Here is a 111110-nt window from a genome sequence, read left to right as displayed (position 1 = left end):
TTATAAACATGACATAGCATGTTTTTGCTTAAGCATTTATACAACATGTCTCATTTCTTCCATTCACACACACATTCACTCTCTTCTACATCTATGTGCTTTCACATTCCAATGAATGCATCAGAGGCAAGTCAAGGTTAGGTATCTTGCCCAAGGACACTTTGGCATGCAGATTGGAGCACCCAGGGACTGAACCTCCAACCTTCTAACTACAGGTTACCACCTCAATCTCCTGAGCCACAGCGACAAATGTTTTATGTATGTATGTAAGCTAAATGTTGTAAAATAATGGTCCCCTGGAGATGTGCCACTGATGTTACATTCTAAGAAAAGTCTATTATTTAGAAAGGACACATCACAGTGATGAAACCCTATAAAGCTTTCCTGAAACTCGAAAAGCATTGTTTATGGTAAGTCCAGTGTCTCTTTTCTTTTGTTTCTCTTTTTTTTTTTTGGAACATAACTCAGGAAATTTACTCAAATGCTTTAAGGGGATGTGCTTTATTTAAGTAATTCTATGTAATGTTTCACTATATTTTAGATGCAAATGTTGTACTTTGTACTGAAAGAAAAACATTGATGTATGGATAAATCCTGAGTAAAACCCAAAGATGATTACCAGACAGAAAAGCAACAGAAATAAAACTTTGATTGTATTTTATGTTGGATGGTGAAGATCAGCACAGCAGGACTTAATATATCATAACATTTCTGCCCTAATATTATTCAACCTCCACAAATCTGGACTCTGCACTTCAGTGCCCCAAAGATTGTGAATGGGTGTTTGTTTAAGTTGTGCACAGGGTGTCACCTGGTCTCCAGGCTGTAAATTCAGTGTGCATCATCTCTGAAGTTGAGAAATGCTCCTAGCTGAACAAGTCATGTTGATGTTATGGGTCTATGTTGCAACAGGACTGCGGTGAAACGTAATAATACAGGTGTGAACCTGTCTGAGCTGTAAGGGTTTGACGTTTATGTCATTTGTTAAGATGTGATAATGTATGCTAGGATACAGTGGGGCAAAAAAGTATTTAGTCAGCCACCGATTGTGCAAGTTCCCCCACCTAAAATGATGACAGAGGTCAGTAATTTGCACCAGAGGTACACTTCAACTGTGAGAGACAGAATGTGAAAAAAAAAAAAAAAAATCCATGAATCCACATGGTAGGATTTGTAAAGAATTTATTCGTAAATCAGGGTGGAAAATAAGTATTTGGTCAATAACAAAAATACAACTCAATACTTTGTAACATAACCTTTGTTGGCAATAACAGAGGTCAAACGTTTACTATAGGTCTTTACCAGGTTTGCACACACAGTAGCTGGTATTTTGGCCCATTCCTCCATGCAGATCTTCTCGAGAGCAGTGATGTTTTGGGGCTGTCGCCGAGCAACACGGACTTTCAACTCCCGCCACAGATTTTCTATGGGGCTGAGGTCTGGAGACTGGCTAGGCCACTCCAGGACTTTCAAATGCTTCTTACGGAGCCACTCCTTTGTTGCCCGGGCGGTGTGTTTTGGATCATTGTCATGTTGGAAGACCCAGCCTCGTTTCATCTTCAAAGTTCTCACTGATGGAAGGAGGTTTTGGCTCAAAATCTCACGATACATGGCCCCATTCATTCTGTCCTTAACACGGATCAGTCGTCCTGTCCCCTTGGCAGAAAAACAGCCCCATAGCATGATGTTTCCACCCCCATGCTTCACAGTAGGTATGGTGTTCTTGGGATGCAACTCAGTATTCTTCTTCCTCCAAACACGACGAGTTGAGTTTATACCAAAAAGTTCTACTTTGGTTTCATCTGACCACATGACATTCTCCCAATCCTCTGCTGTATCATCCATGTGCTCTCTGGCAAACTTCAGACGGGCCTGGACATGCACTGGCTTCAGCAGCGGAACACGTCTGGCACTGCGGGATTTGATTCCCTGCCGTTGTAGTGTGTTACTGATGGTGACCTTTGTTACTTTGGTCCCAGCTCTCTGCAGGTCATTCACCAGGTCCCCCCGTGTGGTTCTGGGATCTTTGCTCACCGTTCTCATGATCATTTTGACCCCACGGGATGAGATCTTGCGTGGAGCCCCAGATCGAGGGAGATTATCAGTGGTCTTGTATGTCTTCCATTTTCTGATGATTGCTCCCACAGTTGATTTTTTCACACCAAGCTGCTTGCCTATTGTAGATTCACTCTTCCCAGTCTGGTGCAGGTCTACAATACTTTTCCTGGTGTCCTTCGAAAGCTCTTTGGTCTTGGCCATGGCGGAGTTTGAAGTCTGACTGTTTGAGGCTGTGGACAGGTGTCTTTTATACAGATGATGAGTTCAAACAGGTGCCATTCATACAGGTAACGAGTGGGGGACAGAAAAGCTTCTTACAGAAGACGTTACAGGTCTGTGAGAGCCAGAGATCTTCCTTGTTTGAGGTGACCAAATACTTATTTTCCACCCTGATTTACGAATAAATTCTTTACAAATCCTACCATGTGAATTCATGGATTTTTTTTTCACATTCTGTCTCTCACAGTTGAAGTGTACCTCTGGTGCAAATTACTGACCTCTGTCATCATTTTAAGTGGGGGAACTTGCACAATCGGTGGCTGACTAAATACTTTTTTGCCCCACTGTAGCTCACTGTGTCATATAGTAGCCATTCTTTCAAAGTTTTTTTTTTCCTTATTTTAGGGTTTTTGTGCTTGTAAACTATACATTTTTACTAAATTGTTGGTATTTTTTTTTTTATAATAAACTAATATAAAGTGTGTTCTGATCTGCTTCTCAGATGAAAATGAGCAGCATTTTTTTTAATGAAGCGGTCTAATTTGGGAATTTCTGATCAGAGAAGAAAAAAAAAAAACAGAAAACAAAGTGAGACAAAGACTGACACACGTTGTTACTCATAGTTTAGTCTGGTTAGACGAATGACAACCCCGGTATACGGTCCGCTATAATTTCAGGTTAGAGGCAGTTAGAGAACCAAAAATCTTAGTAAATGGTAAGACAGGGACATCTAGTGGAGAAGCTGTTTACTGCTATGCCACTTCCTAAAACGTAGCGCCTGGTGTTGTGTGAATAAAGAACTGTAATTTGTGATTCGCAGACTGAACCTGTCCGTCCTGCCCCTCGTGACAGTTGGCTTGTCTTGGTTCTTTTGTCTTTTTCTCTTGTCTCTTTATTGCAGTTTGTTGTTTTTAAAAAAAGCTTAGTCCGAGTCGCACTGAAATGAATGACACAATTTTATACTCATATTTAACAAATATGTTTTTTTTTTTTTTAAGTCCGTAACAAAAGGTTTAAACTGCTACTGCTTTAGATAAAAAACAAAAACAAAGAATGTTTGCCTTCAAGATAGATAGCCTACTCGTTCTGCGGTTCAGCTATAATAACGACCAGCTCTTGTGGAGGGAGTTTAATTTGTTATGTTTTTCATACATCATATTTCACCATTGAGCCCCATAACTAGGGTTGCCAACCTTCCCTTAAAAAACGGAATCGTCCCGTATTTAGAAACAAAAGTACACGTCCCGTATTGAGCTAATAAGGGACGCACTTTGTCCCGTAATACAGTGAGAATCAAAAGTAGTCTATAAATGTTTATGGAATTAACGCTTTGTTTGAAAACATAATTCCCAGCCCCTCTCCTGCTTTGTGACCAATGAGCTGACAGCACACTTATGACAATTCGAGTATGACAATTCAGATTACCGCTCATCTCATTGGTCGAGGAAAGGTCGCTTGCGGAGAAAATACCGGAAGACAACAGATGACCACAACAAGAAGCATGGCCAACAGGGAAACAAACGCCGACACTGCGGTGCAAGTCTCGGACGACAGTACACCTAAAGCTGGGCAGACACTGTGCGATTTTTTCAGTCACGTTATTCAGCTCCTGCTCAAACTGCACAATTGACTCGCAGGGGTTAGAAGTTCGTATGTCACGATGTACTCTCACACTATACGGCCCGATGCTCTGATGCGACCTGAGAGCTCACACTGTGCCTCCATAACATGAAGCTTGTAACAGAAAATCTGTCGCTCGCTCTGTCTTTCACTCACACAGACACACCAACACCATCAACTTTGCTAAATTGCTAATGAAAAACATGATCAGGCAGCTGTGATTGAGCAGCAGTGTAAATCCAACTATTTTCACGGTTGTTGTGGTCATGATAATTTTGTGATGCCACATGGAAAAGGCTCGGATGAGCTTTCCAAAGTTCTACAAGTTGTGCCTCCATCGCTTGTGTCCAGATCACACGCTGCACAGCCGTGCTGCTCCGTCTTTTTCATCGACGTTTACGTGTTTGCGCGTGAGCAGTGTGAGCGGGTGTGGTGACACAGCCGCTTCTCGTTACCCCACGTATACTAAACGATGCACGATGAAGGCCAAAAACGGGCCGATCACCAAATCGGTCGCACGACTCAAAAATCGGCTCAAAATGGACCAAAAATCGCACAGTGTAAGCCCAGCATTAGAGCAGCAATGTTTGTTCCCCTCAGAGAAAGAAAAAAAGGCTGCAAAAGTACAGGGAGGAATGGGAAAAGGAAAACACCTGGCTGGGAAAATGCACGATAACACCTATAACGTGCACTGCACTGTGTGCCGGCGCACTTTTTCCATAGGCATGCTTCTAGTGGTGGGCACATGAAGAACATGAGGGGCGTGACAGCTCGGGGAACCCTTAACCAATTTTTTATCCACCAGGCCACGGCAGAAGCAGATATGGTATGTAAACACTGGTTTGTTTTTTTTAAACCCTCTGGTTAAGGTTAATATGGGCATGTGCAGTGAATATCAGCGCTATGTGGCCAGAAGTGTGATAATATAATTTATTTTGTGTAATAAACAACTGCAAGGATAGATGATTACAACAAATAGATGACTAATACATAAAAGTAATACATAGATGAATATGATGAGTTAAGATGCATAATCATGGGAACAAGTGGGTTTACAAACAGGAGCAGCTGATTAGCATTAGAAAAGCTGAAATAATACCTCAGCTGAAGCCAATTGTACTAAATGCACTATATGTGCACTGTTACAAGAATATTTTTCGTTCTATTGCTTTCTATTAATTTATATAATAAGTTAAGCAGGACAGAGTTCTTTTAAAGAAAGATTTACTTATATTCTCAAAAGTTAAGCATGACAGGCTTCTGTTTAAGAAAGAGACCTGTTTTACTGTGTTAATGTTGTCATTTTGAGCTAAAAATAAATGGCTAAATGATCATTTGTTTCCCATATGGTCATATCAAAAAGAATATTCATCTGCTTAAATCAAATTCAAGTCAAATGGTTAAAAAATAATTTCACACACAAAAAAAAGAGCTACCACACTGGGAAGGGTGAAGACAACTGGGTTGCCCGGCCCTGGCCACGAGGTGTCCCTTATTTATTTTTCAGGGAGTTGGCAACCCTACCCATAACAAAGGTTAAACAGATTATTTAAAATCACTGCAGCTTCTTTTTTACGGCTGAATGCTCACTGACCCTATCGACTGTCTATGAAACCGGATGTGGTAGGAGCGAAGTGTCTTATTCCGGAAGTGAGTCTTTGCTCTACCGAGCAAGTTCCTGGCTTCTCAAAACAAAAACAGCAAACAGTGGGTAGCTGCTGTCAGTGAAAGCTGAGAGACGTGTTTAGCCTTCTACTGCCTCGTCATGGTGCTAAAGTCATGTTGCGTTTACAGCGTCGGAGTTGTTTCTGTACTGATGCTGATTCTCGGCATTTCGTTGGTTTTGACCAGCGTGTTTCCACATTTAGTACAGTCGATGGTTAAAAAGGTAAGCATCTAATTTAGGCTAGCCTTTGCAGTAGGCGTTAACCTCAGATAAGCTAATATGAGACATTGTCATAGTAGCTAAAGTTAGCTCATTTAGCGTCTAAGAAATACAGCGTGGAATTATTTATGGAAGTGTTTTTAACAGTTTTAAGCGTTTCAGGTTTGAATGTTTTACAAATGGCTCGCCTTAGGATACAATTTCAGATCTGTTCTGTCACCCATTTACTTAAGTAGCAGTGTTTATTTCTAGGGTTGAAAAGATGAGATCACACAATGTGTACATTTTGTATCCTAAACATGCGGAAATCTTTTGGTAGCACAGCTAAAATTAACACGGCTTGAAATAGTTTAAATAAATAGAATAATATATCAATAAACGCTCAGTAAAAGCAAACATAATTTGACAAAACCCAAATCTCAGTATGGTTCAGACCTATTAAGTAATTGTAAAAAAAAAAAAAAAAGCGAAATGGCGCAAATTCAACAAAGTATTACAGAATGTAACACGTCTTACTAAATGTAATAAAAAACCAGGATAGTAAATCAGATGATTTTAAATGGGCACAGACAGTGCTGTGCAGTAAGAGCTTTGAGTTTGTCTTAACTGTTTTGATTGTAGAGGGTCTAAAAATATTTACATGAGAGAACAGGTGATTATCCGCTAGACAGATCTGTTGTATTGTAGACCGTTGAATTAAATTAAATTTTGTGTGGATCAGTTGAAAAAAAAGTTCTCCACTGCTTATTCGACAATTGGCACAGAGAGTATTGTATGCTTTTATAACATTCATTGCTAAATATAGTTTAACATGTGACATAGATGCCATCTCAGTATTTCGCATTTGATCATTTTGCCTTTTATTTGTGCTTTGTGATTGTCACCAAATATTGTGTATCATATGTGGCATAAACACTCACTGGACACTTTATTAGGTACACATTACTAGTATCAGATTGGATATCCTTTTGCTTTCAGAATTGCCTTAATTCACATGGTCAAAAAAGGTGCTGGAAACATTCCTCTGAAATTTTGGTCCATATTTACATGATAGCATCACACAGCTGCTGCAGATTTATCGGCTGCACATTTATAATGTGAATCTCATGTTTAACCACATCTCAAAGGTGCTCTACTAGATTGAGGTCTGGTGACTGTGGAGGCCCTTTGAGTACAGCGAAATCATTGTTATGTTCAAGGAACCAGTTTGAGATGATTTGTGACATACTGCGTTATCTTGCTGAAGCAATAGCCATGGTCACCAACAATAATCAGATAGGCTGTAGTATTTACATGATGCTCAACTGGTACTAAGCATTGACTGTAGAAAACTGTTTTCTACAGTCAATGGTACTAAGAGGTCAAAGAACATATCTAAACACCATTACACCATCAGCTCCAGCCTAATCCTGCCCCTGCCACCTGTATGTTGTAGCAGAAATCAAGACTCCTCAGACTGGGCAATAGTTTTTCAATCTTCTATTGTCCAATTATGGTGAGTCTGTGTGAATTGTAGCCTAAGTTTCCAATTTTATAGGTTGTGTTGATGTGTTATGGGTTTAGAGATGCTCTTTATCATACCTTGGTTGTAACACGTAATTACTGTTACTGTTGCCTTTCTATCAGCTTGAAGTGGTCTAGTTATTCTCCTCTAACCTTCACAATCACCAAGAGAACTGCCTTTCACTACATATTCTTTCTATTTTCACACAGTTTTCTGTAAAATCTAGTTGTTTGGGGAAAATCCCAGTAAAACAGCATTTCCTGAAATACTCAAACCAGCCCATCTGGCACCAGCAGTCATGTTCAGAGTCACTTAAATCACGTCTCTTTCCCATTACGATACTCAGTTTGAACTTCAGCAGGTCCTCTTGAGAATGGCTACGTTGCTAAATTCAATGAGTTGATTATGTATTTGTGCCGAAAAGCAGTGGCCTGTGAGTGTGTGTGTGTGTGTGTGTGTCATGACACCAAATGATGATTTCATCTGTTTCAGCAGGTTCATACCGTGTAACGTGAAGTGAAACTGCATATCATCAGCACAGTAGTCATCTAAAATAACATTTTTAACCCCACCGCCCTTTGTCCCCCATTAGCAAGTCATTCTGAAAAACGATACAGATGCGTTTGAGGCCTGGAAGGATCCACCGGCACATATCTACATGCAGTTTTACTTCTTCAATCTCACAAATCCCCAAGAGGTGTTGGATGGGGAGAGGCCAGCTGTGGTGGAGATTGGACCGTATACATACAGGTGAGGGAGGGAAAGGAGAAACGCTTAACATTTGTTTCTCCATTCATCTCTTGATTTAAAGAAAACAAAACAACAAAAAAAACTAAGTGTCAAGTTACTGGAACATTTTAAGAGGTGGAGGCAAAGCAATGATGTATCAGCACCCATAATGGGAGCTTTTAAGATTCAGTGGTGCCAGTCTTACGATGTATATTAAGAATAAATGTGATACAAATTTATTGACTAGTAATAAATTTGACTAGTGAAGGTGTTGAGTTAGATGAAAAAGGTTTATAAAAGCACAATACATCTGATTTGGAAAATCAACAACCTGATAAAAGTAACAAAGCCAACGCTGCTGCACGCAAACTGTGGAGCAGTTAAAAAGATCAGAAAAAGACACTGCAATAGTAATTAAGCAGGTAAATAGCAGCCAGGTCCGGCTAATCAGATGGCATTAGTTAGCATCTAAATATTACACTTCATGACAGTTGGAAAAAGACTGAACAAGCGTGGCTTGTTCAGCAGGATTCCCTGGCAGAAGTCTCTTCACTCTAAAAAAAAGAACAAGACAGCACAGCTTATGTTTGCAAAGTTGCATCTGAGCAAACCACAAGATTTCTTGAACACTGTGCTTTTTTTCAGATGGACCAAAGAGATGATTGGCCACAATGCACAGCCCTACTTTTAGGAGAAAGCCCAACACAGTGTATCAGCACAAACGCCTCATACAAATTTTCAGCCAGTTTTGGAGGAGTGATGATTTGTTCTTGTTTTGCAGTCATTGATTAGATCATGAACTGCTCTGTATACCAAAGTATTTTAGAGCCAAATGTGAGGCCATCTGTCTGACAGTTAGCTTCAGCTGAAACTGGGTCGTGCAGCAGGACAATGATCTCAACCACAGCAGCAAATCTACAACAGAATGGTTGAAAACAGAAAATGATCAAAGTGTTGCAATGACCCAGTCAAAGTCCAGACATCGACCTGACTGAAATGCTGTTTCAGGGCCTTAAGAGAGCTGAGCCTGTAAATCTCAATGAATGGAAACAATGCTGTGAAAAGAGCAGGCCAAAATTCCTCGACAACAATGTGACGAAGTGATAAAGTCAATACAGAAAATTGTTACATCAAGTCATTTCTGCTCAAGCTTTTGAATCCCAGGGTGTGCTTAGCTCTCACAGGACACTGTCGTCGCACAGTGTCCTTGATCCAACACAGCTGATTTAAATGGCTAAATTACCTCCCAACATGTCTTGAAGTCTCTGGACACATGTCTCCAGAGGCCTGGTAAGGAACTAATTATTTGATTCAGGTGTGCTGATCCAGGGTGATATCTAAAACCTGCAGGACACTGGCCCTTGAGGCCTGGAGTTCCCCACCCCTGGTCTATAGTGTGTTTAAGAAAAAAACATGTGAATGTTGTTAGAGATAAATTTAAAGAGATGCAGAGCAATCCTGTGCTTGGATACCTGTAAGCACCTGAGAGACAGCATTTTTGTACTAGTTTTGGTGCTGAGACTTACGAACTGTGACACGGAGATGTTTATTTTTCCGAAAGCACATTTTATTGTTTTTTTTATTGTGTACATTCAGTGTTATTGTGCCATGAAAGGTCAATGTGCAGTTTATTTTCTACCCAGTCCACACCCACAGGATCTCGACATTCATAAAACTGGCTTTTGATTAAACGTGCTTTACATATATTACTTACTTTGTTTTACATTTTTAACTTACTGTTTGACTTGATGTTATTTCATTGTTTTCCCTTTTCAGATCTTTTTATTTTTATTCGCTGATAGGTTAATTTATTGGTTTAATCATTTGACAGTTTGGTTTTCCTGTTTTATGTAGCATTACGTTTTTAAAATGAATTTTTATTGGCCTTATTTTGTTCACTTGGTGTATACATGTTCTAAAGTTTATTCTGTTTAATTTTCTTTTAATATATGCCAATTTTAATTTGCCTTTTTTTTTTTTTTACCTGTAAAGCACTTTGAACTAGATATACGTGTAAGGTGAAAAGAAAGTTTATTTGATTCATATTATCCATATACCCAGTGATAGTATAATATATCGCTGCACACAGCTGATAACCATCTTATCTCTTTTGGCACTGACTTGTTTTCAGTAGCACTGAAAGCTAACGTAAATACTTACATACGTTATCTGGGTCACCAAATCAGTTAAAATAAAGCAGTTTTAGGAAATTGTTATTGAGTTATTAAGAAACAACTCACCATTGACACGTTTTATGGTTTAAAAAAAAAAAGCTTCTTCTTTTTTTTCCAATAATTGCATCACAGTCACATGTCACAAACACAGTCACAAACTGCACAGATGTGTGTCAAGGGAAATTGAGCCACAATAGACGAACAATCTTCAACCCACTTTTCATGTAGAGTAAATGTGACATTATCAGTCATGTGAAGAACTGCATGTCTTAATATCCCCACACTTTTTTCATGTATTGTGCTTTATATAACATGGCGTGTTAAAGAGTGCAGATGCAAAGTAGGGAGTTACGCTATAGCTTTTTTTTTTAAATCACAAACAAAGCTAGTTGTTATATTTGGCTGCAGCTCTGTAACAAAGAATCTTTTCTCTTGTCTAAAAATGTTTTGCTTTTCCTCCACAGAGAGTACCGGCCTATGGAGCAAATTGACTTTCAGGATAATGGCACTAAAGTAACAGCTGTCAACACTAAAACCTACATTTTTCAGCGTAACATGTCCCGAGGTCCAGAGAGTGACCTCATCAGGACAGTTAATATCCCTGCCATGGTGAGCAATAGTCTACAGCACCGATCTGATCTGCCACTCACAGTATTATAGTTTTCTCACATTAGGACGAATATTAAGGTTTCTTACATGTGGGCATTGCTCATGTATATTCCTCAACTGGTTGTTGAGTGGTTCACAGAGGTTGCTGGTTGTCGGTTGCATGTTGGTTGCAAAGAAAGTGCTGCAGAAAAGACCTCTTAGGGGTCTTGCTCTGGTTGCTAGTAGGTTGCCCAGTGCCTATAGCATTTCATGTGGAGCATTTCCTATATGGAGAAGGTTTGTCTTCAAAGTAATGTTTTGCCTCAGCGCTACAGTCAACATGTTTCAAAGGGGGTAGATTTCTGGTTTGTGCTGCACTTTCTACGGTTTCACTACAGTTTGGAGAGTAGTTGGGTAGTATTTGTTGACAAGTCTATCACTTCCATTCAGACTCTAAATGGAGGTTAAATGGTGATTCCAAATGGCCCACGGGTGTGAATATGAGTGCGAATGGTTCTGTCTTTCTGTGTTAGCCCTGCAACATATTGGCGACCTGTCCAGGGTGTACCCCACCTCTCGCCCTATGGCAGCGGGATAGGCTCCATCCACCTGTTGACCCTTAATTGGGTAGGCAGAAGAGGATTGATGGATAGCAGTCAAATGGAGGTTTTTGCTTGGAGATGAGATGTTTTTCCCTAGCAAGTGGTGGTTGCCAGAGGGTCAATATCTAGGTCTGTGTGACTGGGGGCTTAGTCACTTGATCCTACATTGTCACCATGATTGTCACTTGTCCAAAATTGTGGAGAAGTTCACGTAACATGGTTAATGGGCACATGGGCATGTGGTTTGTGTTCACATGTCTGCAAAACCTCAGTCAATCAGCAAGATTAAATAAGGAAGTTGTTCTCTTAATATGTTTTTATATATATATGTGTGTGTGTGTGTGTGTGTGTGTGTGTGCGTGTACATACATACATACATACATACATACACGTATGTACTTACTTACTTACTTACATGGCCTGCTTTATGTTTATTCAAACTAATAATCCTGTAACGGCGTTCTTCTCCCTTTTTTGTTTCTTTTTGTCCTGGTAGACAGTGATGGAAAGACTCAAGGATAAATTCATTGAAGCCAACTTGATCTCTGCCTACATGAAGGGCACCGGGCAAGGCCTTTTTACCACTCGTTCAGTGGGAGAGCTGCTGTGGGGATATGAAGATGGACTTCTTAAAGCCTTGAAAACCATTACACATGATCTGGATCTGGATGATGTTTTTGGACTTTTCTATAAGGTCTCTTTAATGCACATAAATGTGTAATTGTGTTCTTTGTGTAAACCATATATATATATTTTTTTTAATATTTAAAAAAAAACAAAAACTTTTTCCCCCCATCTTACAGAACAATGCTTCCAATGATGGAGAATATGTGTTTTTCACTGGTCAGCAGAACTATAGGGACTTTTCCAGAGTGGACACGTGGAAAGGTGAAAGGTAATTGTCTCCTCTCACCTGTAGCACATGTTGGATTTACAGTTTAATTGTAAAATTGTTCATCAGTGAGTTTTGTTGGTGACATGAAGTTAATGGATGCACACCAAGTGATTTGTGTCATATGATCAAGGTGGGTTTAACTGTGTTCCTGTTGAGTTTTCGTTCTCTTTCTTATATCACCGCCGATAGGACACTGAAACTGAGTCTGTTTACAGACATGTGACCAAAATAACCACTGGCTGCTAGTTTGGCTTATATACCTTTTATAATTATCATTTCATTTCATAGCCATTAAATGAGGAAAGTCAAATCATGTTAGCCAAATCCCCCCAACAGCAAAACAGAATCACTCACTGCAGGGATCAAACGCTGATGTTTCTCCCTTTAACATCATTTTAAAAAATGTAATCAATAATGAAATAACTACTTAGGTAAAGCACCAAACTCTCTTATCTTTGTCACAGAGAAGAACAGCCAACCATCGGCTCTGCATCTGTACTCACTAAACCCCCAAAATATGATCATCTTTCTTGCACTGCCTTTTATCTCTGCCTGTCTTACAAACCTAATTGTTTTAAGACTAGGCTGTTGTACCTTGAGCAGCAGTTTTGGGAAACACCCTTATTTTATAGTGTGCTTCCTAACCTACAAATATATCCAGTCCTCTTTGCCCAGCAAATGGCTTTCCATGGCTTTTAGCTGGGCGTGCTAAATGTCTGAAACATTTTTAAACCTTCGAACTTTGTAACATTTTGAATATCTGTGCAGCTCCTTGAATTGGTGGACGTCTGATGAGTGCAACATGATTAATGGAACCATTGGAACAGGCTTCCATCCTGTAATCACCAAGAATGATATGCTCTACATTTTCTCGTCTGACCTGTGCAGGTGAGTAGAGCAGAAAAGCTGTACCAGTGAAAGATGCAATCTTTTGATTGCATATACAGTACTGTGCAAAAGTGTTGAGCCACCCCTCATCTCTTACTGGTGTGCTAGTAAATTGGGAAATAATTGCAGTAATTTAATGAAACACATGGTGGTATGACCACCTTTATTCTTGAACACAGCCTTGTAATTTCTTGAAGTAGTCTTCAGGAAAAGTTCTCCAAGCTTTTTGAAAGACATGCAAAGCTCTTCTTTGGATGCCGGTTGCCTTTTGTTCCATTCTCTGTCAAGACGATCCCACACTGCTTCAGTAATGTTGAGGCCAACCTCCAAAACCTTCAAATTTGGATTGAAGCCGTGCGACTCAAAATGTAATCTTTATTGAAGAAAGACACATTTAATACGTCACTTGAATTTAAAAGGTTGTGTATTTAAAAAAAAAAACCCCCAAAAAACTTAAATGTAAATTTAAACTATTTGAATTTAGAAATGTATAAAACATTCATTGTAAATGTTTGTTTCTATTTTAGTCATTGTAGCTGAATGTGTTTTTCAGCTGAGCATCTGGACTTTTGTAGTTTCATATGAAGGTTATTTCAGTTCAGTTTCAAGCCATATTCTGCTGACTCATGCAGCATTTGCTGTATTTTCCCTCTTGGCTTGAGCTAGTGAAATGGCTCCCCCCACAGCCTTCCTGAGCCTTTCCCTGGTCTGAATATTGGATTAAGGATCCTAATTTAGTTTGGCTGGTTTCAAGGCTGGTCAGTGTTAGCCTCCTAAATGAGGCCACAGCCTATTTAATGCTGCTTAAAACAACAAATGTCAGTCCTCTGTGATTGTTAATATATTAGAAACAGAAGTCACATTTACAGGTCATCTAACAGCTTGGTTAATAAGAGGTGTCAACACAACTGTTGAAAAACTGGTATAACCAGTTTGTTCAATGCAGGTTTTCTGTAAATCAGTTTATCGCTGAGCTCATGAATTCAAACCATGTGTCATTGTCCAGTAACGCAGTGCATCCAGAGATTAACAAGCATGTAACTCTCTTTCTAAGGTCTCTGTACACAGTGTATGAGGAGGATGTGACAGTGAAGGGGATCACTGGGTATCGATTTGTTCCTCCCAGCTCAGTGTTCGCCAATCTGACTGTGAACCCAGACAACGCAGGCTTTTGTGTGCCTGCTGGTAATTGCCTGGGGTCTGGCCTGCTGAATGTGTCTGTATGTAAAGAAGGTAAGACAATGTTTTACTGTGTTAAACATAGCCAAATGATCTTTGATATGCTGCTTTTTAAGTTACATTAGTTCAGACTCATTTCTTTCCCCCATGGTGTGATTTGTGTGGACAGGTGAGAACAAAGAAATTGTGTTTCAATTGTGTTTAAAACAAAATAACTCAACCAATGAACTCTGGAAATGTTTATTTGCGGCAAAAACATGATCTGACCGAGTTGTATCAGTTTGTACCAAGTTTCAGCTAACCGCGCCTTTTGTCAGGCGTGTGTCGTCCCCCCCCCCCCCCACACACACACACACAAAAGGAGTAATGCTTGCTAGCCAGAGACCGTCTCCATTACAAACGCATCCACTAGTCGAAAGCACGAGAACTTGTTCCCATATTTACTTTCTGGCTCCTCAGACACGGTAGAATAAGTGAAGTGAAAGTTCTCTTGTGGTTTGTTGTGATGTGCTCTGGTGCATCTGATTTAAAGCAAACAAACTATGGTTGTTAGTGCTGAGTAATAACTTGTATCAATTCCTCATTGCACTGTAAAGAATATGGAGTCAACACTTAGCAAAAGACTCCCTGAAATTAATTCACTGACTGTCATTTCTGGGGCCTACTTTAGCAGTGTCCCTGACAATTGTACGCTGTGTTTATTACAAGCCATAGCATTATTAGAATATTGATGTTTTACATTTACAGGTATATTTTACACATGGCATATTTTCCTCAGGTCGAGTAAGATGTTGTCCCTGCTTTGTTAATATCTTCTGTAATGTTTTTTCTGCTGTTTAGGGGCTCCTATCATAATGTCTTCACCACACTTCTACCAGGCAGATGAGAAATTTGCTCAGGATGTATTCGGAATGACGCCAAACAAGGAAGAGCACCAGACTGCCATTGATATCAATCCGGTAGGAATCACAACTTTAAAGCTTAAATGTTTAATTCGTTCTCGTGTTGTTGTGAATCTCTCTTCAATTTATAATACATATTTTGTCTAATACAATTATGATTTATATAGTATTAAATCTTCAACACTAGATGGAGTAGTGTCTCAGCTTTTTTTTTTGTCATGACTAGCCAATAGTTGAGCTTCTGTTTAAAATAGTGGTTAAAAATTAAATCAGAGGTACGTGGTATGGGGCTGTCACGAAAGATAAGCTCTAACTGCTCTTATCATGATAATAATACTCTAATTACCTGGTTGAACTTGTAGTAAAGTCTTGATAGCGAGAGACAGACTGAAAAAAACACCTCCAGCAGCACAACGTGTAGCTGAACATACTGTGTAGTGCTTAACAAATGTATTAGACCACCATCCAATGAAAGATTTATGCCACAGCAGCCAAAAATTAACAATTGCTATATGATCTAATTTTCTGATTTTATTTATTTATTTATTTTTACAAATTTTACATGATACACTTTCAGAGAAAACAGAAAAAAACGATGAATGATTCTGTAATAGTTAAAAGTTTAAAAAAAAGTGCAATTCCCAAAAATAAATAAACTGTATTACATTCACAGTAAAAGACAGAAAGCATTCTTCTTCTTCATGATGCTCCAGATGTTTTCAGTGGGTTTACAGCTGTTGTGATAGATGCAGTATGGAGTTTAGCATTGTCTTGAAGAAATATGGCAGTTCTTCCCAGACAAGATTAGAGCATATGTTAATGTAAAGCCTGTGTATAGCTTTATATATGGCTTCCATGGGCACTGATGCACTCCCATACCATCAGAGATGCAGGCTTCTGAACTGAACACTAATTTACAAGCCAGATGATCCCTCTCCACTTGAATCTGGAGGATGCAGCGACCATGTTTTCAAAATTTAAGAGAAAATACTTTTTTTTTTCTTCTTTTTTTGTTACACCAAAGAGATTTCTCCAGATTTTCTGAGTCTTTTGATCATGTTATTAGATGCTGAGATACTTGAAGTCTTAGCATTTTTACATTGTGCAGTATTTTTCGGATTTTTGTTCACAATTTGCAGATGCGATATTTTGCAGATTGGTGTACCTCTGCTTGTCTTTACTGCTACGCCACTCTTAAGATGCTCTTTGTACACCAGTCTGACCAGTCTAACACAGAACTCCTTCTTACAGTCGCTCTCACGCTTTCGTACAAAAGTACACTTAATTATTTCACACATCCACATATAAAGTGGTGGTTTTACAGTTACAAAAGTATTGAATCCAATAAACAAGCTACCATTTTTTTGTGTTTATCCTCCTTGATCACTCTGCCACGGCATGATATCATTAAGATTGATCAAAGTCCTGTGAATTTTATCATAACTGCTGAGTTGTGATGCCCTCAGCCGTCTTCCCTGCTTGCCCAGAGCTGTGAAGTTATTTTTGTCTACAGTAAAGATATTAAAACTACAGGCAGTACTATGCAAACAGTTTGGGGTAACTTTAGATAAATACATGATACATCCTGAGATTTTTTTCTCTCTTTTAAGTTTTTCAAAATGCAGAAAACTGAAGAAAGAAACGACTAAACTCCCAATTAGGTTTATTTGACAGCTGCCATGTCTCACCGTCTTCCGTTTTTTCACATAATCTCAGATTAACTCAGTTTATTTCTTTTCTTTTCACTGAAGTTACCTTTTTATCACTCCAGCTGTATGTTTGAGGTCATTCTCAAGCTGCATGAGGAATCTGGGCCAGAGCACATGCCTCCCTGATGGTATTATGTAATGGATGGAAAATCTGCTGTACCTAACTAAAAACCTTTGCATAGTTCTGTGTTTTTCTATCCAGTGGTTTGTTGGTTTACAAATAATGTCAACATGTTACTATAAAGATTATGGCCATAATACAGTGTGGGCAGAAAACAATTATTTAGGTGTTTAGGTATACGTGTTCATACATCAGGAGTGACAGGAGTTTTTCCCACATTCTCTGTGTCCCTAACAAAATGAATTTGTGTTTTACAGCTGACAGGAGTGGTTCTCCAAACAGCCAAGCGACTCCAGATTAACGTCTATGTAGAGCAAATTCCCACCTTCAGGTAATCAGCAGCTCTTTCCATCAGTTCAAGCAGCTGAATAACCTGATTTTTCATGAATTTCACTTTCACTATATTAGTATGAAGAGTGAAGCCGCAATAGCTGCATGAGTACCCATGTCTGTGAAGGGCTGCCAGTAAGCTAATTGTAAAGCAATAATGCCACCATCATCATTATGGGTGGACTTTTGCACAGACCTGGCTCACTTGTTACGTGTTTATCTGAATTCAGAAGGAACTAGCAGCAAGATAATGAGACTGTATGTGTTTAGATAGTTACATATTACTGTTATTTTTATTTGAAATAAGATAAAATAACAAAAGCTATATTAAAGTGGCAAGTCAGCTTTAATGTGAGTAGGTTTACATCAATATTTTGAAATGTATAAGGTTGGAGCCCTCAAGACAACATTAGTGGCCAGAATTTATTATACTGAATAATGTTAACAATGTCTCTTAAACGTACTGACATCAGTAGATAATTGGCTCTGGTTATGAGGTTTGGCTTTTTTTTTATGTACAAGGAAACACATTGGCCTACATCCTGGAGAATATTTGTAATTTGCCATAGAGTCATGAAGGGGCCTTTCTTTCCCATGCAAATCATTTTGCTTTCATCTACAAGATTTGTGCTCTTCTGTCCACCAGGCTATTTTGGATCTGTCCTGTGCATGCCTTCTGCTTTTAGAATATACCTCTTTATTTTTGGCAAACTAACTTTTGCGAATCCATCCATTTTGTTCCGCTTATCTGGCGCCAGGTCATGGGGGCAGGAGCCTAAGCAGAGAAGGCTAGACCTCCCTCTCCCTGGCTACCTCCTCCAGCTTATTTGGGGTAAAACCAAGGCGTTTCCAGGCCAACTGAGAGATCTAATCTCTCCAGCGTGTACTGGGTCCGGACATGCCATGAACACCTCACCCAGGGGGGGGTCTTTGTCAGATACCCGAAACACCTCAACTGCCTCCTTCCAGTGTGGGGGAGTAGCAGCTCTACTCTGAGCCCCTCTTGGATGGCCGAACTCCTCACACTATGTCTAAGGGAGAGGGCAGCCACCCTTTGGAGAAAGCAAATTTCTGCTGCTTGTATTTACGGCCTCGTTCTTTCAGTCACTACCTAAAACTTGTGACCATAGGAGAAGGTGGGGACGTAGATGGACCAGGAAGGAGGAGTTTCCCTTTTATGCTCAGCTCTCTCTTCACCACGATGGATCGGTACAGCGTCCGCATCACTGCAGCCGCAACATGAACTTTTGTATCATTCTAATAGATTTTTATTCTCATTTTCATTTGCACAGTCACTTTATTTATGACTCGGAATGACAGAAAACTCTTAACTTCAAGTAAGCTAACTGTAGGTACTGTAGTCTCGAATGGGTGCTACACAGTCCACACTTACTTTTGTGAATGCAACAACCACAGTGTTGTGCATTACAAAGAAAATGATGCCAGTCAGTGAAGAAAACCTCTTTATACTCTCTTTCTTCACTGTAGTTAAACTCAGATAATAAAAGTATTTATGCTGTTGGTAAAAAACTGTTCAAATCTACTTTTTTCCCATGGAACAAATGCTCATAACCCCCCAGTAACTGAGGCTTAGAAACCAGTCTCTGGTCATTAGGGAAAAATGTGTTTTTCCTGCTTGGATGACGAGCAGTTCCCGGAGGTTGCTCGTGGTTGCTGTGAACTAGATTGCAAAATCTTTAGACAAGTAAAGGTTGTGCCTTACTGCAACACACCAGCATGTTTCAAAAGGTGAAGCTTTTACTTTAAAGTAGTGCTGCCAGCGTTAATCTTGTTAAAATGACGTTAACACCATAACTGCAATAACGTGGCAAATCTCAGTTTGCGAGTTAGCGCGGATCGCCCCGTGCACGGGGCTATACAGTACTAACGCGTAGATGAGCTAACCGCGCTAACTCACACTGTTTCTAATTTCACTACCACTTAGCAAGTATTTGGTGAGTGTTTTGCACACGAGTGCAAACTACAGGCAACTGCTGCTATCTGCTAGCAGCAAAAGCACTCACAATGGTGAATACTTTGGTCAGAGAGAGGCTGCCCCCTGTCTCTGGGGCCTAAGGGAGTAAATATAGAATCCAACTTATAAACAGAACTGATGTTGGGGCTGATATCAGTAAAATCTTATCAAATTGAATCCCTAGCCAAGCGTCGGCTCTTTTGTGCAATATTGAACTTTGAAAGGAAAGTTTGTGCAGTTCTTTTGATGCCAACAAGCCCAGATATGGCACTTTTATGTTATATCTGTTATTCCGTTTCAAATTAAAGGTGCTAGAGACAGAGCTTGAAGTCCAAAAATAAATTATGTAACTCTCCACATAATTTATGGTGTGAGATTAATACGTAATCAAGCTTTATTTATGGGGCTCAGGGGGTTGGGAAGCGTATCTGTAACCAGAAGGTCGCCGGTTCGATCCCCGGGCTCTCTGTCCTGGTCGTTGTGTCCTTGGGCAAGACACTTTACCCTACCGCCTACTGGTGTTGGCCAGAGGGGCCGATGGCACGATATGGCAGCCTCACTTCTGTCAATCTACCCCAGGGCAGCTGTGGCTACAACTGTAGCTGCCTCCACCAGTGTGTGAATGTGAGAGTGAATGAATAGTGGCATTGTAAAGCGCTTTGGGTGCCTTGAAAAGCGCTATATAAATCCAATCCATTATTATTATTATTATTATTATACAGATAGTATGAATTTACAGAACATGCCCGGGAAGACATTGTATAAGTATATTTATATTACACAAGTATATTATATTGTGTTTTCCAAGTTGCTATTTTTCATTACATCATAGTTAAAGATTATCATGTCATTCTCTTTCAGTCAAACGGGAAATGTAAGGACAGTAGTCTTCCCTGTGGCTTATCTGAATGAGGTACAAACTCTCTCTTTCTCTCTCTCACTCACTCTCTCTCACACACACACACACACACACGTACGTGTGGTTTCCCTAGCAACTTACCCTAATCCTAACCATCAAAAATGAATGCCTAACTCTGACCCTTAGCCTAAACCTAACCATAACCTAATTGTAACCCTGACACTAAACCCACATTTTGAGTCTCAAAAATGCCTTCAAACTCGTGGGGACCGGGATTTTGGTCCCCACAAGGGCTGTCGGTCCCCACAAGTAAAGTAAACTTCCAATTTTTGGTCCCCACAATGATGTTAATACCCGTACACACACACACCACAGCTCTGGTTTATATACATTTTCTGTTATAACTCTCAGTTAAATACAAATGATTCAAAGGGAAAAGACTCCCTTGAGTACCCTGTAGTTAAAGGAGGCATTTTTGTTTTCAGTATGTACCTCGTGTTTTTCTCTTTTATGTATTAAAGCATTGTGTAATCCTGCTCAGACAGACTATAAATTAGTAAATCTAACTTGTGTGGAGGCAAAAAAAGAAAAATACAGAGGTAGATACTATGATTCCACAGAATCAAAGCTACAGAAGACTAATCTAATATAAATCACTAATTAGTAAATTTAATATTACTTGTTTATAGAATTCTTATGGTCTCAGTTTCTTCATAAACTTGAACACCAAGATGAACAGACGGTAAATGAAAGGGCCGTAAATGTACCATTTACTTTTGTAGGGGCTGTGTTTGTGTTCTTATGTGCTATAACACAATATTTTCTCTTACCGTCTTAACAGAGCGCCACCATTGATGACACAGCAGCCAAGAAGCTAAAGGCGATTGGTGTTCAGCAGAACGTTGTGGAGAACATTCCCTTCATGCTGATTGGCCTAGCCATCATTGTGGGAGGAATCTTCATGTTCTTGGTGTGTCAACAGAAAGTCCCCGAGGTGAGCTTGTGCAATAAGCAACTGTGTGATGTCATTATGTTGGGACAGATGGCCTGAGCCTGGTTCTGCCAAGTGCTTGCACATACAGGATGGCTCAATTTTTTTCATTCAGATTTATGATGGTGTATGTGGTCAATTTAAAATAATCTAAAAAATAGTTCAAATAAATTGATTTATTTTTCATTATGAAGCACCTTAGATTAGTCCATAGCATGCCCCAAAAGCCCTATAAATGCTCAAGAAAAATAACTTAGAAAATACAAATCGAACCTGTTTAATTAATGCCATGCTGCGCTCCACTCTAAAGAACTACAAACTACAACTAAAAAAAACGAATTAACTGAAATAAGTTAATGGGTGAGTCTATTCAAATTAGGGCTGCCACGATTAGTCAACTAGTCACGATTACGTCGACTATCAGAATCGTCGACGACTAATTTAATAGTCGACGCGTCGTTTGAAGCTTTGTAAGATCACAAAAGACGCAGGAATGAGTAGTAGGATTTAAGAGTGTAATAACGGACTGAAACAGAAGATGGCAGCACTGCATGTACAAGGATGCCAGCTGCCGTTAAACCCCGAAGAAGAAGAAGTAGCTCTGTCCCAGAATTCGTAGCGCGGCCCTGCTCAGTTGTCAACAATGGCAGCAGCTAGTTGGTTTTAATATTACTCTTATTATTCTTTCTGGGTCACAAAATAAACGTTTAACATATTTTCAGGCGAGAATGTAGCTGTGTAAACCTCAAATATCTGCTCAGTTTATCAAGACACCACATATTTTCAAAAGCGCTCCGACGTTTTCAAAGATGTCTGTTACCCACCAGCTCCAGTGTTAGCTAGGCGGGGGCAAGGCTCACTAGAGCCCGTGGGAACAGCGGACTCCCGGCAAATCGTTTTCAAATCCACCACCGTCTTTCGCTACTCAGGTTAAACATGATATATAAGTCACTTAGATAACTTAAAAATGTTATTCTTTGGCTTTTTTTTTTAGTATTTTATTTGTTCCTGAGTAAATCGGTTTGGCTGAGATTAAAGTTATAGTTTTTAGACAGCTGAATAAACGTCAAGCAGACAACTGATTATCAGAAGTGTGAAATGGTAGAGAGTTTACTCCGGTGTCCTGTTATATTTTAGATAGCAAGGAGCAGACGGCTGAGTTTATTAAAATTTCACCAAAACAATCTGCAAATTTCATTAAAATTTAATAAACTATCATCTTGTCTTTCTTGTTAGTTAGCACAGACCTTAAACATGCATGCTGGTGCAATAAGCTTTACGTCCAATGGATGCATGATCTGATTGTCGACTAATAGCAAAAATAATCGGTGACTAGTCGACTATCAAAATAATCGTTTGGGGCAGCCCTAATTCAAATATTGTAGTAGATTTTAAGACTATTCAGAGCAGATACTGTTGCCTTCCTATGAGCTAGCAGCAGTCTGGCCATTTTTTTGGCAATCCTCTGGCATCAACAAGCCACGTGCACCCAGAGAACTGCTGCTTACTGGATATTTTTCTGAAATGCCCAGCCCAGCCCCACTGGCACCAACAATCATGCAATGTTCAAAGTCACTCGAATCAACTTTTGCCCCCCTTTTGATGTTCAGTTTGAACATGAGCAGCATCAGCAGCTAATCAATTGCTGCCGTGTGATTGTGTGAATGTGTAAAGCGCTTTGGGGTCCTTAGGGACAAGTAAAGCGCTATACAAATACAGGCCATTGTCTGATCAGATATTTAGGTATTTGGATCATCTGCCTCCATCTGACCTTATCCTTAGCATTCTCTCCTGTCACACCAATCCTCTGCATGTCCCTCCTCCATTATATCCTTGTGTGAGGTTTCCCTCTTTTCCTCCTGCCTGGCAGCTCCATCTTCAGAATCCTTTGTCCAATATCTCCACTACCCTTCCCCTTTAAATGTCCAAATCATCTCAGCCTCGCCTCTCTAACTTACCTTAAACCCATTCCCCCTAATTAGCTCTACTTCTTGCATCTTTATCGATCTATATGCATCTGTCTCATTCATACACATGCATTTTGTCCTCTGTGAATTTAAATCCCTCTTCTCTCCGTTGCATATTTCCACCACTCCAGGATCTCTTCCATCTACTCCTTACATGCATGTCCTGAACAACCCTCACATACTTCACTGCCTTTCCTGACTTACTCATGCAGCATCACAGTTCCTCTCTCAGTACTTTAAATTGTAATATATTTGCATTTTATATATATATTTTTTTATATTTTTCTTTTTCAGAGCACTGCTGCCGAACGACAGCCCCTGCTCTCATCGTAACAGCAAACAGAACGTGGAAAGAGGAAGATTGCCTTGGTTGCAATACAATTCAAGGGGTTCACCCATTAATTCTCAAGTAACACTAATACAGTGGTTTTCATATTTTAATCTACTTTCGCATTCATGGTTGTAAGAAAGTGGTAAAAACTGTCTTTTTGTTGTGTTTGTTGCTGGGTTTGGAGGATAATGTCTTCATTTCAAGTTGTAATGATGCTGGAATCCAGATTTTCCAGTCAATCTTAAATTGAGCTTGTTTTTATTTTAACTCCTAACTATGGGATTTTTGAATTGGATTAACACGGGGTTAGTTAACCCCCTTAAACAACCCAGCTTTGAATTAATCAAACATCCTGGAAGTGGGAAAAACACTGTACTGCAAAGTGGCCATATATGTGTGAGCTGTTGCTGCGTTTCTGAATATAAAAGACGTTGTGTCTATCTACAAGGCAACTGGCTAGAGCTTGAACAGTTACTAGATTCCCAGACTAGTTTGGGAGTCAGAGTTAGTTTTAAAAAGCAAGAAAAAACAGTATTAAGAAGCCAGGTTGGTTGTATGTTATAATGAAGTGGATGTAAAAAGTCAGGCTAGTAGTGCAGCCTGTTCGAAGTGCAGATTACTTTGGGCTTGTCTTTCAGCCTTTTGGCTTCAGATGCTATGGCGATGTGGTCTTGTTCATTTTAAAATGATGTTCTGTGTTGTAGCCAAGCTCAGTAATCTACAGTGTATATTAGGGCTGCCACGATTAGTCGACTAGTCACGACTAATTTAATAGTCGATGCGTCGTTTGAAGCTTTGTAAGATCCCAAAAGACGCAGGAATGAGTACCGTAATTGTCGGGCTATAAGCCGCTACTTTTTGCACAAGCTTTGAACCCTGCGGCTTTTAGTCAGGTGCGGCTTTTCTATGGATTGTCCATGATTTTTGTGATATCGTAAGAGGATTTGTTTTGTTTGTTCTGCTGTTGTACGGCACTACGTTGCCTGGCGGAAGGATCGGGGTTCAAGAGTGGTATGTTGGTCACATGTCCGTCCGCCAGGCAACGTAGTGCCGTACGAAGTAGCGCGAAAAACAAACTTCAAAGTAGCGCTATGTGTTCAGTTGGAGGCGTGGATGATGAGCGGCGGTAAACTTGCGAAAAGCAAGTTATGCTCAACTCCACCAGTGGAATCTGACAGCGTGGAAAAGTGCGAAAACATCCACGATCACCAATGGATTTCGAAGGGCTGGACTGCTGCATGATGGAGAGGAGGACACCGCCACGGCCCTTCTGAGGGTGTTCGACTCTGACACTGACAACGAGGATTTGTTTGGTTTTGAAAGTGACAACAAAGGAGAGAAGCGGAGAGTGGATGACGAAGCCATCATGAGCCTGTTCGTATCCGACACTGGAGGAGAGGACTTTGGTGGTTTTAGTGCACAAGAAGAAGAGAAAGATGGTGTGCTGTAGGTTATTATGTACTACATTTGTTACTCATTTATGAAGCACAGTACATGTTTCGTACTTGTAATTACCGCTACTTGTACATATACCTAAAAAGTTATGCAAATATGTACCCATAACTTGTTTTTCAAAATATCGTTTCAAAACCCTGAAGAAGAAGAAGCAGCTCTGTCCCAGAATTCATAGCGTGGCCCAGCTCAGTTTCCAACAATGGCGGCAGCTAGTTAGTTTTAATAGTACTCTTATTATTCTTTTTGGGCCACAAAATAAACGTTTAACATATTTTCAGGCAAGAATGTAGCTGTGTAAACCTCAAATATCTGCTCAGTTTATCAAGACATCTCATATTTTCAAAAGCGCTCCGACGTTTTCGGAGACGTCTGTTACCCACCAGCTCCAGTGTTAGCCGGGGTTCAAGGCTCACTAGAGCCGGTGAGAACACCGGACTCCCCGCAAATCGTTTTCAAACCCACCGCCGTCTTTCGCCACTCAGGTTAAACATATATAAGTCACTTAGATAACTTAAAAATGTTATTGTTTGGCTTTTTTTTTTTTTAGTATTTTATTTGTTCCTGAGTAAATCAGTTTGTCTGAGATTAAAGTTATAGTTTTTACACATCTGAATAAACGTCAAGCAGACAGCTGATTATCAGAAGCGTGAGATGCTCGAGAATATACTCCGGTGTCCTGTTATATTTTAGATAGCAAGGAGCAGACGGCTGAGTTTATTAAACTGCACTGAAACGATCTGCAAATTTCATTAAAATTTAATAAACTACCATCTTGTCTTTATTTTTAGTTACCACATACCTTAAACACTTAAAGCTGTAAGCTAATGATAGTTATATAAGAGCAGATTCATGCTGGTGCAATAAGCTGTACGTTTTATGTCCAGTGGATGATGATCTGATTAGTCGACTGATCGCAAAAATAATCGGTGACTAGTCGACTATCAAAATAATCGTTTGTGGCAGCCCTAGTGTATATATACATGTGTGTCCTCCTTGTGATCCAATCAGTATTAACCCAACAATGACAGGATGGCTTTCTTCCTGTTGTGAATGTCTAATACAATATTATTTCATTTAATTCCAGTACTGTCATAAATATGTTAATATAAATTATACTGATTTACATTGCTGAAACCGGAATATGAAGCTTTGTGGTAGTGACACTGACAAACACACAAAAACTTTTGAAGCACTTAGACTGATTTTGTTTTTTCCCCAGTTTAACTTCTGTGGCATTTTATAACTTTATTGAAGCATTTTTAATAATAAAAAACAACAACCCCACATTGTTTTCCTATTGGCCTATGAATTTTTAGAGCACATATGACTAAATGTTATTTTTCTACCCAACGTTGCACACAGTTTCACTATAATATAGATGTTTTTGCTATTTCAGTCACTATTTTTTGCTGACAAAATCTTTTGTGTTCAATTTCTTTTTTTGAGTGTGTGTTTGTTTTGTGCCTAAAAGAGAACATTGTTTACACTACTACTACTCCCTGGCAAAATCAGTACTTAACTATAATCACGATTTATACGCAAATCTCTCATTAGGGTCACATGTATGACAGTTTGCACGTTGTCGTTTGCTATGCTATTCCCTGAAGGTGTGTTTGTAGTTCCTGTCTGACATTGCAAAAGTATTGAATCATTGCTCTGCAGATGACCAATAAAGCAAGACGGGCTTTATGACAAACTAAGGTCTGACTAACTACGGTGCACTGCTTTTTCCCTTCTTTAATATAGCGCTGTATGTAGGTTGATAACCAAAACATCTTTTTTGGTTGTAACAACAATATAAAGATATATTCAGTCATTGTCTTTGCAAGCTTTTGAGAAAAGCTGATTAGTTTTTAAGGAGAAAAAAACTTAACCTGTAAACCTTGGGTTTTAATGTTTACGTGGAAAACCGTAATACCATAATGTTGGTGTGACCGGTAGTAATCATTAAAACACACACACACACACACACACACACACACACACACACACACACACACACACACACACACACACACACACACACACACACACACACACACACACACACACAAAAACAACCCAATTGTATTGTAGCCTTCTGGATTCACATCATGGCTGCTGATCAAAGTTTGCCCACAGGCTGATCATTTAGTTTAAAATGCTGCCTTCACTGTCTTTCATCTATATTTTAAATCGGTATATGCTACATGCAGAACAGACATGTGTAATATAGGAATGAATAACAACAATTAAAGGTTTACATAAAACTTAGCAGTACTTGCCGTAGCATTCACGCAAGTCCTGATGGTCATCGTAAACATATTCAGTATCGACAGAATTTGAATTTTTGTCTGTTATGTATCTGTGATATTTAAAGACTTTATTTCTAATTCTTCAAACAAAATTCGTCATGAATACAAATATTAGTGACCATTGTTACATATGGGCAACACGTGAAACAATAAATCTTTTTTTTTTTTTAAACACATAGATGTTAATAATCAATGTGTGGTGATGGTCATGAAGACTTTTGTTCAGAATGGCCCAACCATTAAGGAGGATGTAGTAGTAATAATAATAATAACTTGTAATATTTATGATGCATAAAGACATGCATACGCTTTAAATACGCTTGCTATATCATAGCAAGAAGATATTTATGAAATCATTTTTATATATTGCCCCAAGTGGTCTGTCAGTGAACTGCAGTTTAACCCCTGATATTTACGGGTGCATATGGTGTAATTAATTTTTTTTCCATTAGAAATGGTTGTTTATATCTGCATTAACTGTTAGTTTCTTTTTGCCAGCTTCATGTAAACTTCAGTGCACAAAATCCTAAATTCTTGAATATTTTGATAATTTGTGGGAATTGCATATTCATATCTGAATGATTTTTAAGTTATGTTATTAGTTAGCTTAGCTTAAAGTCTGGAAGCGGTCTCTCTGTTCGAAGTTTTGTTTGGGCAGAAACTAAACTGATTGTAGGGAAAGGGGGGAATTCAGGGAATCTTCGGGAAGTCACTTCATCAGATCTTGGACATCTGATGAAGCAACTTCATTTAATTTTTTAAGTTCCTTCCGGCAAGACTCCATGGGTGGAGCAAATGGCTAAATGCATAGTGGTCTAAAGTCACATTAGGGTTTCACTTAGAAACCTCCGACGTGGAGTTGGCCTCATTTAGTAGGTTGAGGTCCAAAGTGTACTTTGGAGTCACATAGATAAACTTTGTCTTCAGCTGTGTGATAACTACCACTGTGCAACAGATTCCCATCAGTGACTTTGACTTGACTTGCTCAGTCTGCCAAACCTTACGCCTTAGTCAATAAAGTAACAAATTAATGAATTATTCAGAAGGTAACTCCTCCCCAACCCAATTAAAGCCTTTAATACAGGCGTAGCTCACAAACCAAGCCTGCAGCAAAACAGCCCCTGTCTTGAACGTCATCTGTAAGCAGCATGAGGACTCTCCAGGAAAAAATTATCATCCTTTCTGTTTTTCTGTCTTTGTTATGTGTCGTTCAGGTAAGTTATTTATTGTTTGTTGAACTTTCATGGAAATATTTTTTTTCTAATCAGTGTTTTATATGACAAAGCTAAAGGATCAAGTATTTGCCTTTACAGGTTCATTCAATGCCTGTACCTGACGAGTGGCATGGCTTAATTCAGCGAACCAAACGTTCACTGTTGTGGCGCTGGAACAGTCTGAAGCCAGTCGGTGCCAGCTGCAGGGATCACCTAGAGTGTGGCACAAAATACTGCAGGTACAGCTGAAGCTTAAATATTTCATGACAGTCCATCGGTTTACCTGTCTTCCTGATACTCCTGATCATTTTTTGACTATTTTACATTAACTCTGTGTAGCTCTTAAATGTCAAACTCAGCATCATATTCTTTAAAAAAAAAAACAGTTTTCACAGTGTGTTCATTACTATGCTGTACATAGGCAGTGTGAAGGTGTGTACACGTGTATTTTGCATGCATGGTCTGGATAAAGTCAAAGGGTAATAATGGTGCAATCATTCTTATCTTTACAGGAAAAATATCTGTTCTTTCTGGATCACCACCTGAAAAAGAGATGCACAAACACCATCAGAATCTACAACAGACATCTGCTTTATGGACCACAACTGCCTGTTTTGTTTTGTTTTCAAAAACCTGCCCGCTCCTTTATTCTGGCTCCAACATTCATTCTGAGCAATCAGATCTTTTTCCACCACGCTGTATCAAAAACAAAGCTGTAAAATCCAGGCATGCATAACCAATCAAATGGCACCACCTTAAGTGATTTGTCTAAAACGCTGCTGCAACATCACACAAGCTGTGTAATCTGAATGTGTTTTATAAGAAAATATAAATATCCATGCAAAGTTTGAGCCGCTCTGGGTTTATTGGTTCAAGGTTGTTGCTGTTGTTTTTTTGTTTTTTTTAAAAGAGATTTTTTTAATGTATTTATTTGTAAATATTGTAAATAATGTAAAAATTCAAATATACTATACTTTTTTTTTGAAGAGGTTGTACTGCCCACATCTTCATTTTCTTTTTTAGTAGTAAAATAAATTCAAAACACATTTATATATTTCTCACACTTCCTGCTACTCTTTCAGTTGAGGAGCTTGAAAAACAGCTTTCCACCCAGCTAATGCGTAAGCTGCATTACGCATCCAAACCACGGCGCTGGGGATGTTGTTTTAACTTTTCCTGCATTCATAAACCTTATTTTAAGGAAGAATAAGAAAGATTATAAACGCATATTCATAACTACTTCCTGTGTTAAAAGTGCCAGCAAAAAGCTTACAGTAACCCAGACAAAGGCCACTTTTATCCTAAGAGAAGTAGTAGTACTGAATTACAAACCCTGAATGTAGTCGATAACAACAGCAGGGGTGAAAATGGCGGATCTTAGGGCTCAGTAGATGAGAGAAACTCATTTTGCATCTACCTAATCTAAGCTTTGCAGGAAGGATAAACAGTCATAAAACAAGGAGTTGCTGACACTGAGGTCGTCGAACCTTTTCTAAAAAAGAATTTGGGCTGGAACTTTGTGCCAAAATCTACTGTCATTACTCATACCTGCAGTAGTACTTAGTACTTATGCCTCTGTAGTTATTCTGACATGTTTGGCAGCTTTTTAAAAATGCCACAAATACTGCCTGAGCCCATGACCTCACACCAATGAGATTTGAAGATACCTGCCCTAAATGGTTTATATCTCGCATTAATGAGGAGAACTGATTTGCCCTCTGAGGTGGCCTTAAAACTGTAGATTCAGAGCTGCGTCCTCACTCTTATTATGCTTTGATAGATGCCCAATTCTCTCCTTCAAAATCTGGCTTACATATGAAAGCAGAGGTGGCCATATTTCCCACCAGTTGGGTTTACATGGGGTCAGCCAGCAGAGCGTCAGCCAGTATTACAGAAGGTCTTGAACATATCACGTCTCTTACTTGGACTGAAGCTGTTATTGATACCCTCACCTAAAAGGGGTTTTAGAGCTGTCAATCACGTGAGAATGGGAAGTGAAACACATCAACAACTGAACCCTAAATCCTCAGTTTCACCGCTAGAGGGCGAGCTGGGGCTGTTTAAGAAGTGAATATGCTATGGCAAAAGCACGTTTGAGACGTACAGGCCTGCTATCCGCCAAATAATACTCTATTATTAGAGCAGCAAGGGCGTATAGTTTTGAGAACCAATGGATCATGCCTTCACTGTTTACTACACCCACCACTTATATTGTTTATTATGAGTGTGGATAACAATAATAATAATAATATTTATTCTTGAGTAAGAAAAATAGATGTCAGCAATCAGACGAGGCACTGAACAGCATGTTTATTTTTATCGTTTCCACCCCCGCCAAAAACAAAACAAGACAAAACAAAAAACAACAATAACAAAATAAGAAAAATCGAAGTATATTAGGTTTTACTTGCTTCCTACCGGGTGTCTTGGATACTTGAGTAACAGGAACTTCTCCCTCCTCATTGGCTAACCTGGTCGTGACGCAACAACCCATCCATCCTGAGCGGTGGAGAAGCGGCGGCGTGGGGACCGCTGTGTCTGTGGGGGACTTCAATGCCGGAGCGGTTTCATATTACCCTAGTGTTTATTAATAGTTATGAATAAGAGGTTTTAACCGGAGATATCTGACAACATAGATGAAAACATTAGCTTTCATAATACGCCTTTGACGGCTCTAGTGCGTCGAATAGTCTCGTCCGTAATAATAAAAAAAAAGTGCATGTTTTTGGACCAAACCACATCCACATGAAGCACCTGCTCGGATGGAGATCACCTTTAACTGACGGCTGTTTTCAAGTAGGTGCTGCTTTGAATGCGTTTTGCGCTCCTGCTATGTTGCCTTTCATTAAGTGCTTCAGCTCATATCTTGTTCTCGTATTTGGTCACTTCACATTTTCTTGTGTGTGGGTTTGCTATTTCTAGAAGCTGTGTGCCCTGCCTCTTGTTGTCTAACGTGTCCCACTTAAGCCACTTTGAATATTTCTTTGCCATTGTGTAGATGCACACAAACACCTGGCCGCAAGGTAAGATGCAGGTCAGACATCATCTCTGATTCTCGAGATCCTCGTGAAACTTTCCCTTCACATTAACTGGAGACCACGATGAGCAGTCACTGATGTTGTCTAGTTACAGGGCATCGTCGCTCTTAACAAGCACTGTCTGGGCCTCTTTGCTTTCATGTAACCACAACATCCATCCTTCAGGTTGATGCTAACTAGACCTGACAGATATTTCTAGAGAAGCAGCTCAGTTAATCAGAACCATGTCCATGCGCTCCAGTACGCAGAGGGCCGGTTTGATTGGCTTAGATATTTGAGATGCAAGGTAGGAGGACTACCGGCAAAGATGAGGAGTTGTATCCACTTTGCAGTGATGTTGTTGCAGACAAGTAGTCTGAGGTTCTGGCCTACATTCCTGTTATATTATAATACTGAAAATAGGGTGACTCAAGGGAAACTAAACTAAAGGACTGATATTCGTGTAAGGTTCCTAAATGTTGACCAAATAACTTAAACTGATTTGTTTATTACGAGTATGGATAATACTTTAAATAATAAACATAACTATAGTTACATTTTATGAGCAAATTCCTTCATAATATAAGGTAGACAAGGGTTAGAAGTCAGAAGCAGCATGTGCTGAGGTTTGGGATACTGACACTTGATGTATAGATGTGACTCGTGATAATTCAGGGGTTCAGTGGGATTCTGAGACCTTCCACCATACATACCTGGACTGAAATTCATAAATGCCTTTATTTTCAGTATAGCTGTTGATACTAATGTCAAATGTAGCTATAATATCTTACATGTTCCAAGACCATCAGGGAATGATGCCCATGAACAAGGCTGTTATGCAGTTGGGAAGTGGAAAAGCTTTCATTTCTAAATTAATCATGTCCTCGTATTTAAGGAGCCAAAAATGATCTGCAACAAATGAAATGAAGAAATAAAGACAAACACAGAAAAACATATTCAGGTTCATAACTTGTTGGACAAACATTGTTGAAATTTGCCTCTGTACACCACCACAGTTGGTTTCAAATCAGACAGTCAATGTGTGACTGAAGCGCAGACTTTAAGCTTTAATTCAAGGGGTTTACTTTTTTAATACACAGTCCTCATCTCCAGAGGCTCAAAATTAATTGGACAAACTAACATCATTTTAAAAAAATAAGCATTATTTTTAAAAGTTTGAAAATCCTCTGCAGTCAGCGACTGCCTGAAGTCCCCACAAAAACAGTTTCCTCCCACGAGATGCTCTGCCAGGCTTTTACAGCAGCCACCTTCAGCTGCTGCTTGTCTGTGGATCTCTCTCTTTTAAAAATGCCACAAATACTGCCTGAGCCCATGACCTCACACCAATGAGATTTGAAGATACCTGCCCTAAATGGTTTATATCTCGCATTAATGAGGAGAACTGATTTGCCCTCTGAGGTGGCCTTAAAACTGTAGATTCAGAGCTGCGTCCTCACTCTTATTATGCTTTGATAGATGCCCAATTCTCTCCTTCAAAATCTGGCTTACATATGAAAGCAGAGGTGGCCATATTTCCCACCAGTTGGGTTTACATGGGGTCAGCCAGCAGAGCGTCAGCCAGTATTACAGTATTACATTATAACTGAAAAGCTGAGATCAGGTTAAAGACTTGGCCATTGAAGAATATCTCGTTTCTTTGCCTTGACAAATTCTTGGGTTGCTTTTGGAGCATGTATTGGGTTTTTGTCCATGTGCACAATCAAGCTCTGTCTTATCAGTTTTGCAGCATTTAGTTGAATCTGAGCAGAGAGTGTAGCCCTACGCACTTCACAATTCATGCTCCTGCTTCTATCAGCAGTCACATCATCAATAAACACCAGTGACCCAGTTCCACTGGGAGCCATATATGTCCATGCAATAACATTGACTCCACAAAAATTAGACAGGTGATGTGGTACGTTTCAGATAATGAGCTGTTTCACTTCTTCTCCAGACTTTTCTCTTACTATTATCATTCTGCTGAAAAATTCATCTTGGTCTGTCTAAAATGCTTTTTCCAAACCTGGCACTTTCAGATGTTTTCTGGCCGTCTAATCTGGCCTGCTAGTTCTTGAGTGTAGCCAGTGGTTTGTGCCTTGTTGTGAACTCTGTATTTACATTCATGCAGGCATTTCTTGATTGCACACTTGGACCAATTCCTTAAGTTGTTGCTGTCTCTCAAAGCTTCAATTGCATGATTTTTACACCCCCCCCCCCCCCCCCCCTTACTGCCCCTGACACCTCTTTTTGTCAACATGAGGTGAAATATATAAAATATGAGTACAGAATTTCAATCAACTTTATTTGTCATGATATAACAAGGGAGCAGGCCTCACCTGGCCATTAAACTGTCAGTCAATTGAAACGGTCAATCTTGAAAACCAGGTTTATTACAAAGAGTTGAAGTGTGACATGCACTAAACAATGTTATATAATCATTCAAAAATATTTACCAGAAACAGGATTTTGTGTCATATGATGTGATTATATGTTATGTGCAATAACCCACAGAAATACACAGAATGTGCTTTAATCAAAGATAACTCGTCTATATGATGGTGATAACTGTATGCCTTTTACTTTATGGCCAGGCGTGACATGCATATTTTAATAATATATATTTTATATTACCTGAATTATGATAATTGTAAACTGTGTAATGTTGTTTTATGAGCACTGCTGTCCTGCAACTGTTATTTCAGTCCCCTAAGTGAATTTTTGCCATAATATAAAAAATTTGCTGTCAAAAAATTAGCAAAACTCCTACAAGAAACAAAAAAGCGTACAATTGTTATTTTAGTATGTATGTGTTGAATTACATTACAGTTACATTACAGTGTTTTTAAAAAAGCGTCTGCGAAATCCAAATCTGCGTAATCTGTCCCAATGGATGGTTTTGGAAAATGTAAAAATTGTAACGAACTCATTAATCGCTTACATTTTTCAGTAATATGAACTCCTGTTCCTCTTGTGGATTATACAGGAGTGAAAATGGTTGAAAAATTGAAAGTATTTCTGGATGTAGACAAGATGCTTGACTATAAAACATTAATGTGCAGTTACTAAATATCCACATTATCCCTTCTTACTGGGATTCCACTGTGTGTTTGTGTGTGTGTGTGTTCACCTATCTCTGGTTGTTAATCAGGTTTTGTTAATAGATCACACACTAAATGACACAAATATATTAAGAAGATTTCGCTGAGGGACATCTTTCACCGTTCTTATCGTTCTTATGGTGTCAGCTATTTCAAAATTTTGACTGTGGTAAATTGAGTTTGACACCTCTGATATATAAAGCCTGTATCTGAGCCAGAATCATAAAAATGGTATTTTAAATATATTTTTCTGTGAACCTGTGCAATCAAATTTCAAATAAAGAAAATAAGAGATCTAAAAAAAACCTTAATAGTTAATCAGTAACACATTACACATTTAAATTTGAAACAATCATATCTGTAAGTTCTTGACTCTTGAAAGTTTTCACTGCGCGTGTTATACGAGTCAGGGTAGGAATATAAACTGCAGGCTTTATGGGTCAGTGAAGGCCTATAACTGCAAGACGGTAATCATAGCCACTCATCCATCAACATAATCTCCATTACTGACTGAGCTAATGTGGGTGAGGAAAATCAGACACTTGTTTTGTTTTCAGGAAGCTACTTCACTTGTTCCTAAACCTCTATTCTACTTTGTTCTTTATTTTTCCAATTTCAGTCTGGTTTAAAGTCATAAAACAACACTACAACAACACACTTTTCTTCTGTGACTGAACATCATTAGCGCTCACCACTGGATGAATATTTTATATGTAGTTTGCACTTGCTTTGTATTTATCTTTTTTTCTTGTCCTCATTATTTTATTGCATGAAGGGGAGATGTTTTTATTTTAAACGAGTGTGTGCAAAGTCAGCAGCACTACACGTGAACATGATGGAACACTTTCAATTAACTAAAGTGATGTGAAAGTGTATTTACTCTTAGGAGTGCCAGCGGAGCAACTCTGCAGTGCAGCTGCCCTAGTTACAGAGCAGCCAGATGACTGTGAGTGACTGTGGTTGGCCCAGGCTGAGAGAGGAGGAGTTTGTTATGGTTGACTGAATTATGGAGTGTAGGCTGCTAGAAGCAGACTTGGATGGCAGGACCGGCGGGGTAAATTGAGGGAGAAGACTGTGACAGCAGTAGCTTGCAGATGTGTTTTAGGTTTTTATCTTCTTCTTTTTTTCTTCTTTTTTTACTCCAGATTTGAAAATGCATTTTTTTAAATCTAACACTAAAATGTTTAAGTAGGCCCCTGAGCTGCATATACAGTTGGAAAATCCACTTGATAAACTGTACACTCTCGCTTTTCTCTTTAATCTGTTCACGTCATAAAACATTGAGCTGCAGTAATCACTGAGGTAAGAAAACAGAAAAATGAGAAGCACGTATGCAGTAATAGACAAATCCTCATGCAAATGGCAACAGCAAATATATTTTTTTAAAAGATGTAATTGTGCTTTGCACAAAACTCTAAACGTTTTCAGTTATGATTAATGCTTGTCAGTGTTAGCTGATGGCTGTACATAGAGACTGAGCATTCCATCAATGTAGTGTACTTAATACCAGTGTTGGGTAAGTTACTTTAAAATAGTAACTTAGTTACATTACTAGTTACTTCTCTCAAAAGTAACTCAGTTACTTCAAGTTACTCGTTACTTTCAAAGTAACTAGTTACTAGGGAAAGTAACTTTGGTTTTACTCAGAATTCTCTTGTTAATGTGTTTCTTCCATAACGTTGCCAGTCTTCTAGCTTGCTTACTTGCCACAAGTGCACTGTGCCGCCTACCAATAGAAAGGATATGATAACGTGCATATTTCCACGAGAGAAATCCCACGCCTGGACCGTCATTGACTGCTGCCATGATTCTAGCCTACGTCACAGAGTCATGTGCGCCTTTTACATCCAACACAAAAACTGCAGTCGTGGTGCTTTCGATTGTACTCAGAACTCGGAAATTCTGCCTTCTGAATAGGAAGATGTAGGCAACACCAGACTGCAGATGAGCTGCATACAGGGCTGGACTGGGAAAGAAAATTGGCCCGGGCATTTTGACTAGAAACTGGCCCACCATTATAGGAAAAATCATAAAGCCTTTGAATGAAAACAAACACTGTTGTGACAGTGATGTACACTGTTTTGATGGTATATATGCATCAATCTATCAATCGTTTGTTGTAAGATTCAGATAATTATTTTTTAAAAGCTAGACATTTTAAATGAGAATAAGAAAGAAAAGTATTTCCTTGTGCCCACCTCTCCCTGTTAATGCCCTACATGCCCCCTGGCAATACTTTGCTAGACCCGCACCTGCACAGTTACCAGCTGTCAGCTACCTAAAAAAGGATCCTGGTGTTATTTGTCTCTCAGAAACAGTTCATAACTTCCCTTCAACTCATTCATGTCACCTAAAAGGTAAACCTGTTTCTCCATCACCTGTTCAGCTCTGATGATTCAGTAAGGACATCTCCTGGTTTCATCTTCATGTTTCCCTCTCACCAGATAACCAAACCATATCATGGCCAGCAGGTTTACAGCTGTGGCTCCAGCAAACATCAGCTGATACTAGAAATTAATATTAAATAAATTCTAACAACAGCTGATCAAGCTTAAACGTGCTGCTGTTGTTTAGCGCGACATCCGCTGGTTTCCTCTTTCTGGCGCAAAGTGGGCGATAAATAAACAAGAGAGCCGATCAGCTGATCATTGATCAGTTTTCATGATTGAAGTAGAAACGGGAGAGGGAGGGGGGAGAATGAGAGGAGAAGAGGCAGCTGTGCAGCAAAGACAGAATAACTCCAGCTTTGTGCCTTTTTCATTGTAGCTGAATTACGGGACAAACTGTTCCTTTTCACCTCAATAAGAAGCGTTTAATATTTTCTCTGAATACCAGACGGGACGGTTGGCAACTCTAATAACTTATGAACAAAATAAGGTTCAACATCATTAACTTCATAGCACCACCCAGCTGTATAGAAACTCCGTCATGCTAGCTAGCACGCAGTACGGAAAAAGTCAGAATAACGAAAATAAACTCCACCTAAACTTGGTTCATATCTGACCCAGAGAGACTGCAGGTCATAACTTCTTACCTGAAGTTCAGTTCACACTTGGACCGGCGGCCGCCTCGGGTCTCTTTTCCTTCTGCGTCCCTTTTCCTTCATCCACCTGCTGGCCTCCACCACTTGCTAATGTTACTGAATCTGTGGAAGCTCCGCGATGCCACCACACGAAGTAACGAGTAACGAGCCTATCTAAATCCCAGTAACGAGTAACGCGTTCCTGATTTTGGCATAATAACTAGTTACCGTGCTCGTTACCACAATAATAACGTAGTTACTGTAACGCGTTACTTAATAACGCGTTAGTCCCAACACTGCTTAATACTGATTTTATCTTCGCTTGTACAAGCTTCCTGTTGTATAATTCTGAATGAATTTCTGCAGAATCCCCAAAATTTAATCTATTCTGTGTTACTCTTCCAGGATTAAATTATAGGAACATGGAGACAGCTTTCGTTGTCCAGCCCTATCCAGAAGTATGATTGGAGCATCCAGTCTCTCTGGGGACACCTTGATAGCCTGCCACTTCCCCGTGGTGCAGCTTTCCACTTGGCAGCTTCCTGTCCAGGCCCTGTGCAGCTCTGCCAAGAGGCCCGGCCGGCTGTGCTCAGCAGGCCTGACTCGGGCCGTGTCCCTCCCAGAGCAAGAGTCGATAAACTGTGAGCATGCCTTCACCGGTGACCGGAGACATTTTTCCAGCAGCTACAGCAGCCTCAACGAGGACCGGACAGAAGAGGAGGGAGGCAGCGACGGAAGCTGGAAGTACGAATCCACCTCGTCGCCCGAAGAGACGAGTTCCCACCAGAAGAAGGAAAGCTCCGTGCCTAGAAGCAATGTCCGGTCACGCAACTCCTTCCTTCCCTGTACAGAGCTAAATGAGGACGAAGAGGATGAAGACAGCGACGGAGATAATCTGCACAGATATCACGAGGACTCTTCGTTCGTGCTGCATGGAAATTCCAATTGGCCGCTAAGTAATGTCGCCACAAACTACCCAATATACCCAAAGCCCCACGGGAACCTGGACAGTGAATGGGGCAATGAGGGAACTATGCTGGTTAGTGAGAGCGATCAGGAGTGGCTCTCTAACCAGTCCAACCAGATGGACTCACTGCCACCTGAATGCCAGTGCTGTCACATGAGCAGATCTAGCATCACGATGTTGGCTTGTTTGGAGAAGGACTCAGACAGACTGGAGGATAACATGTCCTGCTGCCTCCACGGCCAACACAAATGTTCCCCAGAGCTTCTTTCCAACAACCACACGGAGTATGTCAGTGACTCTTCCTGTAACAGTTCTGACGGCGTCTTGGTTAACTTCTGCACTATGTACAACAGGAGCAACAATCCTGCCACACCTCATGATCTCAGCAGTCCTGCAGCTCACCCCTCTGGGTCATCAGAGGGATGTGTATTCCTCAACCTCCAACCTGTCCCCCAAAGTCAGAATGAAGAAGTCAAACTTGATAGCATGACGGTTTACTCTCCTCCGAAAGAGGAGGTTGACATGCTGCTTTCTGCTTCCCGCCTGTCCCCTCGGGGCCTTGACTCTAACTGCAATCTGTACTCACTAGAGGAGCTACCCGCGGGTCTCTCCTCTCTAGAGGTATCAGACCTGACTGCCTGTCTTCAAAGCCAGGCCACACTGGCCATGGGGACCAACCAGAAGTACTACAAGCTTGTGACTTGTGACCTCTCTTCCCAGTCACCCAGCCCGGCCTGGTCCAGTGTCACCGGCTGCCCTGAAGGTCAGAGCAGAGGCAGCCCCTTCCTTCTCAGTTTTGATCAGAAGAAAGAAGGACAGCAGAATGAAATTGAGAAGGTAAAAAAAAAACCTTTATAGTGTTTGGATGATTAAAAAAAAGATTTAGAAGTACTGTTTTTAGATCTATAATTTTAATGTGATTTGCAAATAGAAGAAATGGCAAATGACTCAATTAAATTATGTACTAATGTTTTATATATCAGTTACACAGCTTTGATAAGAGTAATGAACTTTGCTGCTGCACACATTGTTCCCTTTTGACAATCTGACCACCTTTTGGGAACAGCATTTATAAACTTGATAGAGGACCAGCAAAAGGAGACGGGTGTTCAGTTTTGCTGTTCTCATTTTCAGATCCAAGATTACCAGGTTGCAACCACCTCCACTGACAAAGCCCTCTGCAGAAAGAAACAGGCAGATAGCATCCAGAACCTCTCCCACACGCCTTGCTCGCTGTGCCCCAGCCAGTGTGGCCCACATAGCAGTAAATGCCAAGACGCAAGAGTGGCAACCACACAGCCATCTGTGATGCAGGACCAGGAGCACAACTATCCTTGTGATACTGAGAAGGGTAAAGCAGTGGCTAATAGAAAAATCCAGTTCTTTTGCTTTGTGTCTGTGATTTTGAGTGAAAAATCTTTATCTTACATGTCCTTCTCAGGACCAAGTCCAGATGTGGTGCGCTACAGTAAAGCCCAGAGGCCAACCTCGCTGCCCATCCAGCCCTTTGTTCTGGTTCCTGCAGGAAAGCCGCAGCCGCCGTCCCAGCCCCTTGGCTGCCTGCTAGAGCAGTATCTAAATAAAAAGAGCAGTAAGACTGCTAACATGCAGCCGGCCTTCAGTTTCAAAGGCAAAAGCAGCCAAAGTTTTTCAGATTTTCACCCATCACCGACAGACAACCACTGCTCCATCTTCCTAGAGGCTCCTTCTAGCTCTGATACCTGCTCCACCTGCACACCAAGCCCAGAGTGCTTCATCCGCACGCGTTCATGGAATCAGTTGGGTGAAAGCCAAGACTGCACCGGTCCATGCACGTCAAACAGCAGCCTGGATTCACATCATACTAGTTGTCCCACAGAGGCCCAAGAGCAAGACAAAGCAGGCCCACATTCAGGCCAAACTCAGACTAACACTTTGCTTAGTCTTGTCTCGGCTCCGAGTCGATCCAGTCTCGTTAGGATTCCCACCTACCAGGACTTGATCAGTCTCACCTTTGAGCAAAGCCAAGTGCGCGCCGAGCCTAAAAGTGCTAATCATTCCCTTAACTGCACCACCTATCATTCAATATTGTCTCAAAACCCACCCACTTTAACCATCACCACTGACACCCACCACCCAAACTCGCAGGTGTCTGTTTCTCCTCCCAAAACCTCACTGCCACAGGAAAAGCTCCCACAGTGTGGAGCGGCACCTGCAGCTGACTCAGGCTTTTTTCACTCTAGTTTCACAGCTGCCCTCTCCTCAGTGGCTCCTCTCTCCTCTCTGAGTTCTCTCCTCTCCTTGGCCGCTTCAGGGCTGCAAATCCAGGACTCTGCTGGACACAGTTTGAAGCCAAATCAGAGTCATCACAGTGAGTCTCTGATCCTGAGCGACAGGCCGCCCACAGAGTTCAACCTCTCACCCGATACGTCTTATGAGTCCATGTCTATCAGCCATCTTCAGAGGAGAAGTGAGCCTCAGTTGACTGCTGATAAATGATGTGAAATACTGTCAATATATTATAATTGAAATGTAGTAAAAAGTGACTGGATTGTCTAGCCGGTGATGAGTTGTTAAGAGCAGCAATAAAAACTCACAGTGCTGCAGCAGTGCTTTGAATACCCTGAAGGGGCTTCCTCTCAAACATGACCTATTTTTAACTCTCCCAGCACAGGATTGGCTGAGCCGTCCTCTCTGTAGCCTATGTGTGCGCGACTGCGGGACAAAAGAGAGAAGGATGCAGTAGAAACAGTGTTAATGATTTATATCGCAATCACTTTGTTTTAGTGCTACCATATAAGTCGCTTGGTGTAAATATAGTTATATAAATGTAAACCATTTCCAATAAGGTAAAGATTAGTAATAGAGGAGGCATTTGCACAACTGCAAAAAGTCTATGTGGTGCAGCACTGCAGGCAGCATCAACATGCATAAAGAATTTACTGTGACATTTGCAGAGGCTAGCCAGTATGAGAGATGAAGAAGAGAGACAGGGTGAAGCGAGTCATTGAAGACCGCTGCTGAAATGGAAAAAACGACTCTTTCATCTTTGGTTCCCTTCGACATTTGCATTCCTGAAATATGATAATGAACCCCGAAACCCTGCTCTCCTATGACTGTGTATTGACCCAGTTAGTGAACACTTTCTTGAAACACACGCTGATAGTCTAGTGCAGTGGTTCTTAACCTTGTTGGAGGTACTGAACCCCACCAGTTTCATATGCGCATTCACTGAACCCCTCTTTAGTGAAAAATAAAATATGATTTTATTTTTCAAATTCAAGACATAGATATGTTTTTTATTGGTGCACAAAATGAGCCGTGCATGTCACGGTGGAGACTCTGCCGAACCCCTAGGGTTCGATTGAACCCAGGTTAAGAACCACTGGTCTAGTGTCATGATTTTAAACTGATAGTACAAGGAAAGTCCCAAAACAAGCTGACTTATACCAAAACCTACCTAGAACTATCCATCTCCAGAGTTTTAATTCATCATTAAAAGAAGATATGGCTTTTTGGAAAATAATCTACATAGAGAGACAGCAATGCAGCAAATCAGTCGCACTAGGGGGAAACAGTTGGCCAGTATAAAATCTGAAATTGAGGACTGAAATAAAAAAAAACTCCAGCCATCCATTTTTCTTTTCCTTATCCAATTCAGGATTGTGGAGGGGTTGGAGCCTGTTCCAGCTAAGAGGCAGAGGTCACCCTGGACAGGTTGCCAGTCTCTCCGGGCCAGTCCCAGTCTTACAGGGCTAAAGTGGAGCTGTGTCTAGCAGTTAGAAAGCTTAAGCTTCCTGAATTAGTTTTTGAATTTCATTTAATACATTTTGAACACTGTCAGAATCCTTAACTTACACAAATACGCTCACTGGCCACCTTATTAGTTACAGCTTGTCAGTACAAGGTTTGATCGCTTTTGCCATCAGACTGCCTTTAATTCTTCGTCTCATAGATTCGACAAGGTGCTGGAAAAATTCCTCTGAGATTTTGATCAACATTGCTATGATAGCACATGCATTTACTGCAGAATTGTTGGCTGCACATCCATGATGTGAATCTCCAGTTCTACCACATGCCAAACATCTATTGGACTGAGGTCAGGTGACTGTGGAGGCCATTTGAGTACAGTGAACTTACTGTCATGTTAAAGAAACCAGTTTGAGATGATTTAGGCTTTGTGACATGATGGCGTCATGGTCAGCAACAGCGTGTGCCAAGAAAATACCTCCCATACATTGCACAACCAGCATCAGCCTGAATTGTTGATACAAGGCAGGCCAAAGTTTTGGCCAAATACCTTCTGAATGTCGCAGCAGATCAGGCAACATTTTTCCAATTTTCTGTTGTCCAATTTTGGTGAGTTTGTGTGAATTGTAGGCTCCCTTTCCTGTTAGAAACGGCTATTAAAGTTGCTATTTAAGTTACTGACATTATCCATTTCCACATGTCTGAATGCATTGTTGCTGCCATGGAACTGGCTGATTGGATGGCAGTCAAAAAGTTGCACCAAAGTGTCCAGTGAGTGTATATCAGCCTAAAACTGACAGTTTCTGGGTGTTACTCATTGGTTGGTCATGCATCACACCACACATAAGCTTTAACTAGCAATGAAATCAACAGAGACACCTTAACACCACACCAGTTCATGCTCTTGAACAAGTATAAAGTATAAAGTTGTCAGATATTGTATCTGAATAAAATTCATCCTGTCCAACTTGCTTGTTTGGTGTCTCCAGGGTTGCTGAGGTCTGTGAGCAGGGCGGTGGATCTGATTATGGCTCATTTTGGCAGCAGCAGAGATCCTGAAGAAAAGGTATTTTGCTGACCTTAGCATTGTTATTGACATATCACAATATAAATGTGCCAGCAGGTATATTGTGTAAGCAAAAAATATAATGTATAACATTTCCTCTGGCTCAGATGCGCCTGGGGAACAGTTCTTACAGTCCTACAATCGCTGGTCTGGTCCTGGAACACTTGTGTCCAACGATCCAGGATATTCTAGAGGACGGTCTTAGGGATCACAAACTGGATTTTATAATCGGACAACGCCGCAATCATGCCTGGAGTGTGGTCGAAACCTCTACTAGGATTGGTAGGCTAAAGGGTCTCATCAGTTTGCCCAAGCAGGATTCTGTGGTCTTTGATATAGTTTTATAATCTCTGTTTAACACAGGTCCATCCACCAGAGTTCTTCACAGTCTTGTTTCCAAAATCAGACGCTGTCCCCAGCTCACCAGCCACTGCATGAAACTGAGAGCCTTCATCATGGGCCTGCTTAAGTAAATACCTTTGATGTTACTAATGAGGCAAATAAAGATGTGCGAAGAACATAACCTTTGATGTTCTCTTGGTTGTTTCTTTTCTTACAGCTTGAGAGCTTTGGAGTTCTGGCTCAGTCATCTTCAGAGTCAAAAAGGTGAGGCGACAGGCAATTTATAGTTCTTTATTTCTGCCTCCAGGGAGCCATAACTCAGCTTGTGCACCACTTTCGCTGACACTCAGTGAGCTTAACAACTAAATGGATTGCAACGACTCTTGAAATAACATAATCTCCCACCTGTATCCTGCTTTTTTTTACTCCTCAATACTTTCAGTCTGTTGGCTGTCTTCTTTGGATTTAGCACCAATTAGGGAATGCTATCAGTCTAACAACCTAAAGTCAGGTTAACCAGCTAAACAGCTGTAAGCTTATCAAAAACTTGTCAGTAGTTATCTATAGTACAGGAGCTGGAAATCTTAGCTCCTGTCGCTTTAAGGCTGTCTCCCTAGAAGTTCAATTTTTCTGACTGGTTGTCCCTCGCCAGGAATGTCGGGTCAGTAGAAAAAATGTTGGAGAATTTGTGTTTGGAGTCTTTCTGAAGCATACCAGGACTAGATTTATCTTATTAATTGAACATTTATCCATGAAAAATACGAGCATCCAACTTTAAATAAGATAAGACATAATACAGCTTTTTAAATGCTCTAGTCCAAAGTACCCATGATAAAAACTGAACCGAAGCTATCAAAATATTATTGCTTATGTGTGGATCTGTGTGTGATCACTTCCTTTACTTTCTTCCTAGATGTTGTGAAAACCTACTACCATTCTTGGGGGTTCCTGTCTATGTCCCTGGGTCGCTGTCATCCTTTGTTTCAGGAGCTGCTTCTTCTCCTGCAACCACTCTCTGTGTTGCCCTTTGACCTCAACTTGCTTCTGGAGCCCCGACTGTTACGCCACAGACAGCTGTGGTCAGAGGAGCAGGCTCTCTCCCCACCTCAACCGTGCTCAGCGCTTTTAGCAACCAGCTGGCCAAGACTGCAAGGCGACAAAAAGGAAGGCATCAGCTACTACAGTCAGATTTCACACCAGATTGATTTGCACCGCCAAGAGTCTCTCAGCTCTCACAGTTCAAGCTGCAACAAGCAACAGTGTGGTTGTATGCAGACCAGCAGGAGTCCAGTGTTAGCTCCTATTCCAGAGTGGTGTCCTAAGGAGCCTGACGTTGTGGATGGAATGGAGGACTGTAGCCAAAATCATACAGATACTTGGTTTCAAATAAGTATGGACAACAAGAAAGAAGAAACAAAGGTGGAAAAAGACTGTGGCATCTCAAATCCACCTACTACCGAACAGGCACAAAGTCCTTGTTGGGGTGGGCTTCGCTGGGCTAAACTGTTTGGAGCAACTGGTACTTCATCCACACTGGGAGCAATTTCTCAGAGTCACACAGGAGCACACACCACAAAGTAAGAACCAGTGAGTGAATGAGCGAGTAATCCTGAGTAGTAGTTGTTGTAGTTGTTGTCTTTGTGAGGATGCTATCCAGACAGTGTGTTACTCTACTCATGAGCATTATCTCTTTATCATTTGTTTTGAAGCCACAGGCGACCATCACAGTGGCTACGTTTGGACCGATCACAGCTTGGACTCTTGGCTCAATCCATCAGGTCCATGAAGCTAGGAGGAGCTCAAACAGACAAGGACTGCTGAAAACTAAACCCTCCATGGGGGAGAGCCAGACTGCAGATTATTTACTGTAAGAACAAAAGTCTTAACTGGATGAAAGTGCAGCGCTTAGCCATGCTGCTGCAGAACTGAGAAGAAAGCACAAAAACGCAAGATTAACAGCTTTGGCTCTTACTCAGCAAGCTTTGCATTACACCAAATGTTGTGAATCAAAGCAATGTTTTTGTGTTCTTGCTGAGTACCTGTTAAATATCAGCTTATCACCATGTTGTGCTTTTAAAACAAATTAGCGCTATGGACAGGGGAGGGTGTAGCATCACAAAGTGTAGCATAACAGCAAAAAAAGACTAGTTTAAGTGGCAGATCTTCACATCAGACTAATAATGTGTCAATGTATAAATTAATTGTCTATGTATGCAGAAACATGTGTTACATATAGTATTCATGAAATTATAAATGTCAGGAAAAGACCTAGTGATACTGATATAATAGCTCTCTAACTAGTCACTCAAATTGGATTAGATATGCACTCACTTCATAAGCTAGACCTGTTCAACTGCTTGTTGATGCACATCTAATCAGTTAGTCACATGGTAGCAATCCAATGCATTTAGGCAAGTATACAAGGTCAAGATGACCTGCTGAAGTTCAAACTGAGCATGAAAATAGTTGCTTAATGGGCTAAGCTGGGTAATTTAGGAACCAGTTTACAGTTTCTAAAATACAGAGAATGGTCAAAAAAAGGCCAGGTGAGCATGGCCATACTACTTTGAGCTGATAGGAAAGTAACAGTGACTCAAATAAGCATTCGTCACAATCAAGGTTTGCAGAAGAGCATGAACGCACAGCACATCAAACCTGGGACCTTGACACTCCTGTCCGCAAAATTGGAAAACGAGATCTGAAAAACACTGCCTTGTCTAATGAGTGTCGATTTCTGTAGGGTCAGAACTTGGCGTAAATAACATGAAGCATGGATTCATGCTGCCTTGAATCAACAGTTCAGGTTGTTGTTGTTGTGATGGTGTGGGGGATATTTTCTTAGCACACTTTGGGCTCAGGAGTAACCGAGCATCATTTAAACACCACAGCCCACCTGAGTGTTGTTGCTGATGACGCCCATCCCTTTATGACCTCGTTATGATTCAAATCATGGATGTGCAGCTGAAAAATCTGCATCCGTAGTCATGTTGATATGACCTAAAATTTCCAAGCAATGTTTACAGCAACTTGTTGAATCTATGCCATAAAGAATAAAGGCTGTTCTGAAGTCCAGGTTCAACCCAGTGTAGCAAGGTGTGTGCATGTGCAGTGACAAACCTTCTAAGAGCCAGTTAGTGTGTTTATAACCTGCAGATGGTTGCTCAGTAGGTTGCTTAGTCTGAGGTTTCAAAAAGGGAGTACAGCAATTGGTTCTTTTTTTTCTGTGGAGTTTTGTAATTTGTGCCATAAGTTGTCAGATATGACTTGATAAATATGATCAGGCTAACAAAAATACAAATCTATTTAAAAAAAGATGGGAAGCCATATAAAATCTTTAAAAAAAACCCCAATAACAAACAAACAAACAAAAAACAGGAATAAAATTACCTGCAAACAATTTAGCCCATCATTTACCAAAAAGTAGAAAAAGACAGCATCAAATATTGAAAATGGTAAGTAATTGGTTTTAAGCAAATTTTTTAATTTGATGCCAGTAACACTTTTCAGAAAATAGGGGACAAAACAAAACAAAAATAAGCACTTTGTGAACCATCTTTGCAGTCTAACGTGATTAAATGATAAAAAAGAGCATCATAGAGGCGCTGTCTGTCCGAAGTAAAGATGGTACTGGTGATCTTTGGGCCCTTGAGGGGCAGCATTCGCTTTCAAGAACATCTCGACCATCATTTTCTCGGAAGATTAAACTGATATCAGGACGTCAGCACCTGATATGCACATGTTCCAGCATCATGGCTGTAGTAGAGACTGGGAGGTTTCTGTGTAAATACAACATATGACACAGGGTGCCACACACAGGGTTCTCCTGCAAGGCGATGTCATTCATACAATGTGAATCTGTTGTAGACAGATGTTCAAAACTTCCCGTTTCTCACATTACTTTCCGTCATTGTCATTTTATTGATGAAAAAAAGAAAAAAGAAAGAAATAGGTGCTTATCAGTGCCAGATACGCCACACACACACTCACACACACCAGCCTCCTGTAGTAGATTGTCAGTGATGGTTTTATTCCCAGTAACTTGCCTTTCTTCTCCATATTCACAGCATGGATTTATTGTAAATGCATGTCGAGTCAGCAAAAGTACAGAAGGTCGTCCTGTCTTCATTGGATCTCTCAACTTCCTTTCGCTGCTTTTCTCCCCTTTGACATTTTTACAGGTGCAGATTTTGTTCTGGACATTTTCTGGCATGGAACTTTTAAATGTGTAGAGCTGTTTGGTTAATACTGTAGCATGCCTTCAGGTCTTCCAGTGATGTTAACCACATAAGCCACCTTGTGGCCGTTTCAGGTATTTAACTGTGTGTCAGGTATACTTTGATTGACTGGTATTGATATAAGATGGAAGAAAATGGAGGTAAATGTGACTTTCATTGAATAGTATGAGGTCTGTTAAGTTTTTCCTTCTTCCTATAGTTTCTCTTTTCCCCCGAATGCTTCCTCTAATGCCCAGTGACAATCAACCTGTTAATAAAGACTTGACATCTTCACATGTATTCACCTTTTTCTTTTTTGTGTCTTTACATTTAACTGCTTGTGATTTGAAAGGATTTGACAAATTTTACAACTTCATCATGCTGGTTACGATCATTTTATTGGGATGTGTGGTATTTTTTTGACTTGCTGCTCTTTTCCAGTGCAGTCTGGGAAGGTTTACCAAAGGTATGTCCACACAGGAAAAGGTACCCTGTAGGATGGTGTAGGAATAGACATATCCCACTTGTGGGAGCTGCCATGTTGCACTTTTGGAGACAGAAGGGGGGGTGTCCAAATTCATAGGCTGCATCCTCCTGAGGTCACATTTGTAGGCCGATTATGTCACAGGGCGGTCCAAATTCATAGACTCAGCCAACAAATGCACCCTCCTTTTCCCTAGATTTGAAGGATGGGTCAGGTGTATCCTTCGTGGCCCACAATATAACAGAATTCATAGCGCGGCCCAGTCAATTCCAGTTTCCAACAATGGCAGCAGCTACTTATACATATATATATATATATATATATATATATATATATATATATATATATATATATATATATATATATATATATATATATGTATATATATATATATATATATATATATATATATATATATATTGTGTTCTGCTTACTGCCTCGTCTGTTTTTAACAGTAGACAGTGATTCAGTTTGCGTCTCCTTTTATTGTCTTCATTCTGTGTTTATGGTTTGGTCCTTTTGTCTTTACTCGTCATGTTTGACTTTATGCCTTTCTGTATAGTGCCTGGGATGCCCAGAACTCAAATTGCACTGTTGGAAGTTTAAATTGGTGTATTGCAAAAATAAAACTATGAAGACACTCAAAATAAACACACCGCTGTCACTGAAGCTAGTTGCTTGCAGGTGCCCACCTCAGAGTTATGGGAAAACAGTCAGAATTCTGTCTGTTTTCTCAGAATTCTGGAAAAGAAAAAAAAAAGATCTGTCCACTTCTTTTATTTTTGGCGGGGGGGTATTTCTCCATGTGGAAGCACACACAGGAAGCAGCGCTCGGCCTCCTGGTTGCACTGTGGTGTTTACCAGTTGCTACAGAGAATTAAATTGAAACAAACTGATGGAGCTCAAAGTCCTAATGGAACCAACAAGAGCACCGAAACCTCTCCCGATAGAAGACTTTAAAATGTCTGCTAGGAAGTGCACAGTCTGTGGTCTGGTGATTTTATTGTGCTCGCTAACAGAGCTGAGACGTTTCTGTTCAGTCCCGTTAACAGATTATCGGCTCCATTTATTCCCCCACCAAAAAATATTTGTAGTCGAGTAAGCAGCATTTCATCTCAGAGAGAATTTCAAGTGATAGGTTTCTTCATATAAGTAATATTTTATACAAATACACACACCAAAAACAATAATAAAATAAAATTCTGGGAAAACGCTCAAGGGCGACCCCTAGCGACTGTCAGCAGGAAGGACACGTGATATGACGAAGATGGGTGTGAGAACGTTTCACAAATTGTTTTCAATGGAAAGAAGATGAACTGTGGATATCTTATTCTGGGAAGAAACGAAATACCATTAACTAAAACTCTTTAGAGGAATTTTTCGAAAGACTTACTGAAAAGGGATCATAAATTATAGATTAACACTTTATAATATGACCAAGGCTGTAAATCCCCCTGTAATTAAATAGAATGTCAAAGTATTTTATTTCAGATTAGAATTTAATTATATTTGCCTACAAATGCTTAAAAACAAGCTAGAATAAGGGAGCAACAAGTCTATGGGAAAAAAGAATTATACTGTAAGTACATTTTAAGTAATGTCTAAGTAATTTTACTTAGTGCACGAGTAATTCTAAATATTATAAGTATTGCACAACTTTACAGGAAAGGAAGCACACAGTATTGTGTAAGTAACTGTAAGTACTGCATAATTTTTATGGTTCTTTTGCAGAAAAACAAACATTCTTTCCTCATGTCTTAAATTGTTAATGTGTACTTCTCAGGGTGCGGTTCATGTTATGGAGTGCATTAATCTTGCCTTTTTTTACATCTGTATTTAATAATCATTATGTTAATGTGCACGATGGATGTTCTATTATTGAGTTTCCCCCACTTTATATTAGGCATTTAGCAGGAATTTGGAACAGTTTATTGTTAATTCTGATAAGTTATGTTTTGGGTTCGATTATAAGTAAAAGTAAATATAAGTATTACTTAGAATGACTTACGCTGTACTTAATTTACTTTAATCTAGTCTACCTACCTTTAAATAATTGTAGGTAAATATTATTTACTTTTGAATTTCAAATAAAACAAAATTCAACCCTATTACAGCAGAATTACATGCTTAGTCACAGGCTGTATTATAAAGTGTTACATTCAGTGTCTTACCAGAGGATACTTAATCTTTGGAAAATGGGAAATAGTTGCAGTGATTTATTGAAACATGCACACATACATGGAAATACAATATGCAAGGTAAAATGAGAGTTTGTACAATTAAAATAAGCCTAAAAGTCAACATGTGTATATGGCAAACTTTATTCTTCAACACAACCTGTTAGGGTACCTGGGTCGTTGAGCCAGTGGTTTCAGTTTTGTACCTTTATTTGTGTTCTCATCTTAGTTATTATTGTGAAGGTTTTGGTTTCTGTTTTGCATTTCTATTTTCCCCAGTTCTTCTTGTTGTGTGATTATGTAGTTCTTAAGTTTTAGTTTCCATACTCCCTCTATTCTATCTGTGTCACTGTCTGTGTCTCAACACGTTCTCACTCCCAAAGCGTAACATTTTACGCTAGGTGACAAATCGTCACCATATTACGTTTTCGGCTACCCACCACGTTCCTAAATGACGACCTCGGAAAAAAGAGGAAATATGAGAACCGTCTGGACTGAATCTACACGTTTGCTCTTTTTCTTCAAATCGCTTAGAAACACGCTATTTAACATCATTAAAGTCCTGGTTAAGGTCAGGAATAAGGTTATGGTCAGGGCTACGGATAAGGTTAGGTTTAGGGCTGGAATACAGGGCTGGAATGTCTATTACGCGGGAGCATCATTGCACTGGATTCCAGCCATAACCCGCCGCGTACCATAAGAACGCCGAAGGTCTCCTTTCGCGTTCCTCAGGAACGCCGCGGGACGTGACAAAACGTCGACATGTTACGCCTCGGGAGTGAGAATGGGCTGCCTGGTCCCACGTCTCTGTTCCCTCTGTTGCAGTGCCTGCTTGTGAGTCTGTGACTGTAAGTTCAGTCTGTGGTTCCTCTTTTACTTTGAAAGTCCGTGTCTCATGTTAATGCCTCTGGTTTTGCTTCCTTTGTCTCGTCAGCCCTGATTTGCCCCAGCTGTGTTTCCCTCCTGTCTCCTGTGTCGCAATCTACCTTCATCTTGCTGTGTTCTGTCTGTCTGTATAAGTTTATTTTGGATTCTTAGTTTTGTTACTTTTGAGTTCAGCATTAAAGCAGTTTTGAGTTCACGTTTTGCCCCCGAGTGTCTGCACTTTGGGTCCTCTATATCACCACTCCTGCCTGCACACAGCCTTCACATGACACAACCTGAAGACACACACACTTTTACTGGATTGGCAGTGTGTTCAGCATCATGGGCCCAAAAAATGAAACTGCTGCTAATCTGACACTTTCAGGTGATACATAGAGGATCAAAATCTGATACATTTTTGTGCAACCCAAACCATGACAGAGCCTCCACCATGTTTTACAGATAGCTATACATACTCACTCCTGTACTTCTTTGAACTGAAAATTTAAAGTTTAGATTAACCCTCTGGGGTCGCCGGACTATGGAACGCCAGGACTGCCATAATGAATTAATTAAATACACCATTAAATAATTAATTAAATGTGGCAATAATTAATTAAAATTGGAATTAATTAATTAAATAAATAGTTATGACACATGTAATTAATTAATTATTGACACATTTAATTAATTATTTAATGATATATTTATTTATTTCATTTTGGCAGTCCTGGCGCCTGGCTCTCATCATGAAATAATTTTATCTGTCAGCCTCACCCATCAAACTCAGGGGGCGGGGTTAACGCTGATCGAGTCAAAACCATTGCTTTGGCCTGGTGGCCATTGTTTCTAGCACACAACAACCGGCATGTGGAAGCTAACAGAACTGAGCTTTGAAAAACCCTGTTTGTGTGTCACCAAATACCGTTTTAATATTTTTTTAGCCGAGAATGTAGTGGTTTAATCTTCATGTGTCTGGTCGGTTTGTCAAGATACAGCCTCTTTGCAAAAGTGCTTCGATGATTTCGGAGATGTCTGCCCAGTCTCACGGCAAAGCGTGGGATAGACCCGCTTGCCTCGCAAGCAATCCCACCGACAAAGCGCAGGCCCCGGTACACAACTGTAGTAACCCCCGCTGACTTCTTTTACTGAGGTTATATTTATCGGTGTTTTATTTCCTGATGTTCTTATGTGTCCTACGTGTTTCAGTCGCCAATTCTGAATTATAACTAACATTAAAAACATGTTTAAGGAGGAGAGAGAGCAAATAAATCTGTTTAACATCTGATCTTTGGGTTTTTGTTCAGCAATCAGCGTGACCTGTGTATAAACACATAAAAGAGATAACGTTGGTGTTTCCGTCATGTAGTAACTGCTGGCTTTAACTGTACAAAGGTTGTTCGACACTATGAAACACATACAGACTTCATGATGTTCGGCTAATATTTTTATTGTGAATATTAATCATGAGGGTAAACGGCCCTGTACACCACGGAGCGAGATCAGCATATCCACGATATCCACGATATCCTCAGCTCCATGAGTTAACACAAAGTTTCCCAGCTGACTATCTAACTTCCAACTATTCCAGAGACGTGAAAATATACAGCATAAAGAAAAGTGCAAGAGACTCAGCAGCAGATTAGAATAACAGTTATAGATTTGATAAATGAATCCAAGAAACGAGCAAACCTGTTCCGACAATTTGAGTTTGTATTCCCTCAGCTGCAGACTCGCTGCTGTTTAAATGTTTGAAAAGGAAGATTAGATATAAAAAACGTCAAACATAGACTCAGTCTGCCTTCACATTTGATATGAGGCCAGCACGTATAGTGGCCTCAGCAGGCTATTACTGAAATACACGTGCTATATCATAAACTATGATATAAACAGGGAGGTCCTATTAACATGTTTAGTTTTAAAGGACACCTTCCTGCCTTTAGTCTCATTCATGAGCAGTATTAGTTTTCTTCTAACATCCAGAAGTTTGCACGATGCGTTTCATAGTTTGTAACAAGCCTTTGACAGGTAAACATAACATGACCGAAAAAGCAAAAAAAAAAAAAGAGAGAGAGAGAGAGAGAGAGAGAGTGTTGACATAAGAAGAGAAAATGCTCTCAATTATGGAGACAGGCAAATGGTTCATTTATGTTTGATGTGTGTTTATTCCTCCCTAAATATCGTCGGTGAAGTTTGCCATGCACGTCAGATTTTCCTGCGCATTTTTATACCTCTGCCAACAGAGAGAGAAAAAAAAATCACATTCTAACAGACAGCTGGTGCTTAGAATACAGTTGAATAACTATTAAAAAACAGATGATATTTAGATGATAGTTCAGTCTAACACATGTGCCAGTGAACCATTAAACGTCTGTGAAACTATGCAGTTATGAAACGTAACTTTAACCTCAGCCAAACCGATTTGCTCAGTTGTAAATAAAACAGCGAAGTAAACGTGACCCGACAGACAGAACCTGAGTGAATGAAGTCCAGCGTTTAACCACTGAGAGCTAAAATTCAGCTGAGGTTTCAAAGCTGTGTGCCGGTGATTGGACATCAGCCGCTGATGAAGCTGTTGGCCTATAAAGTGCTCTGTAAGGAAACAAGCTCCAGCAGCTCTGCGCTCGGGGAAAACACTATATTTACTTATCTTGTGCAGAAAAATGCGCTGACATTGCGTTATATCGGGCACCGGCTGCCCAGTTAAACTGTGACTATCACCAGGTAACTAGGCGTGTTTCTTGAATTAGCAGCAGGTGTTAAACAGCTGACAGATGAGGAGGAGGATGCATGCAGGTAAACTGAGGGTCTGTTGAGCTGATCGCTGGTTTCATGAGAAAAATGTCAGCTCGTTCTTTATGTTACAGAAGCACAGAGACACAAGACCAGGCGGAAAGAGACGATCGTTCGGTGAAAATGAGAATCTGCGAATGCAACATGTGGAACACGGAGAGTGGAATATGTAAACAAACCGGTTAACGTAACCCCCTGGGTGCACTCTGCATGCTAACTGTTAGCATAGCTAGTGAAATCTCTGAAAACATCTGAGCACTTTTGCAAACATGTTCTATGTTGACAACCTGACCAGACATACGGCGCGACATTCACGGCTAAAACACTGTTAAAAGTGTAGCTGGTGACAGAAAAACGGGGTATTTTAAAACTACACCACCACCATTGCTGCCTGTGATTTGATCTGCATTCTGGGATACCTGGCTGCCCCAAGTCTACACAAGCAATCGATTATCTAGGATCGACCTGTTTTGACTTACTTTGCACGGCAACCAATCAAATGTTAGAGAAGCTGCATGGGCAGCGTTAACCCCGCCCCCTGAGTTTGATGGGTGAGGCTGACAGATAAAATTATTTCATGATGAGAGCCAGGCGCCAGGACTGCCAAAATGAAATAAATAAATATATCATTAAATAATTAATTAAATGTGTCAATGATTAATTAAATGTGTCAATAATTAATTAAATGTGTCAATAATTAATTAAAATGTGAAATACATAAATAATTAATTAAATGTGTCAATAATTAATTAATTACATGTGTCAATAATTAATTAAAATGTGAAATACATAAATAATTAATTAAATGTGTCAATAATTAATTAATTACATGTGTCATAACTATTTATTTAATTAATTAATTCCAATTTTAATTAATTATTGCCACATTTAATTAATTATTTAATGGTGTATTTAATTAATTCATTATGGCAGTCCTGGCGTTCCATACCGGACGCGCTGGCGCATCAAAATCACATGACCAATTTAAGACGACACAGCTACAAGATGCAGCACGTCAGAGTCTCCATTTCAACTTGGGTCGAAAGTGCGGACTTCAAACTATATACCAGTTTTTGAATTGTGTCGATGGGCCACGTAAAACCAGAGTTATGATAAAAAATACACGCGATGTTTTTTTTCTGAACAAAACAGTGGTGTTTACAGCGGGAAGAACGGTAAAACTGCATTTTCTACAGACAGCGCTAGCAAACACTCTCCGCTTGCGAGTGAAAAAAGAAAAAGAAAAAACACCCCTTCCCTATTGGTGTTAGAGTTTACCATGTCAGCCAATCAAAAAAATGATATGGCAAACATGTGAGATTTGGTTGTTTAGGGAGAAGGGGAAGTTTTTAGGGGTGACACCTGCAACGGAAAGCGGGCGAGCGAAAGACAGAGAGAGAGAGAGCGCAAGTTTTCATATGTGAGACATTAGTGACGTTTAGCGTGTTTGGAGGCTATAGTTAGTTTGTTGTGTAGTTATTGTCTTGTATTGTGTGTCAGTTAGACTGCTGAATTTCATATTTGCTCTAAAAAAGCCGTCAAAGTTCCCATATGGAAAACTGGACTGATGCACCTCCTGCTGTCAGACCTGCAGGGTTTGGGCCTGTGGTGTTCTCCTCTGTCTTATACTGAACACAAACTATTTTTTTTGACTGGCACAAATAATTTGTGTGCCTTCTTATTTGATGCAGCACACCTGATTGTTCTGTAAATAGATTTAAATGGTTATATAAAAAAACGCCTGAGGCCTTGGCTGCATTTTTAGGTAAATAAATAGTACCTTATAACTTTGTTGTTTGCAAAACTTGTGCATAATTTTTAGAAATATACAATTTCTATTTGCATTTCAAGTTATGAAAATGATTCGTTAAACATGTTTGTGGGTTTTACAGTAAAAAATATAACTTTTTTCTACTCGGATTTTGAATTTTTTGTTTGAATTTAGATCAACTGTGCTAATATAGTATACCCAAATGAAAAAAGAACTCAAATTTCAGATATTTGAGGTTGTGCTGAAAATAATGATACCAAACAAGGCAAGAAAAACATATTTTAAAGGTGAAATATAGAGGTAAAATCAAAAGTGGTCAAAAACGGCCAATTATACCCTGGACCCCAGAGGGTTAATCACTTCGTAAAACCTGTTGACACTGATTTTCAGTCCAGTTCTGGCATGGGCAGTCAGGAAAAGCTGAAGATAGCTCGGGCCCCGCCAGGTGGGGGAAGAAGCAGAGTTGTCCAGTCCAATGGAAGGCGGGTGGCCACGGCGGGGGGCCTGGGCCGGCACCACCTGATCATCCAGAAGAACATGTGCCGGTTTAAGTTTGTCATTGGAAACAACCTCCTGCTGACCCCCAAAGTCCAAAAGGAAATGCTTCCAGCCCGGTTGAATAACCCTAAACGGGCCTTCATACAGTGGACGCAGCGGAGGCCTATGAGCGTCATGCCTGACGAAAACAAACTGCAACAACCTCGGAACAAAAGTGACGGGCACACAATGGTGCACTGGGCCAGGAACAGAAAACGAGTCTCTTGGGGGACAGAGAAACAGCACAGAGGGATCGAAGCACGGGGCAGGCTCTCGGGCAAGAATTCCCCGGGGACCCGGAAGGGCTGGCCGAGTTCAGCCGGGGAAACTCCGAGGTCTTCTTTAACCGCACAGCGCAACCCCAGTAAAACCCACGGAAGGCGGTCAACCCAGTTGCCATCTGTAAGAGAAGCACGGAGCACGGCCTTAAGCGACTGGTGGAAATGCTTGCACATCCCGTTGGCCTGCGGATGGTACGCAGTGGTTTGGTGGACCTTAACCCCCCAGGCCATCAGCCATGGCAGACCAAAGCTCCGAAAAGAACTGGGGGCCCCTGTCTGAGGTGATGTCGGTGGGGGGACCGAAACGAAACGTCCTTCAGTACAAGGCCCGTTTGCGCAGACCACAGAGCAAGGACGTCCGGGTCGGCACGCTGGTCAGCGGCCATAGCGTCAAAGTCTATGCCGACATAAACAGGAGAAACCAGTGCACGGGACGGACAGTCAGCCACGCATGGATGGACGAGAACTCCTGGTTTCAGCTAGGGGCCAGACACAAGGCTCTGGTCAGCTCCACTCCACTCCAACCAGCGCCATGGACCGTGGCTGAGACGCGTGGTGGCTGCAGAGGGGGCAGGAGGATCCGTCTCTCGCACCCTCACCCCTCCGGCGCGGTAGTACTGGAGAATAAATTCAATGTCCTGGATCCTGTGGACTTTCCTCCTCTGACCGCTAGCCCTCGCCATCCCGCTGTGTTGCTGAGGTCTGCGCCATCTCCACCACTACGCCCCCGGAGTCAGGGCAGCAGAAAGGAGGTGGAGGAAAAATAAAAATACTATCAACCATCAAATATTTTGCGAGCAACTTAAAATGTACAATAATACATTAAGGAACTCAAGAAATTCATACTTCGCCAAAATAATCAGTAATAACAAAAATAATCCCAAGGTCCTCTTTTCCACCATAGATCATTTATTTAACCCTGATTTTAACAGCTCCCAAAGAACCCCACAGACTCACTCTGTGAGCAGTTTGCAGACCACTTCAGGGGAAAAATCAGCGCCATCAGATCTGATATTTTATCTAATCGCGATATGTTTGTAAACACATCTGATGGCTCGATTGTACCTGAGGAGACACTGGACAGCTTTGTCCTGGTTAATGCTGAGAACCTTCAGGAAGTTTTCTCCACAGTGAGACCCACCACATGTCTTTTAGATCCAATCCCTTCTTCACTCTTTAAAACACTTTATGGATTTTTTGAGGCTGAGCTTTTATACATGATGAATTGCTCTCTTCAGTTGGGTGTCTTCCCTGCTGCCTTTAAAACGGCGGTGGTGAGGCCCCTTCTGAAGAAGAGCAATTTGGATTGTAATGATTTTAATAACTACAGACCTGTATCCAACTTACCATTTTTAAGTAAAGTCTTAGAAAAACTTGTTTTTACTCAGATTACTGATTTTCTCAATGATAGACAGATCCTGGAGATATTCCAGTCTGGATTTAGGGTGAACCACAGCACAGAGACGGCTCTCCTAAAGGTTTTAAATGATCTTAGATGTAACTGGGACTCCCAAAAGCTCTCAGTCCTGGTGCTAATGGATCTAAGCGCAGCCTTTGATACAGTAGACCACGCTATTCTTTTAAACAGACTAAAACACATGGTGGGCCTCTCTGGTGCTGTACATAACTGGTTCACTTCCTATCTCTCTGACAGAACTTTTATGGTGAGTATGGATACATGCTCCTCTAAGATCCATAGAATGACATGTGGTGTGCCTCAAGGGTCGGTTTTAGGCCCTGTACTTTTTAATTTGTATATGCTCCCTCTCGGCAGTGTCATCAGGAGGCATGGAGTGAACTTCCACAGTTACGCTGATGACACGCAGCTGTACATCTCCGTGTCTCCTGATGACACCAGACCAATGGATGCCCTTTTTAACTGTATCTTAGATATACGATCTTGGATGGCAGAAAACTTTTTACAGCTTAACCAGGACAAAACTGAAGTTTTAATTGTCGGTCCTGAGGCTCAGAGAGAGAAACTCTTGTCTAAATTAGAGGCATTTTCACTATGTCCTTCGCTACAAGTGAAAAACCTGGGTGTTATTTTTGACTCTGAGCTTGGTTTTATCCCACATGTTAAACATGTAACCAAAATTGGATTTTATCATCTAAAAAATATAGCCAGAGTCCGCCCTATTCTCTCTCGGGCCAACACGGAGATGCTGATGCATGCTTTTATTACCAGTCGCATTGATTACTGTAATCCCCTGCTCTCTGGTCTTCCTAAGAAGAATATTTCAACTTTACAACTTTTGCAAAACTCGGCAGCTCGTGTGCTGACGAAGACCAGAGGGCGGGCCCACATTACACCGGTTTTAGAATCGCTGCATTGGCTCCCCGTGTGTTTCAGGGATATGTGTGTATTCACATCATTTATGTTAATGAGAGTGCGGGGAGTGAGTTGGAGGGTGGGGTGCGCTGCTTTTAACTATGTAAAGCACTTTGTGCTACATTTTTTTTTGTATGAAAAGTGCTTTATAAATAAAGATTGATTGATTGATTGATTGATTGATTGATTGCTCAATTGCTAAAAAAAAGGATAAGAAAGTCTGGCTTCATGGAAGCAAAATAAAAAGAAATGAGAGGTGGCTCAATACTTTTGCACAGTACTGCATTTAGATTAAAAAATGTACTAATACAGAATACAATGTGAGAAACACTGATTTTTGAAAACACACACACACACACACACACACACACACACACACACACACACACACACACACACACACACACACACGTGTGTGTGTGTGTGTGTGTGTGTGTGTGTGTGTGTGTAAAATCCTTTGAAAAGACTGAATAAGTATCCTTAAAAGTCATTTACAGAGTGTGATGAAGTTTTGGAGTAAGGAAAATATTTATCAAGATGACAACAAACACCACTGTGAGAACATTATGTCTGTTCAGTGTTTCCAGGATTGCGAAGGAGCCTTTGCATTTGCTCAGATGACCCGTGCTGTCACCGCTCACCTGGGGAATGCAGCAGACATGACCGTCCGTGCTGCACATGCCTACAGGATCAGATAAACCTGAGTTTTGTGAAGTGACGAAGCAGCGTTTATCAGTCAAGCTCTTTTGCTTTTCCCTCTTGGACTCTTTGTATCCACTGAGGAACGTCAGTATGTTTCCACTTTTATCTCGTGGGGGTAACATAAATGGCAGCACTTATACGATTTACCTTAAATATCAGCATTCCTTTGTTTCTACCTCACTTTCTTAGAAGCTCAGTGCATGTTATTATTATTATTATTTCACCTGTAATTACACACGATTCCCAGGTTGAAGATGTGTGGCCATGCTGAGGCTTGCTCATGTCATTTTCTGGACGTTGTTACAGGTGTGAGGACAAATGCAATATTTCAGCTGCATTGCATCTGAGTCACCTTCTTTTCCAAGTAATTAGCGAGGAAGGAGCAGGTATCAACATGCAGCTGCAAGCTGTGACCGGGATGGGCGTGGTGATGGCGCACAGGCGAATCAGAAGGCATGTTGTGAATTCTAGTTCATCTCTGCAAATGACTGCGTGGGTTGTCTGAGCTGGTGCCTCGCTTATTTTCCTCTTTCAGCCTGGCAGCACAGGTGCAAGGGACGAAACAAGCATGAATCTGTACAAGAGCTTTGGAAACCTCATGGAGACTTGGGTAACTGATGACACAAGTCCTGACTCAGAGTGGTTTCAGCGCAATGCTAAAGACCCTCCAACACCTTCCTCAGAGATGGAAACAAACGGGCGCTCAGAATCAGTGGACTCTGGAGTGGAGACGGCCAGCTGTGACACATGTTTTCGTGCTACATCGTCCTTTGCCTCAACAGAAATAGAAGAAGATCTCACTCCAGCATTAACATCGCAGTCTCCTGTGTTCTCCTCTCCCAAGCCCACCTGCTGCCCTTCTTCATCCCCGCTTCTATGTTCCAGCAGCACTCAGAAAGACTCTACTGCCTCGCACCTTAAATTAGAGCAAGTGTTACAAAGGACTGATTCTATGTATTCAAAGGGCAACTCAAAGCCCCTGACACCAGAAGAAATGCTCAGTCGGCGACCTCAAGCGTCTTTTCCGATCAAACGGCACACATCGGAGTTAGTAAGAGGTCAAAGATCAGACAGACTTGACGAAAGAAGGACAGTCAGTCCACCTGTTTCCATTCAGCCAGTGTCAGAAATGTGCAGACGGACTCAGTCTATGATTAGTAACAGGCGGACATCAGAGGTGAGAAGCTCTTCTATCATGAACCAAGCTTTAAATCTCTTAAGATTTTGTGTTTTTTCCATAGTAATGCTCTATCACTTAAATATTGTTTTTGGTTTCTGTTTGTGCTTTTCTGGGGCCAGTTTCGGGATGACATAATTTAGTCACGGTTACATGTACCATCTTGCACGGCACAAGCCAGACATTAGAGGAACGGTTGATAGACTGTACAAGAGGTTTAACAGGCCCTCCACTTTTTCCTGGAGGGTTGCAACACAGAAAGCTGCTTTCATATTCAAAGTAAGGCTTGCATGTCATTAATCAGACAAGATCTCTTTCAACAAACTTTCACAAGACCGTCGTCTGCGCATGGGCTCATAAACCAGTCTGCCCAGTTAGCAGGCATGTGAAGAATGGATATAGGACATGTGGGGAGAAGTCTGTGGGTCTTTTTTTTTTCAGAATGTGAGACATATTTCGTTAATCAGAGGGCAGAAAAAATGTCTTGTTTTGGAAAATTATTTTGGGTGTACAAGATTGAGATGAATGGATTCAATTCTCAAAAAATGTGAAAACCAGTTCACGCTGACAGTGCACAAAGGTGAAGAAACAACTGGATTACCTGAACCATTTGAAAGCATTTAGTTCACAATGCTTTGTTTTTAGCCACTGGGTGTGTGTCATAAGTTTGTTCTTGTATTCGTTTGGCCAAGGTTAAATAGCTTTGGGTAATGCAATACAAGGAAGCTACTTAATGCCAAGTAGTCACATCTACATAACTATATACTTTTTAAATTACATGCAATCAGATGCGTATGAATGTGTCAGTCAGATGAATGTGGATATTCTAACTAAACAGGTTGTGATTTCCATTGTTAGGTTTTCATCTCAACTCATCTGAACTTAATAACTTGAAAAAGTAATATGATATATTGCTTCATTTAACATGCTAACACACTCAATTAGCTCCAAACACCACAGGCATGGTGAAATTAGGCCCCTAAGAAGGCGCTATGTAAAAACTTTGCAGAGAATCGCATACATTTTGCACAAAAAGTGGGATTTTCGTTAATCGGCAGAACTGCAGGTTAATCAGTTTAACTGTGACAGGAACTGTCAGAGCCAGTTCTGCTGGCAGTTAGCCACTCTGCCTCGTGGCCAAGAGGAAGCATTATAATGTAAAATGAAAAGGTTGATAGTATGACTGCCGCAGCTGTTTCATCTTTTGACACCTGTTTTAATAAAAGGTACTGACTCAAATTTCTGGCATGTACAAATGTTGGCTTCACAGCTTGTAATCAAGTTTGCAGGGGTTGCGGGACAGAAAATCCAGTTGTTGTTGGAGTTTTTTAAATAAAGTGTTGAGATGTTTTAAACAGGTATGTTTCATAGTGGTGCTAAATTTAAAAAAAGGGGAATCATGGAAGAGTTTCCCACTCCCAGAAGTAATATCTGCACAAAATTTCCTTGCATGTGCGAAGTGTATTTGTAACAAAACAGCAGGATTTTTAAGTTAACATTTGATTTGCTCTTTGACATTTGCAGGGCTTTGGTTGCAATGAGATAAAAGAACTGAGTCCTGGGTTCATCTACCTGGAGCAGGTGTGTCAGAAGCTAGAAGATATTGCAAGACAGCAGATGGAAAACCGAGCGCTACAGATGGAGGCAGACGTCCTCGTGCAACACAAAGTCTTCCAAGTGAGCCAGGTAACGTCATTCATTTCTTAATGTATGAATTCAATTCAGTCCAGTCCAATTCAATTTTATGTATATAGCGCCAAATCACAACAACAGTCCCTTCAAGGCTCTATGATGTCTCACAGTTAAGAACTCGTAACAGTTTCAACAGGTAATAAAACTGACACGAGTTTGTCAGATTAGTGATGACAAATTATCCTGCAATCTGGAGACCTATATGAATTAAAAAGCTCACTTTTTTTTCTTTTAGACTCCTGACATCTGTCAGACTGACTCTGTAACTGCAGAGAAGGACTTAACCACTTGTCAAAGCCTTGAAGATACAGTAAATGTAGAGCATGTTAGCAGCGAACCCAAGCAGAGGAAATACGGACATTTTCGGCAGAGATCAGCTTCAGATACAACTCTTGCCATGATGCATTTAAGTGAGTTATCATCCTACTGTTGTTTTAAAAAAAAAGCCTGATTACTTCTTGTGGTTGTATTTCTGTCCATTTGTTGAATAGAATGTGTACTTTCTGTGATCATGAAGCCTTATTTGTGTTCCTGCTGCAGAAAAAGTGAATGCAGGCTGGAGAGGGCAGCATATGAGTACACATGACCTGCTGGAGGAGCTTGAGGAAGTCCAAGAAAATCAGGTAGAACATCAGAAGTAAATAAGAAAAAATACATGTGTATATCATGAATTATAAGTGATAAGAAATATGTTATTTTATTAATGTACTCTTAATCTTCTTTTCCTCTTCAGGAATCCACAGAGAAGGAGACAAAAAAACCTATAATGAACTGGAGGAAAAAACTCCTGTCCTTGAGAAGAGATGCTTCATATAAAAGGAGGTGAGTTGTGTTATTTATACACTGATGCAGTGGTCCACAGGTAATGGATCATCGATAAGGAGGCTTTGGTGAGATTTTTGGTGTTGATTTTCAGACGATGCATCTGCTCCTCTTGAACATTTTGTTCTTTTTTTCATGAAACGCAGCACAAACGCAACCTCCACTTTCTGACGTTGACTCGTTTCATCTCTTTCTAATGAATTTTTTAAAGCCAACAGATGCAGCCATCTGAGAAAAACTCGACCCGTCGAAGGCTGAGCCAACTGTTCAAGAGGAAAGACAAAACTGTATAAATGGACCACAGTGTCTGGCTTGATGTTTTGATGTTAGAGATTCTGAGGAGAAAAGGCTTTTCTGCAAAACTACAAGCACTTTAACTGCTTTCAAAACTACTTCCTATTCATCCCTTTATGCACCAGTGTGCTGCATTATATAAATGTAAAAAGTTTACTTGCTTTTTAAAAATTTATATTGACAAATAAAGGCAATTTCAATACTGTTTATTTGACTGGGAAGTAAATGGTTAAGTGGTTCTCTCATTATTTACAATTAGCACAACAAAAATGTCCTATGTTACTGTTTTTAACAATTAAAGCAGGCTATACTGCAAATGTCAAATAAAGGAATGATGAAAATACTTCACAGAAGTTCCAGAGTTTTGTCTTCTTGTAATTTGACAACACAAAGTTCATGTTGTTCATGTCTAAGAAGAACCATGATTACATAACACAGAGTTTCTGCTTAATGTGAAAACCTACCTTAGACCGTGCAGTTTAAACAATGTTGCTTTTTTCCTTCTTATTATTTAGAATTTTTAATCATCAGGAGTTCAAGGGTTACACTCAGTGACCTTTTCATAGACTCAACTTATTCATTTCTTATCAGTTAATCACATGGCAGCAACGGACTGTATTCAGGCACGTAGACATGGTCAAGACAACCTGATGAAGCTCAAACCAAGCAGCAGAAGAATGGGAACGAAAGGTGATTTAAGTGACTTACGTGCATGGTGTTGTTGTTAGTGCCAGATAGGCTGGTCTGAGTATTTCAGAAAGTGCTGATCTACTAGGATTTTTCAGCACAAACATCTCCAGAGTTTACAAAGAGTAAAGAGAAAATATCCAGTGGTCAGCAGTTCTCTGACCACAGGATATGTCAAACAAGAATGGCCTCATAGGAAGACAACATAAACAACAACATATTAATACCAAGGTGTGCCAAAGAGCATCTCTGAACATACAACATATGGAACCTTGAAGCAAATTTACTACAGACCACTGGAAAAATATTTCCTGGTCTGATGACTCTTGATTTCTTCCGCAACCCTCAGATGATAGGGTCAGAATTTGGTATAATCAACATGAAAACATGGATCCATCTTCACTTGTATGACTGGTTCAGGCTTTTGGTGTCGGTGTAATAGTGTTTTTTCTGTATTGTTACAGAAATACAATACAACCCATCTGAGTATTATTGCTGTCCATCCCCTTATGACCACGGTGTACCTATCTTTTGATGGCTGCTTCCAGCCGGATAATTAACCATGTCCCAAATCTCACACCACCTCAAGGGATTGGCCTCCAGACTCCTGATCTCATTCCAGTAGAACACTTTTAGAAATAAGAAGCTCGTGGATGTGCAGCTGACAAATTTTTAGCAGCTATGTGATGGTATCATGCTAAATGGAACAAAATCTCAGAGAAATGTTTACACCACTTTGTTGAATCTGTACCACAAAGAATAAAGGGTGGTCCAAACCAGTACTAACATGGTATACCTAATAAACCGTCCAGTAAGTTTTTAGGAAACTCAGAACAGACTTGAACCAACTCATTACAGTATGTGGAAGATTTTAACCAACTGCCAAATGTATTGTTCATCAGTTGCTGTTGGACTGTTGAACTTAATGAATCAGCTATTTCAGATTTGGAGTAAATTGATTTTCACTACTTAGAAACTTTAACTATTCAATTCAAGGGTTTCATGGGCTAAAACTGCCTTTAAAATTTCCTTGCTTATCAAAAAGTTTACACTTTTTAATCCAATTTTGGGGTTTTCATCTGAATGCTGTAAGAAACTGGTTTAGCATTCTTTTTTTGTACTTAAAAGTCAGTATTGTGAGTACCCTATGATTCCCACCCAACAAGTGCAGGCCACACAGAGGTACTTTTTCTCATTTAGATAATCTTTATTCACCTAGGTTGGGGGAGATGGACCTCCCCAGGCATTCCCATGTAAAGAGATGTCAACAAAGACAAACACGTCCAACCAAACGAGAGAGGGTGAACAGGATTCCAGTCCATACATAAAATACATTTATTTACTATTTATTGAACCACCGGCATCCATTAGTCCCACACAGCATCCATCTGTGCTATTAAATATATATAGATAACATCTATGGAGGGCTTTATTTACTGTATGTGTGAGTGAAGGAGGGAATTGGCAGAACAGGCAGAGCTTATAGACGAGGAGTGGTGGTGGTGGTGGTGGTAGAGCAGCGTCAAGTCATGCCTGCAGTGTCCGTCCTTGTCTACATGATGCCACAGGAAGACAAGGGGTTGGCAATCTGACAGGTGCAGGCTGACTGGCAGTACTGACGCACAGTCTGGTAGCAGCTGCGGTCGGCGTCCCCGCCCCACTGCACGGGCCCGTTGGGGTCAGAGGGCAAGCGGCTCAGGATGCTGGTGTTGATGGCCAGAGCAGCCAGGCCATAGTCAGTGAACAGCACTGTCTCGCGGCGACACGTGGGGCAGGAGATGAACTTATACTTGGGACACGACTCGTAGAGGATCTGCAGGCATTCCTCGCACACTGAGTGCAGGCAGGAGAGGATGCGCGGCCGCTTCCCGGCGAAGTTGTATGTGTGGCCACAGGTAGGGCAATCCAGGGGCTCGCAGGGCATTACGGGTCCCGAGGAGGAGGAGGAAGAAGAGGAGGAGGAGGTGGAAGAGGAACGTAGCACGTACTGGTTGACTATGACGTCGTCCATCTTGTAGTGGAACTGGTGGTAGCAGATTTCATTGGCACTGGTTTTTCGCTGCGCCAGGAAGCTCTGTTCCCTGCGCATCACGGGGGCCGGGGGGGACACCATCGGCCTGGGAGACCCTGCTATGTCCAGAGTTAGGTCGCTGCAGGCCTGGTTGACGATGATCTCACCCTCACCTCCACCGTCCCACGCCACTCTGGGGGGCGGGGCATAGCGTGGCTGGGTGACGGGCACAGGACACTCTCTGGGAAACTTCTCAGACTGGATGATCTTGACGGTGTCCATCGGGATGGTCACGGGCTGACGCCTGAGGCAGGACATTCGCACGGTTTTGGAGGTGGGAAAGAGAGGAGCAATGGCTCTTATCAGCGCTAGACAACTCTGCCTGGTTCTGTGCGACGGCAAAAAAGATTAGACTCCTTTTTTGAAGTCAGCCATTAGAGGGGACATGGGGACGGATGGTTCCCTCCATGTTTCCCTCAGAGATCCCCCACACCCTCCCCTTGGTGGGCACTGTTGTCAGCCTGAGTCTTTATGAGGTGGAGACAGATAGGAGAGCTTTGCCAGAGCACCACAATCTGTAGCTCTTATTCTGTCACAGCTAATATGTACAGATGACTTAACAGTCCAGCTTACAGTATCGGACCAGTGTTGACTACTTAAAGGTAGTTTTTTTTGTTGTTGCTGTTTTAACTCACTTATGCTGATGGTTCTCTGCTGTCTCTGATGGCTATTCACTCACAAGAACTGCTCAGCACAGAGATAAACACTGATAAATAATCTCATATGCACACAGATTCTCACATGTACACATACAGTACAGGTTTAGTGGAGGGTTGGATTACAGGCAGTTCAGAAAGGTCCACGAGGTATTGTCTGAAACGATATCCTGTGCCCTGCTAAGGCTTTAGATATGTTTCTTGCTCAGCCTTGCTTAGCTTCCTGTTTTTGGCTGCGGATGTGTTACACATCAACTTGAGTGTGTGAGAACGAAAGAATAAATTCTTGGTCCAGGTTGGTCAGCTGACCCTGTGTGACCCTTGTAAGCGCCTTGAGGCAACTGTTGTTGTGATTTGGCGCTATATAAATAAAGTTGAATTGAACTGGCTCAGTGATAAGAAGTAGCGAGGAGGCCTTTTATTGGAAGGTGCCATAAAAAAAAAGAAAAGGAAAAAAAGCTGTTGCAATGACTCCTTAAATCTCCAAGGCTCCTGAATTCCTCGGAGGTGGGAGTGAAGGGTGGTTTATTTGGACTTTCAGATAGTCGTCCCAGCTAAGCAGAAAGAGTGGTAACAGTTTGGTGCCTCAGTCCAATAACCGGATTCCTTTTGTCCATCCACCTGTGATCAGAAAGAAAAAGAAAATAGTTTTAGCATTGGTTCTCGAAAAATCCACGGTTGCTTTCTCTAAAATGGTGCCAAATATGTGCGTGTGACAGACCGGAATTTGTTCCGCTCTATCTGTATACTGATTGTTTTTCATTCTGATGACAGAGGATATCACAACAGTTCATTAAGGGGTAAAAAAAATGGTCCTACTTCCTTCTGCATCTTGACATTTGGCTCAGGTGAGTCTCTACAAAGACAGATAAATATCATGTTTCCAGACGCTCTGGGGCACAGCACAGGGAGCATGCCTTCCTGTGACTAAACACAATCAGCACGCTGCCAGGTCTGAAGATCGTGCTGATATCTAATGTGCAATGGCGAAAGAATCACAAACACAGGGCCTGGAATGAGCCTAACAAAGTTACCACTCAGTGTATGCCTTTCTTTATTCTTTTGAGCCTCTATCATTCAGTGTAGTAGACTGCACTAATGTTCTGGTAACACTGCAGCAAGGATTGAAGAAGCACTGAGTCATGAAGTGCCTCAACATAGTAGCAGCCTTCAAAAACACTAGTGTGTACCTATATCTTCTACATAAAGTAAACGGTGCTGGGAACTGGGTGCACCCCCCCCCCCCCCCCCCCCCCCCCAGTAAATGTAACTGACATGTATTTTAAGTCATAGCTTGCTACACCGTGTGGTTAGAGCAGGTGATTGTGCCACAAGTTTCAGGCCTACTCTTGTCACTCCTCCTGCTTCCTGTCAACACCCAGCCATCATCTGAGCTGCGTCAGTCCGACTCCAACACGCGTGGGAACAGGTTACAATCAAGCAATGGGGAGCTTGTGTCATACCGCGTGTGGGTTTTTTGCGAGAAAGAACAAATGCACAGATGAATTTTTTTTTAGCTTGACCAAAACAAAAGCTGTCGAAAAGCAGAAGAGGGAGGATGACACATCTTTCATTCTCCGCGTGGCTGTCAGCGGTGATGATTCATTAGAGAGAGAGGGGAAAAAATGAGCAGAGGAGGTGACCTACATGGCGAGGAGGAAAAAAAAAGACAGAGAGAGAGAGAGAGAGAGCACAGCACAGGTCCTGGTTTCTATTTCTGGGTTGTTTATCTATTCACTTCTCAGTGGTTTCCTGCCCCCAACCCCTGCTGCAGATTCACACTGAATGAGGAAGATGTACGCAGACGGCGGAAGTCTTTAGCTCATTACTCTGCAGCGAGCCATTTTAGGCTTTGTTTCTCCCATTTATCTGCTCTCTATTAATCTCTTGTCATACTTGCACACAGGCATAGGTGTGGGGAAACATCATTCACAATTACACCATCATCCAACACCGCAATGCCACAACACTCCTCCCAAAAACAGCCTTTCTCATCCTCTTGCGCACACAATCAACATTAATAAAATTTGTGCATTTCACAAGGCTCGGTGGTGTTGGCAGTTAAGACAAAGTGCCATCTCATTTTCATTTAAAATCCTTGATTCTTTCAAATAATATTTACGTGGGAATTCTCAAAGAGATAAACAACAAGAATGTACATGATATAGTTTACAGACTTTTATTTGCGCCTTCTTTTAGACAATGTTAATGCTGTGGGACACGTTTAACCGATTTCACAATTCGTTTAATAATTGGCATAAAACTTTTGTTAAAGACAAAATATTTGTACAATTTTTCTACTAGATATCAAACTTATTTCATGGATTCAGTATATTTAAGGTCAGGTGCAAAGACCAACTTTTTTGCTTTCTATACTTTATTCTTCGATCGTGTCTCTGATGCTTTGTTAATTTCCAGCTTCATGTTTTAATGTTTGGATGTTGTGACAGTAGCTTTACATGATTCAAAGTGTAAAATAATCCTTCTTTATATTATACCAGGCCTTCATGGAACTCTTCCACTGATCCTCTGTCTCTCTCTGTGCTCTTACCCACCCACCCCAGTTAAAGAGGATGTACCTCCATGAGCTAGCTTCTATCAGATATCATTCCTGCTAAAAAAGAGGTCTTTCCTCCCTACTGTCACCAAGTTAGTGGGACTCTTTCTCTAATACTGCAGCGTCTTCGTCTTATAATACAAAGCACCTTGGAATGAGTGTTGTTGTGCGGAGGCATTATATACATATATTTATCAAAAGAAAGCAAAAAAGAAGGTGCCGAAATGAACCATTTGGGCTTCACTTTAATGCCACTGTCACTTTAGGCCCTTCTTTTGACTGGTGGCCCCTCTGCCCCTCTCCAGCAGCAGGTGGGTGGAGCTGATTTGCTAACAGTGAAAGCAGTGTGCTTAACATGACCATATTTAGAATGTGCCCTTTCTTTGACATTATACAGAGCCACTAACAGAAAAACAACCTGAAACAAAAGTTTACAGCAGCCTGAGCCCTGAGCTCATCATTCACAGGGATCCTTTGTACTTATTATTTAAAACTTCAGCTATGTTTGACATGAATAGACACTAATGTAGCATATATACTGTATGAGCGAAAGTAAATAATTTAATAGGTCTACTTTAAATCTCGTTTTGTCCATTTTAGACTGCATTTTACTTAGACAAGTTTTTTCCCTCTAATCTTATAGTCTTATCTACGTTTTCACCAAATGTAGCTTAAAACACAAAATCTGTAGTAGAGCCTTAAAAAGATGAAAACAACAACAACAACAACAACTATTACTATGCACCACAGCAGCACAAATAAACTTTGTCATATGTTCATATAGATAACACAGAAAATATCATTATCTAAAAGTCTGAAATTTCTATTTGGATCAAATGATTATTAATCAAAAAAGATCTTTCATGTCTAGACGGAGCTTGTAAAAATAACTCTGACAATGGCAAGGGTCAATTTGATAAAGTATCTAGACTGCATGAGGATCCTTTGAGCCTGGGGGAGTAGAAGAAGCTAAAATTACCCTCTAATTTGGTGACAGTGTTACAAAAAGGGCTGATAACGGATGCAGATTGCTTGCTGATGGGCCAGCCTTGGCGCAGCCTCCTCCTAACCAACGGAGCCCTCTGCGGTTATGTAAGGAGCTCATCTTCTACCAAGACACCATATTAACAGTGCAAACTGCCCTACACAGCTTTGACACTGTTTGTGTGTGTTTGTGTGTGTACATAGCTGGATCTTCCTGCACAGGAATTATTACACTAATGAAATCATGGCAGGCATTTGACCTCATCATCACAAGCACGAGGAGGAAAAGCAGAGCTGACCACAGAGATGTTAGAGGAGGCTGCCTCAGCTGCACATTCCTCATACCATTAGAAGACACACAGAGCTGCATTCACATTTCTGACACACACACACACACACACACACACACACACACACACACACACACACACACACACACACACACACACACACACACACACAGCACATTCTCACCAGCATACTCCCCATCACGTACAGGGCACCACCCTTTACATTCCTGGACACACAAACAAACCAGATAACCGGCTGATAACTGCCGCTAAAATTAGGATTTTTAAACGTCTCGTATACTTAGTGGTGGATTTATTAACACACATTTACGTAGCGCTCTGCTCTGGTCCTCCTGATCACAGTGGATAGATTCCACCTGTGCACATCGGAGTGCAGGAGAAGGGCACCATGTTCTGAATGAGTCATAGAGACGATGCGCGAGTCTCCATGTCTGTCTGTCTCATTTTCTCAGTGAAAATCTGCCCGCCACCGTTTCTGTCTCCCATATATCTGTCCGGATGGAGAGAGCAGAGGATTGGGTCATCATGCCCCGATACCTCATACCAGTAGTATGTCAAGTATGCCAGCTATGTTGAAATTTGCATCTACATTCGTACCCCGGCTGGTAAAAAAAGCCAAACAAACAAACTTTCCAGTCGGACCCGTGTGAAATATTATGCTCTATTTTGATTGCATAACGTGTGGTGACCTTAGCGGGCACTGAGGGCAAATCCCCAGATTTACTGTATGTTTGCTGGCTGCAGCTTTTCTCTGCAAATTATGGAGTTGCTGATTCGAAAGTATGAGTTACTCCTGTGGTTAATTGTGGTTGCTAATTTATAAAGACAACAGAGCTTTTCTCCTGTTTACATTCCTGTTTTTCTTAATATTTTTAACCCCATTATATGCGACATATAGATGTCTAATTTCCTGGCTTTGGACACTCATTCACTCATAATCCAATAAAGTGCTGTCAAGCTAATAAAATTTAAATGACAGCATTTAAATACATCTCACTGTTATTTGCTGGATTTTTAGGCACATGTTTGTAACCATCCATCTGTCATGTTTACAGTCAGCTGACTGACTGGCTGAATGCAGTCTGATGTTTGTGTTTTTAGATGGGCACAGAGTGCTCCGTGCATGAGCGGCGAGGTGTTGTTTTTAATAATTAAGCACGCTGCCATTCATGGCAGACATCGGCCATTTTCCCTCACAATTTATTACAGCCAAGTGCTCTTTGTTCTCATCTGTGTAGCTCCCACAGCAACATGGCAGAGCCGCACACAGGCAGTAAAATAAAAGCAACAACCTGAATGTCTCATGCCTCACACAGACCTCATACAAGAATTATGGGGGGGTGAGCTCTTCAACAACAGTGGCTCGATTGACTGAGGCAATTGATTTTTTTTCTCTTTAAAGAGGCTGTCTCGGCACATGTTTAAGGCTGATGGCACTGATGATGCTCCGGAGGGACTAATGTGCGTTGGCCAAAATGTTCGGACTGTGTGAGATGAGCTCGCTTCAGTGTGCTGGTTGCATGTGGGAGGGGTGCGTTCGGGAGCAGCAGTTATGCAATCACAGCATGGTGGTGTACCGCTTTCTCACTGCGGCGCCAATGTATGGCCAATACGGAGATGCTGACAGCTACAGAACAGCGCGTTCCTGCCCCATCCCTGCTACCACTACCCTTCCTCCTCCTGCCCCTGTTGTCCATCCACGCAGAGGTCTGTCAAATGTCAAAACCAGAGACAGGAAAACCTGAATATACTGTTAACACGCAAACTCACACATGCTCAGGCTCTGTTCACAGTTTCCAGACAATGTTTGTTTGTGCTCCGTGCAGATAAATACGCAGGCAGGTGCAGGTCCCATTCTGCAGACGCGCACATGTGTCTCCATTCATACATCCAGGTGGGTGTGTGTGTCTGCAGAACGGATGGCCATGATGCAACACTCACACAAATCCCAGCTTAATGCAACAAAGCAAAAAAATAAATAAAAAAATAAAGCAAAGCCTGTCTATTTCATTCAAGCACAAAGACAAAAAACAAAAAGTGTGTATGTTGCTATGAACGCAACATACACGAGCCACACCTCTCAGAGCCTAAATGTACAGGTCACACAGATAATCCAAGGAGCAACACAGAGCAAAAACCTGAGCGTCTTCACCATGAAGCATACACCGAGCCTCACCTGCCTGTCTACGCAGTTGTCTTGTTTCAGTCCTGTCTCGCGCCACGTTCCTGTCTTTCTGTTTTTGCTGTGATATCTTTCGTTCTGTGAAGGTAAAACCAAACCGTGTGGTCTCTTTGTTCGAGGGAGGACGCTCTCTCTCCTCTCAGTCTTCTTCTTGAAGCATCAGCGACTAGCAGCAGCGAAGGGAGGCATCAACGGGGAAGTAAGATGGAGGAAGCTGCTGCTAGGTGGATACATCACGTCTCTGGGCTGCTTTCATCGACCTCCACATCCCTTGTTTCGTTTCTCTGGAGCCTTTCGTCCTTCACTCCACTAACCCTGTTTCTTCTCCTCTGAGCTGTGGCTGAACGTCTGCCTCCGGTATCCTTTTCTCCATCCCTTTTTTCCTCTTCCTCCTTCAGATGATACAGCTCATTCTGTGCACTGATATGAGCTTCTGTGCTGTGACTCTCATATGTCTCCTTCCCTTTCTTTCTTCCTTTCTTCCTTCCTTTCTTCTGGTTTTCAGGTAAACCTCACTTCTCCTCCCTTCCGTCTCCCCTGCTGTTCTCTCTCCTCTTGGCTCCACTGCCGTTCATCGCTGCTCTTTCTCCTCCTCCGTCTGCTCCCGTCAGTGCACCTCACAGTCACACATGCGCGGTGTTTTCACACATATACACTCTCTCTCTGTGCTTCTGGCTCCCTCCTTATGCATGTGGCTTATTTTGCCTGCCTGCCCCCTTCTCTCTCTCTCTCTCTCTCTCTCTCTCTCTCTCTCTCTCTCTCTCAGACACACACACACACACACACACACACACACACACACACACACACACACACACACACACACACACACACACACACACACACACACACACAGGCCTCTCTTTTCCTCTTGTTCACTCTCTCGCTGCAGCACACACTGCAGTGCCTCTGCAGCCAGCATCACGTTTTCTGGTTGTCAGAGAGAAAAAAAATCAGCCAATGAGGAGCAGAACCACACTCCCACCCCCACTCTCATACCCCCATCTAAGCACACAAACGCATATTTACACACAGGCGCACACGCGGCCTTTTCAGATATGAAAGCACCAGAAGCTATGAATCATACTTTACATGCACAGACTGAAATGAATGGTTCAGTGCACCAGCTGGGCACAGGAAGCTGGTATAAACAGATCTGTAATCTACAGAGTACAGCTGATATACGAGATGAGAAAACAAAAGACAAACTGACCCACTGATGTACTGCATACCTGACTGGAAACTCTGGAAAAACAAATCAGTCACTGCACGTCAGTTTACAGGCTCTATAAACACAAACTGGAGCAGGGTGATGTTATTTGTATTAATTCTTCTTTAAGACTTTTAATTAGATTTTTTCAAAGCTAAATCTGAGACTGCAGACTTTTCTGTAAATTCACTCAAAAACTTAAATGCACTATCCTAAGCCCTGGACCCACATAAGCAGGGATGTTGCATAATAAGTTTCTATCTGCTCAAGCTTTCATGCTGACCAATAGATAATCCTCAGATCAAAGTAGGAAAAGACAGCATGTGAATTTTCTATTAAAGCAATAGGGGTTTGCTTACATAATGTGGGAATCAAATGGATAATATATTTGACAACTCTGCATACCAATTAGCTCCCTCTTAGCATATTTTTTAGCATTTGCCTCAGGTAACGATTCATGTTTGAAATCATGCAGAATGTCCAACATTCATGGTGCCTGCTATAGATACAGGACTACACCATTCACAAAGACAGTCACATTTAATAGCTGGATTTTAAAAGTCTAAAAACTGCAGTACAACTGCAGAATAAAATAACTCTTCAACTGCTGACTACAGTAAATCAATGCTGCTGCATAAATCTGACCCAAATGTGAATCGAAACAGTTCAGTGACTAACTCGAAGATATTTTCAGCAGAATTTTTCATGTAGCATTGTCTCCCTGAAGGCAGCATGCTGTAGGGAAAAAAAAGGAGGCCCACTCCCCGTACCTTACCTTACCTTAGAGGCCATGAATCACCTGGCTTTATACGGAGCTGGAGGGAGTGCATGTGAAATCTGTGGCTTTCTGCTGAGGGCTAGACAGGATGTCTGGAGAGCGCTCAAGGCTAAAGTTAAACTATCTGCTCATTAATATCTGAAGCTGAAGGTAAGCTGGCTGCTTGATGAAATGTCTAATTTCCCATTACACACGTGTCAAAAAATATTGCGCAATACACGCTGTTACCAGCACCAATGAGAGGTAATTTATTTTAATAGCTACTAAGTAATTATATCTTATCAATTAATTAGCACCTCGGTTATTTTTATTTACTGGTGCATGCCCATGCTACAGTAATGATTGTTATAAGGCATAGGTGCACAAATACAAAAAAGTAGGTCATTTGAGACCATGGCTAGGTGGTTGCTATGCAACATGATGAGGTTAAGTAACACAGGGCCTGTAATTCGGCTTTTCTGGTTATAGATGAAGTGTTGCTGTCTTGAAATTAAAGTGACAGGATGCTTTCATAAGGTGTCGGAGGTGCAAAAAGGAGAAAACAGGTAATTTTTGCTGTTGCCAGGTGGCTGCCAAGTACCTGCTGGTGTTATGTATAATCAGAGGTGGCCCATAAAAAACAAAGCGTTTTTTTAAGAGTATCATACTAATATCAGGTTTAAAACAATATTAATTGGAAGGAATATAAACTTTATTTCATCCCAGAGAAAGCAGAGAAAAGCAAAGGGCGTAAAAGAAATCTAGCTGTATTTGCTGTTACCTGCATTGTAAAAGAGTGACTTAGCCTTAGCACCCACAGAGAAAAATGAGTAAAATCAATTACTAAAGTTAAAGTGGGATTTGGCAGGTAGGGGGCAACATGGGGAACAGAATTATTTAGAAATAAGTCACAATAATTTGCATTGTGGGTGCAAGTACAGTTTCTGTACTGAGTGGTGCCTATATAAAGCTTGTATGAAGTTGATATTCAGTGGATGAATTTAATCAGTATCATCACCTTAATAAAATTATGTCTGCTAAACTTAACGTAGCCTCACACAGACCATGAACACCACAGCTCATCTACATCTGTCCAATATAGCAGCTATAAACAGCACTGCACACCATCCAGTGTAGCCAGGAATAAACTGCCTGGTATTTTTAAGTAACCCTTTAATAACACAAAGTCAGTATAACTTTTATATGTTTCACACTATGAAAAAAACATAACTTTAGGAACATATAATGCATAGGTCCATCATCTGTCCATCATGTGTATTTGTATTGATGTTAAAATTCTCCTCCCTCTTTAATTTCATTGTGTCAGATGAAACTAATTTGTTTGTGACAGGAAAGAAGTAATAACTCCTTTTGAAGAAAGGAGAAAGAAAAACCTTTGAAGCATTTTTAAACTGACTTGATTGTTGGTTCTGTACATGCAGGTTTTGACCATTGAAATTCACAGTTAAATTTAATAATACTTGTTTTTCAAATGCATAAGAAGAGGTGGGCGTGAAATGATGTCGTTCCTGGTACAACAGCTCTGATTTGTTTGGGAACACAGAACTGAAATAATTTTATATAAGCATGAAAGATGAAAATTGTTTCTCCTGATGATTTTGTAGTTTTGTTTAGAAAGTAGGATATCATCCAGCACACACATCAAACTCATTAGAAAGCACTTCCACTGGTGTCAGTTTACAGTCAAATGAGTGCTGGGTGCGAATACAGCCAGTGCCACACCAATTACACAATTAAACTGGACGTGTAATATCACATGTCATGTTAAACCCCAACCCCAATCTTCTGCCACTAGATGGCGCCTGTGTCTAAGCCACCTTTGTCTTCTCCTGCGTTCTTCCTCCTGTGTCAAACGCTGATTGGGATCTTTACAGAACAACAAATATGTGCCGTTTTCACTCAGTATCATTTGAGTGTTGGTCACAGATATAGCTTCCTGTTATAAATCTGTAAAGATTCCATAACCAGACGTAATCATTTAGTAGCTTTGTGAAGCTTATTGGGAGACATTTTGTCGTCCTCAGTATCAGTTAGGAACTGATTTATAGAGAGTCATAACCAGTGCCTTTTATTGCATAAAGGTGGCACGGTGAGGGACCTTTAGGCTCATGTCTCATCAAACTCACTGCATTCTTAATCACACAACTTGTGTAAGTCTTGTGCTGCACATTCAGTCCTCAAGTGCTCACAGTGCTATTAAGCATTTGTTATCACAAGCCCTTTCCCCTTATTTTAAATGGACATTAGGCTGAACACACTGAAGATAATTTATTTCATTTTCATTTCTTCTTTTCCTTAAACAGAGGCACAGTGTCATACAATGCTGCATATCACAATACACTCAATCTTTTGTTTGCAGCTTCGAAATAATGTCAAACACTTCCAGTTCCTCGTCACAGACAGGCTGATCTACAGACAGTGTTTGCACACTAGCAATAAAATGAAAAAAAAAAGAAGGGAAAAAACCTCTTCTGCCCAGGGGGAGTGAGATAAGCATATATTTTGTCTCAGGTTGTTGGTTTGTTTTAGGTTTTTTTTAGGCTTAGTTACCGTTTGGATCTGCCAGAGATTAGTTGCAGGGAGCTATAAAGTAATATACACCTGGTGAAGAGTAAGCTGGAGGTAAAAGATATAAAAGTTAAGGGAACAGAGCCTGAAGGTCCAAGCAATCATAAATGATTCAACTGTTCATATGCTGGTGATCTGCAATCAGTGCACATTAACCACAGAGTTACTGATAAGATAGAGTTAATGGGAATGACTCACAGGCCTCCTAGTAAATTCAAAAATAGTACTACATGTTTGTTTGAAATTTAACATTTGTTTACCGAGCAATACGAATGAAATTCATCCTCAGTTAGAGAAGAAAAATTTAGCCAAATGACAATCAATCAGAAAACAAATATTTTACATTTAGTTTAACAGAAACAAGAATAAACCATTAGAGGGCAGTAGAGTTAGTCAGCCATGACTATTGAGTGATTCTCAGCACTTCATCCCTGAGATGCTTTTATTCATTAACACCTAAAACAACACAGAGTAAGGTGTGTGGATTTAAGAAGTGACAGCACTAATGGACTTTGAGCACACATAATCAGGAAACAGAGCTTAAGTGGAATGAGGTAGCACACACTGTAATTCGAGGAATTTTAAAGTGTCTCCCATGCTGTGCTTTGTTGGTTTTATATAACAGATCACTTGCTGGTGTATTGCATATTATTTTGTCTCCCTTCTTCACTGACAAAAGACAGAATCCTGAATTTTAAAACAGACATGCTCTATTCCCCTTCTCCCCACTCATGTGTAAACTCGAAAGTACAAAAGACACTCATGACGTTTTTACAATTCCTTTAGTTGGAGATTGGCTTTGAACAGATTAATCATTAATTAAATAGATTACAAGCGTGTGCTGCAGCTCATTTTATCGTGTTGTGGTTAATATGTGTTGCAAATAAAACCACACATTTACATAACGCTTACTGCGTGAGAGTGGTCTCTACAGGTGGATGCACACCTGCAGCTCCTGTCGTGAGCTGTTTGAATGTTTCTGTTAAGACGACAAAGAAAACTCATAGGGACAATGGGTAGCATGCAAATATGAATATACACAACTTTAACATGTTTTACAGTAAGTGCAATATGTGTTCATATATTACAGTGCGATCTACCAGGACAAGTTCATGAAAAGCACAGTGCTTTACAAAAATATATTTTACATCAAAGGCTAAACATTGTAATATAGTTGCAAGTGCATGGTTGTGTTTTAGAGTGTTGAGGGCTACTGAGTGGTGTGTTATATTTGTATAAATTAGAGAGTCAGAGAGCACTTGAAATCAGCTGACTCTTAGCCAAAATAGCCATGACAGAACACGCACACACACAGAAGGATGATGGCGTTGGCATTGACCACGTTCCTCCACAGAGGCACCTCTGAGGTGTCTGTCAGCTTCCTTTGCAGCTCTTCCTCTTCTTCTTTAGTCAGCTTGGGGGCTTTCTTGGTTTCCAGGCCACAGAAGCACATCACCGCCTTCTTACAGAAGCCAGGCTCATCATCTGCAAAAGAAGAAACAAGAAAAATGAAAGTTTGCATGTATCTGTGCATGAATGCATATTTACTCTGTATGTATGCTGGGTACGTGAGCTCCTTACCGTCTGAGTCCTCACTGCTGGAATCTTGGTTATCAGCCCAATCATCCATCTCAAGGTCAACCCTCTCCTCCGTGCGGTTTCTCAGGCTCCAGCACAGTCGGTACAGCTAGTCAAATGACAAAGCATGTGGTGAGAAATAGATTATTTGTCATTTTATTTTGGGGTGCTTCTTAATAGCTTACTAAATGTTGGTTCATGCAAAGACTTGACTAGATGGCTATGTGGTTGTAGAGACTGGTGATGACTCACTTTGTTATTACGAAATTACTATTCAGACTGCAGTAAGTTTTTGCGCTGTAGAAACATCAAAGATGCTGCATAGATCACATGTTTAGTTTGTTTGCATTGAAGTAATAATATAGTCACTAAATATTAATATAATAAGATACAAAATGGGAATTTGCACATATCTTTTTACCATCAGCCAAACATACAATTTTTGCGTAATGCCTAAGTGATGTCAACAACAATACTTTTGTCCTCTGCAGTTAGGCGTGGCAGCTTGAGGAGATGTGAAGGCCACCAGTAAAGACTTAAGTAGTTTTTCATGTGTAGATGCTGCCGTTTAAATAGCTAGCTGCCTGTGGTTATTAGCTGCACTCCTCTTTTTACTCCTCAGTTGTTGTTATGTTGCTGTTGTATGGCATTAACCTTTGTCTGCTCTTTCTTGTAGTTTGTATTTTATCCTGGTTGTACATTCTTCTTTTATGCCTTTCTGTCCTCTTATCCCTGAGCTGCTGACTGCCACTCCCTGATCTTGGTTCTGCTGGGAGTTCTTCCTCCACATCATTGCCAAGTCCTCACTCATCTGATCATTGGGGTTCTCAATTTAATATTGTGTCTTCTTCTTTCAGCTGCTCCCTTTAAGGGGTTAATGCAAAGTTCTGTAATCGTTTTGAGTGAGTAAACGCACTGACACGAAAGATTTACAGAACACAAATGTTCTGTAAAACATTTCTTGTGACATGTGAGTGCCTAGAATTAGACAATTAGCCTTCTTGCTCTTATACAAGCTTCTTGGTGTTTGTTACAGCACATTAAGAATAGTTACTGTTTTTACTGGTGTTTTTAGTAGCGATGAGGTGTGTATGTGTAAGAATATGAGGGTTTAATTTTTATTCTCACAGATTTATTCTCACTATAATAATAGTGAACTCGAAGCAAACCAAAATGTGTCACTGCAAACCAAGTGACTGCTTATTGGCTGATCTATGGCTGCCTAAAGTGCTGTGGGCAGGTGAGCTTTGGCGACAATCATCAAAAACTTGACAGTTATGTTGGAGTAAATGCTCTCCCCTAATTTACATAATAATAATAATAATAATTTATCACTTACATGTTTGTCATCGATGGGTTTGGTCACGAGAGACACTGTCAGAATGATGACGCAGGAGATGACAAACAGGAGGATCCCAAAGTAAAGGTAGTGAACGCCACATATGATAGTGGGACAGTTACTGGGGGAAGCACAGCTACCTGTCCCATAAACAAACTCAGCAATCATCCTAATCAAGCCAATAACCAGTCCAATTACCAGTCCAAAAAAGGCCCCCTGGAGAAAGAAAGAAACAGGACAAAGGTCAGTCTAAATCAAGTAAAGTGAGTGATATTACCACAATATTGTATTTAAGGGAATAATTTTTGATGGATCCTTCTTGCTGTACATTTGATCACGTCAACACCACTCTTTGCTGCACAAAAATTAGGAAGCTATCACCATGACATGCTCCTACTAGCATTTGCAACACTTTTGGACTAAAGTAGGACCAGGCAGAAAATTACTGACCTAAAACTGATTCTCCCCCAAAATGCTGGTATTCTTAAGGTCTCCACACACCAGAAGTGACAATTGGATGACCTCAGAACTCAGTAATTTAGTTGTGAATGAGCATCAAAGTTTGGCCTCACAAGCTTTCTGACTTTCAGGTTTTTAAGCAGGAAATTTCCGAAATGATACACAGGGATAACTGGCTTGTGTGTAGAGCGGCTCTGACAAAAAGCACTCTAAAGGCTTTCCTTTATTTCCAGTCCATATACTAAGCTAACATAAGCTAACCAGCTCTTGGCTCCAGCTAATTTCCTGTACAGACATGAGACTTGTACCAATCATCTCATTTAACCCACAGCAAGAATGGAAACAAATGTCATTTTTCAATAAATCTCAGAGGTATGGGAAAAATAATGTCAGTGCACAAAACCACACTGGAAATCTGATTTAGAAAAGAAAAAAAAAAAGAACATTGAATCAAAGGAGGCAACTCACAGTCTCATTGACACGTTTGCAGAAGATGGCAAGCAAGAAAACAGCTGCAACAGGTGGAGTTAGGAAGCTGGTGATGGACTGGATGTAGTCGAAGAGCTGACCACTTTGGGCTGCCTGCACCACAGGAATCCATGCTATGCTCACACCAATCAGGACCAAGATAAAAACTCTAGACATTTGAAACAAATCCAGTCAGTATTCAACAATTTAGACAATCATTGTATCAGACACAGCGACGAAAATGTGTTTTACCTGCCAGCAATCATGAGTTCCTTCTCACTAGCAGAGCGACGGATTTTAGTGTAGATGTCCATGGTGAAGAGAGTACTGGCACTGTTGAAGATAGAGGTAAGGGAGCTCATCAAAGAGGCCAGCATCACAGACAGCATAAGACCTCGCAAGCCTGAAATAGAGTAACAGATCAAGAAAAGGAAAGATAAGCAAAGAAGCCTGTAGTTATTATTAACAGCTCATAAGACAAAGGTCACCAACCATCAGGCATGAGTTCCACGACCAGTTTCGGATAAGCGATATTGCTGCAGCCCACCTTGGTCCCACAGTATTTTTCACATTCGGTTGGATCCACACATGCTACCACATCTAGATTAAAGGCAAGAAAATCCACAGTGTGTGAGGTCAGCACTGAATAATTTTGTGCATGAACTACAAATATAATGTTAACCAATAAGCTTGCTACATAAGTTGCATGTAAATGGCCTGCATTTGTATAGCGCTTTTCTAGTCCATAGGACCCCAAAGCGCTTTACACTACATTCAGTCATCCACCCATTCACACACTGGCGATAGCAAGCTACATTGTAGCCACAGCTGCCCTGGGGCGCACTGACAGAGGCGAGGCTGCCGGACACAGGCGCCACCGGGCCCTCTGACCACCACCAGTAGGCAAACACGGGGTTAGTATCTTGCCCAAGGATATTTGGCATGCAGCCAGGATGCAGCCTGGGATCGAACCACCGACCTTCTGATTAGCGGCTGACCTGCTCTGCCACCTGAGCTACAGCCACCCATGTCACACACATGTAACCACACTCACCTGTGTACAGGATCCTGCTAATCATCCCGGGGAAAACCATGAGGAACATGGGCAGCAGCTTCAGGTAACCACATAGGATACAACCTGCTTTAACGTGAGAGAGACTCTTGGCAGAGAGGCAGCGCTGCACAATCACCTACAATTAGGAAACAATGGGAGTACAATTCAGTGGTGGTAAGCAACTAAATACATTTACTCAGGTATCACAATTTTACCCACATTTACTGTACTTTTAAACTTGGTGGTAGTTGTTATTTCTAGTTCATTGAGATTCGATGCAAAATATTATACTTGTAGAATAGTAATGTCTTTTACATTCAAACTAAGATTTCACAAATCATATGATATGTTTCCAAATTATAAAGTATAGTTTATACATGTAGAGGAACATCTATGAACGTTCAAGAGCAAAAGCTTCAACAAGACTCGTTTTTAGAAAATAATATGTAGAATATGTGGTCATGGAAAATACTTTGGGTACTAGAAGCTTTTATCTGCTTTCTAGAGTTCTCTTGTCCAGTCACATTGGAGCAGGCTTTGTGCGCATGGTGTTAAATAAAAGCTTATAAATTCGAAATCATCAACTATCATGAAAACATGGGCTTTTATGGGCTTGTTTAATATATCTGTATCCACACAGGATACACCTTTCAGAGACATGAAACATAAATCAATTTCTCTAGCATTTGTTATGTATTGCTATTTACTTGTTTAATTTGTATTGCCAGCAGGGATGTCACAGAGTGCACTGTGATGTTCTTTACTTTTTGAAATTTAATTCATCAGCCTTATAAATGCTGAAGCTGTTGGAGCGCTGACCTTAAAGATGCTAAAAGTTTAATTTAAGATCCAACCACTTTGGGTCACCAGTGTATTGTTCTTTTTCTCTTGAAGTCATTGGCTCTCTATTGATGCATGTTGCTTCCTGTTTGGAAGCAGTTTGCTTGCATATATTCCAGGGTCCTGTTGTCTGGCTAACACTCTTGTGTATAAAACAACAGTAGTATAATCACTAAATCCAGACATAAATTAAGAACCCTTTTCTCAAAACACAATACAGTATTGATTCAAAAAGTCCAAAACACCAGGAAACAGATCCAGAGATCCCAACAGACAGTTAACTTGGGTCGCTGCAGGTATTGCAGTGTAGTGGTTCTTGCATTTGTGCAACATCTCCAAAATCAGAAAAATATGGTCTCAGAGTGATGTTAGTGATGCTTATTACTTCTAGGTGGCATTATTATCAGCTTGTCCTAAAAGCCCCCTGATAAGCCTTCAGCTGACCTGCTTGCATTGCCAATGGTTAGTTTACTCATTGTTGCTTGAGAATACTGAATTTCATTGACTTGTTACAGTCTCTGGTTGCCACGTTGCCAGTCTCTTCTGTGTGTACACCTGTTCCTAGCCCTGCATTAATTGACCGCAAAGCCTATACAAGTGGCTGACACTACATTTTTACATTTGCACTTATGAGCTGATGTGAAAAAAAACCAAAAAACAACTACATTTGGAACGATCATGGCTTTTACTTAACCTTGAAACACGAATTGTCAGAGCCATGAAAATTAAAAACACAACATATGTTGTTCGTGTTAGGATACAAACTAGATACAATTGCAGTCTCTTTGGTTTAGCAGATGTATTATCCTTATGCTAATTGATATACCCTGTTTACATAGTTGTTTTTGTCTGCATTGGTGCAACATGTATGAACATTTCTAGAAAGCTGAACGTCAGGCTGTAGTAATACAGTACTATAAATCAAGCTTAAATCAACAGCCTGGCCAATTGATTCTGAGCATAAGGGGGACTTGGCTGAATGATAGACTGGGTGGGTAAGTGGTTGTCATGGATTTCAAACCACTTTCAGTCTTTGTGGTTGAACTCAAAATGTTTGCTGAGTAAACCAAAGAAGCAAATCATCTTCTTCTGTAACGGAAAATAGATATACCATAGTGTTTTGTTCGCGTGTGCTCTATGTCACATGAATTGGTGTCAGGCTCTCGCTGAGATCCAGCGTCTAAACTAAAAGCATGGTTATCCTCTCACTGCAGACTGTTTTTTGAATATTGTTTTTTTTTTTTAAATCTGTATGAACGGGCATGAATGTGCATGTGAGTAAATCAGTTGGCTGAGTCAGTGTTTATGACCACCCATTTGTTGTGAATGATTGCTAAAAACTATTGACGTGCCCAGCTCGATCCAAGACTCCATCTGCATTTTCAACACCTTGAACATAAATTTCTTCCAAATTATCTCTCCGTATAGAAATTGAGTCTAGTGAACACACCGAGGCAATCAGTTGAACGTGTCTCAGTTTTTCACTACAGACTGGTTGCTGAAAACTGCAGTTGAGCTGCCCAGTGCTCATTTCTTTGCTCACCTGATCAGTACACCAGTACCAGGTAGCTTGAATGGTGAGTCCAAACACGAGACCAGGCCATGGGAGGTCTCCTGTAACTGCATTTCTGAAGATATGGAAGGAGTCTGCCCGGGGCTCATAGCAGTTTGCACTGATGTTACCCGTGATTGAGGGGATAGCTTGCATGTAGAGTTTCTCAAAGTTTACATAGCCTCCCACCTCATGGAAAGCTGAGGAAAATCATATGGAAATTAGACTTTTTAAACCTTTCAAACAGATATGTGATATATGATAAGTGTCATATTACCAAAGCCCATGAGAATGAATGATCCAATAACCATGATGATGGTCTGTAAAGTGTCTGTGTAGATCACTGCTGCCAGTCCACCTGAGATAAAATAGGATTATCAATGTTATGTCAATGTTATCAATCTGTAAACATTTTCACCTAAAATCTTGACATCTTATCACAACTAACAGACTACACTTGTTTGAAAGAACAAAAATCAACTCATCATGTCATTATGTAACTACTCATTCTGTAAGACTTGTAATTGTGGATGTGTTGTTACAAAACAGCAACAGAAGGCCAATTCAGGCTTATCATAGTCCATGGGCAATTAACCACAGCAACTCAGCAAAGATAAACCAGCAATGAGGAACGAAAGAGATTGTGTGTATGTGGTGTGTGTCTACATCACCACATATGGGCTTGGGAAGACTTTACCCCGGTCATAATATAATTTTTGTAGATAACACTTCTTGGGTAGTTTCTGAGGAAAATGTCAATCTATAAGTTCCGTAGAAAAGGAAGTGTATTTCTTCCGCGTACAAACCTGTGACAGTGTACAGTGCCGTAATCGCTAGAAGTGCAATAACAGCGAGGTAGATGTTCAACCCAAGTGCCTGCTGGATGAAAATTGCACCCGAGAACATGTCTGCCTATATGGGGAAGGGTAAAAAATGCAGGATTTTATTCACGATCATCCACAAATGGAACAGTGTGTTCTGCATCTCTTGGAGGGACTCACTGAGATTTTGGTGAAGACATACAAGAAGAGGGAGAGAACAGAGAGATAAATGCGAATGCGCTGTCCTCCAAACCTCTTCTTCAAGTACTCAGGCATGGTGACGATCTAAATACATCGACAACAGATGAGATTTTACTCATTACTCACACTGTAGATAAACACGGTGGTTATGAATGCACATTTGGATAGGAGAATTAATACATATAAGGAGCTTTCAGGCCAGTGTGTAGCAGTAGTATTCTGTTTACCCCAGCTTTAATGTAGATGGGCACAAAGAGCCATCCCAGAATGACAACCACAACAAGAGCCTGAAAAACACGAACATAGAAGAAATAATCAGATATCCTGTTTCATTTCATCCTCTTCAGGCCGGAGCTCTCGTAACAATCTATCAGTTGACATGACAAAGATAACTGATAGAGTATCAGGGACAAGAACTACATGAGAAGTGGTATAACTGACTCAAGAACAGTTACTCACATTCCATTCAAATCCACCAATGGCTATTCCTGCAGCTGCGCCAGTACCAGCGATTCCTACAAAGTGGCCACTGCCAATATTGCTGGCAAACAGCGATGCTCCGATCTGTGGAGAGCACAGTTAAATCTGTCAGTAGCTCCTTTTAAAATTCAATTAGAATCCATTATGGGTTTTTTTGAAAGGTCATATACTCAGCATACTAAATAAGTACTAAATGGTTTTACACACTTGATTGCTCTAATAAAAATATGACAATTCATAAAATTCTTCTATTATGACACCCTTAATCACATTACATTCCATCTATTTGAACAAAGCAATAAGAACTAATTACTTTGCATGGATTATAAAGTAAAGGAGTCTTCCAAGGAAAGATACTCACCGGCCACCAAACCATACTCCTCCCTGCAAGGAAGAAGCCACCTACAGTGGATCGGTTGGTGCGGATCATAGCCTGTGATAGAACAATTTTTGAAAATGATTAAATCTGTGCAAAATAGCAACACACTACTCTGATAATCTGTTCATAAGCATCACATACAATATATGGACAAAAGTATCTGGCCACACCGCTTAAGTTTTCAGTTCCATTGCCACAGGTGTATGAAATCAAGCACCTAGCCACTGTGCTTTAAAAATATTAGTGGAAGAATGAGTCATTTAAAAATAATAGAACTCCAGTCTAATAGAATACCACTGTTGCAACTAGTCCCTTAAGTGTCTTCCCTCCTAGATATTACATTTACCAACAACTCAGCAACAAAATAGCCGACGATGTAAAGTTACAGAGTTTGGGTTACAGTTTGAGTCCTGATGAATAACCCTCCTGTGGCACTAACATCAGAGTAAACTGGGCGCTTCATAGGATGTATTTCAATGGCCTGCCAGCTCTTGTAGGTGTGATGGCTACGTGGCTCAGTAATTTTGTTCGTATGGTATAATTCTTATGTTTAAAATTGTGGGTGATTTCACACAACTTAAAGATATCACAGTAAAAGATAGATAAACATTATGAAATGCGAAATATGTGTCTGCGATCTGCTGTGGAAAGCTATTGTGTACCAGGTTGCTGAGAAAAATGACTGTGTCAATTGTGCAAAATGATTATTAGTAAAGAATGACACCTTTGTTATTTAGTAAGTTGCCTCTCAAATTAACATAAAAAGAAATGCTATTTTTTTCTTTGGCAATGTAATTCATTATTACTATTAACAGAAAATGTAATAACTCAAAACAACTTAAAGCTATAAAAATGTCAGGGAGCTGCAGAGACAGGGGATTTAAAGAATGATCAGGTGAAGGATTGTAAAACTTACCAATACTCCGACCCCCAGGACAACCAGAAAGTAGACCACAATAACGGAGATATCTGCCGCATTTCTAAGGGCCACCGTGTTGATTGTGTTGTTTTCTGCATTTCTGTTTATGTAGGAAAATCCATGATACGAATAATCTTGTGACATTTTGGCTGTGATGGACAACGGCAGTGTTGCTCGAGCTGCCCGTGTTTGTCTGAAGCATTTACACAAAGCGATTACCTTTATAACCTTTGGTGTGTGTGTGTGTGTGTGTGTGTGTGTGTTGGAGAGATAGTGTGTCAAAGAAGGAGGCATAGATGTAAAGGAGGGTAATAAAGAGTGGATTTAATCATTGATCATGATTTAATCATCTAAATCGTTAAAGCACATACTAGTTGAAAGTGGATGCATGTACAGATTGGCATGTAAATCTTACGGTTTCACAAATGTTGGTTTAAAAATGAATGTGTTAAAATATGTAACTGTTTAGCAAATAATATTGTTAATTATAAACCTACAAGGAAATACCTCAAGTGAAGATACTTGAGATACAAAAACCTAACAGGTAGTATTTGTATCGCAGTGGGTTATAGCTCAAATTTAATAAAGTATAATCCAGTTTAGGTTGCTGCAAGTGTGTACATGACAGCTCTGTTAAACTGTAACCATTTGCTGTGTCACTGATAAACTGATTGTGACAGCTTTGTTGATAAGTAAAACAAGAATAGCCGTCAAACACTGCCACTGATAACTTGTCTCACTCATGTCAAGGAAACAAGGAAATATTTTTTTCCCACTTACTGCAAGTCTATGACAACTAATACGCACAGGAAATAATATTGATAAAAGATGTTTTATTCCCCCTTTCTAGGTTATTTATTAGTCTCACTGCTGTTTGAGGAGGTCTGTAACAGACTGAAAAATACACGAGAACCAATGTCAGAATAAAAAATGTTACCTGTGATATTCAGCCAAACCAAACAGCACCAAAACAACAAAGGAAACACATCAGAGGGCGATATGTATGATTTTTATGTATGTATGTTAAAGTCAATGGACAGATACAGTTGATGTTGTGAACCTTTGCATGTTAATATCATTTGGATAAGACAGTCTTTGTTGTTCCAGCAGTTGGGAAATTCACAATATTACAGTATCAGAGTGGACAGAGCGGGAATAAATAGATGCAGCACAAGCAAACAATATTATGAGGTGACTAAAGACGCAAGTACTATCAGCTGCCACTAGGTGTCCCTACAGTAACAGCTTTATGAGCCAGATGTCACTGAGCTCTGACAGGTGAAGAACAGGTTGTGTTAAAGTTTCTTTCCTTATGCTTTGCTTCCAGTTACTTTGCTTGACACCTGATAAACAAACCACATGATAGTGTTCAAGGCTCTGTTCTCACGTGTAATGCGCAAAGCTTGCAGTAATTATTTGGTTGTGAAGACACAGGTGTGGTGTAGGTGTGGTTCCCAAAAAGCAACGCCCTGCATTCCATGATCGTATGATTCACCACACTCAGCGACCTTTTTTATGGCATCAGCATAATAAAATTATTATTGTAGTTACTATCTGGTCAGTTAAGGTTTTATTGCTTTTATATTGTCTTTTTTATATTGCCTGAAGGCCAGAGAAGATATAAGAAAAAGATATGGCATTAGAGTGTTACTCTATGAGCGAGTTCTACAACGGAAAAGATGGAGGTAGAAGAAACGTTATGATACGTTATTCTAGGATAAACTTTTGGAGTGTTTTTGTCTGATGTGAATAGTGATTTTATATACGTGGTGATCGTGGCTCATGAGTTGGGAGTTCGTCTTGTAATCGGAAAGTTGCTGGTTCGAACCCCGGCTCCGACAGTCTCGGTCGTTTTCTCCTTGGGCAAGACACTTCACCCGTTGCCTACTGGTGGTGGTCAGAGGGCCCGGTGGCGCCAGTGTCCGGCAGCCTCGCCTCTGTCAGTGCGTCCCAGGGTGGCTGTGGCTACAATGTAGCTTGCCATCACCAGTGTGTGAATGTGTGGATGACTGGATGTATAAAGGGCTTTGGGGTCCTTCGGGACTAGTAAGGTGCTATACAAAATACAGGCCATTGCAAGGTTTTTATGTCCTGGTGACCACTGCAATGAAAGTTAAATGTAATAATGGTTCAGAATACACAAACAAGAGCCCAAAGATGATCACAGATCACAGTGCTGGATTGTTCTTTACAAGTGAAGGCTAACCTGCAGCTTCATTCACAAAATATTTCAAATTTACCATTAAGATAAAGAAGAAAATTCATACTTCTCCCAAATGATCTTCAGACATTTTAGAATGACAAATAGCATACAAATGTGTAAATATTTATGCACTTCAACATTTTTTAAGTCTAATATGTATTAATATATTACAGTCTACTGGTTCACTTAAACTTTTAAATACCAGGAAGCAATAAAGAAAAGCACAGTGCTCTAAACATAAGGTTTAAACAGGGTTTTAGGGCTGAGGCCTACTGAGCAGTCTGTTAAATTTGTATAAATTAGACTCTGTGAGCAGTTGAAATCAGCTGACTTTTAGCCAAAATAGGCATGACAGAACACAGCCACACACAGAAGGATGACGGCGTTGACATTGACTACGTTCCTCCACAGAGGCACCTCTGAGGTGTCTGTCAGCTTCCTTTGCAGCTCTTCCTCCTCTTCTTTAGTCAGCTTGGGGGCTTTTTTGGTTTCCAGGCCGCAGAAGCACATCACCGCTTTCTTCAAGAAGCCAGGCTCATCATCTGCAAAAGAAGAAACAAGACAAACGAAAGTTTGCATGTATTTGTTTATATGTATGCATAACATGTGTTAAATATGGTAAATGGCCTGTATTTATATAGTGCTTTACTAGTCCCTAAGGACCCCAAAGCGCTTTACATATCCAGTCATCCACCCATTCACACACACATTCAAATACTTGTCAGTTTCACACAAAACACCCCTTTTTTCAATTAAATATTTCATTTTGCATCTCAATCTCCTACCTGTGTGATCTGAGTCTGTGTGCGTTCGTGTGTGTGCGCTGCGTGGTGACGTAGGCGCGTGCATTTGTGCCCCAGTCTCAGCTCCTTTCAGCATGGCCGGAGGTAAGTCACTGCCACGTTGCTCTCAGCTAATTAAAGTTTGCTCAGACCCCAAGCTGCAATTTGAATACAGCCGAACCGCCGCGTTTTTGTTTGTCATTAAGAGACTCATTCGGGATAAGTTAGTCTGATCGCTAGCGGCTTGTGGGCGTATTCGCTGCAGTTTTTTTTTTTTTAACAGTGTGCATTCTTTTCTCCTTCGTCAGGAGAGGTGTACTGGCAGGTGTGTGACACACACAGATCCCCCCCCCCCCCAATTTTTTTGCACATGTCGAGGAGCGTGTCAGGCTACATTTCACTGTGTGTTATACTTGTATAACTATGCATGTGACAAATAAAGAACCTTGAACCTTGATCAGACCCTTATTTCTGTGTTGCAGGTATGGAGATGTTCTCTTGTTTTGGAGATGCGGTCTTTCATTCAGTGTTTTTAATGGTACAGTGTTGTATTGCCTGTTGGATGGCGGTTGTTAATATGATTGTACTGAAGTATAATGTTTGAACTATAAGCACTAGAATATTGGGTCCTGGTTATTAAATTGTATTTGTCTGACTGTTTATTTGTTTTTGAATTATTTTATTTATTGTTCTTATAAGTTCTTTTGATGATTTTTCAGTAACATATTATTTATTTTGTGCTTTTTGTTTTTGAGAGCTTAAGTTACTGTTTTAAAACAATTTGTTGTATTTGATTTATTATATTATTGTAGCATTAATAAAGCTGCAGGCACAGCTCCTTTCAGCCTGGCCGGAGGAGAGGTGTACTGGCAGGTGCGTGACACACACAGATCAGACACTTATTTCTGTGTTACAGATGTGCAGTAAAGAGCCAAAGACCCAGTGCTGTCTTGTGCCTCTTACTTTCATGCCAGAACACAATGCAACAACAACAGGCGTAACACATGAACGGGTTACATATGGATGCATATTTACTGTGCTATATTTTACTCTGCTGCGTATGTCAGCTCATTACCGTCTGAGTCCACACTGTTGGAATCTTGGTTATCAGTCCAATCATCCATCTCAAGATCGACCCTCTCCTCTGTACAGTTCCTCAGGCTCCAGCACAGTCGATACAACTAGTCAAACGGCACAAAATGTGGTAAAAAATATTATCAGAAAATTTATCATTTTATTTTACTTCTTAATAACTGATTAAACACAGTTTAACAAGGAGACTCAGCAGATATGAAGGTTAAAGCAAGTTAAATCTCCATACTAGATCAGTCTGGTGGAAGCTGGAGGATGAGGATAGAGGGAAGGTGTGTTAGGAGGCAGCAAGATAGAAGAAAAAAGCAGGAGTGTAGAGGCAACATTAAATGTAGGCTGGTTACAACTATGGCTGGTAAAGGGAGAGAGCTGGAGGATAAATGAAGAAGGAAGATGCATTGTGTGCAAAATAGTAGATGGAATAGAAGCAAGGCCAAGAGCACTGGAGATGGATTCAAACTCTAGAGTGCGACCAATTTCAATGGTGCGACTAAAAAAAATCTTAGGTCGCACTGGTGTGACCAACTGTTCGAGTGGAAAAAAAAAAGACTCCGCAACTCTGAAAGTCTCTGTGGTCAACAACAGACACACATTATGCCTCTGTCGTGGTCTAAACCAATCAGGGATAGTCAGGGGTGGGACCTCTCTGATTGGTCTAGATATTCCTGTAGCCTTTCGCAAGTACGTTTGAAAGTGCAGGCGGATAGAGAGAGGTGAGCTGTAGTGATGGGATTTCCGGCTCTTTTTAGAGATCCGGCTCTTTCGGTTCGGCTCACTAAAAAGAGCCGGCTCTTTCGGCTCCGAACCGGCTCTTCAGGTTGTTTTGTTGCTTTAATTAATTTATTATTAACAATAATATAAAATTATGCACAAAAGGAATTACTAAGGTAAAAACAAGTGGTTTTATTTATATATGTTTATATATAAATATATGCGGTGGCCCCTAGAGACAAAACACGTACAAACTCCAAAACACATTTCTAGCATGAACTGAACTTCCAAAGCAGAGCTACTAGATCACTTAAATTACACAATTGAAAGCATGTGTGTATTGTTTGTGTATTTATACACAGGCACTCATATATATATTCAAATAATTTAAAAAAAAGTTCATTTACCTGTTATTACCACACACCAAATCCGGTCGTTGGTACTTGCTGGCTTGTGTAGGCTCAACACTGCGCCCAGCATCCTGGAGCACTTCTGTTGTCTTTTGTACGTGTTTTGAGTTTTTATGTGCTTCTGAGTTTTTATGTGCTTCTGAGTTTTTATATGCTTCTGAGTTTTTACGTGCTTCGGAGTTTGTACGTGTTTTTACATGTTTTGGAGTTTGTACATGCTTCAGAGTTCGTACGTGATTTGAAGTTTGTATGTGCTTTGTCTCTAGGGGCCACCGTAAATATACTTTTATTTATTCACTCCACATAAAATGTAATAAATAAATCATATAATACAAAAATCAACTATTCACATTTCAAGTTTTAACTATTTAAATTTTCAGCTTTTTCCTTTCACAAATTTAAAGTGAAAAGAACACAAAACACTGCAAACCACAACACAATTAAATATAAATTATAATATGAAAACTAAAAGAACATGCATATTCTCTGTCATATGGACCTGCATGAATAAACTTTCTCAATCCTTTATCATCTGCAACCGAAAATAGTTGTGGATGATTACTATACCTTTCTAATGTTGTTGTCCCTGCCTCTTTTTCTCTCTCTCTGGCTCTGTTCCTGTGCTACTGAGTGTAACTACCGCCCCTCCCCCCTCTGCCCAGCGTAAAGCACAAGGCCCGCGTGCAGAGTGAAGCGGGAAAAAAGTGCGAGAGAGAGGCTGAGAGAAAGAAAAAAAAAAAAAAACCCCACGTGACGGCTCGCGATAAAAAGTCGGCTCGCGTCGTTCACGTCAAAGAGCCGGCTCTAAGAGCCATTTCGTTCGCGAACGACCCATCACTAGTGAGCTGCTTGAATAAAGCGCTATCGATTTATTAAATCTGAATCGACTTTTAAATATAAACGTATTTTGCCAGAAATGCCAGAATCTCAGGTTAAAGCTCACAAAACTATTTCAACAACCACCAAACAGCAAATGAGAGCAGGTACACAGAGCTGCAGGTTTTGTCTCTCTCCAACCAAAATTCACTGAACCAGCAGCAAAAGATGATCCAAACTACGATTCACATTTGATAAATGTCGTCATTAATTCCCTCTTACTTTTGCTGTTTTTTTTCCTTCCACCATGATAAAAATCACACTTCATGCACAGCTCTCTCTCTCTCTCTCTGTGTACTTCAAGAACAGTTTCTCATCTCAAGTCTCTGTTTTCGGTATTATTCATTCGCTTATTACCAGTGTTGGGACTAACGCGTTATTAAGTAACGCGTTACAGTAACTACGTTATTATTGTGGTAACGAGCACGGTAACTAGTTATTATGCCAAAATCAGGAACGCGTTACTCGTTACTGGGATTTAGATAGGCTCGTTACTCGATACTTCGTGTGGTGGCTATCGCGGAGCTTCCACAGATTCAGTAACATTAGCAAGTGGTGGAGGCCAGCAGGTGGAAGAAGGAAAAGAGACCCGAGGCGGCCGCCGGTCCAAGTGTGAACTGAACTTCAGGTAAGAAGTTATGACCTGCAGTCTCTCTGGGTCAGATATGAACCAAGTTTAGGTGTAGTTTATTTTCGTTATTCTGACTTTTTCCGTACTGCGTGCTAGCTAGCATGACGGAGTTTCTATACAGCTGGGTGGGTGCTATGAAGTTAATGATGTTGAACTTTATTTTGTTCATAAGTTATTAGAGTTGCCAACCGTCCCGTCTGGTATTCAGAGAAAATATTAAACGCTTCTTATTGAGGTGAAAAGGAACAGTTTGTCCCGTAATTCAGCTACAATGAAAAAGGCACAAAGCTGGAGTTATTCTGTCTTTGCTGCACAGCTGCCTCTTCTTCTCTCATTCTCTCCCCCTCCCTCTCCCGTTTCTACTTCAATCATGAAACTGATCAGTGATCAGCTGATCGGCTCTCTTGTTTGTTTATCGCTCACTTTGCGCCGAAAGAGGAAACCAGCGGATGTCGTGCTAAACAACAGCAGCACGTTTAAGCTTGATCAGCTGTTGTTAGAATTTATTTAATATTAATTTCTAGTATCAGCTGATGTTTGCTGGAGCCACAGCTGTAAACCTGCGGGTCATGATATGGTTTGGTTATCTGGTGAGAGGGAAACATGAAGATGAAACCAGGAGATGTCCTTACTGAATCATCAGAGCTGAACAGGTGATGGAGAAACAGGTTTACCTTTTAGGTGACATGAATGAGTTGAAGGGAAGTTATGAACTGTTTCTGAGAGACAAATAACACCAGGATCCTTTTTTAGGTAGCTGACAGCTGGTAACTGTGCAGGGGCGGGTCTAGCAAAGTATTGCCAGGGGGCATGTAGGGCATTAACAGGGAAAGGGGGGCACAAAGAAATACTTTTCTTTCTTATTCTCATTTAAAATGTCTAGCTTTTAAAAAATAATTATCTGAATCTTACAACAAACGATTGATAGATTGATGCATATTAACCATCAAAACAGTGTACATCACAACAGCGTTTGTTTTCATTCAAAGGCTTTATGATTTTTCCTATAATGGTGGGCCGGTCTCTAGTCAAAATGCCCGGGACGATTTTTTTGTCCCAGTCCAGCCCTGTATGCAGCTCATCTGCAGTCTGGTGTTGCCTACATCTTCCTATTCAGAAGGCAGAATTTCCGAGTTCTGAGTACAATCGAAAGCACCACGACTGCAGTTTTTGTGTTGGATGTAAAAGGCGCACATGACTCTGTGACGTAGGCTAGAATCATGGCAGCAGTCAATGACGGTCCAGGCGTGGGATTTCTCTCGTGGAAATATGCACATTATCTTTTCCTTTCTATTGGTAGGTGGCACAGTGCACTTGTGGCAAGTAAGCAAGCTAGAAGACTGGCAAAGTTATGGAAGAAACACATTAACAAGAGAATTCTGAGTAAAACCAAAGTTACTTTCCCTAGTAACTAGTTACTTTGAAAGTAACGAGTAACTTGAAGTAACTGAGTTACTTTTGAGAGAAGTAACTAGTAATGTAACTAAGTTACTATTTTAAAGTAACTTACCCAACACTGCTTATTACCCACCAGTCTACCGTAGTTTACAGTGCTGTCGGCCGCTGTCTTTTTAAAAAATTTTTACTTTACTTAAATGACCTCGGACAAAGCCTAATTTCTGCTGGTCAATACTGAAGAAATTTAAACTTTTTGAAATTATGTAAAATTGCAGAATAATTTTAAATTTAAGTTTTCTTTTAAGTTTTCTGTTATAAAAAGCCAGGAAAACCTCCTTCATGTTTTTTTGTGTTTTATTCTCAGTTACTTTGACACAAAGGCTGTGATGCTCACAATTCTGACGAAGTCATACATGTATCAGCACTGATAAATGATCAGAATTATAATATTTCTGACTGTCTGCGGCAAAGTTGAATCGAATTGAATGGATTATAGAAAACGGTGATGATACCCAGCCCTAGTGAGTAGCCTAGGCCCGACAGAAGTGGATGTAGCTGTGGGTAATAAGAAAAGATGAAAAGAACGATTGACAACTTTTTTGTTAAGGCCTGATCCGTCTGAAATTCATAGTCAGTGCTCTGACACGGAGCCATCAGTATCTAAACGCTGAAAAAATACATATATCCAGAAAACACATTATATGCTGTGATAAATGCACTGCCCAAGTGTCCCCTCTCCCCACTGCCTTTCAGCGGCAGGCAGCAGCAAACAGGTCGTCAGAGGAGACCGATGTGATGATTAAGTTTAATTTTGTCAACAATATTACCAAAGAATGCCAATGCACTTTAAGCACAAGCACTTTTTCAGTAACTTATCTTTCTTGTACAACTGTGCTCCAAATAAAGAACTTTGTGTTGACAAGATTGTTAGTTAATCATTTACAAATCAATATTGTCTGTATGGACTGCAATTCCCCCCCCCCCAAAAAGTGCACATCTAAAACTGTGGTGTTAAGCAATGCGGTTGAAAAATTTGGGTGTGCCTAACTTTGGCGCTGGTGCAATTGGCAAAAAGCAAAAAGTTAGTGTAGAGCCCTGTAAGAGTATGTGTATACTGTTGTAGAGGTGAAGAGAGTGTCAGACAGGATCATGAGAGGTCAGGAGGTGTTGTAGATGTGGAGAAAGTATATGGTAGGGTGTCATCAGCATGAATGGAGCAACAGAGAAAAATATATGGGTGCATTGGTATTTTGGTGTCTTAAATTAAAAACTTACATGTTTGTCGTCAATAGGTTTGGTCATGAGAGACACTGCCAGCATGACGATGCCGGAGATGACAAACAGAATTAGCCCAAAGTAAAGGTAGTGAACTCCACATATGATAGTGGGACAGTTACTGGGGATAGCACAGCTACCTGTCCCATAAATAAACTCAGTAATCATCCTGCTCAAGCCCATACACAGCCCAATTATGAGGCCATAAAATGCACCCTGTGGAAAGAAAGAAAAAAGGACAAATATTACTTTATATCAAAATACTTTTAAAAAGTTTAAAGGTTTAAAAATGGTAAATAAATACAATATAGTAAAATATTAATAGATAGCAACATATATATGTATATATAATATTGTGTTTGAAGAAATAGTTTTGGATAAATGCTTCTTGCTAAAAGTGAGATTGAATCAGCGCTACATTTGGATGCATATTGAACAGGAAGCTGGAATCATGATTCTTACAGTATATTAACATACCAGCATTTGTAACTCTTGTTGCATCCTGTGTTTAATATGTACAGATCCAAAATATAAAAAATGTGTCTACAAAAAGTAGTTTGACAGTTCATGAAGGAATATTTACCACTTTTGCCCAAGTGTAATACTATTTTGTGGTCAGGACCTACTGGGATGTTACGCAAGCTGATTGTCAACACATAGAAAGTGACTATTTATATGGAATCCAGAGATAACTATAAGACAATTAAATTTTGCAATTCAATTATGAATACAGACTTTGAAAGCAGGGGCTCACAATCCTTCTGACTTGCTGAGTTTTAAGTAGTAAGTGTCTGCCAAGACACCACGGGGATGAATAGTTCGTGGTGGCCTAGCGCTTATCGCAATGTTGCATTTTAATCTGTTGGTTTTACATTTCAATCATGATGTGGACATTTTGTAATAATTAGACAACTTATTAATTATTGAACCTTTTCAGTGGTTGTGGGTGGAAATAACTACTTTTGCCAAGAAGCACTCTGACAGCTCTATTTTATTCCCAGTCCATCTACTGAGCTAAGCTATGAACTACTTGGCTTATTTTTCTCTACAGACTTACAGATTGGTTTAATCATTTATCCCTAAAACTCAGCAAAGATGTAAACTGTTTTTCTTAAAGTGTCAAATGACAAAAGCTTTGCTCTTGATAACATTTTCCTGACTAAATCCCAGAGGTATGTGAAGGATTCTTTCACTGTGCAAAACCACAGTGAAGAATAGATTTCTTTCTTATTTCATGAAAAAGTCAAGCAAACACTTACAGTCTCATTGACAGGTTTGCAAAAAATGGCAAGCAAGAAGACAGCTGCAACAGGTGGGGCAAGGTAACTGGTGATGGATTGAGTGTAGACAAAAAGCTGACCACTTTGGGCTGCCTGCACCACAGGAATCCATGCTATGCTCACACCAATCAGGGCCAAGATAAAAACTCTGTACATAGTTGAAAAAAATGTAATCAGTATTTAACACTTTAGACAATCATTGTATCAGACACAACAACAAAAATGTGTTTTACCTGCCAGCAATCATGAGTTCCTTCTCACTAGCAGAGCGACGAATTCTAGTGTAGATGTCCATGGTGAAGAGAGTACTGGCACTGTTGAAGATAGAGGTAAGGGAGCTCATCAAAGAGGCCAGCATCACAGACAGCATAAGACCTCGCAAGCCTGAAATAGAGTAACAGATTAAAAAGTAGAAATATAAAAAAAATCTGCAATAATTAAAAGTTAATAAGACAAAGGTCACCAACCATCAGGCATGAGTTCCACGACCAGTTTCGGATAAGCAATGTTGCTGCAGCCCACCCTGGTCCCACAGTGTTTTTCACATTCATCTGGATCCACACATGCTACCACATCTAGATTAAAGGCAAGAAAATCCACAGTATTTCAGTTTATCACAACTTTAAATATACCAGTAAGCTTGCTACATAAGTTGCATACAACAGACTCTTAAAACCACACACCACACTCACCTGTGTACAGGATCCTGCTAATCATCCCGGGGAAAACCATGAGGAACATGGGCAGTATCTTCAGGTATCCACATAGGATACAACCTCCTTTCACGTGAGAGAGACTCTTGGCAGAGAGGCAGCGCTGCACAATCACCTACAATTAGGAAACAATTGTAGTACAATTCAGTGGTGGTAAGCAACAAAATACATTTACTCATAGAGCCAGATTCAATGTGAAGTATTGCAACAAGCTGAGAAATCAGACAGCAAGAAACTCACAAGGAGGCACTGAATCTTCAAATACTGCTGTAAACCCTACAACTCCAAAGGCTGTGCTCTTTTATTCTGCATTTATTTTTTTTATTATTATTATTATTTTTTTGCCTGTCCCATTTGGTTCTTTAGCCGTCAGAATTGTTGTCTGAAGACCAACAAGGATACCCAATGGATTTATTTTGCCAAATGGATCATTGTGGCATTGCCGTATTGGTCCATTTGATCGACCTTTGTTTTTATTATTTATTTTATTTTATTTTCAGTTGTTACAGGCGGGACAGACATGAGTGAGGGATAGGAAAGGGAGAAAGAAAGAGGAAGGAAAAGAAAAACAGAAGGTGAGAGGGACAGTGAGAAAAGGGGGGGGGGGGGAATCTCCTGGATCACCTGTTGAGAGAAAAAGGATAGAAAACAAGCAACAAAAACCAAAGCAACATACTAAACACAACATCATCACATTAATCTAGCTAAGTGTAGACAGCAGTAAATACTAAATATTCAATGTTGTTGTGCAGCACGCAGGACTGACAGCGCACAATGTGCTTTGAAGTAGTAGCCAAGAAAGGTGTAATTTAAGTCTACGAACAGTGAACACCCATGTGCACACCTGTGTGGATCAGCGCGCTTGTATTCAAATGGTTTCCACATGTAATGGTCTGCAAGAGGATGTAGCGAGCCATAGCCCGGTCCCCCAGGGCATGAAGCAGGCATGGAGGAGATCCAGGCCCCAGACATCCAGAGGCCCCAGAGTGCGAGAGCATTTGCATTTAAAAAGCATATTAACACTGTGCTTCCAGCAGGTTACTATCACTGTGCATAACTTATAACATATGCATCTCTTTTCCATCATAAAGAACACGTATAAGTCTAAACAGACCTGCAGCATGGAACATACTATTACAGCTACATAACCATAACAGTAAACATAAATTTCTTAAATTAAGTATGAAACACAGTGTTCCAGAGGCATGATGGGAAATTACATTTAGACACTCCCACACTCCACACAGCCCTCACCTAGGTGATTAGCTGTCCCCAACAACCCACATGTCTGTGTCAAAATCTTTGAGATGTTGGGGGAGGTGACACTGTCGTTGAGTCAGATTAGAAGATTCCTCAGTGGTCTCTCAAGTTGGGTTGAGAGTCTAGGGTTAGTGCTGGAGCCCTGAGTGCATGACAGTCACGATGGAGCACAACCACCCTTTTTATTTTGACCAGCCACACCATGTAAACCACATCTGACAGTCTGTCATACACATTGCAGAGTCCAACGCACTGGCTCATCAGTTTAGGAGAAATGCTTATCTTTCTCTCCGGGTTGAAGGCCCACACCTGCTCCCCAGGTACAAGACCTTTCACCCTGAATCATACAGTAAGCATGTTTCTGCTGGGAACTTGCATCAACGAGGGCCTACCTCATCAGCTTATGAGATCCCCCAACTAGGTGGTTAGCTGTCTCCAAAACCCCACATGTCCATGTCAAAATCGTTGAATTGTTGGGGGAGGTGACACTGTCGTTGAGTTGGCTTTGAAGATTCCTCGGTGGTCTCTCAAGTTGGGTTTAGGGTCTACGGTTGATGATGGGGCCCTGAGTGCAAGACAAGGAGTGCTCATCATGGAGCAAAACCACCCTATTCTATTTGACCAGCCGCACCACTCTTTCCGCTCTGAGTAAGGTTGCTACCTCTAGGCTAGGCAGGTGGCGCTTCAGCAGCTTCACAAGGCTTTGTTCCTTGTCTTGTTATGATCAGCAGTAGCCTATTCTTCTTAAATTCCAGCATCATGCTATATGGTAAATGGCCTGTATTTATATAGCGCTTTACTAGTCCCTAGGGACCCCAAAGCGCTTCATCCACCCATTCACACACACATTCACACACTGGTGATGGCAAGCTACATTGTAGCCACAGCCACCCTGGGGCGCACTGACAGAGGCGAGGCTGCCGGACACTGGCGCCACCGGGCCCTCTGACCACCACCAGTAGGCAACGGGTGAAGTGTCTTGCCCAAGGACACAACAACCGAGACTGTCCAAGCCGGGGCTCGAACCGGCAACCTTCCGGTTACAAGGCGGACTCCCAACTCTTGAGCCACGATTGCCCCGATCGTCCATGTGTTTTCTCTCTTCATCCATGTCTTCTTTATCTGTGGTTTCTGCGCCTCATGTTAAAGTCACTCAAAAGTTAAATTCTTGGTAAGAAGACATACAGCGAGTTTTAGCCTTTTTCCACCTTTATTCAAATTTCTATTACTGTTTACAAGTACTTTGTTCTCTGGTCTTCATTAGTCTACAATCTCTTTTGTAGGCTCTCTCTCTGCTCTCCTTGCCTCAAATGGTTTTCCAGCATTATTGCAGACTCTCTTGTATCTCCTGACCATTGTCAATTCTCAGCCTTTTGCAGGTTCTGTGCTCTTCCTCCTGGCCTCTATTGGCCCTTGAGCGATATTGTAGGTTCTGTCTTCTTTCTTGAACTCTCAGCCTTTTGGAGATTTTCTGCTTTCCATCCTGGCCTCTGATGGCCCTTAAGTCTTATCTCAGGCTCACACTCTCTTCTGGCCTCTGACAGGCCTTGAGCCAAAATTCTCTCTCTCCTCCTTTCCTGGCCCCTGTAACATTGCAGCCTTAATGCAGGCTCTGGCCTGGCCTCCAACAGCTTTCCAGCCTTATTACAGGCCTTTTTCTTCCTACTCACCTCTGTCAACCCACAAATCTTATTGCAGGTTCATATCACTCTCTGCTGGCCTCTGATGGCCCTTGAGCTTTTATCGCAGGCTCATTTTCTGTCCTGCTTCCCTTTTTCCTGTTTGCTATCTGGACCTTTTCATCAGTTGACTATATTCTGTTCCTTTGGTCATGTCTCCTATGGCATTATTTTTGTGCCACTATTCTGAGCGCACGTAAAAAATATTTGCAGGTGCAAGTGTTGCATTTTGAGGAGAAATTTATTTTGAACAGTGTGCAAACACTGAAATGTATTTCAGTGTTTGCTATTATCCACACACACACACACACACACACAGACGCGCACACACGCACACACGCACGCACACACACACGCACACACACACACACACTTGCATTTGCGCTTGCTCGCAACATGTTGCTTGCGCTCTCAACATTTCTGCCCGTGCGCGTTCAACTCTTTCTGTACACCGTTATATTTGTGCCACAAAACCAGCCAATCACAGACTTGACTCACAAAAATTCTGATTGGCTGTTTTGGTCTCCAATCAGCTTGAAATGACGAAATGCAATATCCCAGAATCTATTTTGTCCAAAACTCAAACAAGGCAGTGGCGGAGGAACACAGAGTGGCGAAGTTTGAAATATTACTCTTTCTGATCACAAAATAAACTTTTAAGATATTTTCATGCGAGAATGGTGCTGAGTAAACTCCAAATATCTGCTCGATTTATCAAGACATCACATATTTGCATAAGTTCTCTAATGTTTTCGGAGATGCCTGTTACCCACTAGCTGACGGGGTGGTCACTCGGGTTTAGCATAATGTATAAGGCTGGACTGACAAAAAAAATCAGCCGACTACACCACCAGGTATTATAGGAAAAACCATAAAGCCTTTGAACTAAAACAAACGCTGTTGTGACAGTGATGTACACTGTCTTGTTGGTATATATGTATGATTTGTATCACCTTCATGTTTCCAAACCGATATCATGAGCAGCAACTTTTACAGCTGTGGCTCCAGCAAACATCAGCTGATACTAGAAAAATTAATATTAAATAAATTCTAACAACAGCTGATCAAGCTTGAACGCGCTGCTGTTGTTTAGCGCGACATCCGCTGGTTTCGTCTTTCTGGTGCAAAGTGGGCAATAAACAAACAAGAAAGACGGGACTTGTGGCAGAAAAGCCGATCAGCTGATCATTGATCAGTTTCATGATTGAAGTAGCAACAGGAGAGGGAGGGGGGTGAATGAGGGGAGAACACTCAGTTGTGCAGCAAAAACACTGGATAACTCCAGCTTTGTGTCTTTTTTCATTCTAGCTAAAGGACTTATCTTGTTCCTTTTCCCCTCAATACAGATGTATTGTAATTGGTCCAGCCCAGAGTTGATCATGACCAATTGGCTAATCCACCACCTTTCATTGTTTATACCGTTTTTAAAAAAAACAAACAAACATAAAAATGAAAAATCACCATGGCCCACCAGGCAAATGCCCGGTATTCCCAATGGCCAGTCCAGCTCTGCGGTCAGCTGGAGGGTAACAGGCATTTCCGAAAACATTAGAGCACTTATGCAAATATGTGATGTCTTGATAAATCGAGCAGATATTTGGAGTTTACTCAGCACCATTCTCACATGAAAATATCTTAAAAGTTTATTTTGTGATCAGAAAGAGTAATATTTCAAACTCCGCCACTCTGTGTTCCTCCGCCACTGCCTTGTTTGAGTTTTGGACAAAATAGATTCTGGGATATTGCATTTCGTCATTTCGAGCTGATTGGAGACCAAAACAGCCAATCAGAATTTTTGTGAGTCAAGTCTGTGATTGGCTGGTTTTGTGGCACAAATATAACGGTGTACAGAAAGAGTTGAACGCGCACGGGCAGAAATGTTGAGAGCGCAAGCAACACATTGCGAGCAAGCGCAAATGCAAAAACCGAGCGAGAGGGGCTGCCAGTGTGTGTGTGTGTGTGTGTGTGTGTGTGTGTGTGTGTGTGGATAATAGCAAACACTGAAATACATTTTTTGCACACAGCAATGAATTTTGTTCACTCAAATTGAGCTTTTCTTCGCTCAAAATAAATTTCTCCTCAAAATGCATCATCTACACTTGCAAATTTTTTTTACGTGCGCTCAGAATAGTGGCACAAAAATAACGCCATACTGTGCTGGTGTAGTTCTTCTTCCCACCAGCAAGAGTCACTACAGTTCTTTCATGCCAAGATTTGTTTGTTATTAGCTGTAGAGTCAGTAATGCAGCACACTTTGAGAAAAGACTGACTCAGCATGTTGTTCGGATAAACACCTGCATCCATCCTCTTCGTTGTTTTACAGAAAGCATCACTTGTGAGTATTTAAGTTGAACAAGAGTTAATGCAACTCTATTTGCTATTATTTATGCACTTTTATGGTTAAAGGTGTACTGTATTCAGATTTACTTTCTTTCCAATGTTAGCTAGTTTAGTCAACTGATTTGCATTATCGTGTGAATATATAGACTGAATATTGCTTATTTTCTTCTGTTTGTAGTTTCACTCTGTTGATAATTGAAGGCAGTGTCAATAAAAGGGACGATACACCTGTCAGTTGTTGAGGAGTTTATCTATCTGCATAACTGTATCCAGTGTAGCAGTGAGGGCAGAATACATACTATCCTTGCTACTCCCCTCTCTGCATACTTTAAATCTCAGTGCTTGTCTGTCATTCTGCCTTTATGATTCCTATTCATGCAACCCAGGTCCTCCTCATTTCTGCTTCACCCTGTTTACTCATAGATGGATCCAAGACTCCATCTGCATTTTCAACACCTTGAACGTGAATTTCTTTCAATAGATCTGTTCATATAGAAATAGTAGAATTTAGTATGAATATATGAACACACCGAGGCAATCAGTTGAATTTGTCTCGGTTTTTGACTACAGACTGGTTGCTGAAAACTGCAGTTGAGCTGCCCAATACTTATTTGCTTAACTCACCTGATCAGTGCAAAAGTACCAGATGCACTGAATAGTGAGTCCAAACACGAGACCAGGCCATGGGAGGTCTCCTGTAACTGGATCCCTGAAGAGATGGAAGGAGTCTGGCCGGGGCTCATAACAGTTTGCACTGATGTTACCCGTGATTGAGGGGATAGCTTGCATGTAGAGTTTCTCAAAGTTTTCATATCCCTTCACTTCATTAAAAGCTGAGGAAAATCATATGCAAGTTAGATCAACATTATTATTTATTTTTGTAACTTTCCAACAAATAATTTGTATGTAAAATATTTCATATTACCAAAGCCCATCAGAATGAATGATCCAATAAGCATGATAAAGGTCTGTAAAGTGTCCGTGTAGATCACTGCTGCCAGTCCACCTGGGATAAAATATATGATGTTATCAGTCTGTGAAAATCTTCACTTAATCACTTGAGATTTTATCAGCACTAATATACATAAAAAAGTCCTCTTCAATAAACTCATCATGTCATTATGTAACTACTCATTCTTTAAAACTTGTAATTGTGGATGTGTTGTTACAAAACAGCAACAGAAGGCCAATTCAGGCTTATCATAGTCCATGGCAATCAACCACAGCAACTCAGCAAAGATAAACCAACATTGAAGAAAGAGAGCAATTATGTGTGTGTGTGTGTGTGTGTGTGTGTGTGTGTGTGTGTGTGTGTGTGTGTGTGTGTGTGTGTGTGTGCGCGTGTGTGTGTGTGTGGCGTGTGTGTGTGTGTGTGTGCGTGTGTGTGTGTGTGTGTGTGTGTGTGTGCGCGTGTGTGTGTGTCTACATCTCCACATACGGCCTTGAGAGGACTTTACCCCAGTCATAATATAACTGTAGATATTGCTTCTTGGGTAGTTTATGAGGAAAATGTCTGTTTGTAAGTTCAGTAAAATAGGAAATGATTTTTTCCCCGTGTACAAACCTGTGACAGTGTACAGTGCCGTAATCGCCAGAAGTGCAATAACAGCGAGATAGATATTCAACCCAAAGGCCTGCTGGATGAAAATTGCACCCGAGAAAATGTCTGCCTGAATGGGGAGGAAAGAAAAGTGGGATTTCATTTAGGATCATCCAAAACAGGCACAATAGAAATATTCTCTGCTTTTCTTTCAGGAACTTACTGAAATTTTGGTGAAGACATACAAGACAAGGGAGAGAAGAGAGAGATAAATGCAAATGCGCTGTCCTCCGAACCTCTTCTTCAAGTACTCAGGCATGGTGATGATCTAAATACATCCACATGAGATTTTACTCATTAATCATTGCTTATTTAGAAAGGGTAAATATATGTGCCTCATGTATATATAAATATATATATGAGGGCTTTTGTTTACCCCAGCTCTAATGTAGATGGGCACAAAGATCCATCCCAGGATAACAATCGCAAAAAGAGCCTGAAACACACAGATATGCAATAATCAGGAACTCTGTTTCCTTTCATCCTTTTTTCTCTGCACAATGGAGCGCTCATAAAAATCAGTAAACCAGGAGCTGACATGAACTGATTCAGTATCAGAGGCGAGAAATTCTTCTATATAACAAGTGATAATTGATGAGTGGCTCAGGAACAGTTACTCACATTCCATTCAAATCCACCAATGGCTATTCCTGAAGCTGCGCCAGTACCAGCAATTCCTACAAAATGGACACTGCCAATATTGCTGGCAAACAGCGATGCTCCGATCTGTGGAGAGCACAGTTCAATCTGTCAGTAGGTCCATTTGTAAATTAAGGAGACTTAAGAATTCATTCAAGAATCAACTTGGTTATGCTTTTTATTAGTGGTGGGAATTTAACTTGTGAATTGCGATTAATTAATTTCAAAGTGGAATCAAAGGAGAACTTTTACCAATGCACAATTTCCTTGTGTACCAATTACACTGATGCACACAGTTACAAAAATGGAAGAATCAGAAGAAAGCACAAAAGGGACTTTGCATACCACCGAAGCACTTCAACCTTACGGTACCATCTAAATGCAAAACATGTTGCAGCGAGCACAGAAACCGTGGGAGCTGTTAGTGCTAGCAGTTCGACTACCAACAAAGGGTGTCAGCAGCCCAAATTTGATGAAATGACTGGTTTCGGGACCAAAATTAGTAAGTCAACATCGGACAAACGTACAAATTCTCTCGCAAAATGGATTGCTCTGGACTGTAGACCACTATCAGTGGCGTTAGAAATTGTGCTCCAGATTCAGATGAGGAAGCCCTGTGCAACAGGGCCCTGAGTTTGTACAGAGCAGAAAATCACCATCAGCGAGACAGACTGGTGGTCAGGTCGAGCAGGGATGAACCCAGTCCTGGCCTGCAAGTATTTGATTAGTGCTGCCACTTCTGTCCCATGTGAGAGAATGTTCTCACTTCCAAGTTACATTGTAATAAAAAAGAGAACTGCTTTGAGCTCTGAAAAAGTAAACAGGCTAGTTTTTTCCTAAGTAACTGGCTGATAGAGGTGGACAGTAAATAAGCATGGAGGTATTGTGAGTCCAGTGAGTTTGTTATTTTTTGCACTAAAATGTTCGATGACCACACTGTTTTAGCCTAATGTACAAAATAATGTTGGTTAAGGTTACTCAGAGTTTAAAGGTGAAGCTGGTCAAATAATCCTTATGTTTCTGCCTTATTTTTTTTAAGAATTAAAACTCCACTTTATGTTGAAATTGTTATTATTATTATTATTTAAAGACAATACCTTTTTGAAAAATGTACTTAAAGTACTTAAAATAACTCTACTTTTAAGTGTGTCCAGTTTTGGCCAAGGATATTATTATTTTTTCTGTTTTGCATTTAAATACAGTTTAAATCCTTTTTTCCCATAAATTAAAAGAGCTTCAGTTGACAATATTCATGTCAATGTCTAATATTTCTTCTGTCGTCCACTAAAACCCTTTAAAATTAAAAAACATTTGAACTTCTTGTGCGATTAAATGTGATTAATCAAGATTAATTAATTACGAAGCCTCTAATTAATTAGATAATTTTTTTTAATCGACTCCCACCCCTACTTTTTATGCTAGCCCATATTCTCAGTATATTGTGTAAATATTAAATGATTTAAACATTTGATTACTCAGAAGTAATTAAGATAGTTTGTTAATCTCAAATAACTCCATAAATCATATTTATATGGGACGTTACTGTTCTTAATCTCCATTCAAAACTAGACTAGTAACCAAACCCAATCATACATCACATTTATCGACCTCACATCCACGGTCAGTATAGAATCACTAATGAACCTAACATGCATTTTTTAGGTTTATGAGATGAAACCAGGTGCCTGGGAAAAGCCCCTGCATTCAACATGCTTTAGACCTCCAGGCATATTTTAACCACACATTCATACAGCACATTATCTATCTCACATCCATGGTCCATGTAGAAGGATCAGCTATCCTAAATTGCATGTCAAGATTTGAACTTGGGGACGTTTTCGCTGTGACATGACCATGATAACCACCACTGTGCCATAAAATGCTTATTTTATGATAGCTTACATCACATTTTATTACACAGCAATAAAAAATTGTTAATGGCTCTAAATGCAGGAAGAATATTGTAAAGGATCTAATTCTAAATATAAAGATACTCACCGGCCACCATACCATACTCCTCCCTGCAAGGAAGAAGCCACCTACAGTGGATCTGTTAGTGTGGACCATAGACTGTAACAGGACAAAGGCACGTTTTTAGAAAATCCTTAAATATGTGCAAAACTGTAACAGACTACATTGAAGGAACAAAGACATCCAGACTAAAGAGGAGAAGAAAAACATGGCTTGTTAACAGCACTCAGTCACTCGACGGTATGAGGGTGACTTGCTTCCTATGCCATTGCAGCTTGCAGATCTGTAAAGGAACCTTTAATGCTGCAAGGTGTTGTATGTGCAGATTCTAGAGCAACATATGCTCCCATCCAGACGACATCTTTTTCAGTGAGAGCATTGTATTATCCAGCAAGACAATGCTCATTGCATCTATCACAACAGGATATCTTCATAGTAGAAAAGACTGATCTGCCCTGGCATTAATCCAGACCTTTCACCAACTCCAACCATTTAGGCAAAAAATATGAGGAACACCCAAGAGTGTTGAGCAGCTAGAATCCTATATTATTAGACAAAAATGGGACAAAATTCCTCCATCCAATTCATAATTAGGATTTTTTTTAATGGTACATGTTTTTTAGGTTAATTTGAAATTTCCACTAGAAATAAAATATGAATTTATGAGATTTTCAAATCATTGCATTTAGCTTTCATTTACGTTTTACACAGTGTCCTGACTTTTTTAGAATCAGGGGTGTAAGACACATTAGGACACATTAACATACAAACTATACTAAATCTTCTTAGCTGGAAACAGTTTATAAAATTATTGAGGAATTGCAGAGAAATTGGTTTTAAAAGTGATTGCAAAACTTACCCAAACTCCAACTGCCAAGACGACCAGGAAGTACACCACAATAACAGAGATATCTGCAGCCTTATTAAGAGCCGTGGTGTTTTTTGCATCATTTTCTGCATTTCTGTTTATGTAAGAGAATCCAAAATAAGAATAATCTTGAGACATTTTAGCTGAGACAGACAACAGCAGTGTTGTTTGAGTCGGCTCTGTTTGAAGCGTTTACAGAAAGCGATTACCTTTATAACCTTTGGTGTGCATGTGAGAGGGAGATGAAAGCAGGAGGCGTAGATAGTGTAGATGTAAAAGAAGGGAAAACAAAGAGTGGGTTTGTCTAAGACATTAACACATACTCCAGTTGGCTGAAGGTGGATGCACATATGAACGTTGCTGATTCAAGAATGTTGACCTGAAAAATGTGTTAAAATGTGTAACTGTTTACCAAATAATATTGTTAATTATTAACCCTACAAGGGTGTTACGCCCCAGTCTAGGGGTACAGGAACGCAACACAAGTTTGAAAAGATTGCCCCGCCCTGGTCCCCAAAACCATACACAGAAGGAAACCAATTTCTTAGTGAATCGTGATTTATTATCTACACTGCAAAAATGAAGCTCTGGGGTGAACAAAGGCCAAAATAACGAACAAAACAAGCTAAGTCAGGAGGAGGTGCTATCTAAAACCCTATGTGAAATCAAACAAAAGACAAGCGCTACACCTAACTCCCTAACTTGAAATAAACAGGAGAAAACAGTGCAAGGACAAACAATAAGGCAGCTCACCCCTTCTGTTGCAGTGCTATTTACAATGTGCTATTTACAATGAAAACTAGTGTACACACTATATACAAAACTCAGAAAAGCCACAAAAATCACAGGCACAAAAGTCTCAGGTTTTTGGAGGCCAGGGTCAGGTCTGCTGCTGCTGTCAGTGGCTGCCCCAGGACAACTGCTGGTGAGGGATTTGAAGAAGATCACATGGCCAGGGGACCAATCAGCAGCCGTCAGCTCATCCACTCTGGGACCTGCAAAGACTTAAAGGCACAGACAACAACAGCCACCAAAACAGATTATGGACAGGGCCATAACAAAGGGAATACCTCAAGTAAATACACCAGGGTTTGTAAAAACAAAACTCTACAGGTAATATTTGCATTGCAATGACTTATAGCTAAAATTTAATTCAGTCCAATTGATCCAGTCTAATCTGTTTGGATTTTGACACCTATGCCCATCAGTAAAATAAGCATTGCTATTAAACACATTCACTGATAACTTGTCACACTCATAATTTGCACATCAAGGACAATGTTTGATTATGGATTTAAATTAGTTTCAGTTAGTTATGATATGATCCACAAGCCTAAACTAAGATTTATAAATCTGTACAATGATTTGTGTTTAACTATTGAGCACTCATAAATACATGCTCCAACTCGCACACAAAT

General features: G+C 40.5%; 7 protein-coding genes across 13 annotated transcripts; 4 read left to right on the top strand and 3 right to left on the bottom strand.

The window, feature by feature from the left end:
* The first annotated feature begins 3495 nt into the window (after window positions 1-3495).
* scarb2c (scavenger receptor class B, member 2c) lies at window positions 3496-26659 on the top strand. Of its 2 annotated transcripts, none has more exons than XM_080866755.1 (12): window positions 3496-4723; window positions 7879-8036; window positions 10654-10798; window positions 11876-12073; window positions 12183-12274; window positions 13043-13162; window positions 14217-14395; window positions 15182-15300; window positions 17331-17404; window positions 20240-20291; window positions 21079-21231; window positions 23490-26659. In XM_080866755.1, exons 1-12 carry the CDS (start codon window positions 4643-4645, stop codon window positions 23526-23528), a joined length of 1410 nt encoding a protein of 469 aa, XP_080722881.1. In that variant the 5' UTR covers window positions 3496-4642; the 3' UTR covers window positions 23529-26659. The 2 variants fall into 2 exon arrangements, with proteins under 2 accessions (XP_080722881.1, XP_080722880.1); XM_080866754.1 differs by lacking the exon at window positions 3496-4723 and adding an exon at window positions 5578-5785 and having other exon boundaries at window positions 23490-26629.
* Window positions 26660-27006: 347 nt separating this feature from the next.
* On the top strand, window positions 27007-29468 carry LOC308386937 (liver-expressed antimicrobial peptide 2). The gene is made up of 3 exons (XM_080866771.1): window positions 27007-28489; window positions 28589-28728; window positions 29002-29468. Exons 1-3 carry the CDS (start codon window positions 28424-28426, stop codon window positions 29033-29035), a joined length of 240 nt encoding a protein of 79 aa, XP_080722897.1. The 5' UTR covers window positions 27007-28423; the 3' UTR covers window positions 29036-29468.
* A 1541-nt stretch (window positions 29469-31009) lies between these two features.
* On the top strand, window positions 31010-48591 carry LOC308391410 (AP-4 complex accessory subunit RUSC2). 4 transcript variants are annotated; one of them, XM_080874043.1, is made up of 11 exons: window positions 31010-31285; window positions 38032-39214; window positions 39314-39430; window positions 39728-39944; window positions 40035-41042; window positions 43312-43388; window positions 43496-43670; window positions 43752-43857; window positions 43948-43994; window positions 44644-45307; window positions 45440-48591. In XM_080874043.1, exons 2-11 carry the CDS (start codon window positions 38087-38089, stop codon window positions 45549-45551), a joined length of 3651 nt encoding a protein of 1216 aa, XP_080730169.1. In that variant the 5' UTR covers window positions 31010-31285; window positions 38032-38086; the 3' UTR covers window positions 45552-48591. The 4 variants fall into 4 exon arrangements, with proteins under 4 accessions (XP_080730169.1, XP_080730170.1, XP_080730168.1 ...); XM_080874044.1 differs by having other exon boundaries at window positions 38032-39430; window positions 40035-40943; XM_080874042.1 differs by having other exon boundaries at window positions 38032-39430.
* An 11082-nt stretch (window positions 48592-59673) lies between these two features.
* Window positions 59674-64216, top strand: LOC308391582 (uncharacterized protein). The gene is made up of 6 exons (XM_080874235.1): window positions 59674-61062; window positions 62587-62748; window positions 62990-63164; window positions 63295-63377; window positions 63488-63576; window positions 63788-64216. Exons 1-6 carry the CDS (start codon window positions 60454-60456, stop codon window positions 63867-63869), a joined length of 1200 nt encoding a protein of 399 aa, XP_080730361.1. The 5' UTR covers window positions 59674-60453; the 3' UTR covers window positions 63870-64216.
* A 1536-nt stretch (window positions 64217-65752) lies between these two features.
* rnf208 (ring finger protein 208) lies at window positions 65753-74188 on the bottom strand. Of its 2 annotated transcripts, none has more exons than XM_080874288.1 (2): window positions 73313-74188; window positions 65753-67905 (listed from the first exon to the last, which is right to left on the bottom strand). In XM_080874288.1, exon 2 carries the CDS (start codon window positions 66884-66886, stop codon window positions 66110-66112), a length of 777 nt encoding a protein of 258 aa, XP_080730414.1. In that variant the 5' UTR covers window positions 66887-67905; window positions 73313-74188; the 3' UTR covers window positions 65753-66109. The 2 variants fall into 2 exon arrangements, with proteins under 2 accessions (XP_080730414.1, XP_080730415.1); XM_080874289.1 differs by having other exon boundaries at window positions 73317-74188.
* A 3494-nt stretch (window positions 74189-77682) lies between these two features.
* LOC308392623 (sodium/glucose cotransporter 1-like) lies at window positions 77683-88142 on the bottom strand. Of its 2 annotated transcripts, XM_080875727.1 has the most exons (15): window positions 87962-88142; window positions 87028-87099; window positions 86646-86750; window positions 86414-86473; window positions 86166-86270; window positions 85971-86076; window positions 85442-85522; window positions 85156-85364; window positions 82773-82908; window positions 82211-82318; window positions 81971-82121; window positions 81719-81887; window positions 80792-81007; window positions 79456-79561; window positions 77683-79359 (listed from the first exon to the last, which is right to left on the bottom strand). In XM_080875727.1, exons 1-15 carry the CDS (start codon window positions 88106-88108, stop codon window positions 79151-79153), a joined length of 1980 nt encoding a protein of 659 aa, XP_080731853.1. In that variant the 5' UTR covers window positions 88109-88142; the 3' UTR covers window positions 77683-79150. The 2 variants fall into 2 exon arrangements, with proteins under 2 accessions (XP_080731853.1, XP_080731852.1); XM_080875726.1 differs by having other exon boundaries at window positions 77683-79561.
* Window positions 88143-89928: 1786 nt separating this feature from the next.
* Window positions 89929-109830, bottom strand: LOC308392624 (sodium/glucose cotransporter 1-like; the record flags this gene model as incomplete). The annotated part of the gene is made up of 15 exons (XM_080875728.1): window positions 89929-90709; window positions 92025-92130; window positions 97343-97558; window positions 98602-98770; window positions 98856-99006; window positions 99090-99197; window positions 99315-99450; window positions 105239-105447; window positions 105540-105620; window positions 106179-106284; window positions 106378-106482; window positions 106591-106650; window positions 106836-106940; window positions 108852-108923; window positions 109684-109830. 15 exons carry the CDS (start codon window positions 109828-109830, stop codon window positions 90501-90503), a joined length of 1980 nt encoding a protein of 659 aa, XP_080731854.1. The 3' UTR covers window positions 89929-90500.
* Between the last annotated feature and the right edge of the window lie 1280 nt (window positions 109831-111110).

The sequence above is a fragment of the Rhamphochromis sp. 'chilingali' genome (assembly GCF_963969265.1).
Source record: "Rhamphochromis sp. 'chilingali' genome assembly, chromosome: 2".
Lineage (NCBI taxonomy): Eukaryota > Metazoa > Chordata > Actinopteri > Cichliformes > Cichlidae > Rhamphochromis > Rhamphochromis sp. 'chilingali'.
This window is presented reverse-complemented; position numbering and strand designations above follow the sequence as displayed.

Excerpts from the sequence above, each read along its gene's own strand:
- LOC308392623 (XM_080875726.1), bottom strand. The coding sequence starts at position 88,108 with ATGTCACAAGATTATTCGTATCATGGATTTTCCTACATAAACAGAAAT. Across the intron at positions 87,100-87,961 it reads TCCTGGGGGTCGGAGTATTG|GCTATGATCCGCACCAACCG; the intron begins GTAAGTTTTACA and ends GTTCTATCACAG. Across the intron at positions 79,562-80,791 it reads AACCCATCGATGACAAACAT|CTGTACCGACTGTGCTGGAG; the intron begins GTAAGTGATAAA and ends TCATTTGACTAG.
- rnf208 (XM_080874288.1), bottom strand. The coding sequence starts at position 66,886 with ATGTCCTGCCTCAGGCGTCAGCCCGTGACCATCCCGATGGACACCGTC.
- LOC308391410 (XM_080874042.1), top strand. The coding sequence starts at position 38,087 with ATGATTGGAGCATCCAGTCTCTCTGGGGACACCTTGATAGCCTGCCAC. Across the intron at positions 39,945-40,034 it reads TCCTTGTGATACTGAGAAGG|GACCAAGTCCAGATGTGGTG; the intron begins GTAAAGCAGTGG and ends TGTCCTTCTCAG. Across the intron at positions 43,858-43,947 it reads TTCATCATGGGCCTGCTTAA|CTTGAGAGCTTTGGAGTTCT; the intron begins GTAAATACCTTT and ends CTTTTCTTACAG.
- LOC308391582 (XM_080874235.1), top strand. The coding sequence starts at position 60,454 with ATGAATCTGTACAAGAGCTTTGGAAACCTCATGGAGACTTGGGTAACT. Across the intron at positions 61,063-62,586 it reads GTAACAGGCGGACATCAGAG|GGCTTTGGTTGCAATGAGAT; the intron begins GTGAGAAGCTCT and ends TGACATTTGCAG. Across the intron at positions 63,165-63,294 it reads TCTTGCCATGATGCATTTAA|AAAAAGTGAATGCAGGCTGG; the intron begins GTGAGTTATCAT and ends TTCCTGCTGCAG.
- LOC308386937 (XM_080866771.1), top strand. The coding sequence starts at position 28,424 with ATGAGGACTCTCCAGGAAAAAATTATCATCCTTTCTGTTTTTCTGTCT. Across the intron at positions 28,490-28,588 it reads CTTTGTTATGTGTCGTTCAG|GTTCATTCAATGCCTGTACC; the intron begins GTAAGTTATTTA and ends TTGCCTTTACAG. Across the intron at positions 28,729-29,001 it reads TGTGGCACAAAATACTGCAG|GAAAAATATCTGTTCTTTCT; the intron begins GTACAGCTGAAG and ends TTATCTTTACAG.
- scarb2c (XM_080866754.1), top strand. The coding sequence starts at position 5,663 with ATGGTGCTAAAGTCATGTTGCGTTTACAGCGTCGGAGTTGTTTCTGTA. Across the intron at positions 10,799-11,875 it reads CAGTTAATATCCCTGCCATG|ACAGTGATGGAAAGACTCAA; the intron begins GTGAGCAATAGT and ends TTGTCCTGGTAG. Across the intron at positions 21,232-23,489 it reads GTCAACAGAAAGTCCCCGAG|AGCACTGCTGCCGAACGACA; the intron begins GTGAGCTTGTGC and ends TTTCTTTTTCAG.